Source organism: Crinia signifera, chromosome 1 (genome assembly GCF_055691185.1).
Source record: "Crinia signifera chromosome 1, ASM5569118v1, whole genome shotgun sequence".
In the NCBI taxonomy this organism is placed as follows: domain Eukaryota; kingdom Metazoa; phylum Chordata; class Amphibia; order Anura; family Myobatrachidae; genus Crinia; species Crinia signifera.
In genome coordinates this window covers 269,116,871-269,261,049 of record NC_139217.1, presented here as the reverse complement: position 1 = coordinate 269,261,049, position 144,179 = coordinate 269,116,871, and the positions used below count along the sequence as shown (strand labels likewise).

The following is a 144,179-nucleotide window of genomic DNA, read 5'->3' as shown; positions in this document are numbered from 1 at the left end:
TGTGTGTGTGTGTGTGTGGTACACTCTCCTGTGCCGCCCGCATATAATAAATAACTCCAAAACAAAATGGTTATTTTACTCTGTATAATTTTTTCAGGGTTCACCATGTGTGTGTTTGTGTGTGTGGTACACTCTCCTGTGCCGCACGCATATAATAAATAACTTTAAAAAAAGGGTTATTTGACTCCGTATAATTGTTTTCAGGCTTTGCCGTGTGTGTGCGTGGTTCACTCTCCTGTGCCGCCCACATATAAGAAATAATGGTACTTGTTTCCTAGCACGGCGCCACTGATTTTAATTGTATGAAATTGGGTTGCAAAAATCGGGTCAATCGCATCGCATGCAACAAAATCGCTTGCGATACAATCGACCTGACCGACCCGATTTTTTACATTGGAACCAATGTTAAATGGTCCCTGAGACCCCATTTTTCATTGTATGCCCCCCCATTGTTAACGCCATGCCACGATTAACGTGAACCCGAAGAGTGGCGAGCGCAGCGAGCCCTCGAGGGGCGGCAGTACATGTCCTCCGACCTTTTCATACCCCCACTATCCACGTCGGCGTGGAGTTGATTTTATATAGTGTGGTGAGTGCAGCGAGCCACCGAGCCCGAAGCGTGGCGAGCGCAGCGAGCCCCGGGAGGGGACGCACATTACTTCAGACCTATTACGTGTCCCCAACAAATGTGCATCTAACAACAAATGTGTGTTGTTAGATGCAGAAAGGAGCTTGCATTAGGAGGAGATGCAGCTCCTGATATGCCACATGGAGTAGTCTGGGGTTGCTCCAAGGTAGGTAGCTCTTAGTTCAGATGTATCAAGCAAGGAGCCATTATCATGTGGCTCCTTGCTGGTTAATCGTAGACCCAATTTAGGGTAACGGTGGTGAGGGGTGCGGTGCCCTGGACTGGTTGAGCTGGGTGGCTTTAGTGCGGCATGCCCTTACTTTTTATTAACACTTTTCACTCACTAACACTATCTCTCTTCTATTTTAATTACATTTCATTTTTTTTAAATTTTATCTCTTTCTTTATATATATAGCTTCGGCTTCCTATCACTAATATTTATTAACACTATAGTATCTCACTGGCATGCCGTACTGGGCTTTCTAGCTTATGATAGTTTTTGGGGTGCCACACCCTGCACCTAGATATAGTGCTAGGGACCCCTAATATACAGAGAAGCCTTGACGTGGCTTGGGGGCATATCATACACCGGCGCAGGTATATGTAACCAATATCTCTGAATTCTATTATCACGTAGTGTTCTAGATTGGTTACTAATACTATTCAGTGAGCTGGGGGAACCATGTCTTTTTTCTACTAAAAAGGCTGGAGCTCTTCCCTCTATATGCTGCAGAGGATGGAGGAGCAGCAAAAGGCTAATCAAGTGTACACAGTCACCTATGACATAGGCAAAGCACCTGATCCAAGTGCAGTGGAGACTGATTTCCAGTGGTGGCTCCTGCCTTTAGACTTAAGGGGGCTGCAATCAAATTCCTGGGTACTGCTCGTTGCAAACAGTCATTAATTATTTGCAGGTTATTAGTTTGATTTGTGCTGTACTAGTGTTTACTGTAAATAAATGATGTACTCATGCACACAAACACAGGTACAGAGCAAAATACACACTTTTATAACTTTAATATTAATTAAAGTACACAAAATGATACTCTTAATAAAGATCTACACACAAATATTATTAAAATAAAAGAAACTTCCATGCACCTCTCTAGTGCAATGCATGCCTTCCTTCAGCTGCATCACACTGAGTGACTCACTGAAGTCTGGGCATGCTCACTGCAGATAATTGCTTCTGGGCTGAACAGGCAGCAGCCCATAGAAGCACTGTAACTCTGGTGATTTGCACAGAATGGCTTCCTGTTGGAAGCTATTGCTGTCATAGCTCCATGTACTGGCAGCCCAAGAGGGAGAGGAGTTTCCAGCTCTGTGTATGATGAGCAGTAGCAGCTTCCAATAGGAATCTACTACATGCTGAACTCCTCCCCACAGGGTTGGGCTGTTGCTGTGTCTGCCCTGCTGCGTCATGGAGCCTGGTGAGAGGAGGTTACCAGCATGTCAGAGACACAGACAGCCAGTACCAGAGCTCCAGAGATAGGGGGGGTGGGGTGCCTGTGAGGGGAAGCACCGGAGCTCTGGTGCTGTCTGTTTGTGTCTCTGGTGTTGTGATTTTAACTGGAGGGGCTGCAGTCCTGCAGCCCTATAGCAGGAGCCACCATTGCTGATTTCCATGTTGTGTGAGGTTCTCCAGCCGTTTGAACTTGCGACACATGAAGTCAGTTCCAACACTGCCATCTTGAGTCAGGTCATTCCCCTGATCAGGCTGTTGTAGAAGCAGCTGAAGAAAGGAGGAGCTAAAGCATTGGGATTCCGCAAACATGTAGCGCTTGTGGATGAAGCCCTTCATACTATTTGCCAGGATACGAGGGTGCTCAGTCTATTAAAGTCAGAGGAATATATTCTGGCCACCGTGCTTGATCCTCGGTTCAAAGCGTATGTTGTGTCTCTGTTTCCAGCAGACACAAGTCTACAGCGGTGCAAAGACCTGCTGTTCAGAAGATTGTCCTCTGAAGCGGACCTTGACAAAGCAACAGCTCCGCCTTCATTTTCTCCCACACCTGTGGCTGAGAGGAAACAGCTCACATTTTCTACCCGACCTGCTGGCGGTGATGCGGGGCAGGCAGGGGCGAGTCTACTGTCACTGTATATGATGGTGTCACCATTAAAAAAATGGTGGAGGATTACTTTGGTGACAGTATTCAAGTAGACATATCATACATATCAAAGGCAGTTTGGAGACCTCTGTACAAACTGGCTTTATTTTACCTGAGTTTTCCCTCCTCCAGTGTGTACTCCAAAAGAGTTTTTAGTGCAGCTGGGAACCTGGTTAGCGAGCGGTGTAGGAGGTTGCTTCCGCAAAATGTGGAGAAGATGATGTTTATCAAAATTAATTATCAATTCCTCAACGAAGACCAGCAATTGCCTCCAGAGACTAAAGAGGGACCTGTAATGGTGTTTCTAGTGGGGAAAAAGTGATAATCTGTGAGGATGAAGATGTACGTACTGAAGCGGCCTCTGTACAGCCGGGTTGTACAGGGTGAGAGGATTTTCTTCTTTGTTTGTGGGGGCCCAAACAAACCAATCATTTCAGCCACAGTTGCATGGCAGGTCCTGTCGCTGAAATGATTGGTTTGTTAAAGTGTGCATGTCCTATTTACATAACATAAGGGTGGGTGGGAAGGGTCCATCTTGCACCTCTTTTTTTTGGGGGGGGGGGACATTATGAGCTTTTTGGGGCCTCATTTTTCAAACTGCCTGTCATGACCGAGGACTTGAGCACTCGGTCGTGACCGTGGTGGGCTGTGTTGAATACAATGGCTGAGATTTGGATCCGACTTACAGTGAAGCTGGCTGGATCTGGGGATACCAGAATGGAACTGGAGGCACTTTACTCTGGGGTCACCAGACAGGATCAGGAAACCAATGATGCCGGATAGTCTCTAAGGTACTAAATTCAGGGAACCCAGGCTAGTACTATAATCCAGGGATGACAAAATAACAATAACTCAAGATGGCCGACTTGGCAACGTAACAGGATCCAGAGACGATGTTGCTGAAGGTGACGTCTGCATCACTGTTGGAGCTATAGATCCAAAACACTTTTCACGAAACACTAAATGTGGCCGGTGCACATCCCTAGAAATTGCATTGAGAAACAGATCTAAATGATGAAAGTAACAAGAATTTATTCCCCGTACTTTTGTAATGTACTGTATCTGAAAATAGCACATACCGTATACAGTACATTAGAAATTATGCATGGCTTTTATTCTGAAGACTGCACTAGAAAGATGTTGGAAATAGGTCTCAAGGTGAATAAATCAGTTTATAGGAGATGTTTAGTTAAATGACTTTCTCTTTTAACATCACTTAACCTTTACACAGGCCATGCTTATCTCTTGAATATGTCTATCAAGAAGAAAGAATAATCTTTTGCTTTAAATAACCTCTGCAAAGCAGTGTGATAAAAGGATGTGTGTGCATAATAGGTCATCACTGATGTCAAACTGCAGCACTGCCGTTCAGCTGAGTAACAGCTAAAACTATATAGGGATCATTGTGTTGAACTACTTAGCATTGTAGATGCGACTTGTGAGCCCTCATTATCAATTCTTTCTTCAAGGGAAAAAACTTTAAAATTGCTGTGGAGAGTTTAAACTGATGGGATAAAGTGCTGCCATATAATAGATTACACTTTTATGTTACAGAAACCCTCAACCTCTGGAGTTTGAAGAGAGATTTTTCAAATCCAATGTAATTAGGTAATGTGAAAAAGATCAGAGGCTACTGTATATACGTGCATATGCACAGCGTATACGGGAGATGTGGAAAGTGATATCAAAGGAAGATATTGATTGTTTAGTAGAGTGAAACATAAGAGTACAGGATGCTAAGTGCTCTGTCATTTGAATTACATTAACCATCCTGTTGGTTTCTGTTTAATACAGAATTAAAATACTTTGGGGTAGAAAAGCATGGCGAGCCCCGCGAGGGGACGCAGACACCTGTGAAGCCCGCGAAGGGACGCGTATACCTGTGAAGGTATCCGCGTCCGCTCGCTACGCTTCGGGCTCGGTGGCTCGCTGCGCTCGCCACACTTTCTATTCTCAACTCCACGCCGACGTGGATAGTGGGGGTATGAAAAGGTCGTAGGACGCGTACCGCCACCCCTCGCGGGCTCGCTGCGCTCGCCACGCTTCGGGTTGACGTTAATCGTGGGGTGGCGTTAACAATTGGGGGGGGGGGGGGCATTTCACACTTCAGGGTGCCTATTTGGCCTCTGTGGGCCATTTAACATTGTTCCCTATGGAAAATCGGGTCAATTGGGACATTTAACATTGTTCCCTATGGGAAATCACGGTAATCGCGTCGGTCGCATCGCATGCGATTTTTTGGTCGCATGCGATGCGACCGACGCGATTTACATTTTAACATGTATTTCTATGTAAAATCGCGGGCATCGGTCGCATCGCATGCCATTATAATGGCATGCGATGTACATGCGATGCCCGCGATGGGCGCCCTTCTAGGTAAAGAGTACCCTTATTTATTATAAATTTAAAATCACCAGGCGGGATTATATAAGGCATTATTGTCCGAGATTATATCCAGGCAGTCAAACATCTCACCAGCTATGATATAAGCTTCTTATATAATTCTGTCCTGGTGAATCATAACAGGGAGGGGGGGTGATATGCTCCCTTCTTTGTGCGTGTACAGATGACGGAAGAAGTCGTTAACAACCCATGGGAGCATGCATTGTTTTTCAGGTAAAGTGTACACACTTGGCGATATTATGAACAATATCGATCAGAAGGGCCAAAATGAGCGATATTGTTCATTATATCACCCAGTGTATACATGCCTTATGAGTTCTGAGCAGAATGGAGAAGGGATGCCCAATTTCTGGGGGTGTGGGTGATTACCCCAAAAATTGTGTGTTCCCTGGCATAGTAGTAGTAATGTGCAAGAACTGGCACACTCACTGTCAGTGTTTCTGCACACTGTCATACCACCAGTATTTCTTTAAATGCACTTTCTCTGTCACTCCATTGACACACATTACATGCCCATGAGAGGGACTATTTTCTGCACTTCTTAGTCCTCACCCATCACTTTTGTGCCCCATTTAGGATACCATCTGACCTGATCACAACAGCACCTTTGTGGTGGACTCCTACCTATCTCCCAACTCGTTCTCTCCACTTTGCACAAGATCTGCGTCTCTCTTCTGCACGGATCACTAGCTCCAATTCACTGTTACAGGACTTTCATAGGGCTGCACCCATTCTATGGAATGCCATTCCACGCACAATTAGACTCACATCAAGCCTCCAAACTTTCAAGCGTTCCCTGAAAACTCACCTCTTCAGGCAAGCCTATCAATGCCTATTTAGGTACCACCCACATATCTCTCAGAGGCACTCATGTATAATATAGCTTCCCTTCTGGACTTGTAACTTGGTGGGACTGCTATGCTATTATGGTGCCTGTCCTTGTGTTTCCCTCCTATTACCCTATAGATTGTAAGCTTGCACATCCCAGCTTGCTCATGTCTGTATGGTGATCTCCAGAAGCAGAACTGGAGCTACATAAACATGGTGTATTATGTGAACTTTCACTTGCATTTTAGACTTTTGGACAAATATTGTTGGTTTATACATTCTGAGTAGTGAGGTATATTATTAGGGCTTGATTAAAGCTTTGGAGGAAAAAAAACAGTAAAATGTGGCAGAAAGTAAACTCACTTAAAAAGTAAGACAGTGAAGTGACTCTACACTGCAACCACTGTGGCTGGATTGTGGGAACACCTAACCCTACTTTCCTTAGCCCTGAGAAAACATCTGACCTACATTTCAGTGCTGAGCTGCTCCTTACATGTATTCATGCTTTCTGGAGTTGTAAATTATGAAATAATGCACATTTTTACATAGATTTTCTGGTTTTGGACTGTAACTGTTTCTGAGTACATGAAGAATGCAATTAAACTTCTTACATATGAAAGGCTAGGAAGCACAAGCCCAGCTTATAGATTATCAAAATAACCTAACACTGTGAATGAAAACTTAATTATACAAAGCTATGGTTCCCAAGGTTTATAGTGTTAATAAAAGTTCTAAGTTAACATTCTAAATTTAAAAAAAAAAGGGAAAAACCAGTACAATTGATGTAATCTGGGATGGTTACTTCTTTTGCAAAATATATGTAACTAAGATCTCTGAATGACCCTCTATTATGTTTTTCAACATAATAGACCCTTTGGTGTGCTTGGGGTTAAATCCCCCTCCCTTGCAGCACCTGGGGGCATTACTAGTTTGATTGAGCAGCTTTCACCACTGTTTTTATATGCAAGAGGCATTTGTTGGGACCTGCATTTGGAGGGCATGCTGGTTCCTGTAGTGCCACAAGGAGGAATTTGGGGTAACTCCTGATAGGCTGGCTCTCAATTTAGATATATTGGTAAGTGCTGTTATCATGTAGCCTTACAGTATACAATTATATGGCCCAGATTGGGTGCTGTTATCATGCTGTGTAGGACTTCCGGTATTAGAGAAGCCTTGACGAGGCCCGGAAGCTTATCATATCTTTTGCAAAATATATGTAAGATCTCTGAATGACCCTCTATTATGTTGGTTTTTCAAATCTTATTACTAATGCCCTTTGGTGTGCTGGGGGTTAAATCCCCCTCCCTTGCAGCACCTGGGGGTATTACTAGTTTGATTGAGCAGCTTTCACCACTATGGTTACTTCTTTTGCAAGAGGTAGAGAAGTATGGGGCCATTTGTTAAAGGGGTAGTCATTTACAAGGCATAGTTTTGATATATCAATTGATCTGCAGAAATTTATGTTAGTGTTTACCTAACCTTATGGTGCAGGTTTTAGTGATATCCAGGATTTGTGCAGCATTGAGTATTATTAAAACCTGGACTATTAGCAGGGCCTGATTACAAGTTCCAGGTGCCCTAGGCTAATATACATGTAGCATACCTCCCAACTTTTCAATGTCCCAAAGATTGACAGTGAGCACGCCTTAGGCGTGCACCGGAAAATTGGGAGGATTGGTCTACTGGGAAATGGGCGTGGCCTGTACTTGCAGCGCATGCGCACAGCGTCTATTCATGTGTGACAGGGGTTGACTCCCAACTGCCCCCCCACCACCACCACCACGGGACACTGCCGACCCCAGGAGGGACGCGTGAACATCCCAACTAAAACTGTACGTTCCGTGATAAATGGGAAAGTTGGGAGGTATGATGTAGTTCCCCTTGTAATGCTGCTATACACACATGTATGGGCACTTAGAGACTCACCATTTATACTGCCTTATACTGTGCGGTAAATGGCAGGGGGCACCCCTGTCCAAATTGTCACTGTTATCTAAATGATAGCAGGCCGATATGCAGGACAAATGTATGATCATCCGCTATCCGCTTCGCCAGCAGCAGGCTGGGGAAGCCCTATCTCAACAGCAGGGACATCGCTGTCCCTTCTGCAGGCTCTCGGCTGTGCTGGAGATCTCGCGTGAGCAGCAAGATCCGAGGTAGCACGTCAGTGTAAACGTAGGTAACGCGTCAATGTAAACTGATGCACTGTCTCCAGGAGGGCACATCGCCGGAGGGGGGAGTTAGTGCTCCCACGCTTCAGCAGACAAGATGTTAATACATGTTGTCGATGTCCCTTCCTGCTTCTCCTCGTTAATAAGGCGAAACAGGAAGTATTATAGCGGTGCGCTATGCACCGCTATAATTCCTCTACCCAGTGTGAGCCCAGTTTCATATTATGCTACATGTGGGATGATGGGTAATATATATACATAGGATGGGATGTATGTGGGGAAATGAGTACATATGAGTACATAGCACATACAGCATTTAGCTTAATTTTCTGCACCTTTAGCATATCATAGATATTTCGGGACTGGTATTTTCCTATATTTAATAGTCTCCATGTAAATATTGTAACAGATGGGATCTTTATTTGTATGTCAATATTTTTGGGTTAATTACACCAAAGTGATAATGTTGTTTTATAAGTAATAAAGATAAAACTGTAGAGCCTATCAGCATTTTGTTCTGTTTTATTTATATTGAGCCTCAATTATAGAGAGAACCAATTGCCATATTTGGGGAGCAGTTAGGAGAGCTCTTTCCAATTAGCTGTGTTTGGAATCTCCTAATAAGTTTTTTTAAATTGCCTAATTATTCCTTTGCACTCATTTATACATCTTTATTGCTTGGAAATAAATCCCTCCAACGTATTCAGGGACGATTTCTCCAGTTTTATGAGTGTTGTGCTTCAGGCCAAAAGACAGAATAAACATAGTATAGTATAGGTAAGCACATAAGCCTAGCACATGCATGTGTCCCAAAGGTTTACAATATTGTGATTCCACAGCCTTGTCCTTACAGTCATCATGCCCCTGATCAGCAACCCCAGTTTCTTGTCCTTTCTTTTGTCAGATCTGTTTGTAAAGGTTGATAAATGGTGAATACCTTTGATTCTGCAATTGTGCATTACCATGTATTTGCATTCTGGACAAGTGCAGTGCCACCCAGAAGGGGGTTAGGGTTAGGCTGCAGGCAGTGGTGTAACTATCTTACCTGCCCCCCCCCCCCCCGCCTAAAATTTTGTCGGTGCCCCCATAAAAGTTAACAACAAACCCGCCCCAGTAAAGTTAACAAACCCCCCCCCCCCATTACCCTTCCGCGCTCATCGCTTCTGTAGCAGCACCCGATTTCAGAGAACTGTCTGCTGTATCGGGGCGGACATTTTATGATGGTCCGTTTTCATAGCAGCAGAGCAGAAGCCAGGAGGGAAGCCGGGAGTCGGGACCGTATCGCAGACATGTAAATTTAGGTCCCGATGCGTTACAATAGCCCCGCAGACCCCCGGCACCCGCACTTCCACAGAGCCTCCCCACTACTGCGGGGTCTGCCGGGCTATTGTTATGCCACTGGCTGCAGGAAAGAACAGTTAGAGTGTGGAGGGGTGGGTTAAGGATAGGAGTAGGGTCTAAAATACTTACTGGTATCTGTCGGGATCGTTGAGATGCCACTGTTGGCATCCTGACTGTTGGGATTTCAAATGACGGGATTTCTTATCAATCCCACTAATACAATGCTGTAGCTGCAGAAGTCACATAAGAAAGGGGCTCCCCTGATGAAACTCTTAACCAGCGAAATGTTACTGCAGTAGGATGCACCAGGCTGAATTGAATCTGCAGCACTGATGCATCCACTTTTTTCAGAACATTCTTTGCTTGCACTGTGAATTGATTGGTCATCACAATCAAGAACACTGTGGAAAATGATCATGTCTATCATTCTGGGAATCGACATTTGTAAGAGCCACAAGTACAACAAAATGAGATTTCTTTGATGTAATGCCATCAGCAGGGGATGGTGATGCTTCAGTGGTCTAACCTGCTTACTGTGTGTGTAGTTAGTCACTAGTGGGTTGAGGTAGTATCTGGTCAAAGGCCAAACCTGCTCCAATTCAGCCTCATTCTTATTACAAAAAAATAAAAATACACTATAAATAACTTTGGGCCTTATTCTACTTCACTCTTTCTGACAAAACCCTTCTTAGATGGACAAAACCATGTGCACTGCAGGGGGGGCAGATGTAAAATGTGCAGAGAGAATTAGATTTGGGTGAGTTATTTTGTTTCTGTGCAGGGTAAATACTGACTGCATTATGTTTACACTGCAATATAGATCTCACTTTGAAGTAAAACCCCACCCAAATCTAATTCTCTCTGCACATGTTACATCTGCCCCACCTGCAGTGCACATGGTTTTGTCCATCTAAGAAGGATTTTGTCAGAAAGAGTGAACTAGAAAAACCCCCATTGTGAGGAAAATAAATAAATGTAATAATCTATTGTTTGAAGAAATTACCTCATGGAAGCTAAGTAAACACCGTCTGAAATAAAACAATGAACTCCTCTCAATGTGATACCCACATCCTACACCACTGTAAGGTGGTCATTTTATTATCAGTGGGACTCAGAAGTTGGTGCTTTAAACTAAAGTGGAGATGGAACAAGCCTGAGTTAAAATGGAGAAGATGACCAAAGTAACCAATCAGCTATCTACCACAGTCTATGAAATAACAGTTATATATAATGATTGGTTACTGGGGCAACTTCTTCCTTTTATTATTCTGAATTTAAACATCTCACCCTAACTGTCCACAATAGCAAGGGGTGACAAATTTGGTGTCACACGTGAGGGTTGGGGCTTACCCTGGGAAGCCTCAGGCAGAATGGCAGGAGTATGTATAAACCTGGGGGCTGCGAATACACCTTGAGATTCAACCAGAATTATGCCACAGCATAAGCCATGGGCAAGCTACAGGTGTTTAAACTGCAAGTTTGTTTCCCCCTTCTATGGTTATGCATTGTGCTTGTAGCCTTAAAGGGCCACTTTATTATTTACAGACTGTTTGCTGTGGTGTGTTAAAAAGCCAGTAAAGCAGGTGGGTGTTGGCTTGGTCTGTTTGATAAGTCTGGCACATTTTATTAAACCTCCTAGGTTTGCCCTTAAATGGGAATCACAGGACAATATGGAGGAATTACTAAAAAAAATTGGCTGAATTTGCAGCTGGGCAGCAGAATATGGTGGCTGCACAACAAACCCAGAAACACAGCCAGCAAGCCCAGGTCCAGGTGATACATGCAGGCCAACAGGATCTGGCTGCTCCACATCAAACTCAGATTTAGATGTTGTGTGAGGGGCCATAATCCCAGATTCAACTGTTGCATGATGAGCTAAAGGTGCTAAAAAAGTGAGCCAGAGTTGGAAAGGCTACTAAAACTCACCCCAGCTGATGATATAGAGGCACAATGGGGGCACGGACACACAGTTGGGATGGCCTACAGAGGAATGATTTGACAGGCTGGCTCCCTGTTTAACAGGGGAGGCACAGCGAACGTATGTGGATAGGACTGTTGCTGAGGCCCGATCCTATCCTAGCCTGAAAAAGGCTATACTGGACAGGATTGAGTGATGGGGCCCAGCAAAGCCTAGGAGTTCCATGACTGGCGGCTAGAGGGCTCTGAGCCTCCAAGGATTCAGCTGGCCAAACTAGCCCAGCTTGCAAGGCCCTGGTGGCAGCTGGATAAAACTCAGCAGTGAGGATTGTGGAGATAGTTTCACTAGACCAGGCTATGTGGGTGTTAGACTGCTCGGTCCAGCAGTTGGCCTTTCAGGCGGTCACGGGGAGGCGTTGATCAAGTGTGGGCGCTGGGGGTCTGTGGGGCTATCATGTGCTGCATTGCTGCCACTGCCGCCGAGACCCACAGATCACTTGTCTCTTGTCTGCGGTCCCGGGCACTTTTTGAGGATGCTAGAGGAGGCGGCCTCCTCTAGCATCCTCAAAAACTGTCTGCTGTTAGGGATCGGACATTTTCTGAGGGTCATTTTCATTAACAAGCCTGCATGAAGGAAAGCCGCCTGGGACCGCAGGCAAGAGACAAGTAGATCTGTGGGTCCTGGTGATGACGGCGGTGGCGGCGAGCAGTGGGGTAAGTAGCGGGGTTGGGGACAGGCTTTATTTTAAGGGGAGGGGGTGGCCAAAATTTCCGGCGGGGGGGTGCCCAAAACAAAGTTATGCCACTGGAGTTGGCAGTGGTGATTGATTGCCAACTGATGCTGGGAAAGCTGAATAAAGCCAGGTCAGGATACGATCCAATACCTAAGCCCAGAACTCAGGTCCCAGTGGTTAAATCAAAGGCTCCGCCTACCTTGGTGTGCTTTGAGTGCAGCGAGCCTGGTCATGGGTGGTGGGACTTCCTGAAGTAGGGCGAGCCGATGGATTGCAGTGCAGGAAAAATAGCTTGGCCATTGGTCAGCGGGTATCCCAAACAGTGTCCTCCCTGTTGCGGGTGCTGGTAAAATTGGAAGGCCTGGGCACTGGTGGATCTGGGCACTGGTGGATACCGGCAGTGAGTTTGTCATGAGCCACTGCTGTGTCTCATTATTTTTATGTCAGTTTCTGTGAGCTTGCCAAGATTCTGTTTCTGGTATGGGACTCTCTGGTGGCCTCCTGTGGTGAGTCTGTGCTATTGCAGCTCTATTCTGTGTGACTGTTCTGCACAAGGCTGTTGCTTAATTAGCTTGTTACCTTAGCTGCAGTAATTTGTGCTTCAGAAGGCCTGTGCCTTTCCAGCAATCCTGATTGGTTCTTGTCCCCTTGATATTCTCTGCAGACTTGGGCGCAGAGGCCGGTTATAGCTTCAGATTCCTGTGACTAACTTCCAGCTTCTTGTTTACATCTTCCAGTTACCAGTTCCTGCTTACTGCTTCCAGCAGTCTGGTCAGTTTGCTTCATCTGGTGCCTAATGTTCCCAGCTAGATTCCCTGTGCATGCAGCCAGCATCCAGTTTCTGTCCTAGCTAATCTTCTGCCTCGCCTTAGGTTCCACTTGCTCCAGGTTTCTTTGTTTCTGCTCATAGTATCGGTAATGACTCTTATTCATGTTACACCACACAGTAGTGACCCATATTCACAGTACTTCACCCAGTAGTGTTATTGTTATTTCAGTTATGCCGCAAAGTACTACCCATTATTCACACTATGCCACACAGTAATATGCCTTATTCAAATAATGCCACACAGCCAACCCCTATACATATTATCCCATACAGTAATGGCCCTCATTGACAACAGAAATTTAAAAATTAGTTCTGCAATTAGATTAGGTTTATGCAGGGGAGGGGGGACAATTTGACTATTAAATTGAGGAAAAAACAAGAAGATTATGCTTTAATAGCTAAACTGTTGAGAACTACTGGAACCAAATCCTAGTAATCTGTGCTATATAATCCCACCTGCTACATTCCCCCACACCTTTGCTTTCCCCCACTTGCATAAGGTAACTTACCCAGCCACTTAGTCAGTAACAATGCTAACTTACAGTCACCATTGCCTCAAAGTGTCAATCACTGACACTGAGTGTGCTGCCGGTCTGCCATTGCTCCCTCCGCATCACACAATGGCTGTTCAGGACCATAGGGCAGTGCTCCAGAGTCAGCTTTGGAATAGTGCTGAGTCTGCTCTGTTAACCTCAGAGAAGGAGCTGGTAATAAAAATATTACAGAGGGCGCCATTAAATGAAGAGTTGCGCTCTGAGTAACGGTACAGGTGGCATCACCCTAGTTGCAGCCCTTTGGTCTTGTATTAGTCTCCTGGAATAGTGGTGTTTAATCACCAGTGTGTTAGAGATCAATATGCAGCACTTCCAATAAAAGGAAAATAATCAGTAACCAGCAAACTTTGAAAGGCACAATGGAAATGACTCAGACAAGTTTGTCATCTGAGTTGGAGGCTCTTTCAAAGAGTCATCAATGAGGTATGTAGCCCCTGCAATGAATGATGTTGGTTTGTTGTGGGGCATCGATTCTAGCCATCCTTCTTTAATTTTCCTAAATAATTAACTGACAATTTTTGGTACTTGTGTACTTTCACGGCTCCCATCACATGCCATATGTAGTGGCATGCGATGGGATGCGATTTTTGCAGTTTTTAAGCACCTGTGAAGCCCGCGAGGGGCCGCGTATACCTGTGAAGGTATCCGTGTCCCCTCGCGGGGCTCGCTGCGCTAGCCACACTTTGGGCTCGGTGGCTAGCTGCGCTCGCCACACTATTCTATTCTCAACTCCACGCCGACGTGGATAGTGGGGGTATGAAAAGGTCGTAGGACGCGTACCGCCGCCCCTCACGGGCTCGCTGCACTCGCCACACTTCGGGTTCGCGTTGACAGTGGGGTTGGTACAGCCTGAAAAATGACATTTGGGGGCCATTGAACATGTTTGATACTAATTTCAATGCATTTGGATGCATTTCTGTTAAAAATCGCATGTGATCGCATGCGATGCGATGCGATTTTTTATTATGCGATGGACATCGTGGGAGCCGTGATTGTACACAAGTACCCAATTTTTTGCAAAAACGTAAAGCTCCCGGTTTTTATATTTATAGTTTAAATTTGTGTGACCTGCACACATGACAATTACAATATCAGTTATGCTGCTTTCAGACCGCATAACTGGCTTTGACCCTGTATTTGGAAACGTTTCCAAAAACGGGTCTGCCAGATAAAACCCCTTTCACACCGCAGCACTTAAACGGTATATTACCGTTTAAGTGCCGATTTTTTGACACTGGCAGACCCGTTTTTGGAAACTTTCCAAATACAGGGTCAAAGCCAGTGCAGCCTTCAGCCCTCCCCTCCGTGCAGCTCCCCCCCCCCCCCTCGCGTGTCGACCGAGAGCATGTCGACGCCCCCCGCGCATGTCGACGCCCCCCGCGCATGTCGACGCCCCCCGCGCGTGTCGACGCCCCCCCCACCCCACCCCGCGTGTCGGCGCCCCCCCCCCCGTGTCGACTTACCCCGTGCCGGTACCTCCGTTGTGGACTGCAGCTCAGTATGCTCGGAAAGCACTTATGAAAAAAGTGTCTTCCAGAAAATGGCTGCCCCATAGGAAACCCTGTTTAAAAAAACTGTCTTCCGTATGGGGGGCAGCCATTTTCTGAAAGACACTTTTTTCATAAGTGCTTTCCGAGCATACTGAGCTGCAGTGCCGGGAACCACAACGGAGATACCGGCACGGGGTAAGTCGACACGGGGGGGCGCCGACACGCGCGGGGGGGCCGTCGACACGCGCGGGGGGGCGTCGACACGCGCGCGGGGGGTGTCGACACGCGCGGGGGGGGGCTCCAGTGCTGTGAATACTTAATGAGCGCTCATTAAGTATTCACTGTGCTGAATTTAGGACCCAGCTCATTGGCTGGGTCCTAAATACCGTTTCTGAGCCGATTTTTGCGCTAAAATACCGGTTCAGAAACGGGTAGGACCCTGCATTTTAACCGGTTAGAAAAAACGGCATTTTCTAACCGGTTAAGTGGGACTGGACCTTTCAGACCGCACACATTACCGTTTTAAAACGGTAAAAAAACGGCAATTTACCGTTTTAAAAGTGCGGTCTGAAAGGGGCATTATTGTTTTGGTGTACTTTTGCTATCATCCAGCCGTGTTTTATTATTCCATTTATAAATTTGTACAGATGCCATAAAACACATTATAATTTTAGTTTTACCACACATCTATTTTTCTAGCTCTTAAAATGAAAGGCTTGTGCAAGGAAATTACTGATGTGACAATGCACAGAGCTTGTCTGGTGCTTTTTGTAATGTTTGCGAAGAAAGATATGGGATGTAAAAACTAATTCGCAAAGCAAAAAATGACAGCCTAATCCAAAGAAAAGAGGATTTGAGTACTATAAAGCAAGTCATCATCTTGTCCAGACAAAGCAAGTAGCATTAACTCAAAAACAACATTTGCAAAAATATCTCCAAGTATGTGTTTTCAAATTGTTTGAATTTAAAACAATTGAAAATTATTTTCTAAACCTAATTTAAAAAGAAAATTGGGGCTCATTGGAGGAGAGCATTTAAAGTAGAGGTATATGCAGAATGTGGTGTCTTAGTTCTAATTTTATTCTTATGTTTTGGATTTTGTTTTGCAAAACCATCTTTTGGTTTTTAATCTGGATTATTTTTTTTAAAACAAATGATAAAAACAGTTGAAATCATGTCATTTTTGTAATCCAAAACATGAAATTAAGACTGAAAATCCTTATTCCAAAATGTGGAAAGATCTAAAACAGGTTTCAGTTCATATCTGATTTCCTATAAGATTCGGATCTGATTTGGTTCAAGTTCAGATCCAAAAAATTCAGGTGAATTCATGGGTGAAATTTAATAAGATGAGAGATTCAGAAAATGGGAGATTTGGTAAGAAATCTCAAAATTTTTTAAAACGGCAATCATTTACACAAAATGAAACCCAAAACTTCAAAACCAGTTTGATTCTGAAGTGTAAATGATTGCCGCTTTAAAAAAAGTGGAGATTTCTTACCAAATCTCTCACTTTCTGAATCTCTCATCCTACTAAATTTCAGCCCATATTTGTGGACAACCGAACTGCACATTTTTAATCTAAAGTGTTTTATAACTTGATCTACTGCATTCTGGACATAGCTTACAATAAATGCACTGTTAATACCCTCAAGGGTAGCAACAAAATGCATTAGTAATAGGAACCAGTTGCTGTACTGTAACATTACTTGTAGACCAGCTTCGTAGCAGTGTCACTGGGGGCATCCCATACCTTCCCATCCCAAAAAAGTGGCAAAAATAGGGGTTGGGTGCAGAGCCAGTGCCTCTTGTGAAGCCACACCCCCTTTTCGCAGGTGGAATCATTTGTCCAACTCCTAGTATCACCTAGGTAAGTGAAGTCACTGCTCTATTACATTGTTAGTTACTTGATGAAGCCAGCAGGTGCGCTGGGGGGGGGGGATAGGCCACAATTACCTGGGATAACACCCCCCACTCCAACTCCAACCGGCCAGTTCAGTGCAGTGCTGCTGTGTGCTGGGTTGCATTGGTAACAAGAAGCAGAATCTGAGGCTCCAAAGGCTGTGCAAGAGAGGGGGGGAGCAATCACACAGGAGACCCAGTTATAGTAACAGAAACTTAATTTGTAGCAAAAGAAAAAAATAAAACACACACACATAAATCAGCAACAAGCTGGGAAAAGAATTCTGTATTTTTAGCAAGAATTTTAGTCTATTTTGCAACTAAATACAGTATTTCGCCTAATTTTGCCCATGGTCTTTGACTCACCCAACAGGTACAGGTAACCTCATCATCAGGTCCCTAACATTCTAGGGGTTCAAGTCTAGGGCCTGAGAAGTTCCTAATCCAGCCCAACCACAACACCCCCAAAGCAGCACACTAGTCAGAGACATAGGCATGTGCAGCCCATTTTCTTTGTGGGTGCACTACTGGAGGGGCGTGTCTATCACCACCTACTGAGCATGTCTATTATGACCTACTAGGCATCAATGTAAATTATATAGGTGACCTATTTATGTAAATGGGCTTCAGAATGAACCATTCCACCCCCACACACACACATCAGAAATGGGGACAGTGCATGGCGAAGGCGCGCTGTAAAAATGTACACTATAATGCCCATTACACATAAATAAATGAACTACTACTACTACATGCCCCACACTGTAATGCCCATTATACATAATGCCACATACCATAATGCCCATTAAAGTTAATGTCACATACCGTAATGCCCATTAAACATAATGCCACCCACCATAATACCCATTCAAAATTATACCACACAATTTAATGCCTATTACACATTATACTACACACCATAATGCATATTACATATTATGCAACATAAGTGAAGCTTACCTAGGTTAATATTATCATTTATTTATATGGCGCCACAACGGTTCCGCAGCACCTGGCAATACATAGATGAGCACACACACACAAAAAGATTTACAGTAGAAATGCAAATTAGGACAAGTACATGGTAAATAAAAGACAGTTGAACAGACACTAATGTAATGCTCATTGCCAGGGGGGAAGTTACATGCTTATTGCAATGGAAGCGACTCAGTCAGGCTACATAAAAAGAGCCCCATGCTCCAAAACTCACCCCACCAATGACATACTTTTTAAATGAATAGGTCTTACCAGGGCCGGATCCACCACTAGGCAGCTTTAGGAATTTGGAGGGCCAATGGAGGGTGGCACTCGGGAGCAGTAAAAAGTGACCAAATTGCATGTATATCATCTAGTGTAGTAGTTCCCAAACTGTGTGCTGTAGCACCCTGAAGTGCCTTGGAACACTTGCAGGGGTGCCTTGCGTTACTGGTCTTTTACCACTTTAAATTATTTATGGTCAATGTAATAGGCACAAACAGTGCTGGCGGCTTCCAATAATACAATATGCGGACAAACAAAGGCAAATCTTGTGTCCACTAATGTAAACTTAAGTATGACATCTAAAGACAAGTTACTTAATTTAATGTTTTTTATAAATTTCTGAATAAGAAACTTTTGGGCGTGGGATTCCTTGAAAAGAAGTCTGAAACTCCAGGGTGCCGAGATTCAAAAAAGTTTGGGAACCCCTAGTCTAGTGTATGGCTCGTTTAAGAGGAGAGTATTAAGTAAAATCCCAAATGCTTTTTCTGCTCTATAGAAACAAACAGGCGGTAAAGTAAATGCAGTAGATGTTAAATACATACAGTATCTGCAAAAATGCTTATTTTTATGGAAAAGTTAGTGGCCTGGGATGGAAGACAGACTTCCAAATATACATGATGTATTATACAGAACTGAAGTAGAAGAGCTGTATTGGATAAAATAGAACATAGTACAGACTACAGTATCTGTCAATTTATCATCAACCACATCCACAGATGCAGATGTGCTGTGATAAATTAGACCAGATTCGCAGTGTAATCATTGATTACATTGCATGGATGTATCAATTATCGCATTGATGGCTCTCTGCAACATTATTGGGGTATTTTTCTACATTGCTGCTGCTATGACCACCAGCGGCACCCCATTTCCATCACGAACCCCCCCCCCCCATTGCTGCAAACCCCCACACACACACACATACACACACACATACACACACCGCCACTGATCATACTCACCTAGCGGTGGATTGCTGATGAAAGCTCCTGCGGGTCATCTGGGCTTCTGTGAAATCTGTCACTGTAAAGTAAGCTGCTACTTTGCAGCATCATATTACTGCACTGGGGGGTAACAGGAGCAGCACAGAGCCCTGAGGAACAATCACCGGCCCCTGGTTAGATGAGAATATTTTTTGGGAGTTTTCTACACAGTGACCAGCATATGTGTCCATCGGACACACAGAGTTGATCACACTGCCTGGTCTCTGCACTGCTTTCTCTGCCTAGTGGCAGAGGAAGCTGTACCATGGTAGTGGATTTGCAGTGAGCCCTGTGGATCTGGTGTTATTATCATTGTTTCTTCAAGTAAATTCAGCCATTCAGCAGCCCATGGAAGCTAAAATACAGTCCCAGTGCCTGTACACTGCAAATGACAGGCACAGGGATGGCACGGTGTCGGCCTTGGTATTGCACATGCGCAGAACCCGGATTCTATGGGCTCCAGCTGTAGCAGCCCAGAGCATCATCCCAGAGGGAGAGAACACCTCCCAATGGGACTGCCTTGGCTAACTGGCAGGTCGGACTTCCAATAGCAAGTCACTGCCAGTCACAATGAAGCCAGTGCAGTCTTACAGACAGGGGTCAGGATGCACTATAATCTGTAGCCCCTCTCCGCCACAAAATCGCTAGCTACCGCATAGATAATTATCGCATATGCACTAACATATGCGATAATTATTGCAAAGGACAGCACTTGCGTCAAAAGCTGCACTTTGCGCCCTGCGATGTGGCATCGGGTCCTCGGCAGCTATCCCTCCTCCCCTACCTGGCTGCTGCTGCAGGAACCAGGGACTCCGCCTCCTCCGGCCTGAACCCAGATGGGGCGGTAGGATCTAGGGAGGAGGATCACTGATCCGGGCAGCACAGACTCAGGTGAGGGGGGGGAGGGGCTGCATGCATCTTTGCAGGGCGGCGTGGGTCATGCGGGACGGCGTGGGTCGCAATAAGCATGAATACTTACAATGATATTTTTCACTCCACTCAGAGAAATCTAGCAATCTTCAGCTCAGGAAGCAACAAAAGTGTAATCAAGGCTTCAAGCTCCGTTGATTATTTGAACACTGTAGATTTAGCAGACAGCACATGAAAGAATAAATCTTAAGACTCCGTTTTGCATAGTGATTAAGTTACTAGACATGAGTAATTAGCTATTAAATAGAAACACATATTTCCCGACCAAGACGGGGAAAAAATAAATTAACCTCTACAGCATTTTGCAATCTAGATTTACTTCTCTTTCTCTAATTGCTTTTGGACCGTGACATTTATTTACAATTTCACCCTTCGTTAATTAGACTAATTGACGGAATCCTAAAATGAAACATTTTATACTAAAAGCAAAACTAATCTTGTCTACCTTACTGCAAAATGTGGAACATCTGTAATTATGCCATCATGGGTTAAAAGCAAAAGAACTATGGACAGGCAGACAGTGGTGACCACCTAGATAAAGGTTTTTTATTACTCTCCTTGTAGGCAGAGGCGTTTTAAGAGAGGAGGAGGCCTGTGTGCACCCTCCTCCGTCCTGGCCCCCTCCAGTCTGCCAGACATAGCACAGTGCTGTAGAGTCTGAGCACTAGAGCGCTCAGACCTTATTTCTGGGAAAATGGCGCTGCAGGCATTTTCCGGAGATTTCCCTATCGCTGCTGGTAAAGTCTGACTAGGCTCCGGATGGTATCTGTTAAAAGAACAGGTGCAGCATGTGTTGTGTCACTGCTTGTAAGGAACATACAGACTACTGCTACAGTGCACAAAACCTGCCTCCTGCTTGACTCCTCCCCCTCACATGTCACAGGGGAAATCTGCTTCTTCTACACTATATGGCTGCTCAGTGTAGGAGCAACAGAAATCCAAACCAGGATTTCTGGAATAAGGTTTCCAAATGTTTAATTTTAGAGCGATTGTGGCCAGCCCATGAAGGATGCATTATTAGCATGTTACAAGATTCAGGGCCAGATGCACTAAGCTTTAAAAGTGATAAAATGAAGAGTGATAACCAACCAATCAGCTCCTGCCTAACATTTTTCAAACACAGTCTGTGACATGGCAGGTAGCAGCTGATTGGCTGGCTGTATCTCACTCTCCATTTTATCACTTTTGAAGCTTAGTGCATCTGGCCCATGGTCTGCCCAAACAAAGTGTAGTTTATGTAATACAGAACATCAGTCGTATGCACTTATCACAGTAAGCCACCTAGCAGATTCTTTGGTGACTTTTTTTGATGACTGAGCACCCAGATCCACAGATGCACACTCACACACACACATACACACATTAAGTCAATCTCCCATTTATAAGCTGGATGAAATCATCCAAATGTAATGAGCAATGCAGAAGACATACTTATCTAGCGCATTGGTCCTCGTTATATTTGGACAGATTGCAAAAGCTAAGCAGCACCAACAGTTGTGAATAATTAATTACATTTCAACATATTCTCTAAAATTCCTAAGGTATCTACAATAATATAATGCATCCCTAAAGTTAGATCATTATCTATGGCAATACATTAACTGCCTGTGAGTTATGAAAATAAGAAACCGCTAACCAGAAATACTGTACTTGTAATCAGTCCAAAGTCGTCTAAGCTTCCAGTCATCCTATACTGTGTGATTGATTGTAAGAGTCCTGACATTACTGGTCCGCTGAGTACTCATAATCAGTGATAAAGAATGGATTTGAATTAATAGTTCATACTAAATGTAAGAGCAAATTGCAAAATAATTTTTCTTTTCATCAATGATTTTTACATTTAGAACTTGCGTTATATTTTGTAATGAAGATTGCAGTCTTGTTTAATGACTGTTGAGGCTTATATTTAATAGATGCTTTATATACTTTTTGAAAACAAGTTTGTTCCTGCTCAGCGGCTCTATGGTGATTGCTTTGATTTACTGCACATGAGCCCCAGTATTTGGTTGGCTACATAGGCGTTACCCTACAGGTGTCAGAGTTGTAGGCAGGGCCGCCGAGAGGCAGGGGGGGCGGGATCCAGGAGAGGAGCCTGGAGGAGGAGGAGGGGAGGCTCCCCACACTTTTTGGCAGGGGGAGCAAAATTTATAGTTACGCCACTGTGCAGAAAGTCTGTGGCCTGAAACCGGTGGGTCATCTGGGACACAGCCCCGGCTCCTGCAGCAAGGGACCCACTCTCTCGTGTCCCGGCGCCGAAGAGTCGTCTATCCCCTAGCGCCGGGTCATGCTGCAGAGAGTCTTAGTTTTGGCCTGAAACCGGCTAATCATCTGGGACCCAGTGCTCCTGCAGCAACTCTCCGCAAACAGGTGGTCATCTCAGGTGCTGGTAGCTGCTGGGCGGAAGGGGGAGAGTTGCAGCGAGCTGCCAGGGAGCGAGACAATGCAAACAATACGGTAAAAACCCAGTTTTCGGGGGTTTTACCGCCTTTTGATATGCAGCAAAGCCTCGCCGCTGGGGCTTCACTGCAGGGGGTTACACCAGTTCTAGATGGCGTAACCCCATGGAAGCCCTTGGTGTTTCCTTTTGCATCCCCTGCCACCCTGCGTGCCCCACGCCGATCTACGCCACCGCCCTCACCTGTGTCCGGGCAGCCTCCTGCTGTGCTGCCCGGTCCAGTGATCTCCTCCTCCCTGCACCTCTTCCGAATGCAGAGAGGAGAAAGCGGAGCTGAGTACGGGTCCAGGGAGGGAGGGAGGCAGTGTTCCCTCTAAGCTGTGCGCACGTGCGCGCGCACACAACTCGACGAGCGTGTGCACAGACATTACAATAGAGCGCACAAAGCAGCAGTGGTCCCTTTTTGCAGTTGTGGACTCTATTAATGTGTGTTTCACCCATTAACTACATTGTGTGCTGTGTTTTGAATGTTTAAATGTTTAATATCATTTTGAAGTAAAGTTAACACAAATGCTGAATGTCATTTTCCAGTTATATATAAGTTACGCACAAAAATTTAAATTTCCTTCCAAAGTTGCACAGCCAAAATCTTTTGCCGCACACAGCCTTCGTAAAATTAGAGGGAACATTGGAGGGAGGACCCGCTGCACATCTCCGGCCACAACGCAATCTCTTATCGTAAGAGCTGTCCTTTGCCTTAATAATCCCATATATTACTGCATATGCCGGCGATGTGCAGACACATTTATTAGACAATCCTGCCCAGTGTGTGATGAAGGACCCGTGGCGGCTGCCCATGTGCTAAGACTAACATGTGCTAAGACGGCCTTGACCTCCAGAGACCTGCAGGATGAGCCGCTCCACCTCTACCCTGGTACCCGGCACCGGGACACAGTAGTGTGCTGTGGGGTCCGTTCGGTGAATGGGATATCATCGGCGGGGTCCCTGCGGCAGATGGGAACTACTAGTTCCGCAGGGACCCCGCCATTCATGATCCCTGCTGCCCGGACTGCTGCTGACAAGTACCAGGGGAGGGGTCTCTGCTGTAGCTCCTGAGATGCCGGTGCAACAGTCTTTTGCAATATTCGGTCCATAAAATGCACTTTTCCACCCAAAAAATTTCTTATGGTGCGAAAAATACGGTATGAATCTCTTTTTTCTGTTTGTGGAGGCAAGAGATAGCAGTGAGAAGGACATATATTATTAAGGTACTAGTTAGAAGCCTGTCAAAATGACAGCTACTGCAATGTGCTTTCACTTTGAGCTGTGACAGTTTTTAGTACACAAATTCTCTACCCCACCCTAGTCCCTATCTGCTCCTACCTCCAAGCTCTGTCTTAACAGCTACCTCTCTCCATATCCAGCAAGTTTGTAAAAGATCAGTGTCCCTGGAAAAATTGCTTTCACTTCCTGTAAAAAGAATGTTAAAAGAAAACACACACACAGAAAAGTAAAACTTTATTACATACACATCCACACAACCAGGGCCGGCGCTACCCATTCAGCAGCTCCTGCAAAGCAGGGAGGCGCCATGCTGAAAAGGCGCGGTCTCCCTCCCTGCTCTGCTAAAGCTGCCTCAGCCCTCACTGTCATTGCCTCTTGCACGCTGCCCGCAGCGCCTGTCTGACAGCAAACGGGGGCGGCAGTATAAAGAGCTGCTCCCTGCACCGCGAGTGCACACAGCCTGCACACCGTCCTCAGCTCCTGTCTGACAGTGGGCGGGCGGGCGGCAGTATAAAGAGCTGCTCCCTGCACCACGAGTGCACACAGTCTGCACGCCGCCCTCAGTGCCTGTCTGACAGCTGAGCAGTATGGAGAGGCTGAGCAGCTCCCTGCACCGCGCACACACTCTCCTCCTCCTGTGACCTGCCCCCTCTTCCTCACGGACACTTGCGCTGAGGCATGTAGCGCTGTCTGTGAATGCCTGGATGACATGTCATGTCCGGTTCCGCCCCCTACCCATTGCTCCCTGCACCTGTCAGCTGTCAATCAAATGACGAACAGACAGCAGCGCCGCCTCCCCTTCCTTCCCTCTTCTCAGTGTGCTGTGCCAGTGCCACTGCCAGTCCTCAACACTCCGCCCCCTCTATCTCCTCCCCTCTTCTTCCATCTCCTCCTTCTCTCCCCTCAGTCACGAGAGGGGTGTAATGGCAGCCTCAGTGTCCTGCCTACGCAGATAGAAGAGGAGGGACTGCACAAGAGTTAAACAGCAAAATAACAGTGAGTCTTTTATTATACATGTTAATAACACATTTTTTTAATAATCGTAGATTTTTTTATATTAATTTAAACACTTTTTAAATAATGGGCTGGGTTTAAAAATAGCAGCGTGCGATGCGATGTGCGCTCCCATGGGCATAGCATCACACAGTAAAAAAAGTATCTGCTGCACATACTTTTTGTACTGCTTTCGATCATGCCGTGCAATGCGATGCGATCTAGCCCATAACGATTCTCGCAGCGTGTATGGGCACCTTTAGTGCCTGCAACATTTTGGGGACACGGCACGGAGATGGTGTATGCAAACATGTACATGCACCCGAGATCCTCCAAAGGATTGCATGTTGCATACGCTGCCATAATCGGGCTGCAGCTTGTTGTGGCAATGTGAAAGGGCGAAAAATTTATGGTTTGCAGAGGGCGCCGGACACCCTAGCACCGGCACTTTTACAACCACATACTTACCGATCCAGGATCCTGCGCTGGCCTCCCTTCTGCTGCAGAGCCGGCTATCCCCGCACTGAAAGCGGGGACAACCAGCTGTCTCCGATGCAGCTAACAGCTTCTGTCGCGTTGTCCCAGCAAGACACAGGCTGAGAGCGTGATTGGGCGATGCGTCTCCATGGAGACGCATAGCTCAGCCCTGATTGGCTGAGCTATGCGTCTCAATCGCACTCAATCTCACTTTTTAGCCTCTAATGCGCATCCCATTAAATATGCGAATTATGACAAAAAAATGCGATTTCGGAAAGTGCGAAGAGCGGCGATGTGGAGTGCGAAAAATATATGCGCTTTTCTCTCAGCCCATAGAATGTCACCCAAGGAGTAATTTGGTCCACTGAGTGGCCTCTAGTGGTCAGTGGTGGTACTTCACCTCATAGAGGTAAGGAGTAGTTAGCTTTTTATTTTAATGCTGGGCACGTTAACACGTTACTAATGCCTTTATGCACCTGAACACTAACGGGGATTAAAATAATTATCGGCGTTAACAGAGGGTTGCAAGGTTGTCGGGGGGAGCGGCGTCGCGGAGGCGCACAGTATCTGGCAGTATTACTGCACCCCTCCAAAAATGTCCGCCGCCATTGAGAAGACACACTAGAAGTTCTTCTGCACCTCTAGCGGCTGTCTCCTCTGTTGTGGCAGCCATCCTTGGAGGGGCGCTGGGTCTCTAATGCTGTCAGATACTCAGCGCCGATCCCCCCTCCCCCCCCTGCAAATTATCTCCCCCTGTGCAAGGAGCATTTAACCCCTATAGCAGCAAGCATGTAGAGTATTCCCCCCCCCCCCCCTGGCAATGAGCATTTATCCCCCTATGGCAGCATGCATGTATTCCCCCTGGCAACGAGCATTTAACCCCTATGACAGCAAGCATGTATTCCTACCCCCCCCTGGCAATGAGCATTTAACCCTCCTATGGCAGCAATCATGTATTCCCCCCTGGCAATGAGCATTTAACCCCCTGTGGCAGCAAGCATGTATTCCCCCTGGCAATGAGCATGTAACCCCCTATGGCAGCAAGCATATATTCCCCCCTGGTATGGAGCATTTAACCATCTATGGCAGAAAGCATGTATTCCCCGTATTCCCCCTGGCAACAAGCATTTAACCCCTATGGCAGCAAGCCTGTATCCCCCCCCCCTGGCAATGAGCATGGAACCCCTGGGAAGGACAATGGAACCCCCTATTGCAACGAGCATGTAATCCCCCTGGCAATGTGCCTGGAACCACTGACAATGAGATTGTAGGTAAGCGGCACTTATGTGCCTAGGCTAGCAATGCGATTAATCGCAGTTAATCTAAAAAATGTAATGCAATTAAATTGAACTACACATCCCAGCATGCCCTTCTACAGTTTTACTATTTGGCCATGCTAAAACTAATGCAGGGCAGGCTGGGATGTGTAGTTCAACAACAGCTGGAGTGTCAAGGTTAGCCATCGCTGTACCATAGCAACCCATCATAAGAGGTGTACATATGTTTTTAGTTGATGTTTTAGTGTAAAGTAAAATCATATATTTGCACTTTTTTTTTATTTTAGATCATTTTGTCCCAGACCACTACTTCTATTAAGACACATGAGCATATCAAGACCTCCCTGTAAGACTTGTAGAAAAAGCAGTTTTCTGCAATTTGCTACTTAAACAACTTGAAAGATTTCCCGCATCAGCCTCATGTCAGATCTGCTCTGATAAGCTGTCTAAAAATACATGACATCAAAAGACCTCATCTTTAATAAAATCCCAAAAGCGGACAAGATCTTCAGAATCTGCCAAACCAGTATACTCAGAGTCCCCTGACTCAAATACAATTTTTCATCATTCCCAAACTATTTCCAACACTTGCTTATTTAGCTGATACTCAGAGTTATGCAGGAAAAGTTACAACAAAATAAAATAAACAAAAAAGGAAGTAAATAAGAAAACATGGGATCTGACTTAGTCCTGATCGCAGGGCAGCTAATTTGTAGTGGCCAGCAATAAGGTAAACGAAAAATGTGCACGAGTTGTGAATAGATGATAAACATCCATTTGCAGCTTGTGCGGGCGAACCCATGGCATGCGGGGGGGGGGGGGGTAATGAGGCCGTGACGCGGATGCGGGGGGCAGGCAGCTGACATCACCGGATGTCAGCTGCCCGCCCATATCCGTCCTAGCGTGCATGCTTACGGAAGTGACTTGAAAGTCACTTTTGTATGCGTGCTCCTTCACACATCTTTCGATGGTCAGCGAGTATGCGAACATCCATTCACAGCCTGTACGGGTAAACCCGCACTGCGAGGGGGGGATCGACGGCCAGACATTCGCCGGGTGGGGTTTGGTGGACTCGCAAGACTGAACCAACCAGAATACTCCCCGCAGGCACCAGATTCCTGTCAACCACCTTTCTAACGGCTACCGATCCAAAAAAGTAGCAGGATTTCATCACTGGACTGTACATTGCGGCCCAGACACATGCGCAGTCTATCAATAATCAGCTGCTGTCGAGTCCCATTGTTTGTAGTAGACGCCATTTTTTTCATTTTCAGAAGTTTTGGTAAATTTACCCAACCACGTGGCTAGTGATGGGCAAGTGGCAACATCAGATTGTCCATCTTATTTTAGTCAGCTGCTATTTATACATATAGTTAACATAAATTATATATACAAGCTGACGCAATCACTGCGCATTTGTTCCACCTTCGCGCCTCATTGGTTACGCAATCACATCCGCATGATGGCGCGTTCCTACACATTTTCATTCATTTACTACAAGTACAGTCCTGGAATTTAATAGACACACCTTGTAGAATGTTGTTTATGTGTCTGTGTATTCTTTATAACTTCTTAATTGTGATTTTACTCATTCTTTGGGATGGGCACACAATTTCCGCAATATATGTAGTGGGTGTTCCGGGGGCATCACATTTGCACAAAAAAAAATGCAAAGACAGTAATAGTAGAAAATGGGAACACTTCATTCGCACATTCTGCATAACTAGCAGACTGTGGAAGTACTGATGGATGCTGAAAACTATTGATGCTCAGGCTAATAATTACATAATCACAGCCAGCTGATGCAGGGAATGCTGTTTAGTCTGTTTAATGCCAAATTACATTCATTAACTTCATTATACAAAGTAACACTTTTATTTATGTGTCATCTTTTTACTACAGCGTTTCACAAAATCACTGTCTATAATAATCTGGTTAATTAAATAATTAATGATAATCTCTTACCAATTTCTGGGTTTAAATTAAGTGAGTAGCACATTCATTGTTTGGGGTAGTACAAATGGCAATGGCTACTGTATGTGGCGATGTGGCTCTAGGTGCGGTGTTTTATTGTGTACTTTATTACGATGTGATGCAGATGTTATAGTAGGGTCGACATGAAGTGTTTGCAAATTTGCTCCCCCAAGCCAAAATAAGTTTAGGCAGCCCCCCTCCCCCCATAATGCCCCTTTTACTACACACCTCACTCCGTAATGCCCCTTACACTATATGCTGCACACTGTAATGTCCCTTATATTATACACCGTACACCGTAATGCCCCTTACACTATACACCATACACCATAATGCCCCTTACACTATATGTCACACTGTAATGCCCCTTACCCTATACGCCACACAGTGTAATGTCCCTTATACTATACACCGCACACTGTAATGCCCCTTCCACAGCAGAACCCAATAGGTTTAACTTTCTTTTACACAACCATCAGCCCGGGGCCCACAGCCCATGGGCACCGGAGACAGCCCAGGACTTGTATAAAAAGTCTCTCTCCGGCTGTGGCATTACCCTGCTGGCTGGTTGGGCCCGGTGCTGGTTCCTGAAATAGGGGGGACCTCTATTCATTTTGTCCCCTGTATTTTGGGAACCAGGACCAGCCCTTGAGCCTGGTGATGGTTGTAGATATTCTGGGGGACCACTATATCTTTCTGTGAATTTCTAGAACCAGGACAGGCTCTTTGAGCCTGGGGCTGGTTTCGGCCTTGGGGGGGCATCTGACTGATCCCTGTCGATTGCCGATTTGTATTTTTATTTAGCGGCTGCATATAAGGCTAAATATGAATCAAGAGACATCTGGCCGCCTACGCCATTGGCCAAAAACGAATCAGTAAATATGGCACATAAGTACATCTGCCCTATTCACGATTTGTATTTCAGTAAAAATACAACCGATGTCGGTCGTATTCATTCGTATTAAAAAAACAAATACGACTGAGTCGTTTTCATATTCTTAATTTCCCCCTTTGATTTGTTATTCACTAACATGTTCCATTTTTATGACTCATACAACAACAAATAATCCTTTCTTTTTCTCAGCAGTGAAAACATTTAAAAAAATTAGCTAGGGAACAGTATTATTAATAGGACTAAACTTTACTTTTGACCATCCTAATGACACAAATATTTTTGATATTAAAAAGTATAACTGTATGTTAGAATGCTGGGGAAAATATCCTGATTCGGCTTATGCATAGAACATTTACATTTTGTGATCTCCTTCGGGTCAATCATATTATATCTCTATCTGGCAGCAAAAATTTGAGAATTCCAAGTTAATGCCGTATACCCTATATTCCCTCTGAAATTGTGAATCTAGGTTATGTCATTTATAAAATTGCTAAAGTTGATACTGCCATCAAGTGGTCGCACATAATGAATGCAGGTCAGTCTGCAATGTACAAATAACTGAAAGCCATTTGGACAGTGAAACTTTAGAAATTTGATTTTTTGGGGGCATATTCTTCATCAGAGCCAGATGATACCCAACGATTAAGTGTCCAACCTGCTACAAGTTGTGGCATGGATACATATCTACAAGAGCAATTCAGTATTGCTCTGGTTCGGGGCCAACTGATCCAGAAAGCAGCTGTCCCCGTGATCAGTATCACTGCTACAAAAGTAGTGCCCCCTAATTCATATGGGGGCAAAGTGGGGGCAGCGACAAAGAACAATACCGAAAATGGGTGCGTGCTGAAGCCAGTGATGCTTCACCTGAGTAACCTGAAGATTACTCAGATGGGTGATGGAGTGATCTAATGGTGAATCTTCTGGTGCAGCATTGAATAACTGAAGCCAGCAGGAGGTATCTATTTCCACAAGGCGCCTCCTCCGGCATTACCATAATTACCCAGTAACAGTTGCGTTAACCATTGCAAATTAATAGGGTACAACTGGTAATCAGGCCCTTTGCACCTTATGGGTGAGTAGAGGGTTGGTTCCACCGCATGTTCACCTGTAGACGTTTATTGGCATACTTGCCCACTCTCACAGAATGGCCTGCAGTCTACAGAAAATCTGGTAGCATCCTGGCCCCCTGGGAAAATATAGCCAACGCTGCCCTTCAGCCACTCTCTCCCATCCAAAACCCCTGCCTCCATCAACTCAGACAGGAGAAGTGGGCGGGGCATTGATGTGAGTTGCGTCATTGTAGCTCTGTTCCTGCTTTGCATTGCATTGCCGGCAATGGGAGCATTGTAAAGCAGGGTGTTTTTATATATTTTTATGTGCCTATCTCACAGGTGATATATATATATATATATATATACATAAAAAGGTGGTATGGCTTCTGCGCCTCTAGTGTTCTAAAACAATCGGTGCTACAACAATCCTTCTAGGAATATATGAATGCGCGTACCAGCAGTTAGCTGAGAATTTGCATGTAGCAATATCTCTCTCCTGTGCGATCTCCTTCCCTTTTCCTTCCTCCTTGCCCGTCTCATTGGAACATCTCAGACATGGGGGAAGTATTAGGGGGAGCGGGTCATTATATATTCAAGAAGTAATGAATATGTGACTTTTGTGATTAAAGTCTCAACGATACAGGTGCTTGTGTTTAAAAAATATATAGATTGGTGAACAACGCCACCTAGTGGTTTATACTAATAACACAAGGTGGTCACCTTTGTGAGAAAAAGATATAAATAAGTTTGTTAATGTAAAACTCACACTTGGATTGTATATATCCAGGTGGTCTTTTCCGGCCGGTCTTATCCGCAGCCCTTAAAACCAAAAAGGTCTCCCAACACGGGAAAAACTCATAGTGTGATATTGTTTTGTAAAACAGACATTTATTTAAAACAAATACAATACACATAAAAAAAGAAAAATATGCAAAATAGAAACAGTGTAGGTGAACCCGTACATTAGCAAAACGATTTTTTAGCTTATCTGGTTGTGATGCCAGCCGGGGATAGAGAGGAATTAGCCCAACCGGTTTCGTCCCTTTATCTTGTAGTATGGGACTTCATCAGGGGATAAAGATGAGGTGACCAGAATTCGAGGGGTATAAATAGGTCATAAAGTTTACCCTTAAGTGATTCGCGTCCGGAAATACGAACTGCGCATGCGCCCGATTCCCGCGTTGTCGTAGCAACAGCCGGGACCTGTGTAAATGGCTTACGTCAGTAAGCACGGACTGCGCATGCGCCCGATTCCCACGTTGTCATAGCGACAGCCGGGACCTGTTCCACAATGTTTTGTATCAGGTGCGCATGTGTGGACACTCCGCGATATCGCGAGAGTGTTTTCTATTCAGGCGTCCATTACTGTTGTAGTTTTCTTCAAAGGGTAGCTTATCGCGCATGTGCGGGACTAGCGATGATGTCAGAAATTCATTGCGCATGTGCAAAACAGCGCTATTTCGGGAATGGCTGCGTGTAATATATATTATATGTAGCTCCTCTACACTTGCGCAGATGAGGCTACAATGGCTGTTAAATTGTGAAGCATTACTCATGGATCATATTGACAATGATAGTCATATAAAACAAGGTAGATTGCAAAAAATGACATACTATGTTCCCTATCTTTACAATAATGGTTATAATTATATCATTACATAACTTGTGGTACTATACAAAAGATTCTCAGATAAACATCATGCATCCATGCCTCCATTCACACTGCTCAATGTGGATCCACTGTAGCAATGAGTCGAATGGCTGCATCCTGCAGATGTTATTATATCAAAGGTTTACAGTACAGGAATGTGTATACAAGCATATAAGTTTATAAATAGGCAGATATATACTAAAATATTAAAAATATAAGTATATACATGTGTCAATATACATAAAATTAGATCATAAAGTATAAATATGTGGATGGATATACAACAACAATAATAATATAAAACATTTTCACTAAAATAATTTTGCCACTTGACCTCCATCTGTTATGTGCAAAACATAATAGCGATCAGATAAAAGGTGCTATTTCATATGAGTCATTCAGTCCAAAGGGGGTTAGGGTATTCAAGGAATAAATCCAAAACATTTCCCTCTGGGATAGTTTCTTGTCCCTATCTCCACCCCTCTCACCCAGGACCACATGTTCTATGGCCTTAAAAGAGATATGATCAGGATTAGATTTGTGTATATTTAAAAAATGTTTAGGAACCGAGTGGTTTTCCATCTTGTTTTTAATAGCCCTAATATGCTCCTGAATTCTTATTTTCAGAGGCCTCTTCGTTTTGCCTATATATTTGTACCCGCATGTGCATTCCATACAATAGACAACATACGTGGTGAGGCAATTCATTTGTATATGTGTGTTTGCCGACAAGCCAGTGGCGTAAGTTCGTCCCAGTTGCCTGGAAGCAAGATACAAGTTGGTCTTGTATCTGACAATCTGACAATATTATCAGTGACTGCATGTATGAAGTAAGGGGCAGATGACTTCACTGACCGATATTGCAAATGATATCAGACAGTGTGTATGCCCTATATTGTTCTCTACCAGCACCGCCAATATAGTTATCTATATCGGCGGCCGCAGGAACTGCTCCAGTGTGTACTCGGCATTACATATTGCATTAATGCAGCAATAAATAGATGTGCTTTCATGTTCATATTATGCACTCTTAAGGGTTTATTGAATATGGGAGGTTGCTATGGGCAACCAATCAGATTCTATCTATTATCTACTAGAAGGTGCTAATTAAATAAGAACTACATTCTGATTGTTGCCCATAGCAACATCCCATCTTCAATAGAACTCCCATCTAATAAAAAAAAACACCTTAGTGGTATACTAAAGAGAGGCTTTTAAAAGTAGTTTGTAGGTCTAGGCCAGTGAATTTCAACCTTTTTACCTTGCGGCACACAAAATAAGATTTTAAAATTGCCAAGGCACACCATGAGATCCCCACAGGGCAAAACACATTGGCCCCCACAGGAAAAAAACAAACACATTGGCCCCCATATAAAAAACAATCACACTGGTCCCCACAGGTAACAAAAATAAAATACATTGGCCTTTGAAGAGACCAGTAAATAACAATTGAACTGGTGGTTGTTGTAAACTAGTTTGGGCATCTTTAGATCTGGGGGCACATTTGAGAACAGCTCAAGGCACAGTAGTGTGCCACGGCACAGTGGTTGAAAAACACTGGTCTAGGCTTTAGGTGTCTGAGAGGATTCTGATACAATTGTATTTTGTAATTTTCTTTCTAAAATATGACTACACAGTATTTCCTGGAAGCATGTAATTTCTTCTTTTTGCCAGAAGATGGCAATATTTATATATATATATATATATATATATATATATATATATATATATATATATATATATATATATATATATATATATATATATATATATATATATATATATACTGTGATTGTTGTAGAATACCTGGAAAGTATGTAACATTTTGTATTTTTTGCTACTGCCCCTTTCAGGCACAATTTTCCTCATATCGTGGCCGGTACCAGCCTGACCTCCCTTTCACACAGAGATGCAAATTACATGGTCCAGCATTTCTACCTGGTAATTTGCTGATAAAAATTGGTATTCCTTTAGATTGTCAGCTTGCAGCAGGGCCATCTGACCTCAAAGTCTGCCTGTTGTTACCCAGTTTGTTTTATCGCTGTCTACAATTGTCTACAATTGTAAAGCGCAACGGAATCTGCTGCGTTATATAAGAAACTGTAAATAAATAATAAATAATAATTTCTCTTGTGGGAAAGAGTCAGCCTGGGTTAGAATTCCCTGGTCTTCAACCCTGGTAAAAACAAGACCTGGGAATGGACCCTTTCATACAAGAAAAGGACCTGATCTGATTGGCAATTTAGCGGGTAAAAATGTTTTTTAGTAATTTGTTTTTCTGTGTGAAAGAAACATGTAGGGTTGTTACACATGCTAGATTCCATGTTTTTTGTAATAGCCCCATTCATTATTGGGGCTCATAAAGGTCAGTGGGATATGTGAATGTAATGGTATGTACAAAGGATGCAGCTAGTCACTATTAGGTTGATCCTGAGTAGGAGGGATCTCTGTGCATGTGTAAATTTACACATTTCACCTATACTGAGTGCATACTGTACCTCCCAGCATATGCGTTCTTGAAAACAGGACACATGCCCGAAAAGGGGGCATGGCCCATGAGAAGGGGCATGCCCTCGTGGGATGATGCATCCTCAGGCCACGCCCCCTATTTTTCACCATTCTAAAATGCTGAATAGATGCCTTGTGCATGCGCACAGCGTCTACTCCCTTCAGGCTGGGGGGACTTCCAGCAAAAAAACAGCAGGACAGTTGGGAAGTATGCAAACACAACTTGTGCAGTGTGATGCCGTATAAAATATGGCTGATCTGTGTCCAAAATCAATAGCGCATGACTCTGAATCTGGCTTATACTGTGCCTGTGCACATTGCTTCAGTATAACGAGTAATATGAGTAACAGCATCAGAGGTTTATAGGTTACAGGCCTTACTACTGGTAGATGTCTTTTTCCAATTACAGTAGTACCAGGCAGATTGCCATAAGTGCAATGTGTGTAGATGATACCTTATTAATTTAATTGTTCCATTCACTCATTTTTTGGATTTGAGTTTCTAGTGGTTGTGATTACAGGGCAGTAAGCATGATACACACCACAAAAAAAAAAATTCATACTAAAGGGCAGATATACTGTATAGTAACAAACGTTAAGAGAAATGAAGTGGAGAAATTGTCCATAGCAACCAACATCTAGCATAGCCTCCAACTGATTTTGCCTGTACAGTACCGTTTTTTGACGGTTTGTACCAGCTAAAAATCCCTGTACTGACTGTACGGGCTTTTAGCCGCAGCACTAAATGAACAGCGGACCACCCGTAAACAGTAGCCGTACACCTGTATGGAACGGAGGAGAGCCACACATCCAGACGGAGCAGAGGAGAGCCGCACACCCAGACAGAGCAGAGGAGAGTCGCGAACCCAGATGGAGCGGAGGAGAGCCGCACACCAGGAGGAGCAGAGGGGAATTAGCCTTCATAAAAATGTCAGGATCAGACTTCTGATTGCTGCTCTGACACTCAGGGCAGGCGACAGGGGGGGGTCAAGGGGGACAATAGTGAGGGGCCCCAGCGATCTGAAGGACCCCAGGGCTTCCATGCTCTGGCACGGCAGCTGCCTGTACTAGCAGGCCTGTCAGTGACCCTCGCGGCCCGGCCGTCTACTGTGCACCATCTGTGTGTGGCTGAGTCTGTGTGCGCACAGCCTGGGGCTGCAGTCTCTGTATCGTGTACTTTTACTGCGCATACGCGGGTCGTCTGTTCTGCACTCTGCAAACGACCTGCCCTGCCTGCTCATAGTGCTCGTCTCTCTTTTGTGAAAGTGACAGACCAGCAGCAGGAGGGAGCCAGCAGGAAGTAGCAGTTAGGAGCCAGGCCAGCTGGACTGAGAAAGAGAGAAGTCCACACCTGATGGATTTAGGATTGGGTGGGGGGGCCCCAGAAATATCATAGTACAGGGCCCCAAGATTTCTGTTGCTGGCCCTGCTGACACTGACACTAATCTCAGTGTTAGACGTCGAGCATTTATTTTTTATTTTTTTAGATAAAGGTTTATTGACAACAGTTTCACTAGCGTCTTACATCATGTCCACACGTGAATGTGTCTGGGCAATGATTCATCGTTTTAAGTCTATGATCTTTTTTATCATCTTTATGTCTAGTGTCTCTGTCTCCAAAACACTGCGATCTGTTGGCAGCAAGTGAAACTACGGGTGACATTTAATATGAGTCTATTTGTGTTTTTTTGCTAAATTTTCGTGAAAAACGGGCAAAATCCCGCTTTCGTATATTTAATGAGATGCGAAAAACGGCAAAAATCGCAGAAATCACACTTTTAGAAAGTGCGATTTTAACTCGCGCCGGAACTCACATCCAGATGTTTTCCCATTGAAAAGTATACATATTTAATGAGATGCGAATGTGGGAAATGTATCTTAAATTCGCCAAAAAATAAGACCAGGTTCTGATATGCGAGTTGGCCAGAACCCTGCACAGATCATTGAGATCTGTGCATGGTCCTGTGGTAAAAAATGTGTTAAAGTGTTTTTTTTTTTTTTTTATTGCATGGGGTCCCCCTCCTGAGCATAACCAGCCCCGGGCTCATTGAGCTGGACCTGGTTCCAAAAATACGGGGGACAAAAAGCGTAGGGGTCCCCTATATTTCTTAAACCAGCCCCGGACTCTTGGACCGGTCGTGGTTCCAAAAATACTGGGGACAAAAAATCTGGGGGTCCCCCGTATTTTGAAACCAGCACCGGGCTCCAACAGCCCGCAGTGTCATGCCACAGCCGGGGAACACTTTTTACATAAGGTCCCCCGGCCGTACCATGAGCACCGTGGCTGGTCAGCCTTGGATGGGGTACCTGGAGGAGTGGGGACCCCCCCAATAAAGGGGTCCCCCCCCAGGCTTCACCCATCCAGGGCTGAAGCCCGGGGCTGTCCCTGGCCAGTGGACGCCGGCCTGATTAGGGTTAAATCTTTCAATCCTAACATTGCTTTATACAGGAGAACTACAAGTGCCAGCAAACCTCCCCCGCAGGCTGGGACTTGGAGAACCACAAGTCCCAGCATGCGGGGCATTAATGGGCCTGCTGGGACTTGTAGTCCACCTGTAAAAAGAGTGTTAAAAGAAAACACACACACAGAGAAGTATAACTTTATTACATACACATCCACACACCTCACTTTTACACCCACATACTTACCGATCCAGGATCCAGCGCTAGTCTCTCTGCAGCAGAGCCGGTCAGCCTGCAATGTCAGCGTGCTGAACCGGCTTTCTCACATGCAGATAACAGCCTGTGTAGCGCTGACTCCCTGCGCTACACAGGCTGAGAGCGTCTTGGGCTTTATGTGTCTCCATTGAGACGCATAGCTCAGCCAATCAGGGCTGAGCTATGTATCTCCATGGAGACGCATCGCCCAATCACGCTCTCAGCCTGTGTTACGCTGGGACAGCATGGCACAGGCTGTTATCTGCACGGGAGAAAGCCGGTTCAGCGCGCTTACAGTGCAGGCTGACCGGCTCTGCTGCAGAGAGACCAGCGCTGGATCCTGGATCGCCATAGCGGGTCTCTCTAAGCTTTGGCGAAGAGGACCCACCGATCCCTTTTTTCCCCTCTTCGGCCTTATGGCTGAGAGGGGTTAGGGGAAAAACAGGACCCTTCTGTGTGAAAGGGGTATTATTTATGGATCCGAATGATAGGGAGAAAATTTATAGGTCGATGATAGGTCGACAATTTTTAGGTCAACAGTCAATAGGTTCACACACCACATGGTCGACATTGACAAAAGGTTGACATGCACTAGAGTGACATTGAAAATGGTAAAATGACAACATGGTGAAAACATGAAAAGATCAAAATAGATTTTTCCCCGATTTTGTTTTAATTTGTTTAGTTTTTATACTGCCACATCCATGTGGATTTGGAACAGTAAAGTGGCCAGAATCATGCCGAGCATATCGAGCCATGTGAGTACATGCTACACTAATGTGTTTGGTTCGTCCTTTTGGTGTCAACCTGTTGACATTGGTGAGAGGGGTCAGAGGTCATACCAACTGCCAATGAGATTAAATTTTTTTAACAGCAGCCAAATTTATTATATAAAACATATGGCTATTTCACACACTTCGGCTAACGCCGAGTGGCGAAACTCTGCACGGCCTAAAGCCATGCCGTACACAGAAGTTTACAATGGACGGGATGGCCACAGCCTGGCAGCTGTCCTTTCCAGTCATGACATCTGTCTGCAACCCGGCGGCCGGGCAGTGACCGTCCTGTGTGAAAGGACACAATGCTGTCCACTGTTTACTACGGAGTTTCGCCGCCCGGTGTCAACCAGAGCTGGTTAATTACCCCTTAATGTACCTTTTTACAGTAATCATTGATTGATTCTTCTGGGCTATTGTTTAATTTTTCAGCTTTCTGACCGTTAGAAGTTGAAACTACAAAGTGATATCAAACATTCTTTTATTCCCTCAATGAGATCAGCGCCAACCAGAACTACCAGGAAGTGACTGCTGACTTTCTACTATCACAGCCTGGTAAATATTTAACAGTATGTTTACTTTTTTATTACGATGTCACCAAGAGGAGCAGAGGAGAAGTCAGACCTTGGTGTTATTAACTTTTACATGAGACATGGATAACTGTGTCACCAGACTTAAACATACAGTTACCTCAGTACGTGTGGTTTCTTCATTCCTGGTATACAGAATACACAGCTCATAATTTGTGGTTTATAAGAGTTCCTCTACTGCCTCCATAGCTGTGCACATGACAGCCTTTAACACAGAAGACATGTACTTCGAAAATGAGAGGTAAGTTCAACTATACTTTATTTTAACATGCTGTTGTCATAGTTGGTATTTTAAATAAAGCTTGCCTTTTAATAGTATTCATGTCTACTAATAAGCATACTGTATGTACCATAGTTACCTACCCTCCTGCATTCTACAGGAGACTCCCTGAAATAGCAGTAATCTCCCTCTCTCCCTCATTAGTCTACCAATCTCCCTCATTTCACCTAGCCCACATACACTGTTGCATTTTTGGGGGAAAAAGAAATGAGAGATAGATTTAAATAGACATTTACATTGAATCATCAGCACCATTTCCCAGCACTTTACCAAGTATAATATTACGAACTGCTTTTGGGCTCATCTACATTTGGATTTGAAGATTAAAAGATTCCTCTCAGATGTAACAGTACACACCCACGCTTCTAGGTGCCACGTTCACAATCTCTTTTCACAATCTCTCCGTATATGGAACTAGACACGTCCTTTGGGTGGAGCATGACACGCCCCCTCAATGCGATGTTGTGCAAAATTTTATTACTAAATATAATTTCCCTGAAACTAGTTTTCGGAAAGTAGGCAAGTATGGTGTGTACCAATGTTGTGATAATGAAAACAATATTCAGTTGTTTGCAAAACACAAATGGATTTACTGTATTACACTTATTAAGACTTTCTATTAGGTTCTTAATGATTCAGAAATGTTTCTGTTTTTTTATATACAAATGTTAACATGTTTACATCAGTTTATTTACAAATATGCGTCGCTTGTTTTTATGGGGCCTTTATAACAAATAATATTTGTTGGATATTCCCACAAATACCATGCTATAATGCCAGTTGTACCCAGGGCCTGCCTGACCCTAATTAGTAATTCGGGGACAGGGGAGGAGGCAGCTCTTGGAGATGACACTGTCTCCAAGCTCTGCCTCCTCCATTGTGTGAACTGGACCTGTGGAGCTTGATCCAGGTTACCGTTCACACTGCACAGCAACACCGGTCCAACTCGGGATTAACCCTTATTTTAACCTGGGTCAGAATGCCGGGTTGCTGGACCCATGAAATGACAAAAAGGCCCTTTCACATCGCACAGAGACCCGGGGCGGGTTTTTGCGATGTGAAAGGGATATATGTTAAGAGAATATAGATTTTGGCACCCCTTGTGGAATTAACTACTGCTAACATGTCATGCCGTGCCATTTGTTGCCATTCTTTGTTATTTTTCGGCACCCTAGGCAAAACTTCAGCTTACTGCTCCCAGAACCACCCATACACCTATACCAACTTTCCAGAACCTCAGGTGAAAGTGTGGAGGTCACATCTTAGAAGTTCAATTAAGTTCAACAAGAATGCCTCTCTCAGGGGTAAATTTAGTAAGATGGGAGTTCTATGGGGCAGCATGGATGCTGTAATGGTTAGCATTGCTGCCTCACAGTACTGGGTTTAAATCCTGCCATGGCCCTATCTGTGTGAAGTTTGTATATTCTCCCCGTGCTTGCGTGGGTTTCCTCCGGGTACTCTGATTTCCTCCCACAATCCAAAAATATACTGATAGGCTAATTGGCTCCTAACAAATTAACCCTAGAATGCCTGTGTGTGCGTGTACATGTGGTAGGGAATATAGATTGTAATCTCCACTGGGGCAGGGACTGAAGTGAATATTCAAATATCCTCTGTAAAGCGCTGCGGAATATGTGTGCGCTATATAAGAAACTGTTAATAAATAATTAAATATTGAAGGTGGGATGTTGCCCTTAGCAAACAATCAGATTCTTATTTATTTAGCACCTTCTAGAGCAGGGGTGTCCAAACTTTTTGCGACGAGGGCCAGATTTGGTGAAGTGTAAATGTATGGGGGCCGACCATTCAGCCTGACCTTCTTTGAATCATTAATCACATCAGAATGGTCCCCCATTCTGCCCCCTTGTCTTAATGTCCATCAGTGCCTCCATTCATTGTATGTCCCCAAGCCTGGCCCTCCTTCACCGTATGACTCCCATTCACTGTATGACCCCCATTCACTATGTACTGTATGTCCCCAGCCTGCCCCTGCTCCCCCTTCTCTGAATGGCCATCACTGCCTCCATTCACTGTATGTCCCCCTGCTGCCCCCTCCCTTCTCTGTATGTTTCCCAGCCCCTTGTGTGAGCCAGAGGAAGGAGAGGCAAAGCAGGCACTGCAAGGACAGGAGATGCTTGGGCTGCTGCCCTCCTCCGCTATGCATGTTACAAGAGCAAGCTTCCCCCTTGCTGCCCCCCTCCTAAAACACTGCTGTCACTGTGATTGTGGAGTAGGGTTATATACAATAGCAGCAGCAGGGTTAGGACGCCAAACACATCTGACTGTGGCGGCTGGCACCTCCTCACTGCAGCAGACAGCAAGATAAAGGTGCGCTCGCCGGGGCCCCACCTTTAGTGTCCTGTGCTGTGCTTCCCACATCTGATGCTCTGCCCGCTTCCAGCTGGAGGCTGCGGGCCGCTTGAAATGACATCAAGGGCCGCAATTGGCCCCTGGGACTGACTTTGGACATGCCTGTTCTGGAGGATAATAGAATCTGTTTGGTTGCACATAGCAACATCCCATCTTCAATAGAATTCCCATTTAAGTAAATGTACCCCTCAGAGTCAGTCTTCATTTTGTGATAGTCAGACTGAGGGTGCCTCACAGATTCTCAAGGCTCTAGGCAGCTGCCGAATGGTAGAGCGGCCCTGCATGAGAGTGCCACAATGGTTGCAATGATATTTGCAGAGAAACCAATCCCGGGGCATTATTCAATCCCGAAATTCGGGATTGAAAAATAGTTTTCACCCTAGATATGTACTGCGGTGGATTAATCCTCTCAAACTAACGCGGGCCAAGCCTGAATTGCTCAGCACCACCGCAGTAGGCTTAGGTCTTCATCCAGACTGCTCCAATCAGAGTCCAGTAGGTACCACAAAGTGCTGATGCAGTCATTAAAATTCAAGAATATTGTCCTCCAATCCTTTTTAAAGACTCTTTTAAGAGTATCACTGTATGTTTTTATTAATTTCTTATGTCACATTTGATCAGAGGCATCACTAGGGCGGAGAACCAGCTCCGGGCGCCGACATGTCACCTGGTGCCGGAGCTCTGCCGCTGGCTCCCCCGCCCTGCTCGCCCGCTCCCCTCTGTAGCCGTGGATCCCCATTGTGCCTGTGTAATACCACTGTGACAGCTCCAGTCCCCGGGACCTGACAGCAGCACCATCGCACCAGTCCACGGCACCTGGCTGCCGGGTATCGGGCGCTGCTGTTGGGTACCGGGGACTGGAGCTGTCAATCTCCGCTCCGTCCCTCTCTCTGCACTGCTCCCACGCACTGCTGGCCAAGCTGATTCTCTTCCTCCTCCTGCCCCTCGCCACGCAGCTTCACTCTCCTCCTCCTCGCGCTGACCCCCAACCCCGGGCTTCCTCTTCCTCTCCAGGGACCAGGCACTTCTCCTCTCCACGGCCAATGTGGGCTCCTTGTTCCGCAAGTCCTGGTGGCCACAGGAGAGAAGGAGAGCCCAGGCCTCACACCCAGCCTATGTACCCAGCACCTGGCCGCAGTACCCAGTGTCACCCGGGCACAGCACTCAGCGCGCCTAGCAACAGCCAGAGCGGCAGGGAGCCAGCACCTACCTGGCCACAGCAACTGACCCCCCACAGCAGCACCCCACATCAGGTAGCGACCATTGATGGCCCCCAGCATCCGGTGGCACAGAATAGGAAGGTCTGGAACCAGACCACCCCAGACACCAGCCCAGGGCACGTGAGTTGGCCAGTGTGGCCCTATCTCCAAGGGTACCCAGAGGAACAGGCAGGACTAATCCCTGACACCCAACTGTGCCATTGCTAGCAGAGGGGGAATTTTCACCCTCATTTTTATCGCATTATTTATTGAGCAGCTTTTTTTTTTTTTTTGCGCAGTGTTAACCCCGTGCAAGTCTATGGGGACAGTTAAAACCCGGCGAGCGCTCTCACTGCGCATGCGGCGGTTTGAGATGCCGGAGGCAGGGATGCGGTGCCATGACGACGGGGGGAGGGGGGCGTGAAACATGCCCTTGCTCCGGGCACCGTGGAACCAAGCTACACCACTGCATTTGTTGTTATTTTTAACTCTAAAGACTGTCACATTTTTCCCAAGCAAAGGGAGTATTCGAACATTTTTTATGGTGACTGCGCCAGAACAAGTGCATATTTTTCTTTTTCTTTACACTGCACAGAGCCTCACAGGTAGGGAAGGGAGAAGCCAGGCAGCATATGAGCAGGTGCTCAGAAGGTGCCCGGCATTAGACTGCACGTGAGTAGTCTGGTACAGTGGGTGGCTCAGCACCTCCAACAGTGTCATCAAGGTCTGTTGGTGACATCAGAATAAGTTCATATGAATCCTGTACAGCTTTTTGTGCTAAGTATCACTAACCCTAACTCCTAAGCCTAACACCCCCTTCTAGTGCCTAAACCTATCCTCCCCTCCTGTTGCCTAACCCTCAACCTCATAATTGATTAAACTATGATGTTAACATTATAAAGGATGACATTTGAAATGTTGACTTTTGACCGGCGTATCATAATTTATTAGTCTTTTTTACCCTTCATCCCAAATAGGGTACATTACTGAGTGTTTATGGAGATGTTTGTGAGTGTAGTTTTGTAATTCTTTACATACAGCTAGATACACCTGCAATGCATTATCCAATTAATTGCCTAATCTGCTTCCCAGATGGTGCAGCAGGTACCCCCTTTGCACGGGGGGCGAGGGGCGAACTGCCGCCCTCCAGTGGCCTGCTGCTGCCTGTGTCACTCGTACTTACTCCACTTACTACACTCCAGCATTCGCAATTTCTTCACAACTATACATAAACAGGACTAGCAGTTGTAGCGAAGATGCTGTATGAGGTCATGATGATGTGCCATGTGAAGGTGCATGATCCGGTAAGGGGTAGCTGAGAGGCATGAGTGGCCAGCATTATGGAGTTCCAAGACACTGACAGCACGGGTGAGGACCGAGGGCTCTGCTATTATAATGCCCAGCATTGGGCGGGTTCTGCGGCGTACTCACAGTGAGTTCTGCGGCGTCCTTACGGCGGGTTCTGCAGTGTCAATTTTCCAAAGGGTTTAGTAAAATCGCTCAGAAAATGCCTGAATGTCGTCCTGAATGTCATTTTAAAAGATCCACTGGTGGAGATAATTATTTCACTTATGATTCTGGATGGGATATATTAACATACATCGCCGCCCTTCGTTACCAGGCCGCCGCGATTCCAGCGCATATGTACTAACATATGTGGCTGGCATCGCGGTGCGGTGACAGAGGCCCCCGCGATACCTGTACTGTGGTGTGCTGGGGGTCTCTGTCACCTCCCAGCCACCTGCTGCTCCCCTCACGCCGGGACAGCTCAGTGTGGCTGTCCCCGGCGCCTTCTCCTCCCCCCTGCAGCCGGAAGGATGTCCGGCTGCCTTGCTAGGGGGAGGAGGAGCTTACCTTCTGGAGTCCAGGAGGACCTGCAGCAGGAAGGTAAGCCAGGGGGAGGGGGAGAGGGGGGTCGGCGAGGCGTCGGGTTTGTGGCGGAGGCAGCGGGCCGCCAAAAGAATCTCATAGGCTTCTATAGGGTATCGCCACCCAAAGGTGGCGATACCCTATCCCAGCGGTAACGTGTTCGGCTTCATACTTCCTGCCCTTAGTGAGGAAACCTGGAAAACATTAACTGTTTGAGAACCTATGATTAGTGTATAAACCTGTCACCAACAAAGTACTGTAATCATAGCATTGTAAAGTCTACCCAGTGATTGCCAAACAACATCTAAAAAATATAAACCAACAGGGAGAAGGGTATCCTGCTTCTGGCTAGGGTTTCTATACAAATTCCCAAATAAAGGGGTTTTCATGGAACTAGGAACCCCGGTGTACGACTTTACATTCATCTAGCTGCATAAAGCGCCCTCCTCTGTACTGCTCTCTACACAACTGTAATGCTGGAGTATCTGTTGGACAGGCCCTGATTTAAACCATTGTACGGTGCCCACTGGATATCACCAGAAACTAGGCAAGTATATAATCTCATTCTTGTCTACTCCCCTGGATTGGCTGTGTGACCCACCCTGCCCCCCAGAAGGGTAGACATGTCTGAAGTCAGGGTTGCCTACTTTTAAAGTCTCCTCTCTGGGAGAAGCCTAGAGAGGAGACTGTCAGCAGCACTTCAGGGGGTGGGGCCTGATGTAGATGTCATCAAGCCCAGCCCCCAGCACAGGAAAATCCTGCAATTTGTGGGTCTTTGAGGATGGGGGGGCTTTAATGATGTAATTTGCATATTTAGTCCCGCCCCTCCAAAAGCCACAAATCGGTGGAAATTAATGCTGCCGTGGGGGAGGGATCCGGTATCCAAGAGGGTTGCCCACCTTTTCGGGGGGGGGGGGGGGCAGGAGGAGGACCCAAATTTCAGGAGCCTCCTGCCCATTCCAGGAGGGTAGGCAACCCTGGCTGAAGACATCTCTGCACAACCTGGACCCCACTGCAAATTTTACACACAAAAAAAGTTAGGAACCTGTAGAAGAGGAAACTACATTAGTTCAATGCCCTTGAAACTATTTTAGAAGCAGGTGATTGTTGCGAGACTAGAAAAAAAGAGCGTATGAGTCATGGGATCATGTCACTAGTCTCTGAGTATATCTGTTTGTTTAGGAGCATCAGCACAGCCTGAACTTCCCCGGTACTACACAATTACTTGATTAATCATTGCAATAAAAAAAAATGATAGTATAATACTTTGTGCTTCATCGTCTGGTACCTTCCTAAATTAGAAGAATTGATTTTGTGGTGAAACATTTTACAATACTAATCCATTGATTATAAATGGTTAGAATGATATATAGGGCCTGAATCAGTGCCGCGCGCAATGCTGATGTTCACAGAGTTTTTGGGCTAAAGTGTGTGCTCAAAAATCGCTAAAGAACCTCTACAGCGCATATATAAGTGACCTGAGAGTCACTTTATATATGCGTGCATATATGTAAATATGTAAAACATCCATTCGCAGTCCATGCGAATGTACACTGCGTGTGAATGTGGTGCCGGTGGCCTGCCATTTGCAGGGCGGGTTCTGGTGGACTCGCAATGGTGCAAATTCGCATCTGAGCGAGTCAATTAGAATAACCCCCATTGAGTGTACACACTAGGCGATATTGTTCACAGTATCACTCAGAAAGCCCTTACTGTGAATAATGTTGCCTAGTGCGTATGGCAGGGGTTCCCAAATTTCTTTGAATCATAACACCTAGTGTGCAAGGGGTGCAGCTTCTATGGGGCCCAGAGTTGAAGGGGGCCCATCTTTACTATAATATGTTTTACATACACTTATCACCATCAGTTGCTAAATAAGGGGCCCTTACAAACTTTTGCTATGGGGCCAGTGAATATCTAGTTACGCCCCTGCTAGTGTATCAGAAATGTATTTTTGTTGCACCCCTAGGCCAAAGGTTTGTTACTGAGAACTTCAGTAAAAAATATTAAATTACATAAGTTCTGCTTATATGTCATTCTTAGGCAAAGTTATGTGGTGAGGAACATGAAAATCATTGCTTGTTGCGGCCAATCATAAAATATGTGGATTGGAAGACACAAGCAATGATTTTGCCTATTATATTGACTATAAATAATTTCAATTGGTCCTGGATCACCAACACGCGACACCCCTGCAAGTACTCCAAGGCACCCCAGGGAGCCTAGGCACACAGGGGGTTATTTTGGTTCACTCTTTCTGACAAAATCCTTCTTAGATGGACAAAACCATGTGCACTGCAGGTGGGGCAGATGTAACTTGTGCAGAGAGAATTAGATTTGGGTGGGGTTTTACTTCAAAGTGAGATCTATATAGCAGTATAAAAAGAAAGCAGCCAGTATTTACCCTGCACAGAAACAAAATAACTCACCCAAATCGAATTCTTTCTGCACATTTTACATCTGCTCCCCTGCAGTGCACATGGTTTTGTCCATCTAAGAAGGATTTTGTCAGAAAGAGTGAACCAAAATACCCCCCCCCCCCCACCCCACACACACACACACACACACACACCACACACACACAGTTTGGAAACCACTAGTGTTAGTGTATTGGGCTTAAGAGAAGCTGCTGGATCTGCATCCACCTCTGAAGCAGCCCAAAATGTCTTGTTTAGAGCACATTTATGACACAAACAACAAATAAAGATCCACTTCAATTTGAATGTTGATCTAAAAAAATGTCCAGCTCTGCAACAATATCACTAGTTTTATGCCAGGAAAAATAGTGAGACAGTGTTAGTACTGTTGTTAAATGCTAAAGGCCTATTACACATTTTTTTTACTGAAAATGAAGTCATCTCTGCTGACTGTTTTCTCTTCCCTTTTCTGAGACCATTAAATTTAACAATTTTATTAGACTTTGAATTACCATAAATCTTTTTTCTGAAGACCAGAAAAAATTATTTTTCTTAAAATTTTAATACATTTTTTAAATGATTCTTGGTTCAAGCCAAAATAATATGCTATATTGGAGTTAACTAAATTACTTACTCCTTTTCTCATTCTCTTTATTTCCTTTTATACTCTTTTCCTTTTTTACCCTTTTTTCTGATATATTATCTTCTTTGAATGTTTTCCTTACTTATATCCCTTTCACACTGAACATCAAAGTACTGGGTGAAGCAGTTCTACCTGGTAATTTGTTCAGTGTGAAAGGGTCAACCCGGGTCTTAAGTCCAAGGCCGCCGACCCTGGTCTTTACCAGGGTCGGCGACCTCGGTTACCCTTTCACATAAGGAAATGCCAATGTATTTCAGCAATTTACCAGGTTGACATTTTTAACCCAGTAATTTGCTGCTCAATGTGAAAGGGGGTCAGACTGCACCCTGCAAAATATCCTGCTACTCAAAATGTCAGGTTATTGCTGGGTCCCGTTTCCAAAAGTGGTATTAGAGGGTTATTCAGACTTGATTGCACAATTGCTCATTTACATAGCCCTGCGATTAGGTAATCACCGCCCAGACAGAGATAAATCCTGCCCTGTGCAAGCCTGCAAATTAATTAGCACTACTAAATTAATTAGCAATCCCCTTCACCATCAAATGATTTTTCCAGTGTGTGCAGTCTGTGCATAGTACAGGACTTACTCGATGGCTGCGATAGAAGCATTCGGATCGGGGACAGAGCTGACAATCACACGCCTTCCCCTCAAATGCCTGGGCAAGCGTGCATTTTCCTCGACATTGGGCCAGATACTCTAAGCTTCAAAAGCTATAAAATAGAGAGTGATAAACAGCCAGCCAATCAGCGCCTGCCTGACATTTTTCAAACACAGTCTGTGACATGGCAGGTAGGAGCTGATTGGCTGGCTGTTTATCACTCTCTATTTTATCACTTTTGAAGCTTAGAGAATCTGTCCCACTGTCAGAAAACATCCAGGTCACACACACAAATGCCAGTTTACTGTCAATCAACTTGCCTATGGCCAGAGATGAAAAAAATAATAATAGCAGAATTGTATTCCTGGATGGTCTCCAGCATGTGCGCTACAATCCATACGCATGTGCAGATTGATAACTGCCTTGCCTGCGAATACACAGCCGACTTCATAAGCAGAAGTGACACCCAGCAATCTACAAATCAATTTAGGACAGTCTAGAAAATGATATCTAAAATCTCATTGTTCGCTACGGACAACAGCCCACCTTTTCTTTTCAGTGCATTGAATATATCTCCCCAAGGGTCGCTCTTTCATTATAATGGAAAAAACGTGGTGTCTGAGGACTTTAAGTTCTCTTTTTCAGCTTCTAAGAAAAAACTGATTGCATTTAGAAGCCGATTGGTTGGTACTTTATCTCGCTCTCTCTCTAAGCAAGGGTGTAACCACCATAGGTACCAAGGGATGCAGCTGCTATGGAGCCCAGAGCTGAAGGGGGCCCATCTTCCTTGTGTAAGTTACATGATATATATATATATATATATATATATATATATATATATATCACGATGATTGGCATACAGGGGCCTTCCACCTTTTGCTATGGGGCCTACAAATATCTAGTTACACTCCTGTCTCTAAGCTTTGATAACTTCCCCCCTATACCATTTGAACTATGCTATAAAAGCTGTTATATTTATTTGCTGTAGATCCGACAGGGCCCCTCCATTACAGATTGGTTTTCATACACAAATACATTGCTTGTTATTTATGGACTTTGATACTTAGGGACATTCTGAATTCCTTGCAAGGAGCATCCCTCCAGCAATTGGTGAGGGAGCCCACTCGTAAGGAAGCAATATTAGACTTAATACTTACAAATGGTGACAGAATATCTGATGTAAATGTGGGTGAAAAACTGGGATCCATCAAGCAGTAACAAAGGTGTTAGATTTTAGGAAGGCTGATTTTATAGAGATGGGAAACTCTGTAAGGGATTCTTTGGCAGAGTGGAGGAACTTGGAAGTAGATTAACCGTCAGGAATGAGGGAGAAGATATTACCCCTTTAGGCCGGTTTCACACACTCCGGCTCCTGCTGGACGGTGAAATCCTGCACGGCCAGGGAGCCATGCCGCACACAGTAGTTTATCACGGAGGGGATGGCCACAGCCCGGCAGCCGTCCCTTCCAGTGGCGGGATCTGGCTGCAGCCGTGTGGCCGGGCCGTGGCCGTCCCGTGTGAATGGACACAATAGTGTCCATTCACAACTAATGTGTGCGGCACGGCTCCCTAGCCGTGCGGGATTTCACCGTCCGGCAGGAGCCGGAGTGTGTGAAACCGGCCTTAGGGGGTTAACCTTGTCCTATCCGTATAGGCGGCAGCGGGTTCCGTGATGATATGGTACAGGCAGTGAAACGATCAGCAGGAGAATTGAAGAAGACTTCACCAAAGGCGCAAGAACTGTAGTAGCAACTACAGACAGCCAGGGAGGATCAATGATGCGTACGGGTAGACATCATTGTAAAGACTGCCTGTCTAGCCCGGCAAGTCAATATTTGAAGGGTGAGCTGCGCAGTGATTGGTTGCCACTTGACCTCAGTGAATGGAGCCGCGCAGCATAGGCTGAAGGATCCCAAAAGATGGCCGCCGCCAGAGATGGCGACGGAAACCAGCCGGCGGTGATTGTGCGGGGAGGCGCTGCAGCCGGCGTGTCCAGCCAGAGGCCTGACCTGACACGGATCCATCATGGCGGCTCATGTCTCACGCTACCCAGAGCCTGCCTGGCAAAGGAGCACACACCACCGCTGTCACCCGGCGGTGACAGTGCGACAGCATGCACTCTACCAGCATGGGAAATAGCAGCGGAGGTGAGCACCAGGGCAGGAGATGACCTGACAGAGGTCTTTGGGCTAGGGACAGCACAGAGGGACTGGGTAGCTGACATGGTGGTCGTGACAATGCTTGGGATAGGCATATTGATATCCTTACACAAAAATAAGGATCAAATATGGTTTGAGGTAACGTTTAAAAAAGGGGCAGACTAGATGGGCCAAGTGGTTCTTATCTAAATTCTATGTTTCTATGATGCTGCAATCTCTATATTTATGAGCTTTCACATCATACTCAGTGGGGGTAAATGTATCACGCTTTGGAGAGAGAAAAAATGAAGTAGTTACCCAAAGAAACCAATCAGATTCTAACTTTCATTTATCTTAAAGTTTTTTTTAAATGACAGAAGCTGATTGGTTGCTTTGGAAACCTTCTCTATTTTATCTCTCTGCAAGGCTTGATAGACCTCACACTGGCCCTTATTCTGATTGACGCGGACTTTACCGCATTCTTACGGATCGCGTCTTTTCGGCGTCTGCGCATGCGTGGAGAACGCAACGCGCATGTGCCACGCCTTGACTCCGTACCAGTTCGGCCAAATCCCGTACAAAACTGTTCCCCGCAATCAGTCGGGAAATATGGGCGTATTATGGGCGTCATGCGGAATGTCACATGGGCGTAGTTTCAAAGTGGGCAAAACGGGGCGGAAACATGGGCGGACACGGGGGAGTACACTTATGTTGGGGGGCGTACATTCGGATAGCACTCCGAATGCACGCGATCAAAAGGGGAAGAAATGTGCGGTGTCCACAAGTGTACTATTGCTTTGCGGACACCACTCGTTCATGCGGTAGGCGAACGTACGCCTAATGACTACAAGCATTAACACCTGAACCCAATAGAATCTACTCCTTTACTCATTACTCACTAATAGGCCGCTTGTCAGTGCTTTAATTGAAACCATTGCTGCTTCAAGGAACCCTTCCTAAACACCCACATATCCTGTACTTGTCAGACACTTTAAAACTGCTAACAATGGACATGACAGAATATTAATACTAGCAATACACATGTGTATTCGACATGTACTCATGAAACCACACATTTTTGGGTAAAGTAAAAAAATTTATTTCTATACATGTCACAGTCAATGCCACTGTGATGCAATGACCAAAAAATACAAAATCAAAAAAATAAACAACATGGCAGGAATGTAGCAAAATAAATAATAATACAAAACAAATATAATTGCACACAGATGGACTCCAGCACCTCCTATGTGCCACTGCACATGCAGCCAGTGGGAAATGAGGATGCTGCTGGCCCTTCTACAGCAGGGCAACCTGCACCTGACCATTCTACAGCAGGGCAACCTACACCTGGCCCTTCTGCAGCAGGCCAACCTGCAGCTGGCTCATATGCACCATCAGCAGAATCATTTGGAACACAACCGGGGACTTCACAAGATAGTACCATGGCCATCACTTCAAGTACAGCTGACAGTAATGGCAGGCAAAAGAGGGCAACAGGGGAACCAAAAAGGACATATGAAGCAAGGGCTCATCTGGTTACCCTCAGCACGTGATTGGACACAAGAAGCTGACACACACAGCACAATGGAAGATTTGGGACCACATAACGGTGGAGATTAATGCAGCCACAAGTTCATTTGCGACCACGTTTGGCCTTGGTAGGCTCCTTGGCCTGTGCAGCAGCTCTTCGGGGACGGCCAGATGCTGGGGCAGGTGGAGCAGATGATGTTGAGGGGTTGGCTGGTCTACCCCTCCTGCCAGCAGGGAGTGTTGCCGGTGGTAATGCACCAGAAACGGATGACATTAGGACCCTGTTGCTGGTAACCAGCTCCACCATAAGCTCATTATGGTGGAGGAGGAGATCATTTTGGCGGGTGGCTTGCTCGGCCAGCACCTGAGCACTTGTAGCCATGGCCTGATGTGACTGAGCCATGGCCTGCATGCTCGCAGCGATGGCCTGCTGGGTGCTGACCAAGCTCGCCAGGATCTCCTCGGTCCTATGCATCCGTTCTGATGCCAAGTCTCCCTGCTGGTTGATGTCCCCAAGCATCTGTGCCAAGGCGGCCAAATCGGCTTGGGCCGATGGCTGCTGCTGCACAGGCCTACCACTGGGGCCAGGTGGCACGGACTCCTCCACCTCCTGAGCAGAGTCGGCACCAAGCGGTGGGGTGTCTGTGGAAAAAGATAAACACAATTAGGAGACATTCTAAGATAATTACTTGCACAAGTTTATGGCATGACCAATATTTACCTTCCAGCAAAGACGCAAACACTTCAGCTGGGGCCTCGCTATCCATCGTGCTCACCCCCCTGATCTCCTCTACTGATATACAGCTCTCGGCCATCAACTCCAGGGGGGTGAGCTCTAGCCCTGATGGCATGGGCCCGGCCCCAGATGTCTGGCTGTGTTCCCACCGCTTGGTCATCTTCCTCTTCAGGTTGGTTTTGAAGTCCTGCCACCTGCAATGTAAGTTGACATATTAATACATGTCACTCCAGATGTTAGCTGTTGCAGCCATTGCTCTGTGCTACATATTACGACATGTGATTAATGTCCAAAAGATAATATTATATGCAACTATGATATCCACCGTTACAATACACATTCACAATCACCCTACTCTAACTCTCACCGAAATAACATGGCAATAATGTATGTGTATCGTAACAACCTCACGGGCCATTTGCTAAATCCATCTAAGCATCAATTCAATCATTACTTGGCTATTACTGGGCACATGTATGACAAAACAACTTGCCTCTTCTTCACATGGTCCGTCTCACGAACTTGTGGCGCTACTTCATTAATCTCTGCCGTTATCTGTTCCCAAATCTTCCATCTGCGTGTGTGTGTCAGCTTCTCCGATGGACACTCAATCCAATCACGTGCTCGGGGAACCAGGATGGCAAGCTCCTGTGCTTCATATGCCTTATTTTTTTTGGGTGGTTCCTCTGTTGCCCTGGCTCTCCCCTTGCCACGTCCTTGGCCACGCCCCCTGTCACGTGTCGCTGCACTTGAAGTGCTGGCCATGGTACTACCTTGTGAAGTCCCCGGTTGTGTTCCAATCAATTCTGCTGATGGTGCATATGAGCCAGCTGCAGGTTGGCCTGCTGCAGAAGGGCCAGGTGTAGGTTGCCCTGCTGTAGAATGGTCAGGTGCAGGTTGCCCTGCTGTAGAAGGTCCAGCAGCCTCCTCATTACCCACTGGCCGCATGTGCAGTGGCACATAGGTGGTGCTGGAGTCCATCTTGTCAAATAGTTGCTGCAGATCTGGGTCCACCTCTGGTTGTGATCCAGACATGTTAGCAACAACATGGTCACCTTCTAATACACCTTTATATACTGTTTGTGTAGCCTGTTTGGCGGACATCAGCGGCAGCTGCGTTCCGTGCGTGAGCGTACGTCGCTGTTTTTTCGCGCCGCATACGGTGGCGGAAATTCCATTGTGTAAAACCTGGCGAAAGTTCTACATGAAATACTGGGCACCAATGCTAACATTGCATAGAATCTTCTGATACACCTGTGACTATTGCACAATACACATGCTATTTGCTAGCATGACATGACATTTGATTCATGACTACTGTGGTATTGTGGCGTTTGTTTGCAAGCTAAAAGTAGCCCAATCCCTTAGATAATCCAGGCCACAAGTCATGCAATACTCATCTCTACTGTTATAGACCACACATGTGAGAGCCCTATAAATAGTGACTTGCTGCTAGAATCATTTGTCTCCAGATCTGGACTTGTCAGGGTCTAAGGTAAGCTCTTCCATGCTCCTTGTAGATATGATATCCATTAACAATGTAAGTGTATGAATGTATGCACAATTGCCTCACTGACTACAGATTGTTGGGCCAGCAAAGTGCGTGTAGCATTATTGCAACATGTCACATGTTCACTATTTCACTCACAGGTCTTAAACCTGTGTGGGTTCATCTATTGCAGGACAACATGTCCCAGCAATAGATGAAATGTCTCATAGTACATGATGTCGGCAAAAAATGCTGACACCTTTATCTGAGTGTTTTGGACGGTGTGTATTGAGTTCATATTATTGTGTCATCATTATAGAGTCAAATGGATCTGAGGGATTTCACGGGGCGCCCATCTATTGTACGTATTGAAGGCTACAAATCTATTTGTAGTGGGATATGGCCATTATGTGCATAGGTGCATCAGTATTTATGTTCATTTCTTTATAGGTTGCTGAAGCAATGATGCGCTACATGGAGAGGAGGCTAAGGGCACTTGCGGCTCTCCCCACTCGTCGGCCAAGGAGGCCAGGACGTGCTAGAATCTATCGCACACGGGTGACTCTGTTTGCTATGCCCGATGATGAGGTACTTACTAGGTACCGGTTACCGCCACATGTCATTCTGGATCTGCTCACCTTAATTCAGAGCGATCTGGAACCTCTACACGGGATCACGACAGCAATTCCGCCTCACACACAGCTGCTGGCGGTGTTGCATTTCTGCGCCTCAGGATCATTCCAACAAGTAGTGGCAGTACTTGCTGGAATATCTCAGCCGGCCTTCTGCCGAATCCTGAGGCGTGTGACGTCGGCCATGTTCAGGCGCAAGGGGCACTTCATGGCCATGACATTTGCCACCGAGACCCTGCGCAGAAGCCAGCAGGCCTTCCATCAAATTGCTGGCTTCCCTAATGTGATAGGGGCTGTGGATGGCACCCATGTACCATTTGTGCCTCCATCTCGAAGTGAGAAGATATATAGGAACCGCAAATTGTTCCACTCACTGAACGTGATGGTGGTATGTGGCCCATCCATGGAAATTCTCGCCTTCAACTCGAAGTTTCCCGGAAGTGCCCATGACTCTCATGTCATCCGACAAACCGGGATATGGCAAAGACTCCAAGAGCTGGAAGGCCGTGATGCGTGGGTTCTGGGTGACTCCGGTTACCCATGTACGCCCTGGCTACTTACGCCGTACAGCTACCCAGCACCGGGCCCACAGGAGGCATTCAATCGGGCGCATGTTGCCACCAGGCAAGTGGTGGAGCGCTCAATTGGCCTTTTAAAAGGTCGATTTAGAGTGCTCCACCGCACTGGTGGTGACTTACAATATGCGCCTCAAATGGTGTCGAGGATCGTGGGCCTGTGTATATTTTTCCACAACATTGCTGTGCGGCGTGAGATACCCTTTGATGAGTGGGAGGTACCATCTGAGCCGCAAGATCCGCCCATGCGCCCATCCCGCGCCCCTGAATGCCGGAGGGGATACCAGCTGCGGGACTCTGTGGCGCAAAGATACTTCAGGTACATGTTATCGAGTTGACAGAACACACCAATTGTAGTCAAAATCAGCCCTTCAAATAAGTACAGTGTGTTAGTTGTCAGTGTTACAAAACTAAAATTAGCCAGCCTGCCCTCCTAATGGCAAAGAAATAGGAGATATTTATCATATGTGCTTAGTTTTGGGGGAAGTTAAATATAGGTGCTAATTATTATACCTTGTTCAAGGGATCTTATGTGTTTGTTATATCTTCATTATTGTAGTTGATACTATCCCTGATGACTGGTGAGTACATTGATTTATTCTGTAATGTGTTGGGGATTTTTTCATGTGTTGATGTCTGATTTGTTTGCATATATATATATATATATATATATATATATATATATATATATATATATCTATATATATGATATTTGAATTTATTCACATGTTTCAACATTTCAAGGAGCAGGCAGCCAGGCAGGCAGGCAGGCAGGCAGGCAGGCAGGGCTGGTGTATAATGCTGGTCTCAGGATACCTGCAAGTGTGTGTATGTGTCTTTTACACATAAATGTACGCATACACATAGATGCATAGAGTAAGTAATGCTAACTACAGCTATGCGTTGCTAAGCTATAGCACGCGTTGCTTGGCGGAGCGAGGCGTCATTGGATTTGCTAAGTGCATACACACTGTGTTTTATATATATCAGATTTGTTCATTGCCATACATCAACACTACTGTTTTGAAGGCATGCGAATTTGTCACCATTTGTGTTGGCGCAGAGACGCTGTTCATGTAAAGATGAACAATAAAGTTATTAACACAAATAACTGTGATCAACCAATGCCACCACCTGATTGGTTGATAGATGCCATTGTCAACATGGCGGAGACACGAAGGGCAGAACCCTTCACACATGCGGAGCTGAGGGTTCTTGTCTCCGTCATGGAGACAAGGCTGGGCCGTGCGGGGCCCTTCATCACAAACCGCCATAAGCGGAGGGCGTATGCTGCGGCAGGGCGCCGTATTTACGCCCGCACTCGGGTGCGGAGGTCCCTCGGGCAGCTGGAGAGGCGGTGGTCGGACCTCCGCAGGCGCCAGCCCCAGCTGCTCCAGCAAATCAGGGGCGAAATTGCTGAGTGTGAGTATTTTAGCTATGAAATTTCGCACTTACAACATAGCATCTAGAAACAATAAAATGTGTCTCATGATAAGTGGGTGTCCATGGGTTTAAAAGTCCATAGACTGTTATGTGTGCTTCTTCCTGGTTAACATGCAGTCATGTGGCTTTTATATGTAATGCCATAGCATTGAGGATTCTGATGCATACAATGTGCCAGATCTAATATGTGTTACACATTGATAAATGCCTGGGTTGTAATGTGTGAACAAATTACTAACAATCACATAATAATTTAAATGTCACAATTTGGAGTCCATTAACAGTAAGGAGCTACTTTCCTGCATCGTTTGCCATCATTATCACCCTTCCATGTATGTCTTGTTATGGATTAATACATGTGCACCAATGACCCGACATTGACCATGATGTTTTTTTCTACCACACAGCACGAGCCCGAGCCCGACAGGCCCGTGAAGAGGCGGAGGCAGACCTGGCCCAGGAGGAGGCCCAAGACCCGGAGGAGGAGGTGGCGGCAAGGGTGGAGGAGGAGGAAGTGGAGGAGGAGCAAATGTTGGAGGAGATGGTGGAGGAGGTGGTGGAGGAGGAGGAGGTGCGTGAGGAGGTGGTGGAGGAGGATGTGGAAGCGGAGTTGGTGGCGGAGGAGGAGGTGTTGGTGGCGGAGGAGGAGGTGGAGGAGGAGGTGGTGGAGGAGGAGGAGGAGGAGGAGGAGGAGGTGGAGGAGGAGGTGGAGGAGGAGGTGGAGGAGGAGTTGGAGGAGGAGGTTCTTGTGGCAGAGGAGCTGGCGGAGGAGGGGGCTGAGGAGGCCACGGTTGCCCCGGACGATTCTGATGACGAGGGGGAGGAGGCGTGCCAGGCCCCGGAGTCCCAGCAGATCGGTATGTTAACATAATGCATCATTCATGAAGTAGTTGTACTGGTATTTGTTATGTAGCACTGGTGATAAAAAATTTTGGGCCCATACTATTCATATAGACCCCAAAGTGGGTAGCTACAGATACAGGTACGGGTTAGATGGGGTGTCCAAGGCATCCCTTTCATCCAGGACACCTCTCAATTACACAGGTTTGTGGGATGGGTTGGAGGTCCATTTTGACTGCCACATAACCGTTGTAGTTAAACAGGATCCAGGAGTAAAGGGATGAGTGGATCATTTGTGGATTAAAATCACCTGCTGCAAGCGTAGATTATGACCCATCAAATAGTGGAATCTATATTGTTGGTGAATGTTATTTATAAACTCTAGGATGTATGCTATAAATGGAGTAGGGGCCAGCCTACCTTGGAATGGAGTCAGAAGTTGCCAGTGTCCCAGGAGCCTCCTCTACCTAAACACCCCCTGTAGTTCAGATTGTTTTTTTGCCCTCACAGAATTGTAGGTTGGTTTAGACAGAATTATGATTTTGAGGATGTGTACTGTGCATTCCTGACATTTGCATAACTCCCATGCCACGAACCATCACTGAACTTAGACTGAGCAGATTGTGACAAGTTCTTATTGACGGAGGCCATGACATGCTTGTCATTGGTTAGTCATGGGTGGGTTGTGACTGAGAAGAAACAATATGACTGTTATGTCTTCTGCAGAGTAAAGGGTAGAGGCCAAAAAAGACAGTATGTAGTAAATAAGTTTGCATGTATGTATATATGTATGTGTCATATCTATTTATCTATGTGTGTCTCTATCTCTCTACATAGATAGATATATATATATATATATATATATATATATATATATATATATACACACATGTCACCTAGCATTTGTGCAATTTATGTCGCAGTATGTGAAATGTATGCATGAATAACATGACTAATTTTTGCCCCTTTGACATGCCCACAGATGACACCACACCGGCAGATGAGGGGGTGCGTGGGGCCGTCCTGCGAGCGGAGCACCATTTGAGGCTCCTTCTAGCAGACCTGCAGGACATCCGAGATCTGCTGCTTTAATTTAGTATTTTATATTTTTTTTTTTCTATGTTAATGGTGTTTTTAAATAAATTCTTTATGCAAGTTCACAGTTGTTGGTTTTATTTGCACTTGAAACAGTATATGTGTAGATTGTTTATAATCTTTTACACAGGGTGTAATACAAACCATTGCACTTACATTGCTGTAACGGTTAATGTGTGCAATGCATGTGTTAGGCATGCTTGTAAGGATATATTGGCATCTAATTGATTCCAATTCCAAATAAGCAGTTTTTTATGAGGATAGGTAATTGAATAAGTGGGTCATGTGATGTCTTGCAGAAGATACTTAATAGTGGGTTTTTTGGCGTAAATACTCCGCTTACGTGCGGTAGCACCGCTTGGCTCCCGTTCGGATGCGGTATTCCGGAGCATACTCTTTAATACCGTGCCGAATCTGAGTGTTTCTCCCGCACACGCATGGTTTGTATGTCGTCCGTAAACACGCCCTGTTCTTAAAGAGTGAGTCCGTCCGAATGCGGAGGACACGTGGGCGTTTCTACGGACGATGGCCGCATGCGGCAAAACACCGTAGCGTGCGGACCGCTCCGTAAGAATGCGGGAATATCCGCACCGATCAGAATAAGGGCCACTGTGTTTCAATGTATTACAGTAAACATATGGGTAGAAGCTGATTGGTTGCTTTGGGTAACTTAATTTTTTTTTCTCTCTCCAAAAATTCATCAATCTCTGACTCAATGATCTCACACTAGACCTCTGCTCCCTCGGGCCTCTCCTCCAGCTCCCCTACACACTGTCTTTGCAATTTGTTAACATACACTGTAATTGTTAAAATATACCTCTCATGTAACAATATGTTAGTTTGTATATCTCATTTCTGTCTTTTAGAAAACAATGCATACCAAAATGATAGCAAGATTTACATTCATTGGAACACAAACACACATTCAATTGTTATCATTATAATCCTTTTATTGCCTTTGATTTCACAGAACAACACATGAAAATGTCACCTGTAAAAGTCAAGTTGATATGGATTTATTTCTACACTATTCACTTATTCCTTCGGTGAGTATTGTACTGCAAAAAATAAAGTATTTATATATTTATATACCATATATATATATATATATATATATATATATATATATATATATATATATATATATTGGGAGATGGAGGAAAAACAGCGCTTCATGGTGCATTAAACGGATTTTTAATTAGGACAATAAAATATCCACGGTACAATTCAGAATAGCCCCATACCAAAATTATGCGCTCTTTGGACTGGATACCACACGGTTTTGAATAAGCACTGATAGAGGTCCAACGGGTCCATCGATGGTGATGTGAGCAGTATATGCCTGTGTTGTGCTTATTCAAAACCGTGTGGTATCCAGTCCACAGAGCGCATCATTTTGGTATGGGGCTATTCTGAATTGTACCGTGGATATTTTATTGTCCTAATTAAAAATCTGTTTAATGCACCATGAAGCACTGTTTTTCCTCCATCTCCCAATATATTTCTATCTCTGTGGGTTCCAGAGATCTTCTCCTCCTGAGACTGAAAAACTGGTTGCGGGTCCTAGAACGGACTCTGGTGCTTCCCCAATCCTTTGTGCAAAATTCAAAAGATTTAAAAACTGGACTATATTTGTGTGGTGAATCAGTATAGCGCTCATTTTTGTTTTTTTGCAATTTTTTATATATATATATATATATATATATATATATATATATATATATATAAAAATTTAATTGAGCCTCAACAGACAAAAGCAGAACAATAGCAAAGAAAACACTATAAGGGATCTATGTATATATGGGAAACGGTCATCTGACAGACCACACTTAGGTCGACAGTCATTAGGTCGACCCCGGAAGGTCGACTGGCCCCAAGGTCGGCAGGGTTAAAGGTCGACATGGGTCAAGGTCGACATGACTTAAGGTCGACATGGGCCAAGGTCGACATGGGTTTAGGTCGACACTCATTAGGTCGACATGAGTTTTTCACTGTTTTTTGAGCCGACATGTGCCGACAGGCGGTATTTCATGCCCTACCATCCACTAGGGCGTGGTGGGAGAATAAAATAGTGTGCCGAGCGTAGCGAGGCACCGTGCCCGAAGCATTGCGAGCGAAGCGAGCGATGCGAGGGGCTGCGGTTCAACTCCAACTGTGTCCATGTCGACTGTGTCGACATTCGGGGTAAAAAAACAGTGAAAAACTCATGTCAACCTAATGACTGTCGACCTGAACTCATGTTCATGTTAAGTCATGTCGACCTTGACCCATGTCGACTTTTAACCCTGTCGACCTTGGGGCCAGTCGACCTTCCGGGGTCGACCTAATGACTGTAGATCTAAGTCTGGTCTGACAGATGTACCGATTCCGTATATATATATATATATTTTTTTTTTTAATGTGTTCTGATGGCTACTGTATCTGCTGAATAGATTCCCTGCATTTTCCACAATTATCCATGTTGGTAAAGCTGCAGGATGGCAATCAGATTGACAATAATGAATGCATTCACGTCTAGTACACTTCACTGACAAAGCTCACAAGATTAAACAGACTACAGAGAACAATTTATGCTACATAGAACAAGTCCCTATTTCTCACTGTTTGTAATTCAAGAAAATATTTCAGAGCTAAAGAAAGGGATATACACCTTCCATGTTGACAACACCCCAAACACTCTATGAACAACCAAACCCAAAGGGGTACATTTAAAAAGTAATTTTCCGCACGTTAACATTCTCTAATATCCAATATTTCTCAGAATTTTCTGGTTCAAACTATCATATTCCTGAATTCTTCTTAACAAAATAAGGTTTTTTTTCTTGCTAATATAATCATGACAATTGGCTGAAATCTGCTGATACTTCTCTAACCTTTGGCCTCAAAGAACTGTCGGGCTCCTCATTTTTCAAACCCCGGCCTGTAACTTGACAGTTAAGAGTTTATTGTCTGCAATAGTAATGGGGCATATACACGGGGTGATTTAAGCCCCCCATACACAATTTTGGGTGTCGACAGTGACAAAAGTATCATACAAGCAACGGTCGACATGGAAAAGGTTGACGTGAGTTGTTCACGTTTTTTGTGTTAATGTCAACACCTAAACATGTGGACCCCCGATTAGTCTACCGCAGCCCTTTGCTCCACATCCGCAGTTTTGGCATTACCAGTCGGAGTCCACATACATAGTAAGGTATAAAAAAGCAAAACAAAATCCCCATGTCATGGATGTATGATTAGATTATTAACAGTTAATTATTAACTGGATTAGATGGAGTCTTATGGTCATCTGGAATGACAGGCTGACCAGAAGTGGTAGGGTTAAAACGGGCTGGTTTTATAATTGATTTATTCATCAAAGGGACAACTGAAAGGCACCCAAATACTTCTTTGAGGATAATGAAGAAATATTATTATTAACTAAAGTCCAACATAAAAGGTACTCAAATACTTCTTTGAGGATGATGAAGGATAACAATCATTACCTAAAAGTCTTTGTGGGATACTCGGGGGGAGAAAATGATGATTATGCATAGGAGTAGACTTGAGGAAAGGTAACTGTGGCCGTGGACAATGCATGGGAAGGTAATGACCAGACTGGACCAGCAAGAACAAACTGGGTCGGACGGAGTCAGCAACAAGGAAAGCAAATTCTCGTCATGGAGCACGGAAGAAGGGCTGAGGGAATAGCAAGGAAAGTCAGGAGCACTCCCAAAAGTACTTCTAGCTCAGAAGACTTTTTGCCCTGATATGGAATTGCCAAGACAGCTCCCCTAAATACCCAGAGGTTAGCTGTCATTGGCTGAAAAGTCAGGGAAGAGGGAAGAACTACTAACCTGGCCAAAACCAGACTTAAAATGGCGGCACCAGCCTCCCAGCACCACATATGGCAATTCCACCTCCTGACTGTGCGCTTGGACTCCCCTACTACCGGACAACGCCCTCTGCCCCGCCGCCTGAGCCGGGAACAACTGTCGGCGGACATGGACGGGTAAGTACACAGCCCGCTGTGTACCGCCGTGGCTGACTGTGACACCCTAAAAAACTATTTTTTATGTGGCAACCAAAGCCATGCTGACTTTTTGCTTGTGCCAATCTTTTGACTATGTCCACCATATGAATATCAACCATATGGTATCGACCTATTGACTGTGGACCAAGATATTATCGACCTCCCATCCGGATCCCCACAATTGTTGCCTTTCTGCATCCAGTGACACTGAAAAAGGCATTTTAGAAGACTTTATTATTTATAATACATATACAAATCTCTGAAATGTACTCTCCCCTTACTCCCCGGTCTTCTTCATTGGCTTACATGTTGCTGAAATTCTCTGCCCACATCTAATTCCACCTCTCCCTGCAGTCCAGTCCAGTTACCCTTGTCTTGTGGAATGTTGGGGGGTTAAACTCACCCATTAAGTGGAAAAGAATACTCACCTCAAAAGGCTACGAACCAACATAATGTTCTTACAAGAGACTCACTGGCGCACAGGTGATACTGCTACCCTTCATGCACCATAGGAAGACTCATGAATTGCAGCTACAGTCCGTACTCAGTCCAGAGGTGTCACCATTTTGTTTAGACATGGTTTACCATTCACTATTTTAAATCAGATAGTAGATCGACAAGGTAGATATCTCATTATTGACGATAAAAGTTTACAAATTCGATTCACTTTATTAATGTTTATGCGCCAAATGCAGATTCTCTGACATTTTTTAGTTACCTTACTAGACTGTTGTGACAAATGGACAATTATCCTTTGATTTTGGGAGGAGATCTTAATACAGTGCTGGATCCTCAAATTGTTAAGGTTCCCCCTCCCCCTAGACCAGGGGTTCCCAATCTTTTTTGATTCACGGCACCCTAGAAAATCAGACTTTTTTTCACGGCACCCCTAGGTCAATTTTTTTTTATTTTGATTGGGTTTATATGCGATTCTTAGTGGCAGTTATGTGGTAAAGGGCAGGATTTGCTTCTGTTGGTACACATTCTATGATTGCCAACTACCAGCACTGGTTTTGCTCATAAATAATTAATCACTAATAATTTGAGTTGGTCCTAGACCACCAAGCCGTGGCACCCCTACATGTGTCCTGAGGCACCCCAGGGAGCCACGGCACACAGTTTGGGAACCACTGCCCTAGACCATCCTCTCCTTTGTGGTGGTCATTACCATCTCTAATGTCCTCTCTGCATCTGTCAGTTCCGTGGCACCTTTTGCACCCCACTGATCGCTCCAACTCACAACTCTCAGCAGCAAAGGCATCAACTACTTATTACTGTCTGAAAATAAATAAATAAAAAATCTCTGAAATTTGTAGGTATATAACAATTTTCTTAAGTTCATATTCATATTTTCTTTTTTAAGGTACTTATAATTCTGGCACTTTCTTTTCTTGAGAGACGCATTAATAAGAGCCATTTTGATGACAAAATACAGCTTCTCGATAGAAGGTTTGGATTTGTCATGTAAGTACTTTAAATGCCATTTTTTTATTTATTATATTGCAGTTATACAAGAGTTTTAAATAGATTAATAGATCCTTGGAATCAGAACATAATTTAACTAAAGAACCACTCCTCCTATCTATCCACCAACTATGTCCCCCCATCATCTTCTTTTACATCTGTTACTGTAAAGCAAACATCATACAGGTGAAGTATCCCTTATCTGGATATCCCATATCCAAAATATTCCAAAAACCATGGGTTTTCAGAATATTTGGGGTTTTTTCCCCCCACCTTTTTTATACTTGCCTCGTCCCCCGGTGTCCACAGCTGCCATCAGACTCCTCTTCAGCGGCATACCCATACCTGGTCCCAAGGATGCATTCCGCAGGCGCGCCGGTGATGTCACCGGCACACTCGCACACCTGCACAATGCATTCTTGGGACAAGGGATGCCGCTGAAGAGGAATCCGAATGCCGCCGTGGGACACCATGGACGTCAGGGCACCGCTAGGTGACCAGGTGAGTATGAAAAATAAAATTATTCCAAAAATCCACAATAATCCCTTATCCAAAATGATTGTGGTCCTGAGAATTTTGGATAAGGGATTCTCAACCTGTATAACCCCTATGTATGATAAATAAATGTAGAATCATGATGACAATTCAATTACCTGTGATTTCCTGTGCAGAGTGAGTCCTATATGTGCAGCTATATGCCATAGTACTGTGTACAAAATTCCTGCAGTCCAAGACAATTTTGGCCGTGAAAGGGATGAGTTGTGGTGCTGTTGCAATGGCAACTTGTCCCCCTCAATGCTTATTTAATTGACCTCATAGTCTGAACTTCTGAATTGAAAGACAATGGGATTAAAAAACACTGCCATTTACTTGCCTTATTAAAACAAGTAATATTTAAAGATTATCTGACATTTCACGTTGCAGTTATCGGGTGAAATACAGTAATGCATATTGAAATATCAGATATATTTTTTAATACTTTCTTTTTAAACGTTACTCTGCGTCACAAATAATAATAGTAGTTTTATTTACAGGAATAGGGCTCTTTCTAAAACAGGATTCAGGGTGCTTAACAAATAGTATGAACATAGGGCCTACTTCAGTTGCATTTGGGTGAAAATCTGCGATTTTTGCACCTGATCAACCTGCCATCCGCATGTGAAAATGACTTAAAATGTGGTCGCATCCCAGAATGACCATAGTTTGAGTGATGGCGAGGGGCTCCGATGCAGCATTGGGTGAGCTCAGTCTGGAAAATGGAGGCGTATCTGGACCTTTACAGAGAGGTTTGCGGTGTTTGCTTAACATCACAAGCAGCTGATGGAAAATGGCAGAGCGATGGCTTTCTTTGCGGCTAGGCTTTAGTAGACAACCCAAACAATTCCTGATCTCATGTTCTACATATACTGTTTACAGTTACAATATAATTTAATAGACCATACATATATGTTGATCTAACCCAATGCTTTTCTGTTGACAGTCCTTTAGATCTCCTAGGTACATTTAACAACAGATGGACATTTGGCTTTGCATTTGGAGCAATTGCTAATAAGGTCATGTCACTCTTTTCTGAGGAATATCTGCCAATAGGAGTTCCCTCATGGGCTCGAGGTACATTTATTTAAGAAATTGCAATGTGTGTATAAGTGACCAAAACATTTTTTTTTACTTTCATCAGGTGCATTCTAGCGAAAACATATTACACAACTGACAATAATCGACATTAGTACAAAAGAGAGAAAAATTAACCCAAACACAAAAAAATATGAAAAGGATTCAAGTAGTCATCATGATACTGTACAAGTATTGTATTTCCAGTTATAATAAAAAGAAATATAAAGGCAAAAAGAAAGTGCAAGTCAATTACATTTCAAAACAGTTTACCGGAACTAAGAACAGCTAAATTGTTTGATCAAAACATTTGAACATGTTTATTTAACCATTACAAAATTCAGGTGTAGCATAATAATAATAGTACAGGTTGAGCATCCCTCACACTGCGAGAATCGCATGCGTTATGGGCTAGATCCGAAAGCAGTACAAAAAGTATGTGCAGCACATACTTTTTGTACTGAGCGATGCGATGCCCGCATTGTGGTGTGTATGGCCACATTTATCCAAATATCCGTTATCCAAATTATTCCAAAAATCATTGTTTTCAAAATGCACTTTTTTTTTTGCTAAGAACCTACTGGGTCTGTAATTGGTACTACTGGGGAAATCATATGTAACTGGCACTAAATATGTACAAGAAAATGATTGGCATTAAAGTTCAGAGTCCGAGATTCTACACAAACTTTGTTTCATGTTTTAAAACCTTGTTTCATGCACAAAATAAAATATATTTGTGTGCATTTCATGTGTTTGATGTGTTTTTACAACATAAATGCAGGATACCTCAAGATACATCATTCAAATATAAAAATATTCCAAAATACGGCATAATCCATTATCCAACATTCTTCTGGTCAAGAGCATTTTGTAATACTCAACCGGTAGTTATAATAAAAATAATTCTAATAATAGCATATTTATTTGCAGAATGAAACATTTATCATTTCAGACATAATGGAGCAGATGTCTTAAAAAGAGTAATAAATGTCCAGCCAATCAGCTCTTAAATGTCAAGTTATAGGCAGTTAGGAGCTGATTGCCTGGACGTTTATCACTCGTTATCACCCTTTCGTTTATCTCTCTTTAGGGGAAATTTACTAAGATGTGTATTCTACTTCACATGTGATGTTGCTATAGTCAACCATCAGAATCTACCTCTTATTTATTTAGCACCCTCTAGAACAGGGCTGGGCAACACCAGCCCTCCAGATGTTGATGAACTACACATCCCAGCATGCCTTGCATCAGTTTCAGCCACATAGCAAAACTAATGCAAAGCATCCTGGGATGTGTAGTTCATTAACATCTGGAGGGCCGGTGTTGCCCAGCCCTGCTCTAGAAGATAGCAGACAGTATCTGATTGGTTGCCCATAGCAACATCAAATGTGAAGTAGAATACACATCTTAGTAAATCCCCTTTAAGTCTTAATACATCTACCCCACTGCCACTTTTGTTGTATTTTATTTTTCAAGCATCCTTCTATGGTCTAATTAGACTAAATGGGCCACAAACAAATCTCTTAGTAATGTTTCTGCCCATTCAGAGCTACAGTAACATTTAAAATAAACATAGCTGTTTCATAGACTACCTTTCTTCTCACTTTATCATGGTTTGTCACACACACACACACACACACACACACACACACACACACACACACACACACACACTACATAAGTAGTAAAGTCTAATAAAATTATTGTAAAGTACTCAGACTACTATATATGTAAAAAAGAACCCTAATATATAATAACATATATATAATAACATAGCTACTGTATACACAATGAAGTAATATGGTCAAATGTACTGTATAGATCCTTGATACAGTATACCCCCACAGGCATGCGAATGGTTGATTTGCATATTCATCCATTCACAGCCTTGGGTGTGGGGGGATAAATCATTTGATGGTCGGCGACTTCTTCAGCGCTCACAAATCTGAGACACCTCTATGGTGTCCCTGATCTGACGGCGCCCTGTGTAAGGACATGCGCTGATGTCAGCTGCCCGCCCCCTGCACCCACATCATCGGGGAACTAACATGGCAACACTCAGCATTCTCATGGGAACACCCATGAAACGCTGGGCGTTCCCAAAGGCAAATTCCCCGGCCCTTCTCCCCACGCCCGGACAGCAGCTGCACATGCACATAATTAAAAACCTATGCACATGCGTGAACAATCGGACCCCTGTGCGAACGCACGGGGGACCGAGTGAATCAGAATAACCCCCAAGGGGGCGAAATGTAATAGGGTGCAATTTTTAAAGAAAAAGACAGAAACCTCTTGCGTTTTGTGTCAAATTTTTTGCACAGGTTTTTTCTTGATTTAGTAACGGGGAGTGTGCGGTTTATTAGTAAAACATGTTTGTTTGCATAGACAAACGCAGGGGGGTTTCTGGTTGCCCAGAAACCCCCTCCTCTTGGCAAGTGCCTTAAATTATGAGAAAAATAGCACTGGTATATAATATGATTACTAGAGCTGCCACCACATCATGCAGTGTAAAGGCCCCCACACACGTTGCGATGAGAAGCTGCAATGCGATGCGATGGGATGCGCGCTCCCGCGAACATCCCATCTCACAGTACAAAAAGTATGTGCTGCACATACTTTTTGTACTGCCCGCGGATCGCATCGCAAGAAAATCACATGCAAATCGCATGCGATCCGCCTGATAATGCGTCGCATTGCACGCAGTTATCGTAATGTGTATGGGCACCTTAAGGGACAGAGCAGAGCTGCTGCACCTGCCCAGTGTACCAGTTTCTTCTACCGCATTTACTGTATGTGTGAATCTTAGCCCTCATACTGTACATAGCAATGGACCAGAGAGTAGCTGCCAGGAGGAAGAGACAGGAGCCACAGTCAGGGGAGAATTTTTATATAAACTCCCCGGCAGTGGTCGAAGTGGGCCGGTATACAGCGGTATGTCATACCGCCACTTCTTCGACCACTGACCCGGACGTGTTATTTATTTAATAAATAAGTGTGCAGCAGGAGGCAGTGGAAGTGGCCAGCCTGCTGCACATACAGGATGCTACTACTCACAGGGAGTCTGGAGCACACGTGGGGTGCCAGCGTAGCGAGGGTGGTGCCGAGATCCGGGAGCCTGATTCTGTGCTCTCGCCACAGAGCAGGGAGATGCCGGCACTGCTGTGCCCTAAAAGGAAGGTGGAGTTAGACGCCGGCAGCGGGGGGTGAGATGCCGCAGTGGACGGTGTGAGCGGCAGCGCAGTGGGACGATCGTTGAGCAGGTGATCACATCTTTATCTGAAGGGCAAACCACACATGCTGCCCGACTCCTGCTGTGCGCCCTCCCAGGCCAGCCTCCCCCACTCACACAGACTCCTGCATGTCAAAGGCTGCACAGCCCAGCTGGCAGCAGTGTAGTGTTGCTCCAACCTTGTCAAACCTGAGGTGACATAAAAAAAAAAAATCAGCAGTGCAGGAGGTTGCTTGCTTTTCGCACCTCTGCTTGGGTTTTGGCTCCCCTCTCTCTGGTATAATGTGAATTTTTGCTCATTATGCTGGTATAATGTTTAAGGAACAAGTATAAGGGGGTCTACTATTGTGTTGCATAATGTATATGATGTGGCACACTACACGCAAGGACATGACTCTTTTAAGTAGCCACACCCCTTTTCTGGAGCGTGTGCATCTTTGGCTCGCTTATAGAACCAACCTTAACTTTTCCATACCCTCACTTTAAAATTTCCACTTCGACCACTGCTCCCCACCCACAACATCACTCCATGACTGGTCAGCCCTGGACTTGGTCCATGGGGGCCAATCAGCCCAGTTTCCACCACCCAAGGGTGCCGGGGACAGCCCCGGGCCTCAGCCCTAGATGGGTGAAGCCTGGGGAGGACCCCTTTTTTGGGGAGGTCCCCTCTCCCCTAGGGGGTGATATTTGGGCTGCGGGAGCTGGTGTAAAATATCTTCCCCAGCTGTGGCATCCCCCTGCTGGCTGTTGATGCCAGCCTCTGTTTCCAAAATATGGAAGTCTCTTTGTTCATCGTATTTTTGGAACCAATGCCTGGTGCTGGTTTTTTGAAATACAGGGGACAGGACCCCTGTCAATTTTCCCCCAAACTTCTCAAACCAGGACTGGCTTAAAAAGCCTGGGACTGGTTATGCTTGGGAGGGGAACCCCCAATGCCGTTTTTTTGTTGTTGTTACTATTATACACTATTTTGGACAGAACCATGAACAGAGCTCATTGATCTGTGCATGGGTCTGTCAAACTTGCCCATTGGAAGCAGGTCTATTTTTCTTGCAGTTTTTGGGCATGTTTAGAGTGCTATTAAAATAGTGCACACTATTACATTTGCGATTTTGATGTTTTCAATGAGAAAACAACTGGATGCGATTTTTGAAGTGCAATTATTTTGGTCATGGCAAAATGTGCAATATTTTTACCGCAAATCACACACTACTACATAAAACCACTACATTACTATGGTAAATATGCGATTTTGGCCGTTTTGACCAAAAGATTGCACCCTATTACATCTCGCCCTATTTATACTCTTTTGCAACAGTAGAAGTGCTGTTACATTTCAATGTTAGCTATTATCAACGAAACAGCTAATATATAGTCTTAAAAAATTAGTGTGAAAATATAATTTTTTTGTGATCATTTAAAATAATTTAGTAGCAAAGATTCTTTTGTTTTTGTAAACTACATTTGACAATTTGATGCATACTGCCCTATTTTTTCTTATATGTGTTCTGCCAGTCTACAGGCTGATTTATCAAACCACTAGTTAAAAGTCTGCCAAAATGATAACTTCTAACAAATGTACTTTCACTTTGAGCTGTGACAATTTATATTTTGACTTTGAGCTGTGACAGTTTAGTCCCTATCTGCTCCTACTTACAATCTCTGTCTTCACAGTACCCTATCTTCACATCCAGCAAGTTTGATTCAAAATCATCAAAGGTTTATGGCTGATGTCGAATACTTTTTCCATCGATGGGAGAGAACCAGATGGTTTCCCTCCATCAATGGCATGGCAAAACCGATATTTTCCTTCTTTCTTTATTTTCAAAGTGCCGGGACACAGAGCATAGCTACGTCCCCTGACAGACACCCTCAAAGCCCCGTCCCTGTGATTTGATTGGCCCACAGGCCAATCAGTCAAACAAATGGATGACCATCGATAGGTAAAAATATTGATGGTCATCCATTGCATAGTTTAGCACTATCGATGGCCAGTTGCACTATTGCCATCAATGGCAATCCCTACTTTGAAACAGATCAGTGCCCCAGCAAAAATTGCTTTCACTTTCTGTCATGACATCTTTTAGCACACAAAGGAGTAATGTGTTCAGTCGAGTGGCCTCTAATGGTCATTGGCGGTAGTTAACCTCATAGTTAGCCTTTTAATATAGATGGAGAGAGATATAGTGAAAAGAACCAAACAGCTTCTATCATGTTTCAAACACAGCCTGCAAAGTGGTGATTAGGAGCTGATTGGTTGTTTTTATCCAAACTTTGATCAATCTGCCCTAATATATTGCGAAGATATCAAGATATAAAATGTTGTAGTTCACCTTGATCACTGTTCTGCCACTGTTTGCATTATACAGTAACACATTAACCACATTGGGGCAGATGTTTTAAGTCTTAACAAGAGATAAATGCCAGGTGATAAAGAGATATAAACGTCCAGCTCCTTACTGACTTTTTTCAAACACAGGCTGTAACATGGCACTAAGGAGCTGTTTAGCTGGACGTTTATCTCTCCTTATCACCCTTGGATTTATCTCTTGTTAAAGCTTAATACATCTGCCCCAATATCACCCTTGCATTTATCTCTTGTTATGACTTAATACATCTGCCCCATTATCCCATTAACCATAAAAGCTAGATGTGTCTTGGCTTTTATGTATTCTTTAATCGGCATGCTTTATTTTTGTCTGTTACAACCTTATACATATGTTGTCATCTGATTTGTAATGGAGCATTTAAATATTGCATATCTTGTAACTTTTTGTGATATCGCTCCCCTGCCTTTTGTACCTACAGTATATAAACTTAAAATGAACAGATTACACAAAAAAAATTGTTTGTTTTTTAGCACTTGGTCTTCTAGTTGGAGCCATTGAAGTTGGACTGTCTTATTATCCAATATTTGCCTGCCTCAGCACACATAGCAAAATAATTGGGTCTCTCACAGGATTTTTGTATACACTTACTTGGCAAGTATAGCTTTTTTTTTATGTGTTGTGCATAATTCAGTAAAAAGGAAGTAAGTCTTAAAGAGACACTTACCTAATTTGCATGTGCTTAATTTAATCCAAAATAGGGGGCACTGCCCCATTGTATTGAGATGGCAGTAGTGCTATAGGAAGAGATAAATAATTGTGGAATTGTGTGCTCTGCAAACAGAATACAGCAACCTGAGAAACAACATTATCTCTGCTAACTTAGGAGATGTGAAAAAGTCAAATCCTTTATTTGTTCTTGAGTGAAAAATCTGAACGCTCTCCTGAAAAACAGACCATGCCTAAATCTAAAGGGGGATATTCAATTAGCTCCAGAAGAACATTTATTCTGATGTTTCTCTGATATTTTTGGGGGGCTGTCCAATTTGGTAATCTGAAAAAAGACATTTACTCCAGAAAACCACTGCAGCCTCTTTTTTGCTTTAAAACTGGGCTGCTTTCAGGGATTTGGTTTCGCCAGCCTAAGGCAAGTGAAACAAAATCTCCAATAAGCAACTGCACCTGCCGGCTTATCAGAGCTACCTGTGATAAATTACTGTGGGTAATTGGATAACTCCCTAAGGATGTTATTCTGGTTGGTGCGTACATTTTCGAAATCTTATTGAGCGGTCCGCACGCCACGCTGTGCGGACATCGTCCGAAGAAACGCCCACCGGACCTCCGCATACGGACGGACTCACACTAGAAGAACAGGGCAAGTTTACGGACGACATCCAAACCTTGCGTGTGCGGTGGACACACACATATTCTGCACGGTCTTACAGCGTCTGCACCGTGTCAGAACGGACGGGAACCTGATGCGGTGTATTTTCGCCAAACTCACCACTCTTATCTGAACTCCGAAATCGGTCACATGACACACTTATGCAATTAGGTAACCTCATTGCCTGCAGTGTAAATGTGTGTCAAAAATGCAGCATATATTTGTGTGTTTAGTAATGGTCCATTTAAGCTGCAATGGTTCCAATTGAAGCAATGACAAGAGTGTAATTAATGAGTAATGAGTAAAGGAGTGGATTGTATTGTGTTCAGCTGACATTGGTTGAGGTGCGCCCGTACTGATTGGGCGTTCCGAATGCCTAGCGCATGACCAAGTGGTGTCCGCAAAGCAATACTTGCTTATGAAGCCCGCATATTTCCTGCTTTTTTGTTTGTGTGCATTCGGTGTCATGTCTGAATGTACGCGTACCAGAATTAGTGCACTCCCTCGTGTACGCCCATGTTTACGCCCAGTTTAGCCCACTTTGAAACTAATCCCCTGTGTACTTCCGAATGACGCCCTTAATACGCCCATATCTCCCGAGTGAATGCGGTGCACATTTCTGTACGGGATTAGTGAGTACAAGTACGGAGACCTTGCGTGGCACATGCGCATAGCGTTGCCCACGCATGCGCAGACGGCTAAAAAACGCCATCCGAAAGAGTTCGGGAAAGTATGCATCGACCAGAATAAGGCCCTAAGAGTCCTTTTATTTTAGTTATACTGACCAAGTTGTGCTGATCCCAAGCATCGGCAGTGACAGTACTGTACATTGCTAATTACATAATGTTATACTGTTGAGTTTAACTGCATATATAACTGCATTAGTGATAATGAATAGGCTCCCAAGTCTAATAAATATATTAAGGATGTACACATATGCAAAAGCATACAAGCGTGTTCTTCATGCACATTGGTCATTATACAGTATCTTCATTATCCAATTAGTTTAGGATATTTAGAATGTTTCTTGTATGTTAATTCAAGTTAGTAATGGAGACGATGGACTGAAAACACCAATAATATAACAGACATAATACTATGGAATTACTGTCCCAAGTAGCAGGTTTGCAAGTGCAATGTGTTGGCCAAAAAAATAAATAAACAGGAAAAGTTGCCCAGAGTGAAAGTTGCATGCCCTTCAATAAGTGTTGCCATAATATTTACATGATAACGTCATCGCTAAGTACAATAGGCCTGATTTGTGTTTGTAAGCCAATCAGTAAATCAAAGTCATGTTGTACTGTAGGTACTGTAGGGTAGATTGACAATGAAATACCTATGCTGTTTTATTTGTTTTTACTAATTTTGGAAATATTTTTAGGTTTATAGTAACAATGATTTACATTACGTCGTGCCCTCATGGACAGGTATGTTTTGCTAAATGTCTGTCTGTACTGTATATAATTAGAGCACATGGCACTTACTTACATAGGGGTAATATACTGCAGGGGTAGATTTGTAAAATGCTGAATTTTAGCATGGCTGACGGTCACTGGAAAATAAACAAAAAGTAGGGGGAAAAGTACTCTTTGTTTGAGGGCACGCTTATTTAAAACTGTTAGTTATTAGTTATAAATGGTATGTTTTATTTAGATTGGACATTACACAATACATACATGACACACAGAACATATACACACACAATACAAATTCCATAGGTCCCCCCACTCAAATAGTACAGCACATAGGCCCCCAATAACATACATTACATAGGTCCCCTCACTCAAATAGTGCAGCACATAGGCCCCCAATAACATACATAGGTCCCCCCACTCAAATAGTGCAGCACATAGGCCCCCAATATAATACATTACATAGATCTTTCCTACACAGATAATATGGCGCACACACACATACATACACATACACACACACATATACATCCATACACACACACTCACACAATACAGCGCATACCCCTAAAAAACAACAACACAGAATATAAAAAAGTTAATACTGCAAATGGTTAGGCTAGTTACCTACCAGTTTGCAGACGGGGAACAAAAGCAGTTTTCTCTCTACCCCCGCAGCTCTTATCGTGCTGGGGGGGGATCTGTGCTGCTGTTAAGGGCCCCGGCGGTGGCTGCTCCCATCCTGTGCAGACCCGCCTGAATCAGGTGGCCTGATGTGCTGCGCCGGCAGGAGTTGGGACAACTGTCACTGTGGCGCCTGACGTCATGACGCAGCGCGACAGGGTTCCAGCTCCTCAGCCCTGCTTGCAGCCGCCGTGCCTTTGCTATTGCGGCGGCGGGGAGGGGGGATAAAGAGTGATAGCCCCGCCCCCCCTAAACAAGTGGGCGGGGTCCAAAATCACCAGGGCCCACCGGGGATTCCCCGGATCCCCCCCAGGCCAGTCCGAGCCTGCACACAATACAAATTCTATATTATGGGTGAGCCCTTTCTGTCAATTGCAGATTTGTCTGGTTTAAATAATACCAGGTTGTTAATCAGGTTTCACTGATAAATAAATCTGCCAATCTGACAGGACATTAAGGAAGCGTGACCACAGCGAAACGGCCATTTGTCCACCTACCTACTTAAAAGCCAGACAGGGGATACCAGTCCCCCCTGGCTACAGAGGCCCCAGAGGGATAATCAGCTTTATCATTTGCAATCCAAAAAGATACAACAGCTGCACTTGCCAATCCACCTGGGATGCTCCGACAGGAGACCAAACTTATCTTCCTTATGAACACCATGGTCCCCACAGGATTAAATGAGGAGAACAGCTTTGCAGCCTTCCTTTAAGAACCACACTCGGCATCACACAATTGAGAGTAGCCTGGGTAGTACAGACCATCAAGAAGTGAAGTATATCTTGTTAAGAAATACGTGTAGAGAAGGGACCAATATCGTACATGAAACAACCAATGATAAATGTTGGGGCGGCAAAGGCCACCAATACTCAGAAGCCAACACTATGACACTAAAACATCAATTCAGTAAAATAACCACACAGATGTCATCCGTCTTTCACACACGCTACCATCCCTCTCCCCACACGTTTTTTTTTTCACTTTTCTACGATATTTTAGTGTATCACCCACTCACGAGTGTTTCTTTTATCACACTACTCACTGTCCCCTTTCCCTCAAATCCTCCACATTTAGATAGAATTTATTATGCACTGAATCATAGCTCTTAACATATGTATCTTAAAAATCAATTACAATACCTAGGACAACATATGTCCAATATTTCAACAAATATCACATTCATCACCCACCACTAGTATTACCCCACCTACACCACGACTAATTACTGTAATTTATGGTAAATCCCAGCCTATCAACACATATATTATGCGTTCTCTGCATACACAGATCTCCTCACTTGCACCACGTAACAATTGCACTATCAAACTCCCTTTCTATTTCACTTTAATTAACTAAATGATTCCATTCATCTACTTATTTATTTATTCATTTCACATATTCCTAATATGCCTATAAAACTATGCCGAACTCAGCGCACCTATATCTCTTCATCTTATGTTTCATGCATTGACCCATATGCCTATACCAACACCTCTTCGGCCAATTGAACATAATCGATTAGCATAGATAAAGATTTAAAACCTATACACGGACACCATCGGTAAGGTTCTACTCAGTATCTAAGCAATTTAATTACTCCACTATCCTATACCACTGCCGCTGTTATTTTCTCTGTGGGCACTGGTCCCAACACAAGTGTCCAATCAGCCACCATGTCAAACCTTTAAAGAATACATTTATTCAAGGCATCAAAACAATTGTAATTTACCTGAGAGTAATACAATTAAAATCTCCCAGTGTGTATGCAGCTGACACAATGGAGGAATATGCCTACCGGCAATCAATGGGAGGAGACTCCCACACACTAGCGAAGGTCATTGGATTTTTGAATTTATCATTTAAACCCCACAAAGGCAGCAGAGCGGCTTGCCTTGAAAAAGCGGGGAGCGAAACGCACGCCGGTAGCACGGCCGTGTGGGTGTACTTGTGTGTGCACTGTCTCTACTCGAATTAATATATGTGTGTCTAGCGTCTTTCATTGTTAGCCCTTTTCAGGGCTGTAATTATATCATAGCACTGTTATACCATTCAATCTATTGCCGTACAACAGCAGCGGGTACATTCGCTGTTTGCCACTGCTGCTGTCTTACTGTGAGACTACAGGCAGACTCGCTGACTATCAGCGCTCACTGGCACGCTGACAGTTTGGGTTGCAAACCAGTTATACTGGGGCTTAAGTAAATGCCTGTCTGTTTGTATTAGTGCAGCAGCATTATACAAACATCAAGCCCAATATCACGTTTGCATGATAATCAACTGTCTTCATACGATCAATTATACCGTAGCATTGTGATAAAACTCCAATTCCATTGCCTTAACAACAGCAGCGGGTACATTTACTGTATGCCACTGCTGCTGTCTTACTGTTAGAATATTGACAGATGTGCTAACCATCAGCGTTCACTGACACGCTGCCAGTTTGATACGCAAACTGGTTATATTGAGGCTACAGCAAATGTCTGTCTGCTTGTATTAGCGCAGCAGCATTATAAACATTAAAGCCTCACATCACTCCAATATTTGCATTATAATCATAGAGCTGCTGGGCATGCCCCCACAGCGTCGAAAAACGGGGGCGTGACCTCGCGGCAGCTCCGCAATTATAGGTCATGCCCCCTTTCCAATAGGCCACACCCCCGAAAAATAGACGCACGCCTCCGGCGCGCACCCTGTCTCTCCCCGGCATCTCCAAAAGTTGGGAGGTATGATATCTGCTACTGTCACACTAACCCGCTCAATTGTGGGGGCTGGTTGAGCCAATCCACAAACGACAATCAGCAGCAGTTACCGTGCAAAAATCACATTGCAGGGATATACTGACACATTCTCATTACATAATTGAGCAGTGTATCCCAAGACCACCAGGTGGCACTAGAATGACATCAATAAATTGATATAATTAGAGGCGTAACCAGGGCTATTTTTGTGCAGACTCCAGCAGGAACTGAGGCCCTTATTCTAGTTCACTCTTTCAGACAAAATATTAGATGGACAAAACCATGTGCACTGCAGGTGAGGCAGGTGTTACTTGTGCAGAGATAATTAGATTTGGGTGGGGTTTTACACCTGCCTCACCTGCAGTGCACATGGTTTTGTCCATCAAAGAAATATTTTGTCAGAGAGTGAACTAGAATAAGGGCCACAGTTCCTGCTGGAGCAAAACAAAAATAGCCCTGGGCGTAACTCTGGGAGGCAATGGAGTCACCTGGAGACAGACACCTTACTACTGAACTATTTCGGGGGCACTAATATTTATCTTGCCTCCGGGCCAAATGGGACTCTGGGACAAATTTACGCCACTGGATATAATCATCTATATTGCTGAAAATCCCCCCCCAGATACCACGGGCACTCTCTGTTCCTAACAATGGCCCTTATTCAGATCTGATTGCAGTACAAATTTGTTCTCAAAATGGGCAACACCATGTGCACTGCAGGTGGGTCAGATGTAACATGTATAGAGAGAGTTAAATTTGGGTGGGGTGTGTTGAAACTGAAATCTAAATTGCAGTGTAAGAATAATGCAGCCAGTATTTACCCTGCACAGAAACAAAATAACTCACACAAATCTAACTCTCTCTGCACATGTTACATCTGCCCCACCTGCAGTGCACATGGTTTTGCCCATTTTGAGAACAAATTTGTACTGTGATTAGATCTGAATAAGGGCCAATGTCGTATGAATATATATCATTCCAGTTTAGACATTGACCATACACTTGATAAATCGCAGTCCACCAACTGCATACTGGTGTCTCTATACAATTTTGCTAAATTTACTGTCAGATTGGCAGTTTTATTTATCAGTGAACCCTGATTAACAACCTGGTATTATTTAAACCAGACCAATCTGCAATTGACAGAAAGGGCTCACCCATAATAAAAGATTTGTATTGTGTGCAGGCTCGGACTGGCCTGGGGGGGATCCGGGGAATCCCCGGTGGGCCCCGGTGATTTTGGATCCCGCCCACTTGTTTAGGGGGGCGGGGCTATCACTCTTTATCCCCCCTCCCCGCCGCCGCAATAGCAAAGGCACGGCGGCTGCAAGCAGGGCTGAGGAGCTGGAACCCTGTCGCGCTGCGTCATGACGTCAGACGCCACAGTGACAGTTGTCCCATCTCCTGCCGGCGCAGCACATCAGGCCACCTGATTCAGGCGGGTCTGCACAGGATGGGAGCAGCCACCGCCGGGGCCCTTAACAGCAGCACAGATCCCCCCCCCCAGCACGATAAGAGCTGCGGGGGTAGAGAGAAAACTGCTTTTGTTCCCCGTCTGCAGACTGGTAGGTAACTAGCCTAACCATTTGCAGTATTAACTTTTTTATATTCTGTGTTGTTGTTTTTTAGGGGTATGCGCTGTATTGTGTGAGTGTGTGTGTGTGTGTATGGATGTATATGTGTGTATGTGTATGTGTATGTATGTGTGTGTGCGCCATATTATCTGTGTAGGGAGGATCTATGTAATGTACTATATTGGGGGCCTATGTGCTGCACTATTTGAGTGGGGGGACCTATGTAATGTATGTTATTGGGGGCCTATGTGCTGTACTATTTGAGTGGGGGGACCGTATGTTATTGGGGGCCTATGTGCTGCACTATTTGAGTGGGGGGACCTATGTAATGTATGTTATTGGGGGCCTATGTGCTGTACTATTTGAGTGGGGGGACCTATGTAATGTATGTTATTGGGGGCCTATGTGCTGCACTATTTGAGTGGGGGGACCTATGTAATGTATGTTATTGAGGGCCTATGTGCTGTACTATTTGAGTGGGGGGACCGTATGTTATTGGGGGCCTATGTGCTGCACTATTTGAGTGGGGAGACCTATATAATGTATGTTATTGGGGGCCTATGTAATGTATTATATGGGGGGGGGGCTATGTGCTGTATTATTTGAGTTGGTGGGACCTATGTAATGTGTTTTTATTGGGGGCCTATGTGCTGTACTATTATCTGAGTGGGGGACCTATGTAATGTATTATATAGGAGGGCAAAGGCGAATCTAAGGGGTGCACCGGACCACCTAGTCTTAAGGTGTGTACAGACGGCAGATATGCCGTGCTATGCGAGTCCCGATACGATCAGCTGGTATCCGGACTCGCATCGCACGGCATGCGGCAGGGGCACAATTTAGACTATATAGTGCAGATCTGCCTGCCCTCACTATATCGGCAGCGCATCGGGCTCGTTAGCCCTAAAAAGCCACCAATCAACATGCGATATGGCTTCCGATGTTCACTAAATCGGGAACATCGGAATCCATATCGCCCCCGTGTGTACACACCATAAGGAATTGCTTGTTGCCAAGGAGGATGTCTCACGCCGCTGAACGCACCTAATTGAAATAAATGACAGCCGGGCAGAGAGCACTGTGCGCTGCCCGGCTGTAGTCTAAGCAGTGGCATCGATATTTTCAGTTTTCCCTCTGGACCGCCGGCAGCCAATCAGGAGCGGCATTGGTGGCATTGGTGGTATTGGTAGCTGCTCCTGATTGGCTGCCGGAACTGAAAATATCGATGTTACTGCTTAGACTACAGCCGGGCAGCGCACAGCACTCTCTGCCCGGCTGTCATTTATTTCAATTAGGTGAGCGGCGTGAGACATCCCCCTTGGCAACAAGCAATTAGACTAAACAGCCGGCTCTCTGCCCGGCTGTCATTTCTTTAGGTGCATCCAGTAGTATGACATCCTCCTTGGCAATTAGCAATTTCCTCCCCACCTTGGCAACGAGCAAATCCCTCCCCCAATGGGCATTACGTTGTGGTCTAAAGTGTAATACCACGCACAATTTTGTGATGCCACGCCTCCGTCCCATGAGGCCACGCCCCATTTTCGCCGCGTGGCTAAGCCGCGCAAAGGTCCCCCTTGCTTGTGAGTTTGGATTTGGGAACAGCCATTACCATATTTCTACATTCACCTATTGGGGGGGGGGGGGGGGTGGTGCTCCCCGATGTGCTGTACTATTATCTGAGTGGGGGACCTATGTGCTGTATTATGTGTGGGGACCTACATGCTGTACTATTATCTGTGTGTGGAGGACCTATGTGCTGTATTATATGTGGGGGGACATACGTGCTGTACTATTATCTGTGTGTGGAGGACCTATGTGTTGTAATATCTGGGGGGGTGGTATTTGCTGTATTATCTATGGGACCTATGTGCTTTATTATCAACGTGGGGGATTTATGGATCAAATGTCACACACCTGTTTGCAGGAGGGCGCCAAACATCCTAGAACCAGTTACATCCGGTACAATATGTGTTTTTAACATAATAAGTATAGGCAGGTGGAAGTGCACTTTTTTATATGCTGCCATGCCCTGTGGAGGAGCGTCTATTGAAGACAAATGCATATTAGAATGGCTGGTGAATACAAAGCCATCCAGGGCTATGAATTTATGAACTTTGCATAATTTTACTATCTTACTATATTTTTTTTAATCTAGGATGCACTTGTATTTACTATAGAGTTTTACAGTCTGATAATGTAATAGCTATTATTGGTCTTTGGCTTATGCTGTGTGTTTTACAGGTCATAGGACATTTTGAAAAGGTCATTTTTTATTGGCCATCGATTTTGTGTCTAGTCTTTTTGATGGGGCGTTTTGTTCACATATTCATAAAATTCATTCGAATTTATATGGGCGCTGACATTCAAAGTGTAAGTAAGAATTTTGGTCAACTTTTACAAATGATCAGTTTCTGTGAATACTTGAGATATAACCAGCAAATAATGTTCTTCAATGAGTATATCTATGGGTTATTGTCTGTTACTGGGTTTCTTCACAAAAATATTCCTGTACGATACCATTATATATCAAACCTAGAACATGTTTTTCTGTGATATACTGTAGTTGATTTATTGCCTTTTAAATAATGACATTTTCCATTTTCATTACAAAGGAAGAAACCTGTTTTTTACCTATACATCAAGCTGAGCATGTCAAGAGACTCTTCAGAAAACCTGTACAGTAAGTTTGCTTCATATTACAATGTGCTAAATGGCACAAATATAAATACAATGCAGATTCTGTAAAATGGATATCTTTCTTACAGCATTACTGGGACAGCCTATATAATACAATTACAAATATGTAATTTAATTTCCTCTGCTATGCTATATATTGCAGATGTTTACATAACCTCCCTTACATACAGTAATGCCAACAGTTTTTCAATTTGGAAAAAAAAATTCTTAGGATAACTAAGGGCCCGATTCAGACCTGTATGCTGCCCTGACAATTATTGGATGACTGCATGCACAGGGCACGCTGTGCACATGAACAGCGTCCATGTAAAAACAGTCAGTGATGGCTAGGTTTCGCTGGCTGTTTGCAGGGTGATTGACTCCATGTGACTTTTGGGGGTGGTAACCCACCATTTTCTAGGAGTTCGTCTGTTGGGAGGGAGGGCTGCTGTTGTCAGTAGCGGCCTCCTTCTCTCCATGGCCATCGCAGAGCCAGGTAAGTCCTGGCTTACGCACCGCTGAAAACCAAGGGGAAACCATTCAATGGTGAGTGATTCAGGATGGTTGTCTCCTCATGGCTATGGCTGCGAACAAATTGGCAGCCATGCACATGGGCGGGTATTCGCGTGTGTAGGGTGGTGTTTACCTGATCCCTGGGCTTCGAAGATTCACCGTCAAGCGAATAGGTCTGAATTGGGCCCCAAGTGTATTGAATGGCACAGTAAGTGTAAAAAGAAGGTGGATTAGGAAGCAAAGTGATGGCTTGTGTGGATGAAACCCAGTGCTATTTCCAGTCATGTCCACCATTCTAGCTTTTATCTCCACCTTTCACCTGACTGGAAGTATTTTAGGAATGTTTATTGTTTCCATTTATCTAAGGTAGTTTTTGCCATTTTCAAAGATGAGGTGTACACACTAATGCAAGGTCTGTCTAAGCAGCAGAGCAGGCCATGGGCAAAGCAATGTACTGGAACTCCTACATACCTGTTCATTGGAATAACTTATAATATTCATAACTTACACTTTCTGCAGTCCCGTACCTTCTCTCCACGTGCTTCCATACAGTAAATAACTGTTAACACTCTGTTTGGTGGATAACTCCAGCAATCCACCAATTAGCATGCTGACAGCAATCTCTCCCGGCCACCCAAGAAGGTCCAGAGGCACTAGTCCACTGTCCCACACCGCTCAATGGCTCCTAGAATTACGAGGCCCTGGGAAGCTGTCCAGTGTGTCTGTAGGATGGTCCTACACTCAAGGGTAAATCATTCACATACTGACAGATTATTATATAGAACAAGCAAAACTGCATATTCCCACACCACTAATATTGACATGGAAATAAAGATTAAAAGTTAAATAAGATTATTATTATTTTAACTTTTCATTATTCTTTCATTATAAACTGCTTTAACATATACAAGGCGCAGAAAATATTTATTACCCTTGCATGGAAATAAAGAAATTGTATTGTAAATCTAAAGTGGCCTTTGGCGAGTGTATTATGAAACATCTTTTGGTTATATGCACTCTAATATGTATAAACACTTTAGATTATGTGGATCTGGACTTTATTGCTATATATTTTCATACCTAGTTTATAATGGAAATTATTGGTTTACATTGCATTGTAATATTTTATTTAAATATATGCTTATTTTTGAAAATTAATTTAGAGATTTTGTGGAAGCACAGTGGATCCCAAATTCTGTCCTTAAATCACTGTAACAGTCCAGGTTTTAAGTATATACATGGTAGAGCATGGTCTGCTAAATAAAATTGATTGAATAATGAATTAAGTCAAATGTGAAATAATTAGGCGCCATGGCCTTGTCTACCACTGCTATGCAGATGATACACAACTCTACTTGTCCTTTGCTCCAGGCAATGAAAACCCAATAACAACCCTAAATGGCTGTCTAGCTGAGGTCCTGGAGTGGAAGAGTGCCAATTGGCTGAGAATGAACCCTGATAAAACAGAGGTCATTATTATAGAGCCTCAACATCAAAGAACAAGACTGCAGCATAGCCACCCAACTGGACTGACACTTGGGGGTACAGAATTACAAAACTCTGATCATGTGCAGATTCTTGGTGTGGTACTAGATGGTGGCATGACACGTAAACATCAGATATCAGCCACAATCAAATCAAATCCACAGTCAGAATCAAATACTTAATTCCCTCTGAAGATCTGCCAAAAGTCATACATGCATTTGTATCATCTCGATTAGATTACTGCAATGTCATCTACCTTGGTCTCCCAGCAAAAGAATTGCACCAATTACAGCTGGTAGAAAACACAGCTGCCGAGCTGTTACCCAACCAGCCCTGTAGTAGCCACATTCTCTACATACACCCTCCACTGGCTGCCTATAAGATGGCTCATCCTCTTCAAGATTAATTTACTGAATTTCAAAGCCCTACATGACCAAGGCCCAAGGTACTTGAAGCAGCTTCTGAATCCACACTGTGCCACATGATTACTGCGATTTGTAGGACTTTTAGCAGTACCTAGAACCTCCCATAATTCATCTGGGGTCAAGCTTTTAACCATGTGGCTCCAACTCTATGAAACTCGAGCATTTCCATGATTACCTTAAGTATTTCCATGCTCTCTGTAGTTGCTTTTCTGTACTTCATTGTTCCTGTACTGCAGGCACGTCCAAACTATGGCCCTCCATCTGTTGTGAAACTACAAGTCCCATCATGCCTTGCTACAGGTTAGCTATTAGGGAATACCAAATCTATGGTAAGACATGCTGTTGGGCCACAGTTTGGACATACCTGCTGTACTGTATTACTTTCATTCTATCTGTTAAGGCTGGAGACATGTTGGAGAAAGCGCTATATAAAATTATTATTAATACAAGTGTGCTCTGAGGGCGTGACCACGGCGGCACGTAGGTAACTCAGGTGAGCGAGAGCTCCGGGCGTTCCTGAGCTCTCCCAACCGACTCCGCTATAATGAACTAAAGTACCCCGGATAAATTAATCTTTTACGGTCAGCTGGACGCAGAGGGATCGGTGATGTGTGCCGGCTGGAAATTGCTGCTGCAAACCTGCTGACGATTTGTTTGGCGTTCCTGAAGCCGGCTGTGGTGACGACGCGGTGGAGGCGGACGCAGATTGATCGCGTCACGAGAAGCCAGTATCCACGCGCTGAGTGAGAGACAGCGTGTGGCATCTGGCGGTCGGCCCTGTTGCGAAGGTGGTGTACCGCAAGCCCGGAGAACAAGCAGCGTGGGGACTCCAGCTCAGTACCGGATGAGAGACGGTGATTAGAGCTGGATGTGCCCTTGAAACAAGGCTGACTATACGGATAGAATATACACAGGACGCAAGCCGGGTGAGAGCCGGCACGAGTGGTCCTGGGAGTGTCAGAAGACGCCAGTCGTGTTACTGGAAGCCAGTATCTATGCGCTGAGTGAGAGGCAGCGTGTGGTATCTGGCATTTGGCCCTGCTGTGGAGGAGGTGTACCGCTAGTTTGGAGAACAAGTGGTGTTGGGACTCCAGCTCAGACCCGAGTGAGAGGCGGTGATTTGAGCTGGATGTGCCCTTGCAATAAGGCTTACTACACGGCTGGCATATATATTCAGGACGCAAGCCGGGTGAGAGACGGCACGAGTGGTTCTGGGAGTGACAGGGGATGCCAGAAGCTGATACATATAGCAGCAGACATATTGCCAAGGCAAGAGAAGAGCCTGGTGGGGGTTGAACACCATTGATCCTTGCTGTGGATCCTGCCATATACTTCAATAAAAGTGACTGGAGACACTGATTCCTTGAAGACAAGGTAAAAGACTGAAATTTTTTTTCTTTTTTGGGGGGGCTTTCCTGGCCAATTGAAATTGTCCCAGTCTGGAAGTATAAAAATCGGGCAGCTGTCCCTCTACTAATGCTTTAAATTGACTCAGATTGCCCTATTGATATATTCCGGGTAGATTGATTTAAATAGCAAGCAGAGGAGATTCTCCCATAAACAGCGTCTGATAACATTGGCTAAGCTAAAGGCAATATGGGGAAGACCGGCCAAAACACGGCGGCAGCCCGTCTTGAAAAATATGCTCGTACTCAAACGCAGGCCGTAAATAATTCTCAAGTGGTTACACCACAGACTACCCCTTCCAAATCGCATACAACACCTGCTAAGCCCCCAAATCCTCTACAAGTTCCGGAGGTAACCCTCCAGCAGGTCTTGGAAGCAGTGAATAGTTGTGAAGGTCGTCTGGCAGACCAAATAAATAAACTCCAGGCGAACGTTATTCTTATGAGAGACGATGTTCAAAAAATAACAACCAGAGTCACTGAGCTAGAACAGAGAATTTCGAACACTGAGGATACCATTGCTCCCTTAAAGGTACAAGTGGCAAACATTACTGGCCAACTCTCTGATCTAAGATCAAAATTCACCGACATGGAGGGGCGTATGAGACGCAATAATGTTCGTTTTGTTGGCCTGGAGGAGCGGGTTGAAGGCCCTGAACCGGAAAAATTCATAGAGGAATGGCTCAAAAAGGAATTGGGTCAAGATAACTTTTCTCATTTTTTCTCTATTGAAAGAGCCCATCGCATTCCAGGCCGGGCACCTATCCCAGGGGCTCTTCCCTGAACGCTAATTGTGAAGTTCTTACATTATAAGGACTGGGACAAAGTGATAAAATTGTCCAGGAACAATCCTGACTTCGGCTATCACGGCCGTAAAATAGCAGTCTTTCCAGATCTACCTCAGGCCGTCCAGAAAGACAAGTTAAGTTCTGGAAAATTGAAGCCAGACTAAGAGACTTGGACATTAAATACTCCATGATGTACCCGTCGAGACGCAGAGTAATTGATAAAGGGGAGCTTAAATTCTTTAACACCGCTGTGGAAGCTGCCAGCTGGCTGGATGTGTCATATCCGGCTAAAGCACATATGTCCGGAGAATAGAAACAGAATTTAAATTGAAGGGGTTCTGATTGCGGAGGTGGAGGGGGGGGGGGATGCTGTAAAATTGTTGTGGTTTGGGAAATAATTTCCCTCTCTTTTTTCTTATTCTTTTGTGAATAATAGTGCCCGGGGCTTTGGCCGTGCTAAGCGTGGTATCAAGTAAAAGCCCTCAGGGATAGGCTAGGGTGGGTTTTGGTAGCTGGGTAATTATAGGTATGCCTTGCTGGGGAGGTTATACAGGGTGGGGGGTGGGGGGGGGTTATGTTATTTGTGGTTTGTCTGAATGGTCTGGTCTATATGTATGTCTTTTGTCCGGTCTATATCCATGCCTTTAAGTACAAGGGACAGGGAATACAATCTTGCTTGCAAGAAAGAAATTCGCCTGCTGATTACTATATGAATTATGATGCCTTTATCGCTAGTTTCGGTCTGTTTTGGATATGTATACTAAAGAAAGATCTATTAGAATAGAGAAATGGTGAAAATTATGACTTGGAACGTTAGGGGTCTTAACAACCCAATTAAGAGGTCATTGGTACTTAAGCAATGCAAAAGCCTTGAGGCAGACATTATGGGTAACATTCTATGGGATGAGATCTGCTTTTTTTGGCGTTAATTAGACCACAAAATGGCGATATCGCATTTTTCCCTGAAATCGCCAATTTAATGGGATGCGCTAACTGACTGAAATCGAATATTATGTGCGTTAAGGTATGCGGAATAAAAATGCGAGATTAATTCGCATTTTTATCGCATCCAGATGTTTTCCAATACAAAAGTATACAAGTCGCTTATTTAATGCTATGCGCATTTGCACATCGCATTATTTAGGTGACTAATTATCGCACTAATTTCAGACCTGGGTCTGTTAGGCGAATTAGCCAGAACCCTGCACAGATCGCAATGTTCTGTGCAGGGTTCTGCTGTAAAAAATAAAAGAAAGGGTTAAAAATAAAAAAAAAATTGGCCAGAAATCATTCTGAATACAGACGCCGAGGAAGTAACATCTCAGCGCATCCAGAGCAGAGATGTTTCCTCCTCGGCGTCTCTAGTTAGAATGATTTCTGGCCAATCAGGAGCCGACTTTCTCGGCTCCTGATTGGCCGAGAAATCATTCTGTGCAGAGACGCCGAGGAGGAAACATCTCAGCGCCGGTCAAAGTCCTGCAAGCCTGGCACCACATGGGAGCAGCGCTGTCACCGGAGGTCGCCGCCGGGGAGCAGGTGAGTTAGATTTGCCTCCTTAGGTACCCCTCTGGACTACCTCGGATCCCGGACCCCGGATTCTGCAGGCCAGGAGCCCCGGAACCCCAGGACCAGCCCCGGAACCAGGACCAAGGCCCCGGAACCGGACTCTTCTGCCCTGGAGCCCCGGAGGACGGACCCACGATCCAGGGACCGACCTACGGGCTCAAGGTAGGTAAGTGCCAGTGTGTGTGTGTTTTGTGTGTATTAAAGTTTTATTTTACAGGGTGTCAGTGTGATTTTGTGCACTATTTTTTTCACTGCAGAACTACAAGTGCCAGCGGGCCCTTTAATGCCCCGCATGCTGGGACTTGTGGTTCCCCAAGTCCCAGCATGCGGGGTAGGCTTGCTGGGACTCATAGTTTGCCAGTGTAAAACAATAGTTTGAATTCTTTTTTTTACACAAATCATCAGCCCGATGCCCACCGCCCAGGGGCATCGGGGACAGCCCTGGACTATCAGCATGGGCTGGTAAGTCCTGGAGGGGGGGGACCCCTTCATTGGGGGGGTCCCCACTTCCCCAGGACCCCTGCCCATGCTGACCAGCCAGGGGGTTAATGCTTTGGCCACGGGAGCTTATATAATAAGTTTCCCCCGGCTGTGGCATTACCCTGCTGGCTGGTTGTGTCCGGTGCTGGTTCTTAAAATACGGGGGACCCCTAGTCACTTTGTCCCCCGTATTTTGGGAACCAGCGCCGGACCTTGAGTCTGGTGCTGGTTTCATAAAATCAAGGGGACCCCTATTTGTCGGGGACCCTGATTTTATGTCACCAGCACCGGCTCACTGAGCCCGGGGCTTGTTATACTCGGGCGGGGGACCCCGCGCTCGTTTTTTTTTTTTTACACTTGGCGCTGTCCTGCAAATGTGCGATTTTCAGACTTGAAAATCGCACATTTTTAGGACTAAATACAGCGCACCACTTCGCTGCAAATCGCCCCTCCTCGCACTTTTCAACCTCCAATGCGCATCACATTAAATATGCGCATTTTGGCTGAAAAATGCGATTTCTAAAAGTGCGATTTGCGGCGATGTGGTGCGCAAAAAAAAACATGCACATTTATGTGCAAGCATAGAATGTCACCCTATTTGTCTACAAGAGACCCATCTATGGGGGGATAAATTGTTATCTTTAAAGCGCCCTTGGATATCTGCTGCCTTTCATGCACCGTTTACATCATCCTCCCGTGGGGTGTCCATCCTGATCAAAAAAACGGTGGCTTATGAACATATTACTGCCCAGATTGATCAGGATGGCAGGTTTGTTTTTCTTGAAGGTATAGTAAATTCAGTCAGATTAAATTTACTTGGGATATATGTCCCACCCCCATTTCGTTTCGATGTTGTGCGCAGTGCATTAAATTTTATTGCGGCGAGACTAGAAAATCCCTTTCTATGTATGGGCGATTTTAATATGGTGTTGAATTATGGCTTAGATATCTGGACCCCTAGAAAAAGCAGTCCAGCTGGGATTTCTTCCCTTGCTAAATTTGCAGCTGAAGTTGGGTGATATGAGATATGGAGGGAGAAAAACCCGGAAAAAAACACAGTATTCATGCTATTCGTTAACATACAATAATTTCTCTAGGATTGATATGGTATTTGCTTCTAAGGTACTACTCAACAAGGTCTCAGAGATAGAATATGGTAGTCGAGGCATCTCAGACCATGCACCTTTGATATTTCAGTTGGATCCTCAACCATGCCGGGGCTGCCAGTACTGGAGGTTTCAATCAGTATGGCTGACCAGGCTGGGTGATTTAACAGAGATTAGTCTTGAAATAGATGTTTTTTTTGGAAATAATAACACCACCTCTAATCCCTTAATTGTGTGGGATTCCTTCAAGGCTTATTTGAGGGGTATCTTAATTAAAAAAAACTGCTCACGTCAAAACTCAGATCCGGGAAAAAGAATTGTCCCTGGAACAAAGCATGATGAGGTTAGAACAAAAATTTCAGATAGATAGAGCGGAACCTAGCAAACAGGAATGGTTGATAGCCCAAAAGGCCTGGACTACTCATCTTCAGGAGATGGCAAAGATCCGGCTTTTAAAGGCCTCACATAGAACCTATTTAAATAGGGATAGAGCCGGCAAGCTGATGGCATACATGGCTAATTCGGACAAACCATCTAATATAATTTCAAAAATAGGTACTATAGCCGGGGAAATTGTTACGGAAACCCCCAAAATAGCTGATGTTTTTGTGAGCCATATGTCCGAGATATATAAATCTAAAGTCACGGTTAGCAGGGAAGAATGTAGGAATTATCTACAGAAGCTGGGGTTACCGCAATTGACAGTAGAGTCAAGGGAACTTCTAGAACGGCCTATCAGTCTGGAAGAGATCGAGGTAGCGGTTGCTGGTCTGGCGGGGGGAAAGGCCCCAGGGATAGATGGGCTTCCAGCAGAGATCTATAGGGCGTTTGGAAGCACCTTGGCCCCTAGATTATTGTATCTGTATGAGCAGATGGAGCAGGAGACCACCCTGTCACAGTCTATGTCAGAAGCCGTAATTAGCGTCATTCTTAAAAAGGGCAAAGACCCATTAAAGCCAGAATCATACCGTCCAATCTCTTTGCTGACGGTTGACGCAAAGATTTATGCGTCGATATTAGCGAGGAGATTGAATTTGGTGCTGGATGAAATAATACATATAGATCAGACGGGATTTAGGGCTGGTAAATCTACAGCCATCAATCTTCGAAGAGTGTTTACATACTGTATATGCAAACGGCTTCATTGGTACGGACTGAGATAGCGGTGGCCTCTTTTGACACCAATAAGGCCTTTGACTCTTTGGAGTGGTCTTATTTAAGAGCGGTGCTGGAGGGGTTTGGATTTGGATCCATTTACATAGAAAGAGTATTCTCCATCTATCGAAAGCCTACGGCTAGAGTTTCCATTAATGGGTATGTCTCGGATAGATTTCCATTAAAGCGGGGAACTAGACAGGGCTGCCCACTCTCCCCCTCCCTCTTCTCAGTGGCGATTGAGCCAGTGGCGTGTAGACTCAGAGAATATTTTAACTCGCCCGGTGTAGGGGTGGGGGAGATGGGGGGCCTTGTCTCGTTGTATGCCGTCGATTTGTTGGTGGGCATGTCGGATTATGAGCGTGACCTCCCCCGAATTTTGTTTTATTTACAAGAGTTTGGAACTTACTCTGGTCTATTGATCAACAGAGATAAGTCACATCTCCTTATGGCTCCGGTAGAGGATGGGGAGGAATCTCATGAGATAAATACTAACATTCCTAGAGTAAATAGCTGTTGCTACTTGGGTATTAATATATCGGTTAATTCGGGAGAGTACGTCGCATTGAATCTCCTTCCCTTGATTGAGCAGATCAAGATAAAGTGTAAAAACTGGATGAAATTACCATTGACCAATATAGGTAGAGTTATAGTTCTTCCAAAAATACTATGAGGGAAATTTACTAAAGGAAATGTGTAAAAAATAGGTGTAAAAATAGGTGTATTTGTATCCAGAAATACACTTATTTTTGACAATTTCTATCCGGAAATACGGCAATTCGTACTGATGTGCTACCAATACGAATTGTCGTATTTTCGGGATAGAAAATGTCAAAAATAAGTGTATTTCTGGATACAAATACACCTATTTTTACACCTATTTTTTACACATTTCCTTTAGTAAATTTCCCCCTATATGTCATACAGAATTCCCCGGTCTATATACCAATCTCAATTTTTAGGAAATTGAAAGGGATATTAACCTCATTTATTTGGAGGAACAAGACTCCTAGAATTGGATACGACATACTCACCCGAGATCGGGACAAAGGCGGACTGGCTCTGCCGGATTTTAGAATATATTATATAGCGGCCCAGCTGGGGCATTTGTGGGAGTGGTTAACAGATGAGGGTCAAACAAAAGAGCTAGTGAAAATGGTAGATCTTGCTATGCCAGGTTGTTCACCTCTCCAGGCCATCCTAACATCCCGATGTTCGAAAAAACACCCACATATATTAAATCAAGCTATTAAAGTATGGAAATGGAGCTCGGATAGATATGGATATAATGGACTAGATCCAGATACAGCCATTTTCTCATTGGACACTCTACAAAAAAGTGAACTACAACAATTAAGGTTTAAACTCGACATAAATTCTATTGGACAAGTCCTACAGCAAAATAGAATGAAACCTTTTAATTTGCTCCAAATGGAGTTAGGTTGGGGAGCAAATGAATTGTTCAGTTATCTACAGTTAAAAAGTGCCCTAGAGGACTATGTTAAAAAAGTAGGAAAAGAGATTCAGGATAGCCCAGTGAAGATCTTAATAAAAAAAAACGATAATAAAAAGAACACCGCTAAATTGTACAAACAGATAATGGGTAAAATTCATGAGGACGGGGTCAACAGTCTCTTTGATAAATGGAAAATAGATATACCTGAGTTAACTGAGGGAGAATGGGAAATAGCCCTGGCAAATATTAGAATTTCCACTAACTCATTAAGAGTTCAGCAAATTCAATATAACATTGTTCAGCGTACATAACTAACCCCACAAAGAATAAGTAAATTCTCAGGTAAAGAACCCTCCCCCTGCCCTAAGTGTAAACATCTGGGTGGTAATTTTTGGCATTTAATGTGGAAGTGTGGCGAAGTTCAAAAATATTGGGCTAAGATACAAGACTTTATGGTTAAACTAGGTTTTCCGCAGCAGGCATTTTCCCCTCGATCCTTGGTACTGGGAGTATGGTCTAGTGGAGGGATGTCTGCGGACATGAAGAAGCTTGCAATCGTTTTAACCTCATTGGCAAAGGTATGTTTGTCCCGCACCTGGATGGCCGATATGGCGCCAGCAGGGAAGGACTGGATCCGCCTTGTTAATGAGATATTTAAAAATGAGCGAGAGATATATTTGGTACGAAATAGCATGGAGAAGTTCTATAAAATATGGGGATGTTGGTATAGATCCGTTTACTATGGGAATTAGATATAAGGTGAATATATGGTAAAAATATAGTATAGTATTTTTGAAGTAGTAATTGTGTGATGAAAAAATAGTGAAAGACTATGCACAATATATCACAAATTTTTACACGTAAAGGTCTAGGGGGAAATGAATTGAAATGATATTGTATTTGTCGTGATCAAAATGAGTAAGAGAAATAGCTAACACGAATAAAATGAACAAGCTTAAAAATAACTTGGAGGTGGATAAAAACATATGTGAAGAATAAAAATAGTATGCACAGAATATCACATTAAGATATATAGATAGTTAAGTATTGAAGAAGAAATGTGTATGTTAAAATTGTACACGTGTAATAGATATAATGGTTACTTAGATATAGGTGAATGGGAAATAGTGTGATAATTTCGTCGGTTTCTATGATAAATAGAGATATACCATGAAAGTAGAACTACAGTACCCTGGAGATAGAACTATAAGGCTGGAATGTAGAGGCAGGTATCTAGATATATTTATGTCAAGATTTAGAGTGCAATATGGAGTCAGACCATGTATGTTTAGTGTTTTTATGTATAATGTATGTTATTTTTTATTCATGTGTATTTTTGTATTGATGTAAGGAAAAATCAAATAAAAATTATTTTAAAAAAATATATATATAAGTGTGCTCTGGTATGGAGAGCCATGTTAGGGTGCAATGAGGACTGAGTTTGGAAACATCTGACATAGTATATTCATATTTTTTTCTGGTACATTTAAAGTAAATGTTGAATTAACATTAATTTACCTTAATGGTGCTAACCGAATTTGGCCCTTTGTATTTACAGTATTTGCGGAGTGCCAGTTTGAAATTCCTTTTGAGTGCTTATTTAGCCCTTTGAGCTCAATTTATTTGTCGCTTATGATTTCTTTGTAAAGTAGGCCACTTATTAAGAGTGTTTCACATCTTAACAATATATATCTTTATTTCAGGGTGCAGAAATCCTGGTTTGAAAGAAAAATATACACCTGGGATCCATGTTTTAAGTTTCCCAGTAGAATGATTGGCACTACAGTCCTTTCACTGTTCTGCCTGTACATTGTAAGTTACAGGTTGGTTTACCATTGTAAAACATTCCAGCTTTATATCTTCCTGCTAAATCTCTCTCTATTACATCTAAACCATATTTGTCCACTCTCCCAAAGACTCCCAATGCGTTCCTTATAAAGTGGGAAGAATGGGGAGAAAGTTACTAGAATTTGGGTGCCGGGCCGGGGCTTATTTACAGAAGTCAGCCCCATCCCCTACCCGAAAATCATGGCGGCCTTCTCATGTTGTGGGCGGGGCCTAATGAAGTGTAAGCCCTCCCTTAAATGTGTAAGCCAGCCCCTAGCAGCATTTACTTGGCGTTTCCCAGAGAGGAGACAAACATTGTAGTCAAGTATATAATCTGTCTCAATTTCTGATCTTTATTTTATTCCACAGTTTGTTATTGTGGAATACAGTGTAATTATCACTATTACACAACTGCTGGATCAGTGGGAAGAGCAAATGGTGCAGATGGCACCTGATATGACATGGGAAGGATACAACCAAACAGTTGCCTCATTTAAGGAGTTCAATAGTACCTTTGCGGGTAAGCAGTTATTTAAAGTTATATATTGACATTTATTTATGTAAAAAATTGTCACCGAGCTTCAAGTTTTGACTTTAGACTGTACAAACTCAATAGCTACCTTCAGAATTGATTTTGTAGGCAAATATTCAATAAATGTGCAACATAATAGATCATGTTCATACTGTTTACTTGTCTAATTCCTGATTGTACGCAATGGCCTATATTTACGCACCAGAACAATTATCAGCAGACTCACTTACACTTGCAGTGAGCTTTGTCGCAGGGTGAATGACAGGTTGTGGCTGTTGGAAGTTTGAAAAAGACAAATGTGTCATGGCTGTTTTGAGAAAATCCTTCTTCTGTTAACATGCAAATAGTCTAGGTAACCATATCCTAACCTGTAGCTTTGATGTTCTCCATAATGTCACATAGACCACTAATGTGTACGCAGTTCAGCTGAGCTTGCAAAGGAACCGGTTGGTATCTCTATTCAATCCTGGGCAGCAGCTACACTTAGCAGCTCCATAGTCAGTGCCTGATTAACCAAAAGAATAAGTACGCTGCAGCTCAGGGCACCAGGAGTGTGGGGGGAGGGGGGGGGCTGTTCCATGCAGTTGACAGCTGAGGAATAAAATGAAGGTCTAATATATTCCATGCTTGTGAGCTATCACCCATCCCGATGTACTGTGGGGGTTCAAGTTCTTAAGTTGACTGCTAAATGGCTGTGCCAATGTAACTTACTGATGGAACTATGACTTTGGGGTGTATTCAATTACGAGCTATGGCACCGAGCAGTGCTGACTACTCGCTGTCACAGCTTGCAGGGTCAGTAGTCAACTGACCTCCTGCACATGCCGTTTCCCCCTCGCTGGGTTTTTGTAGTGACAGGGAAATGGCGTATGCAGCCGCTAGAAAGGGCTCCCTGTATTAGCCACAAGCCTCGCTGCTTGGGGGAATCCTCGCTGCCCTCTGACAACGAGGGTCTCCCAGAATGATGAATACAGTGAGCGGCCAGCGCGGGAGTTAAACGGTGAACGTCAATAGTTTTCGGCGATCCCCGCCATTTAACCACCTCACCAGCAGCATTGAATACAGCCCTTTATGTACATTGTGCTACAGTGCCAGCCAGGCAGCCTAAAACCAAGTCTCCAGGAATCCATGATGAGTGAGGTGGCAGCCCTAGCTGCAGGAGATCTGCCTGGCGTCAGGACTCGGTAAATAGCGGGTCCTCTCCCTGATCTTCCTCCACCAGCTGTGGGCAACAACAGGTCCTCTCTCCCTCCTCCACAGAGACCAGCTTGGGAGGGAGCGTCTATGGGCACAACCAGGTAATCTCCTCCTCCCTCTCTCCTTGCTGCCATCGCCAGCACAGAGCACCAGCAGGTCCTCTCTCCCTCCTCCACAGAGACCGGCTTGGGAGGCTATGGGCAGAAGCGGGTCATCTCCTCCCCCCTCTCTCCCTGCTGCCGCCGCCAGCACAGTGCGGCAACAGGTCCTCTTCTGCAGCTGCTCTCCCCACAGGGAGAGCAGGGATGCCATTGCGGTGCACGGCTCTGGCGCCCTATGACCTTTCACCATAGGGAGTGGTGATGCGGCCGCTGCACTCTACGGGGGGGAGGGTCCATCTCACTTACCTGCTCCCAGCTCCTTTCTTCCTGCTCTCCTCGGTGGGAGCTTTGCCGCTGCTGCTGCTTCTTCTTCTGCTGCTCATTACCGCCCTCCAGTGGCAAGTGCCTAATGCTGCCTAGTGGTAGTGCCGGCCCTGACTAGATACAATACAATCCAGTACAAGTTTGTTGTCCAGGGCCCCTACAGACCTTCATCTAGCCCTGATAGCCAGTGTCAATAAACTACCTCTGCTTCACCTTAAGACACAAAAGCAAATCCCTCTGTGTGAACATCGGGCATTTGATAAAAACACGCTCCATGGACCCAGTCACTGGCTTTGGCATGCACAGAACCTGGGCCCAATGCGCCCCTGGTTTCTGGAATGCTCACGACCGCAGCCCCTAAATGCCAGTAGCATGCAAGCGACACCACATCCCCAGATCTGCATGTGAGCAGCGTGGTTTCTGCACATGTGTAGATCTAAAGATGTTGGAGATGTGCATAAACAATAGCTTACATACAGTACATCTCTGAATCAGGCCCTTTGTCAGAGTATGCAGAAATACTTATACAATATATAGCATAGGGTTATTATTGGTGATGTAACCTATAAAGTAAACACAAGTAGATAATTTCTTTTAGCAACAGGCTAATATATGAGAGCTGTAAGATTAAGACCCATTACATTTTAGACTATACAGTACATACAGTATTACACAATGCTTTACATTTACAGAACTATTGCACTTTGTATTGATTTTTTGCTGTTTTTATATTATTGTAGGTGTTTGGTTTTTCACTACTTTCTTCGCAAGTGCAGTTACTGTGTCATATATCTTTCATATATTAGTCTGCTACAGGTAAGAGCTTGTTGATGCAAATATACTCTTATATTTTGGGAAGCGGTCATCTATTAGAATGAACTTAGGTCTACAGTCATTAGGTCGACCCCACTAGGTCGACTGGCAGGAAGGTCGACCTGACTTAAGGTCGACATGGGCCAAGGTCGACATGACTTAAGGTCGAATTTGCATAAAGGTCGACATGAGGAAGGTCGACTGGTCATAAGGTCGACATGGGGATTTTCACTGTTTTTTGAGCCGACATGTGCCGACAGGCGGTATTTCATGCCCTACCATCCACTAGGGCGTGGAGGAGGTTATTAAAGCTGTGGCGAGCGAAGCGAGCCACCGTGCCCGAAGCATTGCGAGCGAAGCGAGCGATGCGAGGGTCCGATTCTCATTGCCAACTGTGTCCATGTCGACTGTGATTTCACCTATCTCTCCTCCCCACACTTCCCCTCTCTCTCTCTCTCTCTCTCTCTCTCTCTCTCTCTCTCTCTCTCTCTGAAAGTCCCTATAGGATGCTGTCTCTCTCTCTGTCTCTGCCTTTCTCTCCCTGACACCTTCTCTCTCCATTTCTTTCTCTCCCAAATTCTCCCCCTGACACCCTCTCTTTTTCATTGTCTATCTCCCTCTTTCTGTTCTCTGGCACTCTCTCTCTTATTATTGTCTCTCTCCCCCTTTCTCTTCCCTGAAACCCTCTCTTTATCATTCTCTCTCTCCCTGACAGCCTTTCTCACTCCATCTCTCTCCCCCTTTTTCTCAGACTCTCTCTCACTATGTTTCCCCCTGACTCCCTCTTTCTCCCCAATATCCCCATCTCGTTCCATGTCTCTTCCTTTCTCTCCTTGACACACTTTGACACTCCATATTTTCCCTTTTCTATTTCTCTTTCCCCAAAACTCTTTTTCTCACTCGCTCTTTCTTTCTTTTAAAACACCTCTTTGGGAGGGAGATGTGAAGCAGCAGGGGTTTCCGAGGGGTGGAGCCAAGCAGGCATGTCCTGACGTCATGATAGTGAATGCTGTGAAATGTGGATCCTCCATTTTAGCCCTGACCCCTCCGCGAGGACCCACAATTCTTGGCTTTATCTATGTATCCTGCCCACTTCCCTGGGAAATGGATAGGAGGTAGGAGGAGTACCCACTCCAGTTTGCAGGGGACTACACCCAAAAGCGTGAGTCTCCCACAACTTTCTGGTGAGTAGGTAAGTATGCCTAAAGCATAGCTAGCAGTCCTATAACTCCGCAGAACACAGACCTACAGTATATTATTTTATGATGAGACTTTGCACCGACATACAGATATACAGGTGAATAATAATGGGTTAATGTGATGCTGGACTAGCCATTATTGTTGCAGCAGTTTGTTTACATTTCCCCTCTGATCAGGCACATAATGTGGCTAGTGGTCAGAGGTGGTAGAGGCTAAGATAGTTGACATACCTAAAACTGTTCCGATTTTCACGGGACAGTCCTGTTTTTTTTGGGATGGCCCCACGTCCTGCCCAGGGCTGGGAGTGTCCTACATTGTGAGGGCATTCAGGGGGTCCCCCCTTCCCAGTGCAAGCACTCAGTGTCTATTCCCTTGAGACAGAGGGGCTGGGGGTATGGCCAACAGCTCAGACAGCCACTGGCCATGTCCCCACAGTGTTGAAAATGGGGCGTGTCCTCACTGCAGAGTCGTAAGCATAGGCCACGCCTACTGGTGCTAGGCCATGCTCCTAAATTTCGGTCGTACACCTTCAAGGAGCACGAGTGTCTATTCCTGTTAATCACTCTGGCATCACAATGGTACCTTAGTAGGTGCACAATGCGGTGTACCTGTAATTGCCTAATTGTGACACCACTGAAGTTGAGACAGTATCTGAAATAGGCCCCATGTTAGTTAAACTACCTAATAACTCTTTTGTATAATATTGTTATAGAAAACACATGAGGAGACTTTGGATTGGAGAAAAAGGTTTCCTTCCTATAAAATATCATAAACCTTCATCCTCTCAGTGTGTGGTAAGTTTCTTCTTTTGAATATCTTTTATGGCTGAACACATTTCCCATGGAATTCCCATGGAAATTCGGGAGGCGGGCAGTTGACATCAGCAGATTTCAGCTGCCCACCCTCTACCCGTATAGGGTCTGTTGGCTACCTGCATTTAAGGTTGCGAATGGATCAAGTGTTGCAGACTTGTTAACATGTCACATCTGAATTTGGGCAACAAGTGTTGCATGACAAACATCAGCGGTACTTGTTTCCTAGCACAGCCACAATCGCGGGCATCGTGTACCTTAAAGTTAAGGTACACGATGGACGCGATGGACCCGACTTCCTTTGAAATCAGGTCCATTTTGCAAAGGCAAAATCGGGGGCATCGCGTCGGTCACGTGCATTAACATGGCCCCCGACGCGACCGACACGATGCCCCCGATTTTGCCATAGGCTTCAATGTTAAAATATTTTTAACATTGAAATCGGGAGCATCGCGTCGGTCTTGTGCCATTATAATGGCAAAAGATGAGATGGACTTGATTAAGTCCATTTTACATAGGAAACAATGTGAAATGGGCCAATATGACCCATTTCAGATTGTATATGGCCCCGTTATGGGTTACGCAACCCCATTGTGAGCGTCACCCCACGATTGACGCCAACCCGAAGCGTGGCGAGTGTCGGCGGTGCGCGTCCTCCGACCTTTTCATACCCCTACTATCCATGTCGGCGTGGAGTTGAGAATATATAGTGTGGCGAGCGCAGCGAGCCACCGAGCCCGAAGCGTGGCGAGCGCAGCGTGCCCCACGAGGGGATGCGGATACCTGTGAAGTTATACGCGTCCCCTCGCGGGGCTCGCTGCGCTCGCCACGCTTCGGGCTCGGTGGCTCGCTGCGCTCGCCACACTTTATATTCTCAACTCCACGCCGACGTGGATAGTAGGGGTATGAAAAGGTCGGAGGACGCGCACCGCCGCCGCTCGCCACGCTTTGGGTTGGCTTCAATCGTGGGGTGTCGTTGAGGGGGTAAAATTGGGGGTCTGGGGAAAACTTTACATTGAATCCAATGTAAAATAGGGTCCCAGGGGCCCTATTCACATTTGATTCAATGTAAAAATCGGGTCGATCGCGTCGGTCGCATCGCATGCGATTTGGTCGCATGCGATGCGACCGACGCAATTTTTCCAACACGATCACCCCGATGCAAATCGGTGTGGCTGTGCTAGGAAACAAGCACCACATCAGCAATTTCCAATATTGTGATTTTAATTTGTTAAATCATTATCTAGCTATCTGGTGTCTGTGATAAATAAAAATGATCACTGTTGACTTGCAAATGCACCAATAGGCCCAAACCAAAATGACTGAATGGACTTCTTTTGTCAGATTGAACATATGAAGCTAGCATTGTTCTGGTTTATACTATATGTCTTTGAAACAATGTCTGTTATAATAAACATACTGTATCTTTATATTTAGGCTGCAATAGCAAGATACTCTGGCTGGCAAGTTGCATATATTTTATGGGGTATGTTCACAATTCTACCTGGAGACAAAGATGGACAGTGTTCTCTTTATATAATTACCAATGTATTTTTCTTATATTACAGGGTACTTGATATTGCACATAGTGCAATGGCTTTTTGGCATGGCTTTTGCTTATGCTGTTGTTTTTCCAATTAAACATGGCCAAGCTATAATATTTCTGAAGGGCTTAGGAATTTCCATGTAAGTATGTTGTCCTGGTTACAATTTTATTTAATTGTTAATTTAATCCTTCTATAATGTCACAATTAATGGTACTTGTGTAGTTTCACAGCGCCACTAGATCGCATGCGATATCGCATGCGATTTGACATCCGATATCGCATGCGATATCGCATGCGATTTACTATTAATTTCAGTACCCCACTATCCAAGTGGGCATAGAGTTGATTTTATATAGCGTGGCGAGCCCGAAGCGTGGCGAGCACAGAGAGCCCCGCGAGGGGACACGGATGTTGTTTCAAAGCAACTGACGATATTGCATGCCATTTGCATGCAATTCCATCAAATACATTCCGTGTCCCCTCGTGGACACGCTCGCCACGCTTCGGGCTTGGTGGCACGCTGCGCTCGCCACGCTATATAAAATGAACTCTATGCCCACTTGGATAGTGGGGTAATGAAATGGATGTCAAATCGCATGCGATCTAGTGGCGCCGTGAAAAGTAACAAGGCCTCTTACCAAAGGGTCATGTGCATAATGGGATAGGCCCTGCATTCAGTATATTGTTTGTAAGCAAGATACAGTATCAGTTGCTTGACCAAGCTGATTGTGACTAGGAATTCCAATCCTGGGGCATTTTTTTTTTTGACCTCCTTAATTTAAAAAATGGGCCACCCACTGCATAAAGCGAACGCAGGGGTGTTTGGCAGTGGAGGCCCGCGGCTGCAGAAAGTGGGAGACAGGGTTGTGCAGTGGTGCGGGCCCGGGATTGCTGGTGAAAACAGACGGCCGGGTACAGGGGTTATGCCAGAAGGGGGTTGGATGGCAGTGGTGCGGCCTGCGCAACGTGACCTCTGACAGTCACACTACGCAGAGCAGCATGCTAGTGATCAGGAACAGCCAGTCAGCATCTGAGCAAGTGCTGTCTAATCCCAAAATCACAGGATTGGAAACTCCAATCCTGGGATTGAAAACCCGGCTATTATGGAGCCAAGTCCTGGTATCCCGCCATCCCAGCATCGGCCACCCTAATTGTGACATTTTCTTTTTAATCTTAAATCCTACCTTCCAACATTAGAGGAACGGGAAGCAGGACAATGTGCATGCCTTCGGCATGCGCCCGTAATTTTGGGTGTGTAGATACAAGGGGGCTTTGGCCTATACCGCGAGGCCACACAGCCATTTTGCCGCTGTGGGGGCATGGCAAGCCCCTCTGGCTACATGAATAGATGGGTGACAGGGGGGGACAGGGCTCGCTCACATCATTAGACCATGTCTCCATTGGGAGTTCCTAAGCTCCCTGGACATCACATATTGTGATGATTTGAAAATTTATGAAATGTTGAAATTGACAGCTGACTGCCAGGTTGGTGCAATGCAGAGCCTGAAGCAGTAATAGTGGCCATACACTGCTGCGATGTCTCACAGCAGTGTATACCCATCCAATTACTCGTGAGCCGCCTGGGAACTTCACATGAGGCCCTGTTTCCCATCAGGAGGGGGCAGAATCTGGAAACAGAATCAGCACTGAGCCACACATCAGATCGGTTGTCAAAGCACATCAGATTTGGACAGTTTTCATCTGATCCATCGGGATCGGATGAAAACAGGCCAGATTGCACCTGTGTTTTGGGGCCTTTACAATGAGCTGTTCAATGAAAGTAATGCCTCTCCAACGCAGAGGTGGTGAGTTTGAGAAATAAACATTTTTGTATTGTGACACCATTGGGCAGCACGGATGGTATAATGCAGTGGTTCCCAAACAGTGTGGGTGCCTCAGGACACTTGCAGGGGTGCCTTGGGTTGTTAGACCAGGATCAATTCATATTATTAATGGTCAATGTAACAGGCAAAAGCAGTGCTGGTGGCTGCCAATCATAACATATGTGGACAAATCCTGTCCCTTACCATATAACTGTGACATATAAACACAATGTACATAATTTTATATTTTTTTTTCTAAATTTTTCAATAAGAAACATTTGGCCTAGGGGGGCATTGAAAACATTTTGATGCTCTAGGGTGCCCTGATTCAAAAAAGTTTGGGAACCCCTTGTGTAATGGTTAGCATTACTGCTTCACAGCACTATGGTCATGGAGTAAATTCCCACCATGGAATTTACTGTGTAGAGTTTGTATATTTTCCGGGTTTCCTCCGGGTACTCCAGAGGAAACAATCCCATAATCCAAAAATATACTGGTAGGTTAATTGGTTCCCAACAGAATTAACCCTATAATGAATGTGTGTGCATGTACATGTGGTAGGGATATAGATTGTAAGCGCCACTGGGGCAGGGACTGATGTGAGTGCTCTAATATTCTCTGTAAAGTGCTGCAGAATATGTGTGCGCTATATAAATAACTGATAATAAATACATTTTATTGCAATTCCATGCATCAAATTTATAACATTTTGTTATTTTTATTTTCATTAAAGACTTACAATTGCAATTGTTATTGTGCTGATGGCCCTGCAAGATCTGTTGGCGGGTAAATTCTTCCTACAGAACAAAATGTCCCCGGAAGACAAGAAGAAACCACTAGCTCTAAACAACAGGTATTATTATTATTAATAATAATTATCAAATCGAAAATACTGTCTGTTAACTGGAATGTCAGCAGTTTACAATAATTATAAGCAGGTACAGCCTGATATGGGACATGGGGATGCATCTGCTCTTAAGCAGTGGCCTAACTAGAGATTTCTCTTCCCCCTACTAAAAAGAAAATTACTGGCTCCCCATTCCCCTTTTTTTTCCACCCAAGGGGCCAGGACACAGGGCATAGCTCCACCCCCAACACCCATGAATCTATGCCCCCATGTTTTGATAGGCCAATCAGTCAAAGAAAATGGATGTCCATCGATAGGTAAAAAATTGATGGTCATCCATTGCATAGTAGGCCAGTTGCACTATTGCCATCGATGGTAACATCCATTCGCAGGACCTACGAGGGAATTGCCCTTGCCAATGGGTGGCGGTCAGGCGTGTTCAACAGTGATGTCATCCAGGATCCCCTACCGACGGCGCCTAGAGGCTGAACAGCTTTGAGCGGTGGACGGAGGGTTTGCTGCGACCAATATCATTACTGCTGGAAAGCTCAATGAGCCCGGGGCTGGTTATGCTCAGGGGGACCCCACACTTTTTTTAAATGAAAAAAAAAAATGTTTTACACAAATCCACACACTACCGTTACTAAAATATCTCACTTGTCAAAAATAACGCACATTTCCATTACTAAAAATGTACAGAAATCGCAAGTTAATTCAGACTTTGTCTATAAACTTTCTATTGGTAGATGTGTGTTGTGTGACATCATTGCATAATAATCTTAACACTAATTAATTATCTAACTAGAAATAAACACGCGGACAACTGAAATACCTTTTAAAATTGGTCAACCAGAATTTATTTAAATCTTTAAACTAAATATGGTGGCAATAAGAAAGAACGGCCAGACCCCAGTGACCTTGCGGCTTAACGCCGACACGCATGTCAACGACATGATATTCTTTAATTTATTGGCAACGCCAACAAATGTCGGGTCTCCAACTCTCTCCCCAATACACCATAATAGAGCCGGCCAGACAGCCAAACCCCAATGGCCCCCAGTAGGAAAGCCACTTTATACAATGTATTGGGCAAAGAGCGCACCCTAAAAACAGCAGCGCAATAGCCACTGTTACTGCCATTCTTTCCCGCCACAAATATAGGTTGACAAACCCCAACCGGCAAAGAAAAAGAAAAAACGGGTGGGGACAAAAAGGTGACTTGGGGAGGGAGGGTGGGAAAACTTCCAGAGAAAGAGATGGAATGTTCTATTGCTTCTCACAAAATGTCCGTTTAACCCCTCCCTAACACGCCCCTTATTTAAATCACCTACATCCTAACCTGTTAACTGTTTCCTTACCTAACTGAATTATGCAAGGCTCCCACAAACCCTCAACCTAGAAGTTTATAATCCCTTGTGCTATTTGCACTCGCTCTTCAAAAAAATCATACCCTATTACATTTTCAAATTTTGGCCAAAAATCGCAAATGTGACATGTGTGGTATGGTTCGATTATATAGCTGTCTAAAAAAGTCGCACATTACTACATTTCACCCTATACAGTAACTGTGTCTGAACATGAGGCACTGAACAGAGAAAACACATGACTTTATGTTTACTTTTGTACACCATACTTGTAATCACATACTTGTACTAAACACATTTATTTTCTTTTTCAGAAAGGCATTCCATAATTTTAATTACTTTTTCTTCTTCTACAATGTGATCCTTGGTTTGGGTGCCTGCCTATTTCGGGTTCTCTCTAGTTTGATATTGGGAAGTTGGTTAGTTGCAAGGATTGACCGTACAATATTACAACGAGGATATGAGTCAGCTGACATGGGTAAGACATTTGAGAGCATAGAGTCTTTCTACAGCTTCTCCCAATATACCAGAAGGTTACAGCCATCAGTAGACTCTGTTAACCATATGATTAATTGGCTTTTTCGAATTATGTTTTTTTCCCATTCTTATGCATAGAGAAACCTATTTAACAAGGATAGCGGTACCTGTAATGCTTTAACACTAGCTATTTTTAGTCCACAATCCCACCTTGCATTAATGTCTGTTAACCATACTTGCCTGTTCTCCCAAAAATCAGGTGCCACTGCCTGCCCCTCTGAACAGTAAGCAAGTTTCCCGCCCACTATGCAGAATAGCATCATCATAGCCTCGCCTCCTTCTACACAATGCCTGTAATATCAGCATTTTGGAGAAAGGATGTGGTCACGATGCTGTGCACCATGCTCCCTGTGCAGCTTTCTGTCCTGAGCCCCTCTTATGCCCCACCCCCTAGAACAGCTCCCTGCTGCACCGAGCTGGCTGTATTCTCCAGGAGGAGGCAGCTGGAGTGTTAGCAACCCTGCTGTTACCCCTCTTTATAAGGTATAAACACTATATATCCTCATTGTTTTGTATCTCTCTACTTTTTAAGGTTAATTCAATTCGCAAAGTGACTAGCGCTGGGAAGGCGTTTCCAGAGCTATTCAGTTCAGCACGCTTGTGGATTTCTGCTCGCACCCCTCCTAATGTCTCAAATAATCTTTTATAGTAACCTAAAAGATACCAAAAACAAAAATGATATAAAATAATATAAAATTTGGATATGGGTAAGTCTTCACTATTATAAATATTCTGGATCCGCTTATTTAGATGATGTACTTCCCATCCAACTACATGCACCTGTTTCTACAATGTGCTGCAGAGTCCACAGGTTATGTATTTAAAGGCGCATACACACTGGGCGTTTTTGGCCAGCGTATATGCACAGTGATGATGGGGAAAATCGCCCATCTAAGCAATTTTCCCGGGGATGGACAGCTTAACATAGCAGGACACTCTGGGGATATATATATATATAGTGTCCAGGGGGATGGCGGCATTTAGATGAAAGAAGACTCCACACTCATACTACCTGAGTGTGGAGTCTTCTTTCATCTGAGTGCCGCCATCCCCCTGGACACTGTGTTTAGCAGCCTCCGAGCTGTATATTGGCAGGCACCAGCTATACTTTCCAGTAGAGTACCTGTTTGCTGCGGTGGTTTCCGTGGGAGAGCCTTCATCTGCTGTATATATATATATATATATATATATATATATATATATATATAGGGAGAATCAGCCTGGCACTCCCGATGCTTGTAATGCAGCTGCCGCGGGTGCTCGGAGGAAACAATTTGTAGTAAACTGTTCAAACAGGCTCTGTCACTCCAGCGGTCTTGGTGAAAAGGTTTTAATATGTGATCCGACGTTTCGGGGCTACAACAACGCCCCTTTTTCAAGGTGTACACCTTGAAAAAGGGGCGTTGTTGTAGCCCCGAAACGTCGGATCACATATTAAAACCTTTTCACCAAGACCGCTGGAGTGACAGAGCCTGTTTGAACTGTTTACTATATATATATATATATATAATATATATATATATATATATATATATATATAGCGTTGTGTGTGGCGCTGGCAGCACTCAATAATAGGACTTGGTATGATTGCAATAAAGCTGACACCACAAGCAGCTAAAGGTGCTTACTAGTTGCGGAGTTTTAATCCTTCATCAGAGTACAGAGAACAATGTGAAAATGACTTACCTATAAAGGTTTCCCACTCCCGTGCACAAGAACATCAGGTACTGCATAGACCGGTGCCAGTGTTGGGTGATGATGTCACACCCCGTCAGCCTAGATGCGTCGCCTTGGTAACCTGCACAAAAAAAAAAAAACATGAAAACCACAGCACGGCTGCGCTTATCAAACACAACTGAGAGCTCCCCAGACAAGGAAGGGGAATTGCACAGACAAGGTTCAATATATGCTGTACGAATATAGCGGCATGCCACAGATAGGTGCATAACCTAAATACATATACAAACGGGAGTAGCTATAATCAAAGACAAGGGAGGGGAGAAAATAACAGACAAGGATGCTGGGATTAATAATTAAAGCATGTATGAGCAATACATAACGAATGTCATATTGTTAAATTAATGTCACAGACAAGGAACAGGGGTAAGGTCAGACAAAGATGTAAAAAAGGGGTGGATTGCAGACGCTGCAAGCGTCGTACCCGATGGAGTCTACAGTGGCAAAGGATACAGAAGGCGAGAGAAAATCACCCCAAACCTAGTCTTCAACCTGTCATCAAGGTCACTGACTGATGTGGAAACGGCGGTGCTCAACCGCGGGCTCTCTTTTGTTCCCACAAACCCACACAACCCGTTCGTCTGTAAAGTTGAAATGTATAAATTTGGACGTTTTCTCCGCTTAAAGGAACACTTTGGGGAAAGTATCTCCATCTCCCCTATCTTGCCAGCAGGCTTGCATGCAGCCTCAGTTTTTGACCCTAAATCCAACAATCATGCCATTAAAAGCTACAACAATATATTGGATAGAACGGCTTGTACAACTCCTTCCACTGATGCTGTTATGCGCAAAAATCTATCTAAAGCAGAATTGAATGCAATAAAAACCTTGAGCTCATATAAAGACATCATCATACGTCCGGCGGACAAAGGGGGAGCGGTTGTCATTCTTGACATCGACTTTTATAAACAAGACATCTATACCCAATTGTCGGAAGCCATTGTGTACCGCAAATTGGACCATGACCCCACTCAAGACTTCAAAAGGGAACTAGATGGCATATTGGCAGAAGCAGTTTCTAACAACATTATTCCGCAGCGGTGCAGGGATGCTCTGCAAGTTGCCATGCCAATCATCCCATTATTATACACCCTCCCTAAGCTCCACAAGAATGCTAGTTCGCCAGCGGGTAGACCGATCATTTCGGCTTGTGGCTCACTATTTCACTCTGTCTCAGTACTTAGACGTCTTCCTGCAGCCAGTGGTTCAGGAACAGGCCTCCTACCTAAAGGATACGACTAGTTTTATCTTACAGCTTCAAGCATTGCCACCCTTGCCTCCTAACAGTAGCCTCTGCACCCTCGACGTGGTGAGTTTGTATATCAACATCCTCCACGATCGAGGGTTGGCAGCAACGCGCAGACTGATTTCTAACAGCGACAAATACATTGGACCTGATGTGAATTTTTATTTAAAGCTTCTCGAACCTACGCTTACACGTAATTACGTTTTATTCATTGGTGAATTTTTCTTACAACTCAAAGGCTGTGCCATGGGCAGTTGTGTGGTTACAACATACGCCAATGTGTTCATGTTTGAAATTGAAAAAGACCTTATCCTTTCACAGCCACACATCTCGGAACATCTAGCGATTTATCTCTGCTACATACATGACGTCTTCTTGATCTGGACGGGCCCTGCACACCTCCTTGAGTCTACCATCTGTCGATTGAATGAACTGGATCCCAACATTAAATTTACTTCATGCTGCAGCACATCCTCTATCAATTATCTGGATGTAAATGTCACAGTAACAGTGGATGGCATCTCAACCAGCCTATAAACCAACGATCGTAACACACTGTTGGCAGCAGCCAGTCATCACCCACCAGCCCTCAAACGAGGCTTACCGTATTCCCAGCTACTACGGGTACGCCGCATCTGCAGCTCGGAGGAGGAAGCAGTAGTCCAAATGGACCAGATGATACGCAAATTCGCAGATCGGGGATACGATTGGGCACAATTAAAACAAGCCAAAAGTAAAGCTTTGGCGACTCCAAGGGAGCACACTCTGATATCTAAATCTAAAGAGTATCTTCCTCAAGGCAGATTGCCCTTCATAAACACATTCTCCACAGCTAGCAATGCGCTAGTACAAACTGCAAAAAAATTCTGGCCCATTGTTACAACTGACCCGAGTCTTCCGACTTTGAAACAATCCAGGATACTACCGTGCTATAAAAGAGGCCGTAACCTCAGGGACATACTCGTTAAAAGTGACGTTTCACAGATGAGTACCAGGGCATATCCCCACTTTCTATCACGAAAACCTGGCAACTATAAGTGTACTGGTTGTGCGACATGTAAATTCTTGGAAGCAGGACTATCATTCAAACACCCGCAAACGGGTTGCCCAATTAAAATTCACCTGTTCAACCAGATTCGTTGTATATGCTATCCGTTGCCCGTGCGGGCTGATTTACATTGGCAAGACTATTCGCTCCTTCAAGGAGAGGATGGCAGCACATCACTCCTCAATCAAACTGGCTTTGGAAGGTGCCGTCTCTTACCACCCAGTAGCACGTCAATGAAAGGACTTCAAACATACCCTACCATCACTTCGATATTGGACTGTAGATCAGGTTGCAGCCCAGCGGAGAGGAGGTGACCGCGGAAAAGTGCTGCTACAACGTGAAGCGGCCTGGATATTCCGTCTCAACACCATCGCCCCTTCAGGGCTTAATGAATACTTGTCCTTGAACTGCTTCTTATGGTTCATCGACACCTATGTCGACACTAACATTGTTTGTTGCTTTCTCATGACACGTTATTGCATAATCTGCATTCCACCCCTTTTTTGCATCCTTGTCTGGCCTTACCCCTGCTCCTTGTCTGTGACATTAATTTAACAATATGACATTTGTTATGTATTGCTCATACATGCTTTAATTATTGATGCCAGCATCCTTGTCTGTAATTTTCTCCCCTCCCTTGTCTTTGATTACAACTACTCCCGTTTGTATATGTATTTAGGTTATGCACCTATTTGTGGCATGCCGCTATATTCTTACAGCATATATTGAACCTTGTCTGTGCAATTCCCCTTCCTTATCTGGTTACCATGGTGACACGTCTAGGCTGACGGGGTGTGCGTCATTGTGACGTCATCACCCAACACCGGCGCCAGTCTATGTAGTACCTAATGTTCTTGTGCATGGGGGTGGGAAACCTTTATGGGTAAGTCATTTTCACATTCTTCTTTGTACTCTGATGAAGGATTAAAACTCTGCAACTAGTAAGCACCTTTAGCTGCTTTTGGTGTCAGCTTTATTGCAATCGTACCAAGTCCTCTTATTGAGTGCCGCCAGTGCCACACACAATGCTGTACTATCTTCTCTCAGAGGCTCAGTCGGATTAAGCCTCAATTAAGCCTCATCCCCTGAAAAGTACCTTGGCCTGGCCATAAGCTCTACTGCTCCGACTGTATGAACATATATTTTATAATATGCTAGATGAACTAAAATTAAATAATAATGTTTTATTTGTTTTCCAAGGCTACAAGACATGGATTGGAATGATATATGTGGATCACTATCATACTAACCCGGTGCTTGTATGTTTCTGCAACATTCTTCTGACAATGAGTGCCGAGAAGAGGCTGAGAGAGTCACCTGCATACTATGCATTTAGTAATACAACAGGTTAGTGACACAGTTCTCTTTCTCACCTCTAAATCTTATAAATCCCAAATGCCACCAAATCCTGGCCACATTCTAGACAACTAAATTGCTGCCATACAGTATGGGCGGTATTCAATGAGGTTGATTCGCCATGTTTTTATGGCGATTTTGTGCTTTAAGGCGAATTTTTGACTAAAACGGCGAATCACCCTATTCAATGTCCAGATGGCGAATACATTTCAAGGTTTTTTTCGCCATGATTCACCGAGTAGCAATCACTATCTTTTTATGGTGAAGTGGAATGTGAACTTTTAAAATAAAGTGTTTTGTTTTTTACATTTGGTGTCAAAAAATCAGGAATTTTATTCTGAGGAGGGGCATGCTATTTTTATTCATGTGCTGTAAGCACATGAATATATATTTAATTTAAAAAAAAAAAATATTTTTTACACAGACCAGCCAGCAGGGGGCCGGAGCCAAGCCGCTCATTAGATATTCATATATTCACTGCACCCGATCATTACATATGCATGATCAGGTGTAGTGAATATACCCGGTCCCCTGCTGGCACCCCCGGGGGGCAGCCTGTGCTGCCTGGCACCCGGGGAGCCCACCTCCCCCCCACAAACGTTCTGGGCCAGGCAGGGAGACTTCCATCTCCCTGCCTGCCACCGTCCTCAGGCTCCCTGCGGCGTCCGCCGCAGGAGCTCAAATTCGCCGGTCAGGGGCAGCGAGCCCCTGACTCGTTGAATACTGGAGCCGGCGAGGCTCCGGAATGCGGCGGGCAGTGGCGAATGTGCAGCGAATCCTAAACAGGATTCGCTGCACGTCGCCAGTATTCTCATTGAATACTGCCCTATGTGTCTGAATTAATTTAATTCAATAGCACTGCATGCACCATGTCTGTTCACCATTGCCATTCCGTACCGCTCACATTGGAGCTTTGAAGTATTGAATGCAGCCATAATGGTATCTTCATTGCATTCATGGGACTAAGGGCCTGATTCAAACATAATCGCTAATTAAAGAATTTGCAAATCGAGCAATTATGGAACCACTGTACATGCTTAATGTTCCCATTGTGCATGTGTGAGGGTGAATAGTGACAGATAATGAATCAAAAACGTAATCCTCTCGCAATTTCACTGACAGGAAGGCAGCGTTTGTAGGTGGTAACCTGCTGTTTTCCTGGTGTGTTGGAATAAATGCAGGCATACCCAGACATTTTTGAGGAGGGTTTGTGAAGTCACGTCCACCCTGTCTCAGTTGCAGATTAGTGGAAGCCTCAGACATAAGGTGCCCATACACTTGTCCAATTTGAGCCAATTTCATCCGATCTCGACGCATCGGGCCAAGAAGTCAGCCAAAATCGGATGTGTTTGACACCCCCCTCAGGTCTGAAGTGTGGTCCCATGCCAAGATACAATGTGCACTCTTATGGGTCGTTAAGGCCATCGGTGCAATACAAACATGGGAGCAGATCGTTAACGCATGGCATTGACCTTTTGACTGTCGACCTAACCCATGTGTCGACCAAGACAATTGTTGACCTTGCCCCATGTGGCCATGTCGACCTAGACACCTGATGACTTTCCAGCCCCAAAGGTGTCGACCTAATGATTGTCGACCATCTTAAGGTCGACCCATCGATCGTATCCCGTAATACAGGCTTAACAGTCTTAACACTGCAATATTATGAAAAAGAGAGTCAAATACAGCTCATCCCTATGCAGGGCTAGGCTACCGCTAGAAATTGTGTGGCCTGGGAATGATTTCTGCTTAGAAGTTCAGCCATGCGTGAAACCATTTACATAAGAATTTGTGATTGCTAAAATGTGTCATGGTTTTGGATCTACATGTTCTTTAGGTTTAGCTGCCCAGAAAACATATAATTTTTCTTCTTTTACAGGACCTCGTACATCAGTAAAAGCCAGAACAAGATGGCTCCTGTATTATACTCTCTTGAAAAACCCTAGACTCATAATACAAAGGAAACTAAAAGAAATGAATAATGTTGATTTGGGGAACATGGTGACACAGACCAGACTTATTCAAGCTTCTGTAATGGAGGCTGAAATAAGAAATAACCAAGAAAGACCAATTGATGTAAATTGTGTGGAAATACGTGAAAGGCGCTAAATACTTATTTAAGAATTGAAGAGTGTATGGAGGGAGGGAGAGAGAGAGAGAGGGCCAGATGTACTAAGCTTGAAACATGATAAAATGGAGCGTGATAAACTGCCAGCCTATCAGCTTCTACCTGGCATGTCACAGGCTGTGCTTGAAAAATTACCGGATGGAGCTGATTGGTTGGTGGTTTATCGCTCTCCATTGTATCACTTTTCAAGGCTTAGTACATCTCACGGAGATAAAGCGAGGGAGCGAGATACAAAAGCATTTACTGGGGAGTGACTACCCCTGTGCCAGCTGCTGCAAAATACAAAATGTAACCATTGTTAATATTGAAAAGCATGAGCCTTTAGGTACAGGAACACAATATTCTATTCTATGCAAGAGGCTATGGCTTACATGGCTTTCAGTGCACCTTTAAATCTTTATGAATGTATTCATAATATTAATAATGTGCCATATCAGCCCGGGGCAAACTTATAAATGTACTCTTATTTATCTTATCTACTACCCCGCAGCCAGTCGGTGTTCCCCAAGGGTCAGTCCTTGGCCCTCTCCTCTTCTCCCTCTACACCACCTCTCTGGGCACCCTCATCAGCTCTTATGGCTTCCATTACCACCTTTATGCTGATGATACATTAATGTATCTCTCCTCCCCCGACCTTTCCCCGTCACTCCTGTCGAAGGTCTCAGAATGCCTCATGGCAATCTCAGCCTGAATGACCCAACGCTTCCTGAAACTAAACATGGCTAAAACTGAACTTCTAATCTTCCATCCCCCGAACATCCCCTCTTCTCCCACTATCTCCATTAGCATTGGTGAAACCGAGATCACCTCGACCGACCAAACGCGCTGCCTCGGTGTCATCATTGACTCCTCCCTCTCTTTCACCCCCCACATTCGTGCTCTCTCACAGTCTTGCCGCTTTCACCTCCGCAACATCTCGCGCATCAGACCATTCCTCTCCACTGACGCGACCAAAATTCTCATTCACTCTCTTGTCATCTCCCGCCTTGACTACTGCAACATCCTTCTCTCCGGGCTACCTCTCGCCCGCCTCGCAAATCCATTCTTAACGCTGCTGCTAGGCTCATCTTCCTCTACCGCCGCTCTACCTCTGCCTCCCCCCTCTGTCTATCTCTTCACTGGCTCCCCATTCCTTTCTGAGTTCTTTTTAAACTCCTCCCCACCACCTACAAAGCTCTCTCCTCCATCGCTCCATACCTCTCTTCACTGATTTCTATCCACACTCCCTCCCGTCCTCTTCGCTCCACCGCCGACGGACCTCTCACCTAATCACCTCCTCCCACTAACCTGTCCAAGACTTCTCTCACGCTGCCCCCCTCCACTGGAACAACCTCCCTCCACCCATCAGGCTTTCTGATTCCATTACCTCCTTCAAACTCTCCCTCAAAACCCACTTCTTCCGACTAGCCTATCCCTCCTCCTCCTAACCTCTTTTGCTCCTCCTATCTGTTCCCATCCGTTCCTACTTATCCTATTGTTTTTCGTTCATCCACCCACCTCCTTTTAGTCTGTTTAGTCTTATGAGTAGGGTCCTCCTTACTCACGTACTCACCCTACCTCTCTACCTCACCAGTGCTCCTGCCCTGTTCTTCCCTTCCTCTACTTCATCTTCAGTCTCCTCGACAATTTCCACACCTACTTCAGAACTGATGCTGATTTTAGTTCTACCAGCTATACCCCTATTTATGCTGTATTTATCACACACCCTATACGTTATTTTGTTAATTGTTTTTTTGTTTGCTATGTACGGCGCTGCGGACACTTTGTGGCGCCTTATAAATAAACGTACTACTACTTTTCTCTTTCAATGGTCCTGGTGACACAGCTTCACATTGGGATGTAGGAGGGTCCGCAGGAGCCAGGCACCTATCCTAAAGCTTTTGGAGGGTAGGCTCCTCCCCTACTGCATCCCAGATTCCTCAGTTCGTGTTAGGTGCCCACTGGAGTGGGTGCTATTCTAAAGGGCTGCCGGAGCAGCCGAAGGAGTAGAGCTAGTTAGGGTTTTTATTATTTTATTAACTTTTACACTAGCTAGGTAGGCACAGTGTGAGGATTCTCATTAGTGAATCCTCACACTGCTAGCGCAGCAGGAGCTGACAGAAGCGAGTCCTGTCAGCTCACTGTGCACGAGGGAGTCGCTGTCTGGCCTCCCTGTGCAGCGCTTACAGCTTCTTTTAAGAAGCTGCCTGGGCTCCGGAGCGCTCTGAAACCGGCTTCACGCTAGGTGAGGATCATGGGGGACAGGCACTCCGTGATGGCGGCGGCCATTTTATGCGGAGCTTACACACTGAGCTCCTGATATGAGAGGACAGCAGTGTTGTTACAGGCATGTTCCGAGTGGTCCCCAGCTGAGGGGGAGATACTGGAACAAGGAGATCCTACAATGGGAGCGGCTGTCTGGGGGTAGTTGGCGCCAAAAGTCACAGACCCCGCAGCAGCAGGGACTTGGTCCCTTCCCTCACTCTGTTTTGGCGCCATTCAGAACGCTTGCAGCGGAGCTGAGCTGGCTTACAGATCCTGACAGAGTGATTGGATTTCCTGGGCATCGTTTTCCCCATTCTGAAGACTACAGAAAGCTAAGTGAACTGAGTATATTGGTTCTGTATATAATGTTTGTACATTTAATGCTGGGACTGTGTTAATTGAGAACATCAGGTCTGAGCAACAGCCTGTGGTCTTGGGGGAGGGAGCCTTAAATGCATTGAGCGCTTGCAGTGGTTGTACACTGAGATTTGTCCCTGTGGGGGGCTTATGTATTTATATGCGCTGCTGTGAAACCCATGGGGAGTGAACTCCAGAGGGTAGTACATCGGAACTTGCATGGGCCAAGCCCTAGGCAGGTCAAAAGAAATGCTTTGGTGCATTACTGGACAGGCAGAGTGATGGCTGGTAACCTCCCTAGACCATTGCCATTCTCTCAGCAGTCTTTTAGCTCTTTGCCTCGGCCCAGACAGATCCTGACTGATTACAGGTCATGCAGGATACTGCTATGGGAATCAGCAGGTTTAAATTACTTGTTGCACAAGTTTTATGGTTATTCTGTGGGGACCCCCAAAAAAGGGTCTTATTCAGGGCCATTATTAGCTGCTGATGAGGTAGGAGAGTACACAGAACAAACCAGGGTGATATTTCTGAAGAGTCCTCAGCCTCAAGGGTAGAGGATTTTATTACTGCTGTTAAACAGGCATTAAATTTGTCTGTGAAGGATAAACTCCTGCAAAGGTTGTTTTTTTTATGAGACAGCGTAAAGAATCTGATATCTCCCTGCAAAGGGGCCTGAAAAACCCCGATAAAAGGCTTCAGATACTTAAAAGATTTCTAAGCCTGTACCCCATGCCTGAGGCGCATGCTGACCTCTGGAAAAAAGTCCCAGTGGTAAATGCTTCTGTGGCACGTGTATCAAGACCTCAGGTGGAGCCACTGTGCTACCAGTACAAGGGGGAGCAGCGTTTAAGGACCCCGCAGACAAAAAGCTGGAGGGTAACCTCAAAGCATTATTTTAAGGGGTGGGATACACCCTACGCCCTCTGATGGTTTCAGCCTGGGTCTCTAAGGCCATGATCGTGTGGGCCAGAAATTTGTGCACTATTTTACACGCTGACCCTTGTGGTTTATTGCTTGCAGAGAAGCTTAAAAACGGCTGCAGAGCATGTATTGGAGTCTGAGAGGAAGCTCTCAAAATGGCTGCCAGAGTTTCCACAGTGTCTGTAAATGCCAGGCGAGTGCTCTGGCTTAAGGCTTGGGAGGCAGATAATGTGTCTAAGAAAGCCTTAGAGACAATAGCTTCTAAAGGAAAGCTGTTATTTGCTTCTGAACTGGAAGAGATTATTAAGCAGGCCACAGGTGGCAAAAGTACTTTCCTGCCAGTCCCTGCAGCCAAGCAGACATCAAGGTTTTCTGCTTTTAGGCCAGCCTTGCGGCCCTCCCTTAGAGGAGGTGCGTCTTTCCGAGGGCAGCCCTTCAGGGGAAAGGTCCTAAAGTCTAAATTTGGTTCCTTTCATAAGAAACCAAACACAAAGGAGAGGACAAACCATCTGCATGACTGCCAAGGGTTTTGCCCGGCGGTGGTCTAGATGGGGGGACATCTGACACTGTTCAAAGACGCATGGGCATTGTTAGACCGGGATTCTTGGGTGTTAGAAATTATAACCCAGGGTTACAGAATTCCCTTCAAGGGTCTTCTTCCAAGAAGATTCATTCCCACGCCAATACCAAAAGGGGCTCGGCTCCGTACAGCTCCCTTGGGAGCGGCTCATTCTCCTTTAGAGAAGGGTGTGGTGATCCCGGTCCCCAGAGCGGAAGGGAAAAAAGGCTTTTATTCCACTCTGTGTCGTGTGTCCAAACCAGACGGGTCTTTCAGACCGATTCTCAATTTAAAGTCGTTAATTATCCATTTGTGGGTAGACCATTTCAAAATGGAGTCTCTACGGTCAGTGCTGTGAAGCCTGGACCAGGGAGAATTTTTGGCGTTCATGGATGTCCAGGACGCATACCTTCATGTTCCTGTTCACCCAGGACATCAGGCTCTATTGAGATAGGAGACCATGCACTTGCAATTCCAGGTGTTGCACTTCGGCCTGGCCACAGCGCCAAGGGTATTCACCAAAATAATGTCTGTAATGGCGGCTGTGCTTCGACTGAGGGGAAACACTGTGATCCCATATTTGGACGACCTGCTGTTCAGAGCGGAGTCAGCAGACATGTTGAAGAGTCACTTGGCAAAAGCCATTGGGTTTTTGGCAGGCTCACGGCTGGTTTTTAAACTTACAAAAGTCTCAGTTGGTGCCGTCACAGAGAATCCAATTCTTGGGGATTGGTCTGGATACCCAGTTGCATTGGGTGTTTCTACCAGAGGCATAGGCCAGGGATCTGGCTGCCTTGGTACAAGAGATCCTAGGGTCTCAGAGCACAGCAGTATGGAGGTGCCTCAAACTGCTGGGGAAGATGATGGCGTCTTTCGAGACGTTACAGTTCGCCAGGTTCCACTCTAGAGTGTCCCAGTGGACAGGGAACACTCAGACCATGAGGTCAGAACAAATGGTGTTGTTTTCAGAAACTCGATCCTTCCTAAAATGGTGGATGGAGGTGGATTCCCTTCGGGGGAGTCGGTCCCTGCAGTCCTGGAGCTGGTTGGTAGTCACTACCGACGCCAGTCTCAGAGGCTGAGGGGCAGTAGTCGTGGACCTGCGTCTGCAGGGCTTGTGGACTTTAGAGCAGAAGGACTGATACTTTACAGTCTGCCTTACTGATCAACATCTTGGAACTGAGGGCTGTGTGGAAGAGGTTTTTCTCTGGCGGGAGAAAAGATTACAAGAGCTCCCTTTTAGGCATTCAGACCGACAACGTCACAGCTGTGGCGTATCTGAATCACCAGGGAGGCACACACAGCAATCTGGCCATGTGGGAGGTGTCCCGAATCTTCTTGTGGGCGGAACAGAATGTTCTAGCATTATCAGCAATCTTCATACCAGGAGTGGAGAATATAGAGGCCGACTTCCTGAGCAGGGAGAAACTGATGGAAGGAAAATGGAGGCTGAATCCACAAGTATTCCACTAGATTACAATAAGGGGGAAACCCCGGATAGGGACCTGAAGGTTCATCCATCAGGTACCCAGGTTGTATGACAGGACGTGGGATCCACTGGCAGAAGCAGTGGATGCCATGACTATCCCCTGGGAGGGGAATCTTCTTTATGATTTTCCGCCAGTTCCAATGCTGGCAAGAGAGTTGAAAACAATACAGGCCCAGACAATTCCAGTAATTTTAGTGGCCCCAGATTGGCCAGGGAGATCCTGGTACTCGAGGCTTCAGAGATTCTCTGTGGACTCGTGGCGTCTACCTCTGAGGTCAGACCTTCTAAAACAAGGACCGTTCAACCAGCTGGATTCAGCTCGATTAATTTTGACGGTCTGGCTGTTGAAAACGCCATTTTGAGGAATATAGGATTCTCAGAGGCGGGGGTTAACGCAATGAGGAAAGCCAGAAAGTCAGTGTCTTCGGTAAATTATTTTGGGGCCTGGAAGACCTATATTTGGTGGTGTGTAAGACAGAGGTCACGCACATCGAGATTTAAAATGGCTAAATTGTTGGAGTTTTTTACAGGAGGGCCTTTCCTCTGGGTTAGGCCTTCAGTCACTCAGAGTACATATCTCGACCGTGTCAATTTTTCTTTCCAAAGAAGGATTGCGTTAGAACCAGAAGTACAGACCTTCCTGCAGGGGGTTTATCTATTGAAACCTCCCTACAACCAACCAGTAGCGCCAGGGGAATTATCTCTGGCTCTGGAGTACCTTAAAGAGGCGCATTTTGAGCCGTTAAGGTCGGTTGACCTTAGTTTCCTTTCAGGGAAGCTGGTATTTTTGTTGGCGGCGGCGTCAGAAGAAAAAAAAAAAAAAAAAATATCGGAGTTGATTGCTTTGTTCTACAAATCTTCCTCCCTTATATGTCATGATGATAGGGCTGCCTTTCGGACAGTACCCCTAGATTTGTACCAAAAGTAGTCTCTGCTTTTCTTCTAAATCAGGAGATTGTTCTGCCTGTGTTTCAACCCCCAGAGGGTTGTTAGGAAAAGGGACAAATTGAGGAATTTGGATGTTGTGCGCGTCTTGCGCGTTTATGTGGACAGATTTAAGAGTCAGAAAGACTGATACTTTATTGGTTTTGTATGACATACACAAACTTAGTTGGCCTGCTTCTAAGCAGACCATTGCTAGGTGGTTGCGCTCTGTTATTGCGTTTGCATATACTAAAGTTGGTAGGCCTGTACTGGCCAGGATTAATGCGCATACCACCAGGTCGGTTGCCACCTCTTGGGCGGTTCGACATGGGGCAACAGCTGAGCAGGTTTGCAGCGCTGCCACTTGGTCATCTGTTCATAATTTTGCCAAATTCGATAGGTTCCATGAGTTCGCGTCGGTGGACGCATCATTCGGGCGAGCAGTGATGAATACTGCAGACCTGAGCGTACCCACCCAAAAGGACCGGCTCTGGAACGTCCCAATGTGAAGCTGTGTCACCAGGACCATTGAAAGAGAAAAAGGGATTTTTGTAAGAACTTACCGTTCGAATCCCTTTCTCTGATATGGTCCTGGTGACACAGCGATCCCTCCCTTACGCTCAGTAAGTATGCCAGTGTTCATGATGTTTCATGTTATAATTGGTTGAAAAGTTAAATTTAAAATTGTGCATATAATATGTGCAGGCGTTGTACTGAGTTAATGTATTCCAGTGGCTTTGAAAGATTGAACTGAGGAATCTGGGATGCAGTAGGGGAGGAGCCTACCCTCCAAAAGCTTTAGGATAGGTGCCTGGCTCCTGCGGACCCTCCTACATCCCAATGTGAAGCTGTGTCACCAGGACCATATCAGAGAAAGGGATTCGAACGGTAAGTTCTTACAAAAATCCCTTTATTTGTGCAAACATTTGCTAAAATAATAATAATCCTATTGTGGCACTAAATGTGTTCTGTAAATGAACTTAGGGCTTGATTCAGAGTTGCAAGCAAATTTGATGGTCTGCATCCAACTGCGCTGTTTTGTGATTGGTGCAACATCTGTACTGAACATGTGCCCCCTAAGCTGCAGCCTGTCAATCTGTTTTGGGCAGGGAGGGGGATGGTGACATTTTACAAAATGGGTGGCAAGTCACCCATGTTTTGGAGGTGTACAAACCTCATGGTCTGCATCTTCCAATGCCACATTTATAGCCACGGCAGCATGAAAACATCGGTCACTCAGATGGCGAATGTTCATACCAGTGATTCAATGACTGCGTCTTCTGATGCAACAGCAGATCACAGAAGCCATCTAGAAGTGTTGATTTACATATGAGGCCTAGTGTGGCATTACCACTTTGACAACCTACAATTTAAGATCAGGCCTTTAGTGTGTGTGGGCTGTGTAGTATCAGTCCCAGTACAACTGTATACAGATGTAGATGTTGTTGCAAGCATGTGCTGGTCATGTAGCATGAGAAAAGTAGTTAGCCATAACACAGCTGGAATATGTAGATAAACACGGAAACTAATATGTATTAATTTATATTATTATTATTTACGCAATACTGCACCCTGTTACTTTTTGCTAATAAAAGTGGTGTATTAATATATGTTTACTGTATTGGAGTATATATTTTTATCGATAAACTGCTGTTTGCTTATATAATGTTATAAACCTGCTTCTTTTTTATGCAGTTATGACCAGTATTCACTGATGTGCAACAACTCAGGTGTAGAAAGTTTCTACCAGAAACACCAGGGTACGTTGAGGGCAGCTGTGGCTTAGGTTGAGACAGGCAGTTATGCTTTCTGGTGGATCATTTAATTAGGAAATGAAAGAGCCAACATAACGAAATGGGACTTGTAGTGTCACTGCAGCTAGAGAGCCCCAGTAAATAAAATCCACTATAGTATCATTAGATAGATAGATAGATAGATAGATAGATAGATAGATAGATACTGTAGATATGCTAAATGTTTATGTGGAGATACAACAGTATTATGAAAATAAACAATATTGTTGACCCCAAAAGGCCATATGAGATCTTCATGATACCAACATGTCAAACAAGCATTCTAACATGTATTTACAGCCTCGTTCCTTTATTACTTCTCTTTCTCCACCTTTGCTGTCATCTTAAGCTGCTGATACACTGATACTGTGATGGTTTAGGGATCATGTTGCTTGGGATGCCAGCATTCAGAAGATCAACACTTTTTGGGTATGCAAAGAAAAGTGACTGTGGGCCTTATTCTGATCGGATCGGTGAAACGTGCGTACGGTCCGTCACACCGTGTGTTTTCCGTACGCTCACGGTGAGCGTAAGTCCACCCACAGAACAGCCACACACAGATGGTCACAAACACAGACAATGGGGTGTGGCGTTCACTTGAGCGTACGCCACCGTGCATGGACGGATCTCCCTCTTAGCCACCGATACCTGGCGTACATCAGAGCGTACGCCACAGTGCACTCGGATCTCGTCCGTTTTCCCACCGACACCTTCCGTATATCTGAGCGTATGCCACAGTGCACGGACCGGTCTCTGGCCATTTTCAATGGAAAACTCAGGGTGTGTTACCAATCGTGAGAGGAAGCGTACGTCCGTGCACTGGGGCATACCCTTCACATATATGGGCCTGCAAATATTGCCTTTGAAGTATAATTAAGACAATTACTTAATTATTCTAAGTGTTATTTAATAATTGTTTTCTATTACCTCAATTGTCTACCTTAAATAAACATCCTAATAAAACAACATTTTAACCCTCGTTACATGTATATTTATTATGTTCTAATGTGGCATTTTACTCACTATCTATGTGTCCCTCACATTGCATTAACTTTTAAATATAGTCATGTTGGTGTTTGTGTGTATGTACTAAATTATGCCCATAATTAGTTTGTTCCTAATTTTTAACATGTATACCTACCCTAATGTTATGTGTGATGTTTGAATGTAACAACAACAAACAATCATGCTTTTACACAATGTGTTATTTAACCATACAACCCATACATTCAGACCACATTCATTCGTTACCCTTCACGTTACATTACATATTTAAGTCACATTACACATCTGTATGTACCTGCCCTTACTAACACTCTAACATATTTAAAAAAAACACATACAACTTCTAAATGTATATTAAATTTTATTTTTAACCAAATAATAATACAAATTTAAAGGAGGTCCTCAAGTTGGGCAAACAGGATGGCCAGGTAAATGAGGGTGAGGTGAATCTCACCCAATGTGTGGACCACATCTTCCTGGTGCTGTTGATTGTCTGTGGTGAAGGGAAAAAATGGATCACAATTATGTTATAATATACACAAATGATTGTTGTATTTTAAAAGAAGAAGTTAACTGTGAAGGGCAAACAAATTTTTATTCAACATTGAAGATGGGCCTGCTGTGAACATGGTACAAGCTACTATGATGTTTACACACACACATACATATGACATAACATCAAATAAGTAAGTTCCTCCTTCTTGGATGAATGTATGCTGCATCACAATTGGGAGGTTTGTGCTGGGGGAATCACCTCAAACCTCAGAATTACCCTGTGCGATTTAAGGGTAATGACATTGTTGAGGCTTAACCACTCCTTACTTTTTAAAATGTAGGACATTGCTGTACATATCATGGGCCTAAAGCTGTTTCTGAAAAGCATGCCTCCGCATGGCCTCACACAGTATTAACAAACCAATATATAAATGTATGTTGCACATCATGCTGGGAAGTGTAGTTACACAACAGCTGGGCCCACATAACTTCAACACCACTACTGTATGATATGTCATTGGAGGTACTGTTATGTCAATTACTCAAGGGGTGAGGCATGCCCACACTCAAAAAATACACCAAGGGGACCGTTGTTCCTAGAGGAGGACAGGCCACAGCTCAGGGTGGCACTGCAGTGATTTGTTGCAACTAATGATGATGTGGGCTACACATATGTGGGTGTTGTGATTGTTTATGTGTAGAAATGTGTATGTAAACATTAGGCACATTGTTTACTTATGGCTGCCAGTCCCATCCTGCTCACTGCTGGATGCGGGTCCTGTGCTTGGGGGTGGGGGGGGGACAGGAGCAACGTGGATGGGATGGGAGTTGGGGTTAAGGTGGTGGGGTGGAGTGGGGATTGGTAAGGGTTGGGGGTGGAAAGTAGTAGGGGGTTTGGAAATGGGGTTGGGGAGGGGAGTGGGTTTGTAAATAGGGTAGGGGAGTGGGAGGGGGCAGAGGAGTGGGAGGGGGCAGAGGAGTGGGTGGGGGCAGAGGAGTGGGAGAGGGGAGTGGGTGGGGGCAGGGGAGTGGGAGGGGGCAGAGGAGGGGGGAGTGGAGGGGGAGATGGGGTGGGCACCAGCGGGCCCCAAGGTGGTCTCCCCATCATCTTCCTCCTCTTGCTGGGCCTCTTCTCTGGCCCTCATGCATGCCCTGGCGCGTGCTGAAATGTTCATGTTGATGGTATTGATTTTGAAGGTTGCGGATCATGAAAATGGGGGAACAAAAATCTCACATTAATCATGGTCATAACAGTACTAATGTACATTTTTCAAATAACTATTTAAAATATCATGCAAATGAATAGATATGCTCAGAGGCGTAACTAGCACTTTGTGGGCCCCATAGCAAAATGTTGAACGGGGCCCCCCTACTATAAATGAAATTAAAGTGCCGTGAGCACACAGGTCTCCATTTCGGCATGAGAGAAGGGGAGACGGAAAGAGAGAGAGAGAGAAGGGGAGACGGAGAAAGAGGGAGACTGAGAGAGGGAAAGAGAGAGAAAGGAAGACGTAGAGAGGGAAAAAGAGAGAGGGAAATGGAGAGAGGAAAAAGAGAGGGAAACGGAGAGAGGGAAAAAGAGAGAGAGAGGGAGACGGAGAGAGGGAAAGAGAGATAGACGGAGAGAGGGAAAGAGAGATAGACGGAGAGAGGGAAAGAGAGAGAGACGGAGAGCGGGAAAGAGAGAGAGAGGGTGGCGAAGAGAGGGAGAGCGAGGGAGTCGGAGAGAGGGAAAGAGAGTGGGGGGACGGAGAGAGAGGGAGATGGAGAGAGGTAAAGAGAGAGAGGGAAAGAGACAGAGGGAGACGGAGAGAGGGAAAGAGAGAGACGGAGAGGGAAAGAGAGAGAGAGGGGGAGACTGAGAGGGCGAAAGAGAGAGGGAGACGGAGAGAAGGAAATTGAGAGAGAGAGGGAGATGGAGAGAGTGAAATTGAGAGAGAGAGGGAGACGAAGAGAGGGAAAGAGAGAGAGAGAGGGAGATGTAGAGAGGGAGACGGAGAGAGGGAAAGAGAGAGAGGGAAAAAGAGGGAGATGGATAGAGGGAAAGAGAGAGAGGGAGACGGAAAGAGGAAGAGAGGGAGGGAGACGGAGAGAGGAAAAGAGAGGGAGGGAGAGAGGGGGAGGAGAGGTAAAGTTTAGTAAAGTTCAATTACCTCCAGCAGCGCTGAGTCTCCAGGGCCTCCCCTCCTGCCGGGTATCCAGGGACAGGCCTCCCCTTCTACCGGGGACGGGTCTCCCATTAGGTGCATAGGTGCCGGGCCTCCTGACTGCCGTGCCCGTGCTCCAGCGGCTTTCTTCCTGCAGATGTAGTGGGCAAGGTTTAGTTCACATGTCGGTGTTGGTCACTAGGTTGTGACGTGAGCCCAGGCACCAGTACTACCAGAGAGGGAGAAGGGGAGAGCCTGAATCAACTGGCCCTCCTCCTCCTTCATGTAATGTGCAACCCGGTTCCGGGTCAGTAGTAGTTTGTACAAATTCCAGAGGGTGCAGGGGGCTTGCTGGGTCCTTGGCCCCCCCGGGCCCCGTAGCAGCTGCACCCCCTGCACCCTCTATAGTTACGCCACTGGATATGCTACACACAAATGCATACATTAGCCATATATACCCATATAGACACTACCCATATAGACCCATATATACACCCATATAGGCCCATATATACACCCATATACGCACTACACATATATACACCCATATACACACTGCCCATATAGGCCCATATATACACCCATATAGGCCCATATATACTCAATACACATATATACACCCAGATACTCATTCACATATATAAAAACATTCCTTAAAACTTTGCTAACAAACGCATACATATTTGTGAAAATAAAATTACTTACAACGGCTAATATATCGCCGAATGCTACAGAGGAGCTCTGGGTGTCTCCTTTTCAGGTCCAACCACCTCCGCTCTAACTGGGCCACGGTCCGCCGTACGCCCGTGCGGGCGTAGATTCTGCGCTGGGCAGCCTTATATGCCTTGCGCTTTTCATTGTTTGTGACATAGGGGCACCTGCCACTGGTCCATGACCTGAACCAGCGCCAGCAGCTCCCGCTTCCTAAATGGGGCAGCTCTAGTGGAAGTCATATTGGCAATGGCACGGCAAATAATTCCCGGTACATATATAAGTTTTGCTGGTCACCGATTGGTCGAAAACATAGTTTTTTTTGTTGTTAACTTTATTAATTCATCTAAGATTAACAATATGTATGCAAATGAAAAGATTCGCTAACCGTTCCGATATGCACGCACGTACATACAGTATACATTAAATGTAGGGAGACACGTACTGTATATACAGTATGCGAAAATGTCTCCACGCAACTATGTGTTAATACATATTTACGCTGATAATAACGCACATACAACATGTTGCTCTGCGAATAATTATTACACATAAGAAATGTAAGGAAAACATTGTGACGTTTGAATGTTTGGTTTTTTATAATAAACCATACAAGTACTCCAGCAGAGACCACCCGAAAACACATACTCATCAGTGGAATAACATGTGAACACATTTAGCCATGTAGCACAGAATGGTCAACAACCTGTGTTTGTTCATGTACAGGTGCATGCTCAGGTGCGTTGATACCGAGTAATTTACGCTGGATTTTTGTTGGGAATTAGCTACATTAGCAAAAAAAAAAAAACCTTGTGAAAGGCGGGATTTTAGCATATAAATATGCAGCTAGATGAAGAGCACTTTTGCTGCAAACATGTCAGATTCTAAAGATTCCGCAGCTGAGGAAGCCCTATTGAGAGCCAAACTTCAATCTATGACAGATGAATTGTTCAGGAGGGAACAGGAGCGGAGAAGGAGGAACCAAGAGAGGAGTAGCCCAGCAGAACAAGGGGCACCCTCTCAAGCAGACCCTGTCCCAACTGCACAGCCTCAAGAAGGGCCCAGCAACCAGCCAGAACAAGAGGTTGCATCTCTGCAAACATGTGAGACCCAGCAGCTGCATGGTGAGGTGACTGGGCACACCACCAAACACCGTGCATCATCTAAGAAGAGTGCTGGGCAGGATACCAGCAGCAAAAAGAAAAACCCTGCATTTCAAGAGGCTGAATTGAGAATTTTAATCCCCCGAGCACGCAAATGGATTGAATTAGTTCCCAGGAAGCTGCTTCCCACTGCAAAGATAAAGATTTGGAAGACAATCACAGAGGAAGTCAATAAGGTGGCACCAGTGTAGAGGGATTTGGCAGTGGTGAAGAAAAGGCAAGTGTGTTTCTCCTCCTGATACTCAAATATGTGTGTACATATGTTACATGTATGTTTTGAGAATAGAAAGGTGTTTGTAGATAGTGTTACACTTCAATGACACAAGTGAACACAACCATGTCTAATAACCCACATTTATATATGAAACATGCACCATTGGTGTGATGTGAGGTTATGTCCACAGTTCTGCTCATGTGAAGTATGTGATGGGACAACAAGTGTGTTGTTTTAAAAGACTTGTGGAAACATGTGCCATATGAAGCAAATTAAATAAGGATGTCCAAACTGTGCACATTTTGCTGTTGAGAAACTACACATCCCAGCATGCCTTCCCATAGTTAAATTACTCCCTAATAGCAACACTGGCAAGCTATGCTGGGATGTGTAGTTTCACAACAGCTGGAGGAGCATACTTTGGCCATGCCTGCTCTCATTTCAGCATAGTGAGATATGTATGTGCATTTAGCGGCCTAATGAGTGATATAGGAGACACTGTAATGCTTCATAATGGTGACATAAATGTGTGTGTGGCAAACGTATGCATAAAAATAACATATCAGCCACACTAGTAAATGTAACGTACTAATGCTGTGCAGTAGCAGAGTGGTAAACATATGTCCTGATTATACTTTGTTTTTATTATTTGTAGGTGGACAGATTTCAAAAGTGGGCTGAAGAAGAAGATGAGTGACCGGTATGCTCACAGCATGTCCACCGGGAGGGGGCCTATGCCATCCAATTTGGAGTATACCCCCCTGGAGCTCGAGGCATTGGATGTTGTGGATGTGGTAGAGGTCAGGGGGGTATCCAATATGGATAGTAAGCTCCCGGTGGAGGTGTTTGCTGCTGAGCTCGCAGGTAAATTAGAGTCATGCATTGACTGTGGTAACAGACATTGTTTGTGTATGTGATGGTGACATTGATTTGTCTTTTCACCATATGTGAGCCGGCGAGTCCTGAAGTACCGGCACCATCTTCTTCTTCAGGCTCACCAGCCTCCTCCAATAGGATGCCCCCAGCCACAACAGCCAGTGGATAACATGGCGACACAGCTGCTGGAGAGGATCCTGCAGCAAGGGGTGGAGGATGCGGCCCGTCAAGAGCCATGTCATTCTCAGCCACCAGAATGACATTCTGGCAGAGCTTCTCACCACCGCCAGGTCGCTCATGGCGGGCCAAGCAGCCACCCCATCTGCTGCCCCACCCCAAGCTGCACCTCCACCTTCTTCCAAGCCTCCTGTGCCCACTGGCCGAAGAGGGCGCAAGGCCGCTGCCCCCAAGGACCCATCAAGCAAGGGGAAAAGAGGGCGGAAGTAATGCCACCTAATATTGTTCAAAATAAGACTTTAGAGTGTGATAGGCAGATGTTGGGATCCTTTGTTAGAGATATGTGATTGCAATAATGTGCTTGGTGGCATCTTACATACAGAGTGTGCTACATAAAATTCATAGCAGATATGAAAGTGCATAATGTATGTTGTTGGAAAAAAATATACAGATTGTGTGCAAAATAGTGTCCATGGCCTAGGACATTGCTCCACCATTGCAAGTAGAAATTGAGTCCAAAAACATAATTGTTGCTCTTAGACGTGGGTTATGTGTCTTTTTCATAATAAAAAACTGGTATGTTTGTTACAGTGAAAAAGTTGACACATGTTGACTCCTGTGAATTGAGTGTCCTGCTTTTTAAAGTATAAAAAAAACACTTTCTGAATGGGTGTAGATGGTTATAAAATAACTACCTGGACATATATCACCAGGTATTAGAATGAATATTACTTCAAATTAAACCAACCTTTACATGTTGAGAAGTGTAGAAAGATACGATTCCAATGTGTTTGAGGGCTGTGTGTGGCTTGCAGGTAGTGAAATAATGGTTTTCACGTAATAGCCTGCAGCATTGCTTATTACATTCAGGTGTATGTGTTTGTGTAGTAATCAGTGTTAATTAGCAGACCCAGGCATCCGCTCTCATGTGTTAGCTCTGGGGGGTGGTCATGAGCACTCTTTGGCGTCCGCCTGTTTTTGTGCCAAAATGCACGGCGTGTTCGCCGATCGAGGCGGTTGTGGCACTGTGAATTTTTCTTTACACACCCCCGTGTACGCCCATGTTTACGCCCAGTTTCCCTCATTATTCTGGCCGCTCCCATAAAAACGCCCCCATGCCGCCCACAATGACCGTGCTCTTGCGGACAAGCTTTTTCGCACGGAGAGACCCATCCGTGAGCGGTGTGCGGTCGTCGCACATGCACATAGCAAAAGATACGCATGCGCAGATGAAAAAAAAAACGATCCGACCGTGTACGGTCCCACCGCACCAACCAGAATAACCTCCGTGTCACTCAGTAGTGCTCGTATACCTGGTGGTCAGTTTACAATAGTTTTTGAGTCAGCAGCAGCCACCTATCAGAGGGAATGTGTACCTCTGTAAACTGAAATTAAGGATGTAATATGGTATTAGCCATGAGCTATTACCACTAGGTGGCGCTGCTGTACTCAAATGGTGTAAAGATAGATATATACTGAGCCATTTAAAGGAAAATATAGGAAAACTATTTGTATACAGTACGTATCTCATAATAAGCCTAATAGAAGCATACTCATGATAATTGTATGTATGTTTATTTGTATCTTCCTTTAATCTTTTCTGTATTAAGGAGTAACTTCATATCAAATTCTACTGTACCTCATAATTTGTATAAATAAATAAAAAAATATATATATACTTAAAAAAATGAAAATATAGTTTTTTTTTATATAAAAAAATATCAAAATCCCAATTAAAAATACAATTCATATAACATAAGTGCACTTTCAATAAGACATACAAGACGTACAACATATAACATAAAGAAAGGCAATACTTTTTAGTGAGGCTTGTTTGGCTGTATATGCAAATTTCTTGGCAATTGTTAATATATTGAGGCTGATATGAACAATATTTACCAGTCCCGTATCTTAGTAAATGGATCTCCTTTGTGGATATTTGGATGGGCACTGTTCCCTTTCCCAGAGCTCCTTTTTAGTGAGGTATATTCCTCTTTTCAGCTTGGGGACCGGCTCCAGGTGCTAGTGTCCCTAATATGCTGTCTCATACAGTAAGATCCAAGAGAAGGACCTACTGTATACAGCCCGGTATTACCAGTTGCCAATGCTAATAACTTTTCTTGGAACTAATACCCCGTTCTCACTGCCGCAAAAACCCGTTTTTTTTCCCGGGGCATGCGGAAAATTCCCGTGTCTCGTCTCAGTGTGAAAGTGTCTTTTCGAAATTTCCGGGTGTTATGCCCCGGGAATTCGACACGGGTTTTTTGCAGGGTTTTTCCAAGGTAATACACGGGTGTACGGCAGTGTGAACGGCACAGACCCGTGTTTTTCTCACATGATGCCAAAAACAAAGCTCATTGGGGGATGTAATCATGTGATATGTGACGTCCATTAAATGCTACGCAGAGGAGGGGAGAAATGGCGCACTGGAGGGATGATGAAGTGCTGGAGCTGCTGGCTGTGAGAGGAGAGGAGGTTATTAAAAAACAAGTCACCGGCACAGTGAAGGACTCGACAGTGTACTATAACATCGCTAAAATCCTGTCTGCCCCTGGCATCATCAAAACCGAGCAGCAGGTAGTAAACAAACTGAAAGATCTGCGGAAGCAGTACAGTAAGGTCCATGACCGAAATAGGAGGAAGAGTCGTGCGGCCCGCATTGACTGGGCATTTTATGACCAGTGCAATGTCATATTTGGGAACTCTGCACTTGCAAACCCCATATCACTGTCCTCCTCCAGCACTTTTGCTGCCAGTGCTGCAAGTGAGTGTGAAGATAATGATGCAGAAGCAGCACCAGTAGCAGCAACACCTATTGATATGGAGGCCATAGATAGTGAAATGGATGCCTGCTCAGTCCAAGATGAAGGTCTTGAAACAACAGTTGTCTCGCAGACTTCCACACTGGGTGAAGCTTCATCACCACCGTGTGGCCAGCTACCACCATCACCATCCCCATCTGCGTCCGGAACAGGGCACCGTGTTGAAGGGAGTAGTGCTGGCCGTGAATCGACGTAGCAAACCGATAATACACGTCCGCAGTTACGTAGTAACAGTAAGTTTTTGTATTACATTTCCACATACCTATATAACACAATCCACAGTTTAAAAACATATCAAATATTGCAGCATGTAGCTATTGTGCAGGAGGGAATAGGCCTCAAGCACGTATGGGACCACACTGCTTTGTGATTGATGTATTTTGTAAAAATGAACACAAACTTGATCAGTATGTGTATATTAGGGTTCAGAATCATCCCTGTCAGCAACATTGCTAACAGCTATGAATGTGAATTGGGCCACAGCCCCCCCCCCTTACCATCCTCAACACGGTATGCAGTCCTTATGGTGGGTTCCTAGTGTATGGTCACCAACAATGTACTTTTGTAAGGTGTTGAAACATCAACTTTGTAGGCAGCGGCAGCTGGCAGCAGCATCTCTGGGTGCCGCGGGGGATGCCTGTGACAGTGGGGTGAGCGGCGGTGATAATCACAGTGCTCTCACTGTGCAGCTTGCTGACAGCAGCGTCTCTTCTTGCAGCGGGGGATGCCAGTGACAGTGGGGCGGGCAGCAGTGATAATCCTCATGCTGTCACTCAGCGGGCAGGCAGCGGCGGCTATTACATCTTTAAAATAACAAGTCAAATGACTATCCGCCTTCTGATTGGCTGAGATAGCACACTCTCAGCCAATCAGCGGCCGCTGATTGGCTGAGAGTGTGCTATCTCAGCCAATCAGAAGGCGGATAGTCATTTGAGATGTTATTTTAAAGATGTAATAGCCGCCGCTGCCCGCCCGCTGAGTGATAGCACGGTGATTATCACTGCCTCCCGCCCCACTGTCACCAGCATCCCCCGCTGGGCACTCATCCCCCCCCCCCCAGCCCACTGCAGGAGGTTGGACGTGATCGTACCTGCTAAACGTCCGACCTCCTGATCCGGTCCGATGCGCACGGGACCGCGCATCGGATCGCATCAAATGTCAAACACATAAGATTTTGGGACGATTTCACGCGATTTATCGGCCAAAGTGCCGAAATCGCATGGAATCGGCACAAAATCGCATAGTGTATGGGTGCCTTTACTCTACTATACTTCCTCCTGCTGAGCCTAGCAACCCAGAGAGATGGGGCTGAGCCTGCTATGCTATAATGTTACTGCCTCGAGCATCAGCGAGTGACTCGAAATGATTCAAATCACTAAGCCGGGGGGGGGGGGGGGTCCGCAATTCACTAGCCATCTCTAAACTGCATCTCCCTGCTTGGAGCGGAGGATGTAATGTGTGGTATTATACATACCTCCCAACTTTCGCAGATCAGCAGGCGGGACGCTGCTGCTGCGAGCCGAAATGTTTCGGGGCGTGGCCTAATTTGGGGCGTGGTCTATACTTGCGGCTCCCCCCGTAAGGCCATGCCCCCATTTTGCCGCTATGGGGGCATGACCCAGAGGCTCGGTGAGCCTCTAGCCATGCCCCCTGGCTGCGGGAATAGACGCCCCCCAGCCTCCCCCCCACACCGCGGGACACTGCCGCCCGCGGGTGGGACAGCGGGACAGGCCCTGACAATCGGGACTGTCCCGATAAAATCGGGACTGTTGGGAGGTATGTATTATAGCTGACTGCACATCACTCCTGCACTTCTCTCCTCTCCAGTACAGCAATGCCGGTGGTGGGAGCATTCCGAAGGTGAGCTGAGCAGGCGAGCTGCCCCATCCCATTACGTGTCCGCCCAGTATGTGTCTCTAGTAACAATTAGCAGCACAATTCTTAGTACCCAATACAGCTGAGAGCAGGGGCGTAACTACTTCCTTCTGGGCCCCATAGCAAAATTTGGAAAGGGCCCCCCGCCACAGGAGAAGAGGGTGACAGGTGTGTGGGGGGGAGGGAGAGAGAGAGATTATATGGAAGGGGGGGGGGGTGTAAAGGGGAGGTTGTAGCAGAAGAGAGGGAGAAAAAAAGGAGAGACATGGTGGGGAGGGAGTAAATGAGAGGAGGTGGAGAGAGACATACAGAGAGAGAGACATACAGTACACAGGGAGAGAGAGAGACATACACAGGGAGAGAGAGAGACATACAGAGAGAGAGAGAGAGACATACAGAGAGAGAGAGAGAGAGACATACACAGGGAGAGAGAGAGACATACACAGGGAGAGAGAGAGACATACAGAGAGAGAGAGAGAGAGAGACAGACATACAGAAAGACATACAGAGAGAGAGACAGAGAGAGAGACATACAGAGACATACAGAGAGAGACATACAAAGAGAGAGAGAGACATACAAAGAGAGAGAGAGAGACATACAGAGAGAGAGAGACATACATACAGAGAGACATACACAGAGAGAGAGAGAGACATACAGAGAGACAGAGAGAGAGGGAGACAGACAGAGAGAGAGACAGACAGAGAGACATACATACAGAGACAGAGAGACATACAGAGACAGAGAGACATGCAGAGAGAGACAGACAGAGAGAGAGACAGACAGAGAGACATACATACAGAGACAGAGAGACATACAGAGACAGAGAGACATGCAGAGAGAGACAGACAGACAGAGACAGAGAGACATGCAGAGAGAGACAGACAGACAGAGACAGACAGAGACAGACAGACAGAGACAGACAGACAGAGAGACATACAGACAGACAGAGAGACAGACAGAGAGACATACAGAGAGAGAGAGACAGACAGACAGAGAGATATATAGAGAGAGAGAGGCATACAGAGAGAGAGAGAGAGAGAGAGAGAGAGAGAGAGAGAGAGAGAGAGAGAGGACATACAGAGACAGACAGAGAGAGACAGACAGAGAGAGACGGGAAGAAAATGAGGAGGGGGCACCTGCATCACTTTTTTTTTCTTCTATTCACATCCTCTCCCCTCCGACCCACAGTTTAGGCTGCTCTGTTCCTCCCTCCCCCTCCTCCCCCTCTTACCAGTACAATTGATGCTGTCAGTGCCGAGTCTGCCTGCACTGACAGCTCCGTGTCTCCTGTTTCCCAGGGCCTGGGTCTCCCACACAGAGCAGGCAAGCAGCACACTTCACAGCGTGTTTCACGCCGGGGCTGGTCACTAGATAGTGACGTCAGTTCCCGGCAGCATCAAAGCAGGGAGAGAGGGGAAGGCTGATACAGCCGGACCATCACCTTCCCTTCATTATGTAGCAGCGCATCGTCGCTAGCGGGGGGGAGGGGGCAGAGAAGGTACCACCGACACTGCCATTCTGCCAAGGCAAGCGAGCATAAGGAAAAAGGGTGCAGGGGATGCCTGCTGTGCTATGGGGCCCCCCAAGGGCCCGGGCCCCATAGCAGCTGCATCCCCTGCACCCTCCATAGTTACGCCACTGGCTGAGAGGTAGGGAAGCGGGTGAGAAGAGACGTGGTTATAGATGGTATAGATGGTAGGTGAGTTTAGAGAGCTGTAATTGAAATGCAAGACAAGTGCTGTGATAACATGAGAGAAGAGGACTGGCAGCCACGCTGCATTGTTAGCCGGGCAGTTGCGGTCATGCACTTATATAGCTTGCGACTGCTAAGGGGACTTATTCACTGGCTGCAACTGAGTAACAGCCCACTGAATGACAGATAATAGCTCTTCTTAATGATAGATGGGCATGTGCCTTGGTGCCCCCCCCCCCCCCCCCCGAATCTGCCACTGGGCAGAAAGCTCAGTGAGGGGTGTCCAGGCTGTGGATTCAGTGTTTGTCAGAGGTGTTGACATCCTGTAAGATGTAGATAGCAGTTGTTTGCTGCACTTTCACCAGCATCCCCCGCTGGGCACTCATCCCCCCCCCCCCAGCCCACTGCAGGAGGTTGGACGTGATCGTACCTGCTGAACGTCCGACCTCCTGATCCGGTCCAATGCGCACGGGACCGCGCATCGGATCGCATCAAATGTCAAACACATGCGATTTTGGGACGATTTCACGCGATTTATCGGCCCAAGTGCCGAAATCGCATGGAATCGGCACAAAATCGCATAGTGTATGGGTGCCTTTACGTTACTATACTTCCTCCTGCTGAGCCTAGCAACCCAGAGAGGAGGGGCTGAGCCTGCTATGCTATAATGTTACTGCCTCGAGCATCAGCGAGTGACTCGAAATGATTCGAGTCACTAAGCCGAGGGGGGGGGGGGGTCCGCGATTCACTAGCCATCTCTAAACTGCATCTCCCTGCTTGGAGCGGAGGATGTAATGTGTGGTATTATACATACCTCCCAACTTTCGCAGATCAGCAGGCGGGACGCTGCTGCTGCGAGCCGAAATGTTTCGGGGCGTGGCCTAATTTGGGGCGTGGTCTATACTCGCGGCTCCCCCCGTAAGGCCATGCCCCCATTTTGCCGCTATGGGGGCATGACCCAGAGGCTCGGTGAGCCTCTAGCCATGCCCCCTGGCTGCGGGAATAGACGCCCCCCAGCCTCCCCCCCACACCGCGGGACACTGCCGCCCGCGGGTGGGACAGGCCCTGACAATCGGGACTGTTGGGAGGTATGTATTATAGCTGACTGCACATCACTCCTGCACTTCTCTCCTCTCCAGTACAGCAATGCCGGTGGTGGGAGCATTCCGAAGGTGAGCTGAGCAGGCGAGCTGCCCCATCCCATTACGTGTCCGCCCAGTATGTGTCTCTAGTAACAATTAGCAGCACAATTCTTAGTACCCAATACAGCTGAGAGGTAGGGAAGCGGGTGAGAAGAGACGTGGTTATAGATGGTAGGTGAGTTTAGAGAGCTGTAATTGAAATGCAAGATAAGTGCTGTGATAACATGAGAGAAGAGGACTGGCGCGGCCACGCTGCATTGTTAGCCGGGCAGTGCGGTCATGCACTTATATAGCTTGCGACTGCTAAGGGGACTTATTCACTGGCTGCAACTGAGTAACAGCCCACTGAATGACAGATAATAGCTCTTCTTAATGATAGATGGGCATGTGCCTTGGTGCCCCCCCCCCCCCCCCCCCCCCCCCCCCGAATCCGCCACTGGGCAGAAAGCTCAGTGAGGGGTGTCCAGGCTGTGGATTCAGTGTTTGTCAGAGGTGGTGACATCCTGTAAGATGTAGATAGCAGTTGTTTGCTGAACTTTTGGTGGATGTTGAAGAGTTTTCTGTCCTTCTGTTTCTCTCCTGTTTAGCTCCGGTTTATCTTTGATGTTCATATTGCTATAATTCTCATACTTAACACTGACATACTTCAGGCTTCACAGCTAAACATGTATTGGTTAAGTAGAATTTCAGATGCTAGTCATTCCCACCCTCTAAAACTCCACATACTGTACAACAAAAACTTGTATCAAGGTGTGATCAGCACTGGCCCACTGCCCCCACAGAGATTTCCTGTTTTAGTATAGGCTGCAACAGAAACAACAGTCAATTACCTGGCTGAGTACAATAGGCATGTGGAAGTTACAGTAGCGGTTAGTGGTTAACAAGGACCATCAAGTAGTCCCCAATGCAAACACCTCATTAACAAATGTTGTCTCAATAAACTGGCTCCAGTCTAGCCCAGTGATAAGGGATTAGCAGATTGTGCAATTTACTTATGTAAACATACTGAAGAAATAAAGTACTGATATTTACTGTCTTCAATGGGAACTTCTCTTGTTTGTGATCAGACACTTATGGGCCCCACACACAGCACAATTTTCAGGCATTTTCTGAGCGATTTTAACAAATCACTCAGAAAATCCCTGAAAACGCATGTAAATCGCTGTGTGTATAGCCCACACAGCGATTTACATGCGCGCCCCCGCCGTTCTGAATCTGCCCAGGATTCAGAACGGAACCGTCTGTCAATTCAGAGCATTCGCTCAAAACCCCCTGCTCATCTCCCATGTGTGTGGCCTCTGGCAGATGAGCAGGGCCTTCTGAGCGACGCTGGATGCCGCCCTGATGTCCCACGACGCCGCCCCGTTGACCCGCTGGACACCGCCCCCAATGACCCACCACCCGTCTCTCACTGCAATGCCTAGGGGTGACTCAGCGGCGCTGCATTGGGAGGCTTTGCACCCACGACCCTTGCTGATGCAGCCTCAGTCAGTTACTGTAGGTCAGCTCGGCCGCACTTCCAGCAGCCACCCCGCTCGGAACGACACATGTTTATTACTGCCAGCAAGTGGAACCTCAGATCAGCACAGCTGCACTTACAGCGGGCACACCGCTCGGAGTGACGTGCATTTATTACTGGCAGCGAACGGAGCCTCTGCACTAGCTAGAGTAGAGACTCTGCTTGCTGTCAGTAATGAATGTCGCTCTAAGCAGGGTGCCCACTTGAGTGCGGCTGAGCTGTCCGAGGCTGCAGGTTTCACTTGCTGCCAGTCAGTCGCGGATAGGCCTGCTGGGATGTTGGGTAAAACCTCATTTGGCAGTTCAAGAAGGCCTCTTCAGGTCCGGCAGATACCAGGCCAAACTGACACTGTGTGGGCTTTATTCCCTATTGGAGCTCTGCCTCGGCGGGAGGAAGCGGCCAGGACTGAAGTGCCTCGGCGGGAGGGAGAGCAGGGAAGCAGCCAGGACTGAAGTGCCTCGGCGGGAGGGAGAGTGGGGGAAGCTGCAGAAGTACGTAGCTTCTCAGAGGATCCATCTACATCAGTGTTAAGCCAGCACACAGCTCTCTAGCTGTTGCAGGACTACAGGTGTCATTGTGCTCGGACACCTAACAGCTGTCCTGGTGAGCTGGGACTAGTAGTGCCACAGCTGCCTACCAGCCCGGTCCCTTTAATTCAGAAGTGACAATAAAGCAGTGTGCTCGGACACCTAACAGGAACATAAGTGCACATCTCTGGCAAACTTCACTTATTTTACACCATAACTCCAAATTTTAAAGAATATCCTGTCCCACAATGGCAAGGGGGGGGGGGGAGGATGCCTGCCCAGCAAGCCATGTGAGGAGGAGGAGGACACCAGAGGTAAGGTCAGCTGCTAATGAGGGCTGCTGTAGAATGCAGGGGAGGATGGGGTTACAGCCACTGAGGGATGGAGAGGGGGGTACGGTCATTGAGGGCAGTGACAGTACTATGGCTATGAATCGCTGAAAAAATGCCCAAATTGCATGTGAATGACAGCAGGTCTGGTGCAATGCGCCATCCTGTGCACATTGCAGTAAAGCCCGCAAGTGGCACAAGCACTGTGCCACCAACGAATGTAATATTCCCCATTGTGGGGGTCCCATACCAGTTTGCCACCAATGACAGGTGACACTCCCCCAGGCTTTATTCCAACCCCTTATTTACATTTGAATACAATTTTTTTTCCCCTGAAGTTTCTGTGAGAGATTTGAAATCTCTCATGCTGAATCTGCCATTATGAATCTCTGGCACAAATCTCTGTGTATGTAGGGCCCTTTACACTATAGATGAGTGTCAGTTGTAGGCTCAATGACTAATAGGTTTTTTTTTTCTTACTCCAATATCCATGAACCAAAAAAAATATATTGACTTATTTATTAAAGAATATGGTACTTGTGTACTAGAATGGCGCCCATCGCATCGCAGACCATAAGGCATGCGATGGTATGCGATATGATGGCAGCCGATGTTATACAATTTTAAATTGTATACCATCTAATTGTATGGCATTGTATCGCATATACAATGGTATGCGATTTAAAATTGTATAAGCACCCTAATGGGGGCTTAGAATGTTAAATGCACCCCCACTATGAACGTGAACCCGAAACGTGGCGAGCGCAGCGGTAAGCATCCTACGACCTTTTCATACCCCCACTATCCACGTCGGCGTGGAGTCGATCTCATATAGTGTGAGAGTTTCATATATAACGCATATATATTCCACAGCACTTTACAGATGATATTTGAACTTTCACATCAGTCCCTGCCCCAGTGGAGCTTACAATCTATATTCCCTACCACATGTACACTCACACACAGACATTCTAGGGTTAATTTGTTGGGAGCCAATTAGCCTACCACTATATTTTTGGATTTTGGGAGGAAACCACGCAAATATGGGGAGAATATACAAACTCCACACAGTTAGAGCCATGGTGGGAATCGAACCCATGACCTCAGCGCTGTGAGGCAATAATTCTAACCATTAAACCATCCGTACTGCCAATGCTAGATGCCAACTAGAACATAAACTGGACACACTCCCTCATCCCGCGGCATGCGCTCTGACACACTCCCTAACCCTGCGGCCTGCACTCTATCCCACCGACACACTCCATCATCCTGTGGTCTGCATTCTATCGCACCAATGTGCACCCTCACCCTGCGCTCACTCACCCTGTGGCCTGAGCTCTATCACACTGACGCACTCCCTCACCCTGCGCTCAATCACACAGACCCACTACCTCACCCGGCAGCCTGTGCTCTATTACACTGACATGTTCCCTCAGCCTGCGCTCTATAACACTGATGCACAACCCTCATACTATCACACTGACATGTCCCTGCTTCCTAAGCCTCCGTCCCGACCCAAAGTTCTGACCCTCCCAGCTAGTGCTTAACCCTCGCACCCTGTGGCCTAACCCTTACCCCCCAGCAGCCTAACCCACCCCACATATATAGCCACATCCATACACCATCATCCTTACCTTTGAAATATCCGCAAATTGCAGGCAGGCTGGGCGGGCCTGGCTGGAACTGACTGTAGCAGCCTCTCCTCTGTTGTGCAGCAGGCCTGCCAGGTAGCAGCAGCAGCCACCTATAGTTCCGCCACCTGATCGGGTCCCCTTTAGCTCTGCCCCCATCGGGTCCCATGTAGCCCCAAACACCCACCGACGGGGTTGTCAGGTAGCTAAGCTCAGTTGGCTAGCCATTTGAGGGGGGAGAAAGGCAGTCGGCAGGACCACTGAGTGAGTGGGGTGACCTGTTTGGGGCCTTTCAGATCGGCGGGGCCCGGGTCAGCTGTCCCCCTTGATCCCCCCAGTTGCCGGTCCTGACTAGCAATATAGAGTTATTGCTAATCTCTTTTGAACACCGGTATATGCTATGCTTCAATTGAACCCCACTAAAATTATTTAATCATACACAGATGTTTTGATCTATTTTGTTGCATCAGTAATTATCCCTCTAATTAAAATCCAGAATACATTTATCTGTTTATTACCAGTGATTTATATAATGCACACATTTTCCTCAGAGAATATTTGGCCATTCACAACCATGCCGTCCTAGTGGAGCTTACAATCTATAATCTAAAGGTCTGGTTTAGAGATGTTCCCAAGGCTGCGTATGTTTGCATCCCGCTGAAGACCCCCCCCCCCCCCCCCCCGAATCCTCTCTCTAACATGCGGGGGGATGTGTACGCTAAGCCATTCGCTCAGGGACGAGGATGAATTTGCACCATAATGAATGGGTCTAAATTGACCCCTATGTTTCCTACCACATGTATAATGATTAATGCTAGGTTAATGTTGTTGGGAGCCAATTAACCTACCAGTATATATTTGGATTGTGGGAGGAAACCGGATTGCCCGGAGGAAACCCACACAAGCACAGGAAAAATAAATAAACTCCACATACTTGGGGCGATGATTGGAATTTAACCCATCAGGCAGTAATGCTACCCATCACACCATACATGACCTGTTGGAGATACTTGAAGACTGGAATTCAGAACCACTGAGGTGGTTCCCAATTTGCAGGTTGAGCATCTACACTGTGAAGCATCAGTTTCCCAAACCCAGGTCTACAGTAAGTCCAGGTTTTAGAGATATCCATGCTTGAGCACAGGTGACTGAAGGCTTATACAAACAGGGCGATGTGTATGAGCCTTGTTTGCTGAGCAAACTAGTCTAGTCTGATCACTCAGCACACATGGCTTGGATAGCAATGTGTGTATAGGCAATCTAAGCCTGGGGTAGTCAACCCTAGTCCTCGAGAGCTACCAACAGTGCATGTTTTGCAGGTCTCCTCGCAGAATCACAAGTGAGCTAATTAGCTCCATCTGTGTATCTTTTAAAATGTGTTAGTGATTAATGAGTGCAGCTGTGCAGCAGCAAGGTTGTCTGGAAAATGTGCACTGTTGGTAGCTCGCGAGAGCTAGGGTTGGCTACCACTGATCTAAGCTAATAAGTGTTCTCTGGTTAGAATACTGGTGATCTGACTAGATCTTGACTACCTGTAGTCAAGATCTATTCAGGCTATGGCAATGCACGGAACCCTGCATCACCGTCGCTTAGGGGCATACAAAGAAAGCATTCCATTCTTCATTTCTAAGCAATCTAGACAGGTTTTTTGACTTTTATATCTATATATATATCTGTACATATACACTTTCGTTTTTTACTTTCCAGTAGAAATAATCATTTTTCAAAATGTCAAATTATCAATGTCAGTGTGGTGCGCAGACACAGAAAATGAAAGGGAATGACAATTTAAAAATTAAAAACTGCCTTTTTCCTGTTGAAAAGTTGAAAGCTCAGAAACCAGTTCTGCTGAAACATACATAGCAGAGGTTTGTTCAGATTCTATTAGCCGCACTGTTAAGAATAACTAAACTTATTCAGATCTGGTCGCAGAACATATTTGTTCTCAAAATGGACAAAACCATGTGCACTGCAGGTGGGGCAGATGTAGCGTGCAGAGAAAGTTAAGGCACACATACATTAGTCTGACTTGACCCGAATCGGGTGAAATCGTGCTCAAATCGCATAGTATATGTGTGCATTTAGATTTGTGTGAGTTATTTTGTTTCTGTGCAGGGTAAATACTGGCTGCATTATTTTTACACTGCAATTCAGTTTCAACACACCCCACCCAAATTTAACTCTCAAATTTAATGTTACATCTGCCCCACCTGCAGTGCACATGGTTTTTCCCATTTTGAGAACAAATGTGTACTGCGATCAGATCTGAATAAGGGCCTTAGTGTAAAGCCCCATATACACTAAGCAATATTTTAAATGATATAGCTTATTTTGCAAATTTTGTGCGCTATTGTTTATGATATTGCTTAGTGTGTACACTCAATATCATTAACAATGCCCGCTACCGCAGGTCGATTATGATGTCCTGCAGTATGTTGTACATACCGCTCAGTTTGACTATATCATCAACCAGTTAGTGGGAACCAGATGTCACTAAATGATGTAGTTAATGCCATCATTCAGTGTGTATGCTGCACTATGGGGGTTATTCAGACCTGATTGCAACAGGGTGATTTAGCAGAGCCCTGCAATCAGATAGCCATCACCCAGACAGTGAAAACCTGCCCTGTGCAAGTCTGCGAATAACTTGTGAAAATATCGCCTATTGCCGGCCAGTTGCAAATCCATACGCATTGAATGATTTCACAATAGTGATCAGCTCTGATTACAGATGTAGTGCAACTCATCTAGCCAGGTGCTGGCAGTGTAATCGCCAACCGTCAGTCCCCGGAAGGGGATGTGCTTGCACGAGATGCTCATGCGTCCCCTTCCGACAGAGCCCACGCCTCCTCCACGCCGCTCCCCCGTCGATGTCTGCAGCCCGCCGCAAACCCCCCCCTCATTTCCCTGAAGTGGAGACAGGCAGGGATTCCGTCCCCCTGCCATCGAAATATGCACATGCGTGTGAGATCCTTGCACATCCCAGTCAGATGAAGCGCCTCGCCGCCGGCGATCGCCAGTGGGGGCAACCTGGTGATTCTCGGGGATGAATGAGAGGCGCTCCATCCGTAGCTCCTTATATACATTTCATAAAGAGCATTTTGGACAATTTTAATAACTTATGTTGTTGTTGTTATTGATATACCTTGTATGTTTATTGTATGTTTCTGTAAAATGGATTCTGAGCTCTTTTAACTGCCATGTCATTCTTATTATACTTGTTTTTCAGATATGCTCCTCCTGTTATATGTCTTAATGAAGAGAGTTTTTTTAGGGGAGCTGCACTATACGTAGGGAATTTATTTCACTAAAATTACAAATTGGAGGACATAACTGATTATAATTGATTAAACAATTTTATGATGCACATCACTCTGTGGCTTGTCCCTCAGGCAAATGTCACAATCATGATGTTCAGTGGTGCACCCCCGAGTCAAAACATGTCATATTACACAAAAAAAGAAAAAATAAACTCGGGTGGGGTGCACTCTAGGTCCTCCAAATAAAGCTATTCAGTTAATATTTTTTGTATTTTTTATTGGAGCATTTTTGGATTATTTTTTATTTTTTTATATTTTTAGCTGCTGTGCCCGCTTAATAATTTATAGTGTTTAACAACAATATTTTTATTTAAATTTTTTAAATTTATATTATTTGTTTACTTTAATTTTTTATGTTATAAAAGAATAGGGTGCACACTCTAATATATAGGGTTTACACCTTAGATTGTAGCTGTGTGAATAGATTTTATACAAACATCCTGCGAATATATATGGTAAATTTATTCAGGAACTGGTATTAAATAACAATTGTTCGCTATTGATAGATGTTATATCAATGAAAAATTTATTACAAATAAATGAATGACCATCATATCACCCTATCACCACATCACCATCGATGTTTTGGGGTGTTTCACTCAATTGTATAGTGATTAGGGTTTTAATCATTGGTCAAAATTATATGTGATTTGCATCAATAATCAAACAAAGTATTTACAATTTTATGTACAAATATACACTTATTTGAATCTCATCCACTATATAATTTATGTGGATCTCAGTCGCTTTTATATCCTTCTTTTGTTTTACTCTGCAACAAGATTGTATACTGTGTATCATCTGTCGTATGAGAGAGGTATTACTCTTCTGCAAAAGCAGACACCTTACATAACACGCCCCTAATTCGAAAGGGCCAGTGCAGGGAAAACTCACAATCAGTGCATGCACAGTGTCATGCACCGGTAATTAGCATCACTCTCAAACTTTCCCTTATACTACCAATCTTGAGGGTGAAAAAAACCACATTGATATTGCCACTCATAAACAAAGTGGTACTGTCCCTTTAAATGTATAAATATACATGCTCTCACATATGAAGAAAGAAGGGAATCTCGCAAACACCATACCGCATCATGCACAACAATTTTAACCACTCCAATAGTGATACTTCAATTTATATTGTGGCCATAATCCAGACAGGAGAGACAGAAAGCACTATAGTGGTATTGCTGCTAAGACCAAAAATTACAATGTTGCAAAAAAATCTACAAACAATGTATAACAATTATCTATGCTAATGGCCACTTAGTGCATGCTTGTGGTCTAGATATATGCAGGAGGATTTTAAGGTGCAGAGTAGAACTAAATCAATAGAAGGAAAAAATTGTATAAGGAAAGAATATATATCGGGCAGAAACCTCTTACATGCCCACGGCACCCACAAAGGTAGAGCCGCAGACAGCAGAGGAAAGCCCGGTTACCAGTTCCAGACGCCGATGCATGTGTCTCCTTAGCGCCGCTTGTCTGATCTTGAACGGAGCGGAGACCGACAGCCGGTCACGTGAGCGCTCACGTGACTGGCACTTGCTGGGGACGTACGTTTCGCTTCAGGCTTGTTCTGCTGCTGCGTGAACAAGCCTGAAGCGAAACGTACGTCCCCAGCAAGTGCCAGTCACGTGAGCGCTCACGTGACCGGCTGTCGGTCTCCGCTCCGTTCAAGATCAGACAAGCGGCGCTAAGGAGACACATGCATCGGCGTCTGGAACTGGTAACCGGGCTTTCCTCTGCTGTCTGCGGCTCTACCTTTGTGGGTGCCGTGGGCATGTAAGAGGTTTCTGCCCGATATATATTCTTTCCTTATACAATTTTTTCCTTCTATTGATTT

General features: G+C 45.0%; 1 protein-coding gene across 1 annotated transcript; it reads left to right on the top strand.

The window, feature by feature from the left end:
- Positions 1 to 38,621: 38,621 nt before the first annotated feature.
- On the top strand, positions 38,622 to 121,665 carry LOC146074989 (stimulated by retinoic acid gene 6 protein-like). The gene is made up of 18 exons (XM_083183768.1): positions 38,622 to 38,849; positions 59,437 to 59,512; positions 63,842 to 63,942; positions 65,423 to 65,553; positions 71,643 to 71,763; positions 73,875 to 73,920; positions 81,143 to 81,271; positions 81,514 to 81,581; positions 93,661 to 93,769; positions 94,154 to 94,304; positions 96,679 to 96,754; positions 98,664 to 98,745; positions 100,201 to 100,249; positions 100,332 to 100,449; positions 102,867 to 102,986; positions 104,659 to 104,822; positions 110,113 to 110,259; positions 112,148 to 121,665. Exons 1-18 carry the CDS (start codon positions 38,806 to 38,808, stop codon positions 112,375 to 112,377), a joined length of 1,962 nt encoding a protein of 653 aa, XP_083039894.1. The 5' UTR covers positions 38,622 to 38,805; the 3' UTR covers positions 112,378 to 121,665.
- The last annotated feature ends 22,514 nt before the right edge of the window (positions 121,666 to 144,179 follow it).

Excerpts from the sequence above, each read along its gene's own strand:
- LOC146074989 (XM_083183768.1), top strand. The coding sequence starts at position 38,806 with ATGACAGCCTTTAACACAGAAGACATGTACTTCGAAAATGAGAG. Across the intron at positions 38,850-59,436 it reads ATGTACTTCGAAAATGAGAG|AACAACACATGAAAATGTCA; the intron begins GTAAGTTCAACT and ends TTGATTTCACAG. Across the intron at positions 71,764-73,874 it reads TTTTTGTATACACTTACTTG|GTTTATAGTAACAATGATTT; the intron begins GCAAGTATAGCT and ends AAATATTTTTAG.